Here is a 117,258-nt window from a genome sequence, read left to right as displayed (position 1 = left end):
ACATGGATACAATGGGTGAAGCCCATTTCTGGTGACCCCCGCCGTGATATTGCTGAAATATTGCTAAAAGCGGCGTACAACCATACTCACTCGCTCACATTGTGAACTTGCATAATATCTTACTTCCTCTCCTATTCACTGCCACAGCACGAGAAGTACAGGGCTAAAATTATAGATTAGGGGATTTCAGGGTATGCAGTCAGAAGCTATATATCAATGATACTTCGAGGAGAGACTTGAGATTACAGTGGGGGAGGTGAGAGTGGATGCACGATGGACTGTACACACCTCTATACATCCGACGTTTCTAACATGTACAACATGACACAGTTCATGTCCTTTATTTTGTTCTTTAGGAAGGCAACTTTAATTCCACACACAAACGGAAAACAAATTAGAATTTTGGTTCTTTAAGATTTTTTTCAGTTACTGTGTGCGGATATCATGTTGACAAATCTGCAATATTACATTGGTTTCGTTTCTACTCTGGACAGAATGATCATCCTAAACGATATTGCTTGTTTAACAATTGCAGAGCTGATGAAATACATGCATCCTGTTGTATTTCCCAAGTACCTGAAAAGTGTTAGGAGAGGTGTCCTGTTGCTGTGATCTGCTCTGGGATGTGTTGTCTCATATTACTGCAGTAGGTTGTGAATATAACTATCCATGTGTAACTCTATACATGTGTTACATCACAAGTGTTACATCACAGTGGGAATACAGGTACTCGATAGCCTACATCCGTGTCACACTTCCAAATTAATGGCACACCACCAGACTATTAAATACCCATGTCTTTTGTCCCTCAGTTCATCTGGCTTCAGGAGCACGTCACGCAAGGTAAGTTCCACCAGTGTCCAGGTCGCAAACATACTGAGGTACAATATAGTTTTGTTTGTCTGTTGTCTAACGCCGCTATATTCCAGCTAAATGACGGCGGTCTGTACAGAATCTAGTCAGGACCAGTCAATCCAGTGATTCACGTTATGAACATTGATTGAACATTGAACACGCAATTGGGATACGATGACATGCATCAGCCAAGTCAGCCAGCCTGACCACCTGATCCCGTTAGTCTCTTCTTACGACAAGAAAGCCTTTTACGGCAAGCATGGGTTCCTGAAGACCTATTCTACCCCGGACCTTCCCGGGTCCGTGCGATATAGAGGCCGATCAATACCTATGTTTGTCCATTTTGCCGGGAGCGCGAGCAGACAAGCATAGCAATGATCCGTGTGAAATTTATGTCGCACGTCAATCCGCTGCATGAGGGGTAAAGGGTGGCCCAGTCGTCTGAGGTCAAACATTTCGCTGTGCAGAGTCACACCCGTGGCATTAAACCAAACTCACTCTCTCACGGGTTCCTGAGGGTCCCTGCAGGACGTGACCGCCTCTGTGGTCTAGTGGTATAGCGTCCGCCCGGAAAGCGGAAGGTCCGAGGTTCGATCCCCGGCCTCGTCATACCAAAAGACGTTAACAGATGGTACTTGTTGTTACCCTGTCTGGCGCTCGGCATTAAGGGGCTAAAACAAGGACTGGTCGGCTCGGAGTCAGTATACTGTGTGGTAAGTGTGCTAGCACTATAAATCGGCATCAGTCCGGACTAATACAAGCACACACACACACACACACACGTGTGCATGCACGTCGCAATATAAGTGCAATAATCTTGGACGCTACGTTAAACCCAATTTAAGAACAAAACAACGAGTGAAGGTTGTTTATCGTATACTGAAACACTGCAAGCAGAATAAACCACGAGGGGAGCCTGTGGTTTTTTCTCCCTGCAGTGTGTTATCGTACGATAAACGACGACCACGAGTCGTTCATTCCTTAGATGATATATCAACATTATTTACAGCCTCTGATGATAAAACTATTTACCCGTATTTTCCAAATGATGACTCCCTCAATAGAATCCGACCTCGGAAATGTTGGACACGTCCATTGTATGCGCACGTTGATCATTCCTGCATACTCTCATATCTCTACCTTTAATCTCAATACAGATTGTTACATCTCTCCTGCGTTTATTTGCGTTGCCCAGCTACATATATGGGTACCAACTCACTAGACACGTCCCTCTCAAAATGGATGTCGTTCAATGTACAACGTCAGCATATTGCCAGCGCATGTTCGAATTTCCAGAAATATCATAATGATAGAACAATGTTTTATCGTGAAAAAAAAACACACTTCGTTCCTCATTGTTCTTTTGGACTAATCGCGTTGTTGTCTTATGTTGTTGTAGATAGTATATGTTATGACAATGCGTCTGTAATCAAGGATGTGCCTTAATGCCCACAAGTCGTATTGATATGAAGTCGACCTAAAATCGATGTGAATGTGATGTGCTTTGATATGCCAGTTGCCAGTTCTGTGGATGTTACTGGATGTTCACAATATCAACCACAGACTCGATTATGTACAGACCGACGTCATACAGCTGCACTATTGTCGAATGCAGCATAAAACAACAAACGCGCTTAAAATGGCTGATTTTGCATCCCCAGCAAGTACAATTGATCAGCCATTTTCGACGCATATTGTAGGGTCCGGGGGCCAAATGCTCGGTAACGGGGGGCTTTACGCGCTCAGGTGGTCATTGTTTTAACTTTTGTAGGTATATGCACGTGTCTACGTGCCCCTTAAGGCTAGTTAGTGGGCGTAGTCATCTCTCGTACCTGTCTGTAGCTATCTGCCAGGCGACCACATGGATCTGTACTCTGTAGAATCTCATGTGATATAATTTACCTCTAAACCTAATGCCACAATAGTTCCTCAACACCCAGGCTAAGTATGTATATATTCCACCTGCAGAAGCGGTCCAGTGAACCAACAGTCAAGAAGAATGCTGATGTATCTACTTTGGGCGCTGTTCCTGCCCGACGCATTGGGGACTGGAGGGGGCGTGGACTTGACCATGTCCTCAGGTGCTTCCGGCACCGCTGTCGTCAAGGCTGTCGTTGACAGGATCAGGTCCAACTGCATACTCGGGGACGACCGTCTGTTCCTGCGACGTCTGGCCTACGTGGAGACAAAAGACGGAACAGATGCCAAGACATACAGACCTGGGTATGACGGGGGCATCTGGCAGGTAGGATCGTCGACAAGGCTTGATTCTAGTAAGAGTAAGGTTGAAAAAATCAACGATGTTTGTATACCGTCCTGTATATTGATGTATATTTCCATGATTTCTGAGGCTATTAACATTGGCTAGAACTGTCGTAATTATTTATATTCAGCCACATTATGCCTTTGTATTAAGTTCCTCGAATGACAGTACGTAAATGAATTAACCCTCATGAAATGACTGCTGACAATACCTGCATGTCCGATGGCTTCTCAGTGGTAGCCGTGTCCGATAGGGACGGTATTTTTTTCTCATGGCTACTCATTGGAAGTCGTGTCCGCTAGGGACGGAAGGGTTTTTCATGGCTACTCAGTAGTTAGCGTGAACGCTAGGGACGGTTTGGGTTTCCGATGGCTTCTCAGTAGTAGGCGTGTCCGATAGGGACGGTAGGGGTATCCGATGGCTTCTCAGTGGTAGGCGTGTCCGGTATGGACGGTAGGGGATTCCCATGGCTTCTCAGTGGTAGGCGTGTTCGCTTGGAAGTGTAAGTATTTCCGATGGCTTTTCAGTGGTATGCATGTCCGCTAAGGACGGTACAGGTTTCTCATTGCTACTCAGTGGTGGGCGTGTCCGTTACGGACGGTAGGGGTTTCTGATGGCTTCTCAGTGATAGGCAGGTCCGCTAAGGTCGGTAGGTGTTTCCGGTGGCTTCTCAGTGGTAGGATGTGTTTGCTACGGCGGTAAGATTTTCTCATGGCTACTCAGTGGTGGGCGTGTCCGTTAGGGACGGTTTAGGTTTACGATGGCTTCTCAGTGGTAGGCGTGTCCGCTACGGCAGTAAGGGTTTCTCATGGCTTCTCAGTAGTAGGCGTGTCCGCTAGGGACGGTTGGGGTATCCGATGGCGTTTCAGTAGTGGGCGTGTCCGGTACGGAGAGCAGGGGATTCCCATGGATTCTCAGTGGTAGGCGTGTCCGCTAGGGATGCTAGGGGTTTCCGATGGCTACTTAGTGGTAGGCGTGTCCGATAGGGACGGTAGGTTCTTTCGATGGCTTCTCAGTGGTAGGTGTGTCCGCAAGGGACGGTAGGGGTTTCCGGTGGCTTCTCAGTGGTAGGATGTGTCCGCTACGGCGGTATGGGTTTCTCATGGCTACTCAGTGGTGGGCGTGTCCGCTAGGGACGGTGGGGTTTCTCATGGCTTCTCAGTCTATGTGTGTCCGGTATGGCGGTAGGGGTTTCTCATGTCTTATCAGTGGAGGGCGTGTCCACTGGTGAGGGTGGGGTTTTCCGATGGCTTTTCAGTGGAAGGCGTGTCCGATAGGGACGGTAGGGGTTTCCGATGTCTTCTCAGAGGTAGGCGTGTGCACTACGGACGGTAGGGGTTTCCGATGGCTTCTCAGTGATAGAATGTGTCCGCTAAGGACGGTAGGGGTTTCCGATGGCTTCTCAGTGGTATGTGTTTCCGCTACGGTGCAAAGGGTTTCTCAGTAGTTAGCGTGAACGCTAGGGATGGTTTGGTTTACCGATGGCTTCTCAATAGTAGGCGTGTCCACTAGAGAAGCTAGGGGTTTCTCATGGCTACTCAGTGGTAGGGGTTTCCGATGTCTTCTCAGAGGTAGGCGTGTCCTTTACGGCGGTAAGGGTTTCCGGTGGCTTCTCAGTTGTAGGATGTGTCAGCTACGGCGGTAAGTGTTTCTTATGGCTACTTAGTGATGGGCGTGTCCGTTAGGGACAGTAGGGTTTTCCAATGGCTTCTCAATGATGGGAGTGTCTGGTAGGGACGGTAGGGGTTTCCGACGGCTTCTCAGTGGTATGCGTTTCCGCTACGGCGGTAAGGGTTTCTCATGGTTGCTCAGTGGTGGGCGTGTCCGCTAAGGACGGTAGAGGTTTCAAACGCTTCTCAGTGGTAGGCGTGTTCACTACGGCGGTAAGGGTTTCAGGGTTTCTTATGGCTACTCAGTAGTGGGCGCGAATGCTAAGGACGGTTTGGGTTCCCGATGGCTTCTCAGTAATAGGCGTGTCCGCTAGGGACGCTGGGGGTTTCCGATGGCTACTTTGTGGTAGGGGTGTCCGATAGGGACGGTAGGGGCTTCCGTTGGCTTCTCAGTGGTAGGTGTGTCCGCAAGGGACGGTAGGGGTTTCCAGTGGTTTCTCAGTGGTAGGATGTGTCCGCTACGGCGGTATGGGTTTCTCATGGGTACTCAGTGGTAGGCATGTCCGCTAGGCACGGTAAGGGTTTCTCATGGCTACTCAGTAGTGGGCATGTCCGCTAGGGACAGTAGATGTTCCCTAAGGCTTTTCAGTCCATGTGTGTCCGGTATGGCGGTAGGGGTTTCTCATGTCTTTTCAGTGGAAGGCGTGTCCGCTAGTGAGGGTGGGGTTTTCAAATGGCTTTTCAGTAGAAGGCGTGTCCGATAGGGACAGTAGGGGTTTCCGATGTCTTCTCAGTGGTAGGCGTGTGCACTATGGTCGGTAGGGGATTCCCATGGCTTCTCAGTGGTAGGCGTGTTCGCTTGGAAGGGTAAGTATTTCCGATGGCTTTTCAGTGGTATGCATGTCCGCTAAGGACGGTACAGGTTTCTCATTGCTACTCAGTGGTGGGCGTGTCCGTTACGGACGGTAGGGGTTTCTGATGGCTTCTCAGTGATAGGCAGGTCCGCTAAGGTCGGTAGGTGTTTCCAGTGGCTTCTTAGTAATAGGATGTGTTTGCTACGGCGGTAAGATTTTCTCATGGCTACTCAGTGGTGGGCGTGTCCGTTAGGGACGGTTTAGGTTTACGATGGCTTCTCAGTGGTAGGCGTGTCCGCTACGGCAGTAAGGGTTTCTCATGGCTTCTCAGTAGTAGGCGTGTCCGCTAGGGACGGTTGGGGTATCCGATGGCGTTTCAGTAGTAGGCGTGTCCGGTTCGGACAGCAGGGGAGTCCCATGGATTCTCAGTGGTAGGCGTGTCCGCTAGGGATGCTAGGGGTTTCCGATGGCTACTTAGTGGTAGGCGTGTCCAATAGGGACGGTAGGGGCTTTCGATGGCTTCTCAGTGGTAGGTGTGTCCGCAAGGGACGGTAGGGGTTTCCGGTGGCTTCTCAGTGGTAGGATGTGTCTGCTACGGCGGTATGGGTTTCTCATGGCTACTCAGTGGTGGGCGTGTCCGCTAGGGACGGTGGGGTTTCTCATGGCTTCTCAGTCTATGTGTGTCCGGTATGGCGGTAGGGGTTTCTCATGTCTTATCAGTGGAGGGCGTGTCCACTAGTGAGGGTGGGGTTTTCCGATGGCTTTTCAGTGGAAGGCGTGTCCGATAGGGACAGTAGGAGTTTCCGATGTCTTCTCAGAGGTAGGCGTGTGCACTACGGACAGTAGGGGTTTCCGATGGCTTCTCAGTGATAGAATGTGTCCGTTAAGGACGGTAGGGGTTTCCGATGGCTTCTCAGTGGTATGTGTTTCCGCTACGGCGCAAAGGGTTTCTCAGTAGTTAGCGTGAACGCTAGGGATGGTTTGGTTTACCGATGGCTTCTCAATAGTAGGCGTGTCCACTAGAGAAGCTAGGGGTTTCTCATGGCTACTCAGTGGTAGGCGTGTCCGCTAGCCACGGTAAAGGTTTCTCATGGCTACTCAGTGGTGGGCGTGTCCGCTAGGGACGGTAAGGGTTTCCCATGGCTTCTCAGTCTATGTGTGTCCGCTATGACGGTAAGGGTTTATCATGTCTTATCAGTGGAGGGCGTGTCCGCTAGTGACAGTAGAGTTTTCCGATTGCTTTTTAGTGGTAGGCGTGTCCGCTAGGGACGGTAGTGGTTTATCATGGCCACTCAGTGATGGGCGTGGCCGATAGAGACGGTAGGGGTTTCCGATGTCTTCTCTGAGGTAGACGTGTCCTTTATGGCAGTAAGGGTTTCCGGTGGCTTCTCAGTTGTAGGATGTGTCAGCTACGGCGGTAAGAGTTTCTAATGGCTACTCAGTGATGGGCGTGTCCGTTAGGGACGGTATGGTTTTCCAATGGCTTTCAATGATGGGAGTGTCCGGCAGGGACGGTAGGGGTTTCCGACGGCTTCTCAGTGGTATGCGTTTCCGCTACGGCGGTAAGGGTTTCTCATGGTTGCTCAGTGGTGGGCGTGTCCGCTAAGGACGGTAGAGGTTTCAAACGCTTCTCAGTGGTAGGCGTGTTCACTACGGCGGTAAGGGTTTCAGGGTTTCTTATGGCTACTCAGTAGTGGGCGTGAATGCTAAGGACAGTTTGGGCTCCCGATGGCTTCTCAGTATTAGGCGTGTCCGGTAGGGACGCTGGGGGTTTCCGATGGCTACTTTGTGGTAGGCGTGTCCGCTAGGGACGGTAGTGGTTTATCATGACTACTCAGTGATGGGCGTGGCCGATAGGGACGGTAGGGGTTTCCGATGTCTTCTCAGAGGTAGGCCTGTCCTTTACGGCGGTAAGGGTTTCCGGTGGCTTCTCAGTTGTAGGATGTGTCAGCTACGGCGGTAAGTGTTTCTTATGGCTACTTAGTGATGGGCGTGTCCGTTAGGGACAGTAGGGTTTTCCAATGGCTTCTCAATGATGGGAGTGTCTGGTAGGGACGGTAGGGGTTTCCGACGGCTTCTCAGTGGTATACGTTTCCGCTACGGCGGTAAGGGTTTCTCATGGTTGCTCAGTGGTGGGCGTGTTGGCTAGGGACGGTAGAGGTTTCAAACGCTTCTCAGTGGTAGGCGTGTTCACTACGGCGGTAAGGGTTTCAGGGTTTCTTATGGCTACTCAGTAGTGGGCGCGAATGCTAAGGACGGTTTGGGTTCCCGATGGCTTCTCAGTAATAGGCGTGTCCGGTAGGGACGCTGGGGGTTTCTGATGGCTTCTCAGTGATAGGCAGGTCCGCTAAGGTCGGTAGGTGTTTTCGGTGGCTTCTCAGTAATAGGATGTGTTTGCTACGGCGGTAAGATTTTCTCATGGCTACTCAGTGGTGGGCGTGTCCGTTAGGGACGGTTTAGGTTTACGATGGCTTCTCAGTGGTAGGCGTGTCCGCTACGGCAGTAAGGGTTTCTCATGGCTTCTCAGTAGTAGGCGTGCCCGCTGGGGACGGTTGGGGTATCCGATGGCGTTTCAGTGGTAGGCGTGTCCGGTTCGGACAGCAGGGGATTCCCATGGATTCTCAGTGGTAGGCGTGTCTGCTAGGGATGCTAGGGGTTTCCGATGGCTACTTAGTGGTAGGCGTGTCCGATAGGGACGGTAGGGGCTTTCGATGGCTTCTCAGTGGTAGGTGTGTCCGCAAGGGACGGTAGGGGTTTCCGGTGGCTTCTCAGTGGTAGGATGTGTCCGCTACGGCGGTATGGGTTTCTCATGGCTACTCAGTGGTGGGCGTGTCCGCTAGGGACGGTGGGGTTTCTCATGGCTTCTCAGTCTATGTGTGTCCGGTATGGCGGTAAGGGTTTCTCATGTCTTATCAGTGGAGGGCGTGTCCACTAGTGAGGGTGGGGTTTTCGATGGCTTTTCAGTGGAAGGCGTGTCCGATAGGGACGGTAGGGGTTTCCGGTGGCTTCTCAGTGATAGGATGTGTCCGCTACGGCGGTATGGGTTTCTCATGGCTACTCAGTGGTGGGCGTGTCCGCTAGGGACGGTGGGGTTTCTCATGGCTTCTCAGTCTATGTGTGTCCGGTATGGCGGTAGGGGTTTCTCATGTCTTATCAGTGGAGGGCGTGTCCACTGGTGAGGGTGGGGTTTTCCGATGGCTTTTCAGTGGAAGGCGTGTCCGATAGGGACGGTAGGGGTTTCCGATGTCTTCTCAGAGGTAGGCGTGTGCACTACGGACGGTAGGGGTTTCCGATGGCTTCTCAGTGGTATGTGTTTCCGCTACGGCGCAAAGGGTTTCTCAGTAGTTAGCGTGAACGCTAGGGATGGTTTGGTTTACCGATGGCTTCTCAATAGTAGGCGTGTCCACTAGAGAAGCTAGGGGTTTCTCATGGCTACTCAGTGGTAGGCGTGTCCGCTAGGCACGGTAAAGGTTTCTCATGGCTACTCAGTGGTGGGCGTGTCCGCTAGGGACGGTAAGGGTTTCCCATGGCTTCTCAGTCTATGTGTGTCCGCTATGACGGTAAGGGTTTATCATGTCTTATCAGTGGTGGGCGTGTCCGCTAGGGACGGTAAGGGTTTCCCATGGCTTCTCAGTCTATGTGTGTCCGCTATGACGGTAAGGGTTTATCATGTCTTATCAGTGGAGGGCGTGTCCGCTAGTGACAGTAGGGTTTTTTCGATTGCTTTTTAGTGGTAGGCGTGTCCGCTAGGGACGGTAGTGGTTTATCATGACTACTCAGTGATGGGCGTGGCCAATAGGGACGGTAGGGGTTTCCGATGTCTTCTCAGAGGTAGGCGTGTCCTTTACGGCGGTAAGGGTTTCCGGTGGCTTCTCAGTTGTAGGATGTGTCAGCTACGGCGGTAAGTGTTTCTTATGGCTACTTAGTGATGGGCGTGTCCGTTAGGGACGGTATGGTTTTCCAATGGCTTCTCAATGATGGGAGTGTCCGGTAGGGACGGTAGGGGTTTCCGACGGCTTCTCAGTGGTATGCGTTTCCGCTACGGCGGTAAGGGTTTCTCATGGTTGCTCAGTGGTGGGCGTGTCCGCTAAGGACGGTAGAGGTTTCAAACGCTTCTCAGTGGTAGGCGTGTTCACTACGGCGGTAAGGGTTTCAGGGTTTCTTATGGCTACTCAGTAGTGGGCGTGAATGCTAAGGACGGTTTGGGTTCCCGATGGCTTCTCAGTATTAGGCGTGTCCGGTAGGGACGCTGGGGGTTCCCGATGGCTACTTTGTGGTAGGCGTGTACGATAGGGACGGTAGGGGCTTCCGTTGGCTTCTCAGTGGTAGGTGTGTCCGCAAGGGACGGTAGGGGTTTCCAGTGGCTTCTCAGTGGTAGGATGTGTACGCTACGGCGGTATGGGTTTCTCATGGCTACTCAGTGGTAGGCGTATCCGCTAGGGACGTTAGGGGCTTCAGATGGCGTCTCAATGGAAGGCGTATCTGCTACGGCGGTACGGGTTTCCGATGGCTTCTCAGTGGTACGTGTTTCCTCTACGGTGGTAAGGGTTTCTCATGGCTACTCAGTTGTGGGCGTGAACGATAGGGACAGTTTGAGTTTTCTGATGCCTTCTCAGTGGTAGGCGTGTCCGCTACAAAGGTATGGGTTTTTCATGGCTACTCAGTGGTGGGCATGTCTGCGACGGCGGTAAGGGTTTGTCATTGCTACTCAGTGGTAGGCGTGTCCGCTAGGGACGGTAGGGGTTCCCTATGGCTTCTCAGTCCATGTGTGTCCGGTATGGCGGTAGGGGTTTCTCATGTCTTATCAGTGGAGGGCGTGTCCACTAGTGAGGGTAGGGGTTTCCGATGGCTTCTCAGTGATAGGATGTGTGCGCTACGAACGGTAGGGGTTTCCGATGTCTTCTCAGTGGTATGTGTTTCCGCTACGGTGCAAAGAGTTTCTCAGTAGTTAGCGTGAACGCTAGGAATGGTTTGGTTTACCGATGGCTTCTCAATAGTAAGCGTGTCCGTTAGTGACGCTAGGGGTTTCTCATGGCTACTCAGTGGTGGGCGTGTCCGCTAGGCACGGTAAAGGTTTCTCATGGGAACTCAGTGGAGGGCGTGTCCGATAGTGACAGTAGGGTTTTCCGATTGCTTTTTAGTGGTAGGCGTGTCCGCTAGGGACGGTAGTGGTTTATCATGGCTACTCAGTGATGGGCGTGGACGATAGGGACGGTAGGGATTTCCGATGTCTTCTCAGAGGTAGACGTGTCCTTTACGGCGGTAAGGGTTTCCGGTGGCTTCTCAGTTGTAGGATGTGTCAGCTACGGCGGTAAGAGTTTCTCATGGCTACTCAGTGATGGGCGTGTCCGTTAGGGACGGTATGGTTTTCCAATGACTTCTCAATGATGGGAGTGTCCGGTAGGGACGGTAGGGGTTTCCGACGGCTTTTCAGTGGTATGCGTTTCCGCTACGGCGGTAAGGGTTTCTCATGGTTGCTCAGTGGTGGGCGTGTTGGCTAGGGACGGTAGAGGTTTCAAACGCTTCTCAGTGGTAGGCGTGTTCACTACGGCGGTAAGCGTTTCAGGGTTTCTTATGGCTACTCAGTAGTGGGCGTGAATGCTAAGGACGGTTTGGGTTTCCGATGGCTTCTCAGTATTAGGCGTGTCCACTAGGGACGCTGGGGGTTTCCGATGGCTACTTTGTGGTAGGGGCGTCCGCTAGTGACGGCAGGGGCTTCCGTTGGCTTTTCAGTGGTAGTATGTGTCCGCTACGGCGGTATGGGTTTCTCATGGCTACTCAGTAGTGAGCGCGTCCGCTAGGGACGGTAGAGGTTCCCTAAGGCTTCTCAGTCCATGTGTGTCCGGTATGGCGGTAGGGGTTTCTCATGTCTTTTCAGTGGAGGGCGTGTCCGCTAGTGAGGGTGGGGTTTTCCAATGGCTTTTGAGTAGAAGGCGTGTCCGATAGGGACGGTAAGGGTTTCTGATGTCTTCTCAGAGGTAGGCGTGTGCACTACGGACGGTAGTATTAGGCGTGTCCGCTAGGGATGCTGGGGGTTTCCGATGGCTACTTTGTGGTAGGGGTGTCCGATAGGGACGGTAGGGGCTTCCGTTGGCTTCTCAGTAGTAGTATGTGTCCGCAAGGGACGGTAGGGGTTTCCAGTGGCTTCTCAGTGGTAGGATGTGTCCGCTACGGCGGTATGGGTTTCCGCTGTGTTTCTGTGTGTCCTCTAGGGACGGTTGGGGTTTCCAATGGCTTCTCAGTGGTAGGCGTGTCCGCTACAGCGATAAGGGTTTCCGATTGCTTCTCATTGGTACGTCTTTCCGCAAAGGCTGTAAGGGATTCTCATGGCTCCTCAGAGGTGGGCGTGAACGCTAGGGACGGTTGGGGTTTTTCATCGGCTTCTCAGTGGTAGGCGTGTCCACTACGGCGGTAAGGGTTTCTCATGGCTAACCAGTTATTTGCATGTCCGCTAGGGACATGTGGGGTTTCCGATGGCTTCTCAGTGGTAGGCGAGTCCGCTTCGGCGGTATAGGTTTCTCATGGGTTCTTAGTGGTGGGCGTGTCCGCTACGGACGGTAGGGGTTTCAGATGGCGTCTCAGTGGTACGTGTTTCCGCTACGGCAGTAAGGGTTTCTCATGGCTACTCAGTGGTGAGCATGTCCACTACGGCGGTAAGAGTTTGCCAAGGCTACTCAGTGGTAGGCGTGTCTGCTAGGCACGGTAAGGGTTTCTCATAACTACTCAGCGGGTCCGCTAGGGACGGTAGGTTTTTCCGATGGCTTCTCAGTGGTAGGTGTGTCCGCTAGGGACGGTAGATGTTTCCGATGGCTTCTCAGTCTACGTGTGTCTGCTATGGCGGTTAGGGGTTTCTGGCATTGCCTAAAAGTCGGGCCGGGCTGGGCCGAGACGGGCCAAAGTGTTACTGGCTAATTACTTCATTATCGGCGATCATACCTACATATAATTGATGCAACATACACACATGACATTAATGAACAATCACCAAACAAAAAAGTGCACCATAAATAAGTAATTCGGAATATCGCTTGAAAACCAGAAAGTGGAGCAGTGTGTAAGCGTCGCTGATCTTGGTAACATGTAAAAGAGCAATCGTTAAACGAAGTAAGATTTGAAACGTATCAAATACTTCTAGCTATCGTGATACAAATTTCCATCTGTGAGCATAGTGTTTATATTTATAGGAACGTTCTATATATGAGTAAATACCACTTTATAATGTCACTGAGACACGTTGGTTAAAGTAGACCTCTTCTCCCTATACTCTCAACAGTTACACAGGTGTTCGGTCCGACTTGGCCTGGACTGTTAAAATCAACTTAAACCTCACAGATGTATCATCAAATGGATTCACATCTATAGACTAGTGTTATATCTACCTAAATACCACTTTATAGTGTCTCAGAACGCTGTACTTAAAGAAAACAAGGGGCTCAAAAGTGAAACCCTTTCCCCCCTACATTCTCAACATAGTTTTTATCAGAAGTCTTTTGCTTGTGTTGGGTCCGACTTGGCCCGGACTGTCAAAATCAACTTAAACCTTACAGATGTATAATCAAATGGATTCATATGTTTAGATTAGTATTATATCTACCTAAATACCACTTTATAAATCTCACGGTTCATCGTATTTAAAGAACACAAGGTGCTCAAAGTAAAGCATTTTTACTGTATTTTCTTAAGACATTCTATGTCAGAAGTGTTCGCGTATTTTTGTGCTTAAGTCACTTGGACATTGTTTAGCTTCCTAAACGGTTCATAAGAAACATGTCAGACAGCTTTGACATCATTGATGACTTAGTCTTATGAGATGTGTAAACCTTAGGGGAAATGAGTTCAAGTAAATACAGAAACAGAGGGTCTAAAATTGCCACAGTGTTAGGCCCGAAAGTCTATTTAGGATTTAAATTGTGATTAAGGAAGTAGAGGGTAGAGAGAGAACAAGATAACAAATCTTAGCAAAGCCTACCTGCCAAACAAGTGCTAGTTCGATCGTATCCGTAATCCGTCACAAACTGTGATGAACGCATAGTGTGTTCGATGAAGGAAATACAGCCCTTCAGATGTTTGTTTACTGAATACACCTATGACCTATGTTCATCGATATAATTTATAAGATATTGAAGCTACATGTCCGCCCATAGTTTCTTGGAAATGTCCTGGCTACACTTCAAGGTTTCGTGCTCAACAAATATATATGAATGTATATGATGTCTCATCTGATGTACTTTAATAATGCAATTCGACAAAGAAGATGTACAGATGCCTCGACAGCATTTTTGGCAGTCAACTACAAGTACAGGTAAACATGGCTTTTAATGCTCATGTGTGTCAGGTTGCCCTTACCTCCCCGTCACATCTGTACACAAAGCAAGTGTATAGTCTAAGCTAGGCTACATTTGCATCTCTTTAGCCGTTTACAGATGCCTCGACAACATTTTTCACACATGAATGACTTCAACCTTGTCTCTCAACTAGTACAGGTTGGCTATTAATGCTCATGTGTGTCAGGTTGTCCCAACCTCGACGTCGTATCGGTATACAAAACAAGTGCATTGTCTAAACTAGGCTACATATGCATTTCTTAAGCCGTTTAAATAATGCAGTGTGCTGTCACAGCATGCTGCGTATGTCTGTACAGCACAATGTATTTTATTAGTAATTGGTCGATCCTTCATAAATCATATTTTTGCCATTCATTTCACATATGCCTCGGTAGAATTGAGATAGGGGAAGGACTTCTGATCAGATAAGAAGGTATTCAGATATCCAGAAACTCGTTTATCCGGACACAATTTAAGAAAAAGCAATTGTCCGGATAAGCGAGGTTCGATTGTATAGCGCGTGATACATGACAAAACAAAAAATGTGTTAGGACCTGATTCGCACTTGCTGAAGGGATACCAATGGACCCTGATCATAATACATTGGTTGATTATTATTATCATTATTATTATTATTATTATTAAACATAATTTATTATCGTATTGTCCAAAAAGACAAAGGGATTGGGCACAATTGCAGCGCTTATTACCACCTTCTCCCTATATACAGTTATACATAATATTGCATAATGAAAATTAACAATTTACAGTTGAAGCATCACATTGTGGAAACATACATGTAGTGCGCAATATAAATTTATATACAGTGCTCATATGAAGGATATGTACAATGTGCAGGAAAGTGAAGACAGTGTGCATCTCATACATATGCTAATATTATACATGTTAGTGTTGTTTATAGATTTAACAATATTAATGATTAACAGTTTGGAAACAATAATATGCTAGCTACAGAATCTGTTAGTCGTTTCTATAAATTTGTGTACAGACAAGAATATTTTTGGATTCAGGAAAACATCTAAGTTTGGATCACAAAAAAGAATACTATTTAGAGTTTTTTGTCCTCCAAGATTATCGATAGCTGTCAGTAATGTCTCCCTAATATCATCATATAAGGTACATTCGAAGAAAAAATGGAATGAATTTTCACAAGGAGCTCCGCGTTTACAGGAAATAGTATCAGATAATTAACACGAAACAGGTTGGAATTTAGTGTGCTACAATTGTGTCTCAATCTAGTGTGCAATATATTTGTAGATCTCTCACCGCAATTATAGTGCATAGGTGGTGATGTAGGCTGCTCAGATGCGACAGCTTTAAAATACAATATTGACGGACTATCCCTGATTCCTGTTGATAGATTATTCCATTGGCCTAATGTATCTATAATATAAGACCTTTTAAACGTAGATGTCAATGCAAATGGAACTACAAAATCATAGCGGTTTCTGAGATTATAACTGACCTTCTGTGACACAGCTGGTGGTATAAAATCAGTTATATATGAAGGACATGGCTTATTTATTATTTTATACAGAGTTACAAGTTTGTTGACGTTTCTTCTATACGCTTAGATATATGTATCCACGTCACACACACCTAGAACAAGTACACTTATTTGAATATTACTAATATTACATGAATGTTACTGAGCAGTAAGTTAGAGTTAATATCTTTGCGCTTAATCAGCAACATTAAGCCTTTCACGTATATTACAACTTTGTAAATTAACTTTCCTTTCCAGAAATACCATAGCATGGTGACAGAGATGAACTTCTACCCCAAGAGATGTGTCATTGACTAAAATCTGCTTTGTTAATTTGATTTCAAGTGATAGCCTTCACCTGGAAGGAATATATATTTGTATTATTTCAATATATATCCCTCTGAATTTTGGGTTTTGAAATAGCATGTCGCAGAAATAACTCCTGTTGGACCCTTAGACTTGCAAGAATACTCTAATCATTGGCCGAAACATGCCCCATTTGTGCTTCTTGCTTTGTCAGACCAAACCCATACTGTTGAATTTCTCAAAAGCTTTGAAAGGGTTAAAGCTATTTTTGGAAGTATAAATGGGTTGATTGGTGACTACCACAGAAGTAGCACATGGAGTTATGTCCGATGGAATTCTCGGTTTTGACTTGTTTGTTCCACCGGTGGTGCAGGTTACGCTCACCTCTATGCAAACACCTGGTATCCTCACTGTTTGATAGTAGTTTATATACGTAAGCATGTATAAGTTGTATGTCATCTTAATATATCACTTGTGTTATCCCTCTTTTTGGGGTGTACTACAAACATAAATCAAAGTTTCTTTTGAACTATCATGAATATCATAAAATACTTAGCAAGTCTATGCTTATCATTCCCTCTACTTCTACCAAAGACTCTAATTGTGTCTAATTGTTACATATTCTTCACGAATACTGTAAATCGTGAAACGTGTAACCAAATTAATGCGAGTTTAGACCGCTGGCTAGACTAACATCTCGTTTCTGAAATGAACATATTTTACAAAAATAAAAACAATCGTTTGATTATATTGATAAAATATATAACTGCAGTAATCTAGTCTTGCCAAATATGATTGACTTGCATCGGCTGTACTGGATATATTTGTTTCGGGAACTGTATGACAGGCCTAAAATGCGTCACGAAAGTAATGCGATTAACTTTGCTTTTGACCTGTAAAAGCTAACCAGCAAATGAAAACACGGCGTTGTTTACAATGAACGCATGTCTAAACAAATCCTTTTTTATATACTTAAGTAGGAGTATAACGATGGACAGCGCATACAACTGTTTGGCAAACAATATCAAGCAATATTTTAGATTCAGATTCAACATACCATGAGATATATCAAATTGTATATATTCATATTTGCTGCTATTCACGATAAATTTATTTTACCGTCACTGTTTAAAACTACTCTGAACTACTTGTATGTATAGATCATCTTATTTGTAAACAGTAGGCGGACGTATTATATATCTAACAGTTACAAAAGTCTGCTGAAATCTTTTATTTCTTTATTATTATAGTTTTAAAGTATATTTGCCACATGCAATAATACTGTCCGGTATTATTTGTAATATTTTCAATATCAGCAACATATTGTGAGAATCCAGTAAAAAGGAACTGAGTAAAGCATTGGTAAAATCTATCCATATATACAAATTTGTATATTTTTGGATATACCATATATACAAAATTGTATATTTTTGGATATACCATATATACAAATTGTATATTTTGTATATATTGGAATTTTCCCTTGTGATACTTTCACTGGCCACTGACAAAGATTAGCAGTATTAGAATAAGAAACTAAATTAAATCCAGTATGACGTGATGATGTGTAAGCATACAGAAAACTGAGACAGCCCAACTTACTTCAGTTTCTGTACCGTACTTGCGCTTACCTCCTTTTGCATCCTGCGTATCATTCAACCTGTCAGATCGATTTGTCACGTGTGGTTAATAATCTTAAACATCACGACTGTAAAACAAAGTTGCTTACTTACTTACTTTGGAGATTTAACGTGCGCTTTCCGACTGATGCGTATTTCGCACACGGGCCCGGCCAGGCCATTTAATGTGTTTCCTAAAGGTGCGAAAGTGGTGTGTGCAACCCAAGAGGGGGCTTTAGGGGTTGCTTATATAGAATTTGGGAATTTTGAGATTTGGAATAGATGCCGATGGGATAGGGGAGGAGAACTAAGGGAGCTGGGTATGGTGGATGTTTGTGTGTTTATGTAATTTTGATTTGGTAGATTATAGTGTTTTTAGATGCGTTTTATTAGTTCCGTTTTGATTAAGAATACGCCTAAGGCCATGACGTTTTCTAGTTTATTTTGTAGGTTTAGTATTGCTTCTAGAGTGAGAGCCTTGTTTAGTTTGAGGGTGGTTTGTAATGCGGTTCGATGTGTTAGGTAGTGTGTGCAGTGGATGAGTTCGTGTTCTGGGGTTTCTAGGTGTTTGCACTGTGGGCAATTACCTGTGGTATGTTTTTTTAATTGTTTTTAGGTGGTTATTTAGGTTGGTGTGTCCTGTTTGGAGTTAGTGATTACTCTAGCGATTTTTTTGGATGGATGGAGAATTTTTGGTTTGGTTAGTGGTTTGCTGAGTACTTTTTTTATTTGCCTATTTGAGTTTAGATATAGGTTATGCCATTTTTTGGTGATTTTTTGCTTATTTACGCTTTTAATTTCTGATTTTGAGATTGGTAAGTTTAAGCTTATTTCTTGGATTTTGAGGGATAGTTTAGCTGCCTTATCGGCGTTTTCATTACCGTATATTCCTACGTGGGCGGGTATCCACAAGAAGGTTATTTGTTTGCCTGCGTTAGTTAGGTCGTTGGAGCTTTTAAGTATTAGATTTATTAATTTAGGTCGGTTTTTGGTATTTTTATTTTGGAGGGCTTGCAGTCCACTTAGGGAGTCGGTAAGTATTAGGATTTTATTGTGGTTTTTGGATTCTTGACTATCGAGGGCTGAGGCCATGCCAATTAGTTCTGCCGTGAATATTGATTGGTTGTTTGGGAGTCGGAAGGATTGTGTGGTTTTAGTTGGTTGTGTGGTATGGACTCCGAAACCTGTGTGTTTGGAGGTCGGATCTGAAGATCCGTCCGTGTAAATGTGACACCAATTTGGCCAATTTTCGTGTATGTATGCTAGTGTGGTGGTTTTAGCTATGTTTGGGTCGGATTGTTTATTTATTTGGCTAGCTAGTGTTGTGTCTATTTTGGGTATTTTAAGTTTAGGGGTGAAGATATTTGATTGTTTGCAGTTTTGTTTAAGATTTTTCATTTGGTGTTCATTTAGGTAGTTTGTTATTCTTTGGGATATTGGGGTGTTTACGAGCTAGAGCTTGGTTATTGGGGCTGATATTTTGGTTTATTAAGTTTTGGATGAGAGGGTTTGATTGGGATGCCAGTGTAGGAAGTGTAGGAAGTGTAGGAAGTGCCATGTTGGGTGCGTGTAATTAGTTTGAGGGCCTGATATTGTATTGAGTCAAGTTTTTTAGATAGAGAGTTGTTTAGGGTGTTGTATATGGCGCAGTCGTAGTCTAGTTTTGATCTAATTAGTGATATGTAGAGAGAGAGGAGGGTAGCTTTGGAGGCTCCCCAGTTAGAGCCAGTTAGGCATCTGAGCGTGTTTAGGTCTTTACTGCATTTAGTTGTTAGGTTTTGGATGTGAGCATCCCAGGTGAGATGTTCATCGAAAAAAAGTCCTAAGAATTTGGTTTGTTTTTGAAATTTGATTGTTTGGTTGTTTAGCTGGAGGATTGGGGAGGCGGGTTTCATGGTTTTTTTATGTTTGAATACTATTCTTGTTGTTTTTTTCTGAGTTAAGGGAGAAGCCCCATTTGTCAGCCCATTGTTGTATTTTATTAAGAGATTTTTGGAGTAAATTTTGGACCATTTTAATGCTTTTAGTGCGGATCCAGAGGGCTCCATCATCTGCGAATTTGGATGTGTTTATTTCAGGGGATAGTCCCTTGAAGAGATCGTTTATCATTATATTAAAGAGTGTGGGGCTGAGGATACTGCCCTGGGGAGTGCCATTTTCTAGGGGACACTGGTCCGACAGAGTATGGTCTATCCCCACTGTTATTTTACGATTGTTTAGAAAGTCCTGAATGTAGTTTATTATTTGTCCTTTTAGTCCTTTTTTTTTAAGTTTTCGTATTAGCCTGTTGTGTCAAACCATGTCGAATGCTTTGGAGAAATCCAGAAAGATGCCTGTTGTGTATTGTTTGTTGAGTTGTCCTGTCTTGATGTCCTGTTCTAGTCGGGCAAGATTATCTAAGGTTGATTATTTGGTAGGATGTTAGGTCTAGTCCTGGGGCAGTTCCCTTTTTCCTATTTTGGAGTACGTACTGGTGTTCTTCCATTGAGTAAGGTTGGTTTATTTCGAGGTTATCATTATTTGGTTCTTTAGTAGGTTTGGCTTCTGCTTTAAGTTTTTGTTCGAATTTTTCGCTGAAGTTATTGTTGCTGCTTATGGCCGAGAAGTGGTTTGCTAGATTATTTGCCTTTTCGGTAGGGTTGGTTGAATTGTTTATGTTGGGTGTTTTTTTGTGACGGCATGCATTTTTCGCCAGACTGTTCTGGCATCTGTGCATTTATTTACTCCTTCACAAAACAATTTCCAATCTCTGGTTTTAGCTATTTTGACTAGTTTTTGGACCTTGTGGTTTAGTTCGTGAGCTACCGTTATATGGTTATGGTCGCGTTTGGCTCTATTGAAGGCTGTTTTACGTTTTTTCGTCTAGTTTGTTCTATTTCCTCGTTCCACCATGATACTGAGGGTTTACCTACTTTATTTGTTTGGCTGCTTTGGCTGCGTTAATTATGTAGTCTGTTAGGTTTTTGCAGTAGATTTCTGGGTCCTTATTTTCTAGTTTGGTTAGGTTGGCTTGGTTGCAGATATCCTGAAATTTGTCCCAGTTAGCTTGGTTATAGTGTTTGGGTAGGAACCTTTGTTTCGCCTATGGTAATGTTTGTAGGGAAGTGGTCACTACCTAGTGGGGCGTCGTGAACTTCCCATTGAGTACTTTGGGTCAGATCTGGGGTGCATATGGTTAGGTTGAACATTTTATGTTTTTTTCTTATCGTATCTAGTTGGTTGGTTATTGTTTAGAAGGTACAAGGTTATTTGTTTCTATCCATTCAGAGATCAGTTTGCCATGATTATCTATTTTTTCATCTATGCTCCAGGTGGGGTGATGAGCGTTAAAGACTCCTAGGAATATAGTTGATTTATTGCTTATTTGGAGTCATTTGTTTAGGCCCTCTGCTTGAATATTTTGTTCTGCCCAGTGGTATATGTTTATGCTGTTTATTTTTTGGTTTTTGAGAGTTATTTGGATGCCGTTTGCTTCTAGGTTTGGTGTGTTTATTTTGATTACTTCATAGTTAATGTCTTCTCTGATTAGTATTATTAATCCTCCTGCGGCTCTAGCGGTTTTAGGTTTGGCTCGGTCTGTTCTAACTGAGTTGTAGTTTGGTAGAGTAAATTTAGATTTTTTTGAGAATTTGTTTCTTGGATGCAAGCAATGTGCGGACCCTTATCTTGTTTAAATTTTGCTTTTAGTTCGTGGCCGTGGGAATTAAGTCCGTTGGCATTCCACTGAAATATGTTTAGGCCTCCCATTATTTGGGCTTTTAGTGTTTGGAGGTTAGGTTTGATTTAGGCTAGGGGTTTTTACTTGGTTGAGGTAGGACTAACTAATTTTAGGCCTATGCTGAAGAATTCGAAGGTAAGGGTTGTCAGTTTAAGCTTATTTGCTACGGTATAGAAAGCTTTAGTGCTAGCATTTGGTTTTTTTCCCTTAGCATGTATGCGAGAAGGATGGTTAAGTTGTTTAGTTTGTTGTTTGACATTTGCTGAGGCCTGCGTTTAAAGGTTTTGTTTTTTGGGGGGGCTGAGAGAGTTATTTCGTTTATGTCTTCCTCGGTTGTGCATTCGTATTCTTCTTTGTTGTTAAGTTTAGTTTATCCACATTCCATGGGGGTGGTTTGCGTGCGTGCTTGTGTTTGTGGTAGTGGTCTGGATGTGGTTTCCTTACTGTCTTGGTTTTCGGGTTGTGATTGCTTGGGATCGGTTGTTGTTGCCATAGCGGCTGTGGTTTGTATGGTGCCGGGTTGGGTTGTGGCGGGCGTGGATGTTGTGAATGTGCTAGTGGAGGTGGAGGGTTGTGGGATGGACGTGTGGTGGATGTGTGTTTTGGGTGCTGGGTTTACTCTTTGCAGGATGCCATCCCATGCCGAGTTCAAGTGTGGGGTGTTGTTTGGTTGTGGTGTGGGTAGCAGAGGTTGTTTTGTATGCTGTGGTTGTCTTTTTGTTTGGAGTTTGGCTGTGTCGATATTGATGTGTTTGTTGGCCTGTTTTTGGAGGGTGTGTCTATGAGGGCAGTGGTTGGATAGTGAGGAATGTTGTATGCTTTTACAGTGTATGCACCAGGGTGTGCATGTCCCTAGGCAGTCAGTTTGGGCGCATTTCCTGCATTTAGTTTTTTTGAATTTACATTGATTGGCTGTGTGGCTGTATTGGAGACAGTTAGAGCATTGTTTAACTTGTTTTATGTATGGTTTGACTTCTAATTTAGTGGTTGCTCCGAAGGAGATAAATTTAGATGCTTCTGGATATTTAGCTGATTTTTGAAAATTGATTATGACTATTGGTGTGTTTGAGATTTTACCGTTTCTGTTTGAAGTTATTCTTCGGGTGCTAGTTATTTTAGGTTGGGGGTACATATCTTGGTTATCGTTAGCGTCTTGTGCGTACATGTCTAAGTCTTCGTTGTTTTCTTTAGGATTTACTCTGATTACGCCCATAGTGAATAACTGCCAGTTTGGGGTTTGTTGAGTTACTGTGTATTGGAAGATTTGGGTGATGTTTTGGGCTGCTTTTAGGGAGTCCTGGTCTGGGAAAATTATTTGGAAACCTTTGTTAGCCTCTTTAATTTTGTCGAAGTAAATTTTGTGCTGTTTGAACCAGATACCTACTTTATTGGCTGTGAGACATTTAGAAAGGACGTTTATGGGGCCTGTAGCGCAAAAGTAAAGGGCGAATGTGGTGATGATGGATGCGGGCGAACGGGTGTGTGTTGGAACTGTCCAGCTTCCTTTTGTTTGGTGTTTGTTGTGGGGATCAGCGATACGGCCGTTTTGGTGGGTGAAGCTACTGGTGATTTGGAGCCGAAACCGTCAGGTATGAGTGGGATGGATGTCCTCCCGGAAGTGTTGTGGGCTTCCGAAGGTGTGGGTGATTCTGTTTGGTGGATGTCTGCCTGGGTAGTGTTGCGGGAGTCGGACATGTTTTGCGGCTAGTGGGGTGAGGTGAGTGGATGTGGTGAGTGGGTTTGTGTGGAGTGAGTTGGTAGTGAGAGGTGTGTTTTTAGGTAGTAGGTAGTGAGTACTGGTTGAGCAGGTTTGTTGAGATGTGTTTAGGTTTTTGAGATTGTTATTTAGGGGTTGTGGATTATCCAATTGTTTACCTAAGAGGATTTACAGTGTTTTTGTGGATTTGCGGGCTTGGGTGTGAGTAGATCTAAGAAAGACTGTGGGTGTGTGTTTTGATAATTACCTGGCTTTGCTGGCTATCAGTGAAACTGTGCTGGCTTGGGAGGCTTTGCTGGGTGAGGTTGGCTTGGTGGCTGGTTGGCTTGGGTTGCTTGGTAGGCTGGAGAGGTGTTGCTAGCTTGGAGTACAAACTGCGACTGCTTATATTAAAAAAGTTGCTAGATATATAGAGAACTTTAATTTATGGCGTCTTTTAACCATCACGACAATAATACTGAGTGGTCCAAGTCAGGTGCAGGAGAAGTGTGTTTTCACAGAACGAGCAGCTCGGAGATGCAGCACGTATTCTCGCGGGCTGTCTCAGATAATCCTGTTTTCCTAAACACACTCATAGATAATAGAAGCATTAAGCAGGGTTGAGGGAGAGGTTTATCCTGAAATGCAAAGTGTCTCACCTTACCTTCTCCAAGTGTTACCCTGTGAGTATGATCCTTGAAAAAAAAACACGACGGATTAGGTAAAAGCACTGGATTTTCCGACCAGACACATACCATGAAAAATGGGATTCACTTTAAAGAGTATTTAAACTTAAACTGCACGGTCATCAATCACCCAGGCCCCCGGGACTGACTAATATGAATTATGAAATGGAGATGGCGGACAATTGTTGAGAGTTCGCCCAACTCTCTCGAGAGAACCAGCCCAGTTCTTGAAAGGGTCAGCCCAACCCAAATGAATGGAATCCCTTCACTCTGGTCACCAGAAAAACTGCCCCAAAAAACAGTCAACTTGACTTATAGTCAAGCCGCGCTAAATTGTCCCTTACCGTTTTCAGGAGAGATTCACGTTCTCAGGAACTAAAAACAAAGAAAATATCGATTATAGTGCCCTGTGGACTCAAGGCATGCTGAAACGCAAACAGCCTCAATCTAGCTCACCTAAGGCTAAAATGGTACAGAAAAGACAAAACATGGTCTCATCAGAATCAAAGACACAACAAAATAGAAGACCACAAACCAAATGGGAAAAAGTAGTCTTTAGCGCAGACTTCTCCCAAGATCTTAATAAGATCCTAACAGCTCAAGATATTGCCAAAGAGCTGAAGCACAAAAATATTATTCGAATAAATAAGTGTGGAAGAGGGTATGTTGTTGTCGGGGACAACCTCACAGAGTCAATTGATATGCCCAAAAGCATAAACGGGATCAAACTAAAATGGGATACCCCGAAGTGGCTTAGCAATGTCAGATGTGCGGTACATCTAGACAAAAAAATTAATGACGACGAGCTTTATCAAATTGTCTGTCACTCAGCCTACAATCCTGTCGGCATTCAGGATTAAATCAATGGGCACAAACAACACACGAGTAGTAATACTCACATTACTTGGACAGTCAGTCCCCGGCCACCTTAATCTAGGTGGTAAGGACATAGAAACCATGCCATACAGGAAAAGGCCAACCCAATGCACAAACTGTATGCTCTATGGACATACAAAAACATCATGTAACCAGCCACCCAAGTGCAAAAACTGTTCCCGAGTTTCTTGCAAAGAAAACTGCAACACATGGTGTACAAACTGCAGGAAAGAGGGTCATTCATCCTTGGCGCCGAAATGTCCTAAACGCTTGATCATCAGCAAACGTATAAATAAAATATCTACTCAGCAATCTGAATCCAAATCTATTCAACCCACTGAGGTCGAAAAAACCCAAGCGACTACTGATCACTCTACTGAGCAAACAATGGAATCTGTGAGCACTGATCCGCCTGCTCACAGGCACAAAGCCACTGCAAAACGCAAGAAAAAGACCCAAGCTCCCCAATCAAACCCCTATCCTTCTAATCCTCAAACTGAGGAACACAGCAAACGTATCAGTCAGGCTCAGAAAACACCAGCTCATGGTAAACAAAAGGCTCAGAACACAAACAAAGTTGTAGAGTTCATTGCAACGGCATTGATCCAAATTACAAGCAGAAAAATGAGTGTCAAAGCCAAAGCCACCTGTATCCTCAAACTGGCTTCCAAAATAATGAAATACAAAGGAACAAAGAAACAGTTCCTAAATAGGGTATGCCCTAAAACTCAATAAGCGCTCATCTATAAATTATCATGGACGAAAATTGGCCAAATTGGTGGTTAAAATACCCAAAATAGACACAACACTAGCTAGCCAAATAAATAAACAATCCGACCCAAACATAGCTAAAACCACCACACTAGCATACATACACGAAAATTGGCCAAATTGGTGTCACATTTACACGGACGGATCTTCAGATCCGACCTCCAAACACACAGGTTTCGGAGTCCATACCACACAACCAACTAAAACCACACAATCCTTCCGACTCCCAAACAACCAATCAATATTCACGGCAGAACTAATTGGCATGGCCGCAACCCTCGATAGTCAAGAATCCAAAAACCACAATAAAATCCTAATACTTACCGACTAAGTGGACTACAAGCCCTCCAAAATAAAAATACCAAAAACCGACCTAAATTAATAAATCTAATACTTAAAAGCTCCAACGACCTAACTAACGCAGGCAGACAAATAACCTTCTTGTGGATACCCGCCCACGTAGGAATATACGGTAATGAAAACGCCGATAAGGCAGCTAAACTATCCCTCAAAATCCAAGAAATAAGCTTAAACTTACCAATCTCAAAATCAGAAATTAAAAGCGTAAATAAGCAAAAAATCACCAAAAAATGGCATAACCTATATCTAAACTCAAATAGGCAAATAAAAAAAGTACTCAGCAAACCACTAACCAAACCAAAAATTCTCCATCCATCCAAAAAAATCGCTAGAGTAATCACTAACTCCAAACAGGACACACCAACCTAAAAACAATTAAAAAAACATACCACAGGTAATTGCCCACAGTGCAAACACCTAGAAACCCCAGAACACGCACTCATCCACTGCACACACTACCTAACACATCGAACCGCATTACAAACCACCCTCAATCTAAACAAGGCTCTCACTCTAAGAATCAATACTAAACCTACAAAATAAACTAGAAAACTTCAAGGCTTTAGGCGTATTCTTAATCAAAACGGAACTAATAAAACGCATCTAAAAACACTATAATCTACCAAATCAAAATTACATAAACACACAAACATCCACCATACCCAGCTCCCTTAGTTCTCCTCCCCTACCCCATCGGTATCTATTCCAAATCTCAAAATTCCCAAATTCTATATAAGCAACCCCTAAAGCCCCCTCTTGGGTTGCACAGACCACTTTCGCCCCTTTCGGAAACACATTAAATGGCCTGGCCGGGCCTGTGTGCGAAATACGCATCAGTCGGAAAGTGCACGTTAAATCTCCAAAGTAAGTAAGTAAGTAAGTAAACGAATCGGTCAGGCAAATAAAAAACACCTGCTCATGGTAAACAAAAGGCTCAGAACACAAACAAAGTTGAACTGACTGCACTCGTCAAAAAAAGGTGATCAAGCCTCATGTCATTCTAATACAGGAGACTAAACTCAGTGAAAAAGCCAAATTCACACTACCTGGGTACACCCAATATAGAAAAGACAGAAAAAGACTTATGCCTGGCAACAAGGGAGGAGGACTAATCACCCTTGTCCGCGACAGCTGTACCTCCAAAAAATATTGAAGCAAACGTAGGAAACCTTGAAACCCAAATAATCTCCCTAAAACTGGCAAATGGCAACAAACTACGCATAGCTAACATATATCACAGGATTAACCATGAAAGAGCTAACAAGACTAGCTCAAATAGTAGGCAAAAATGGGATAATCTTTGGTGACTTTAATGCCCACAGCCCTCTTTGGGAAGACAGGAATGATTCATGCAAATACGGCAAAATGGTAGAGAAATGGGTTGAGGACGACAATCTCATAACTCTGAACAACGGCAGTCACACACGTTATGACCAAGTCCACAACACGTGGAGTTCAATTGATCTCACAATTGCCACCAAAAACCTCGCCTCACATTGCCAATGGCAAGTCCATGACGACACTTGGGAAAGCGATCACCTTCCTATACTCACCTACATAGGTAGCCAACCACAATTAGAGGAACAGCCCAATCCTCAGCCCACATGGGACTATGCAAAGGCTGACTGGCCTAAATTCAGGAAGGAATGTAAATCATTCAAGTCCTCAGAAATTGCCTCGGATGATCCAGATCTTTTTTGCCAAAATCTCACCTCAGCAATTATTGCCGCAGCTGAAAAATCAATTAAAAAAAACCCCCACAGAACTGGCAAAACGCCGGTACCATGGTGGAAAAGGGAAATAGCAAAAGCTAGGAGAGTGAGAAAGAAAGCCCTAAATAGGTCAAAAAGGGATAAATCAGCCTTTGCCCAAGTCCGAGCAGCCAGGACGAAAGTAAGACAACTCATAGACGATTCTAAAAAAGAGTCATGGCAGACCTTCTGCAAATCCCTTAATGAGAAAACAAATGCTAAAACAGTCTGGAGCAAAATACACGCAATCAGGGGTAAGCGTAAACCCACAAAAATTCCCAAGTTAGCCAACGCCCATACAGTCAAAGAAAAGGCCAACATTCTAGCTGAGCACTTCTCATCTGACAGCAGCAACACAAATTGCAGGAAAGAATTCAAACAGGAAAAAATGCTGATGCCTATGATCTCAAAACGTCCGCATAGCAAGTATCTGGTATACAATATACCATTTACTGTGACAGAGTTTGATGATGCGATACAACATAGAAAAGGCACAGCACCTGGTCTTGACACAACCAGCTATGAGATATTGAAAAACCTACCTGATCAAACCAAAGGCTTACTCACTGAGTTGTATAAGATGATATGGTCCAAAGGAGAAGTCCCAAAAGCATGGAAACATGCTGCGGTTAACCCGCTGCTAAAGCAAGGTAAAGACGAAGCTATACAAAATTCAACCCAAGGTCCAACAAAAGCCAAACTCATACTCAAATGAAAGGAAAATTGAAACTGCTATCTCACGCCTCAGACTTGGTCACAAAAAGCATTATGACAAGGTTTGTTCATCTTTCAATCAGGCTGAAACCATTGACCACCTCTTACTAGAATGTCAAGACCATGCCCCTGCCCGGGCTAGGTTACAACAAGAATTGCAGTTAGATCCGCTATCTGTCATAGATCTCCTAAAGCCCAGAGATGCAATAGCGAAGGCCAAACTAAATCTATTTCTGAGAGATGGACAGCTGCTCGAACGTATATAAACAGACCAGCCAAGGATAAAAATGAAATCATATCAATATAAGAAAATAGAAATCATATCAATGCAAAAACAGAAATTATGTGAACACCGAACTCACAATAGATATGTGAACCCTTCTCACACATAGGAGTCCCAAAGAGGGACAGGTCAGCCGAAATTGCCTAGGCAGAAGGCGACCTCTTAAACACCTAATGCAACAACAACACAACAACACATTTGGTGAAATGTTCTTGAGAAGATACAGTGAAAGTGCTCGACTTTAAGAGACCAGTTTTCTTTGAGTTATCGTGCAACATTATTAAGTGTTATACAGGTAGATATAATACTAGTCATGTTGAGAATGTAGAGGAAAAAGGGCTTCACTTTGAACTCATGGTTTTCTTTAAATGCGATAAACTGTGACATTATAAAGTGGTACATAGGTAGATATAACTTTTATCTATGGATGTAAACACATTTGAAGATAGATCTGTGTGTTTAAAGTTGATTTTGACAGCCCGGGCCAAGTCGGACCGAACACTTCTGACATAGATTTTCTTAAGAAAATACAGTAAAAATGCTTCACTTTGAGCACCTTGTTTTCTTTAAATACGATGTACCTGACATTATAAAGTGGTATATAGGTAGATATAACACTAATCCAAAGATGTAAACACATTTGAAGATACATCTGGTGTGTTTAAAGTTGATTTTGTCCGCCCAGGCCAAGTCGGACCCAACACAAGCCAAACACTTCTGATAGAGACTTTGTTGAGAATGTAGAGGGAAAAGGGCTTCTCTTTGAGCACCTTGTTTTCTTTAATTACAGCGATCTTTGACACTATAAAGTGGTATAATACTTATCTATAGATGTGAATCCATTTGATGATACATCTGTGAGGTTTAAGTTGATTTGAGAGCCCAGCCCAAGTCGGACCGAACACTTCTGACATAGATTTTCTTAAGAAAATACAGTAAAAATACTTCACTTTGAGCCCCTTGTTTTCTTTAAATACGATGTACCGTGACATTATAAAGTCGTATATAGGTAGATATAATACTAATCTAGAGAGGTAAAGACATTTGAAGATGCATATGTGTGTTTAAAGTTGATTTTGACAGCCCGGGCCAAGTCGGACCCAACACAAGCAAAACACTTCTGATAGAGAGAATGTAGAGGGAAAAGGGCTTCACTTTAGCGCACCGTGTTTGCTACTGCAATATGAGACACTTAAATACTATCTGACTGATATAGAAGATTTAACGTCCGCTTTCCGACTGCGGCGTATTTCGCACACGGGCCTGGCTTGACCATTTAGTGTATTCCGAGAAGGGTGAAAGTGGTGTGTGCAACCTAAGAGAGGGTTTTTAGGGGCTGCTTATATTGATTTTTTTGATTTTTTAAAGTTTGGAATAAATGCCGAGATGGGTGGAGGAGGGAACTAAGGGAGGCGGGTGAGGTGGGTGTTTGTATGTTTATTGGATTTTGGATTGGTAGATTACTTAGTTTTTATATGCGCTTAATTAGGTCTGTTTTGATTAGGAATACGGCTAGGGCCTTGAAGTTTTCTAGTTTAATTTGAGGGTTTAGTATTTCATCTAGAGTAGGTTGTTTGCATTGGGGGCAGTTGCCTGTGGTGTGTGTTTTAAGTTGTTTTAGGTGGTTATTTAGGTTCGTGTGTCCTGTTTGGAGTTTTGTAATTAATCTGTCAATTGTTTTAGAGGGGTGTAGGATTTTAGGTTTGGCTAGTGGTTTTCTGAGCACTTTTTTGATTTGGCTATTTGAGTTTTGATATTGATTATGCCATTTTTGGGTTATTTTTTGTTTGTTTACACTTTTAATTTCTGATTTTGAGATGGGCAGGTTTAGGCTTATTTCTGGTGTATTGAGAGATAATTTAGCTGCTTTATCGGCGCTTTCGTTGCCGTAAATTCCTACGTGGGCGGGGATCCACAAGAAGGTTATTTGTTTGCCTGCTTTTGTTAGGTCGTTGGAGCTTTTAAGTATTTGGTTTATTAATTTAGGTCGTTTTTTTGTATTTTTGTTTTGGAGGGCTTGTAGTCCACTAAGGGAGTCGGTGAGAATTAGGATTTTTTTTGTTGTTTTTAGATTGTTGGTTATGCAGGGCTGAGGCCATGCCCATAAGTTCGGCCGTGAATATAGATTGGTTGTTTGGGAGTCGGTAAGATTGTGTGGATATAACTGGTTGTGTGGTATGGACTCCGAAGCCGGTGTGGTTGGCGATCGGATCTGAAGATCCGTCCGTGTATATGTGACACCAATTTGGCCAGTTTTCGTGTATGTATGCAAGTGTGGTGGTTTTAGCTATGTTTGGGTCGGTTTGTTTATTTATTTGGTTAGCTAGCGTTGTGTCTATTTTGGGTATTTTGAGTTTAGGGGTGAAGATATTTGATTGTTTGCAGTTTTGTTTAAGATTTTTCATTTGGTGTTCATTTAGGTAGTTTGTTATTCTTTGGGATATTGGGGTGAGTAAGGGGTGTTTGCGAGCTAGAGCTTGGTTTATTGGGCTAATGTTTTGGTTAAATAGGTTTTGGATGAGAGGGTTTGTTTGGGACGCGGCCCAGAAATTAAGGCTTAGATGTTCCCTGCGTAGATTTAGTGGCATTTCCCCTGTAAGTGCCTGAAGTGAAGTGTAGGAGGTGCCATGTTGGGTGCGTGTAATTTGTTAAAGGGCCTGATATTGTATTGAGTCAAGTTTTTTAGATAGAGAGTTGTTTAGGGTATTGTATATAGCGCAGCCGTAGTCTAGTTTTGATCTAATTAGTGCTGTATAGAGTGAGAGGAGGGTATCTTAATGTGTTAAGGTCTTTGCTGAATTTAGTTTTTAGGTTTTGGACGTGAGCCTCCCAGGTGAGGTGTTGATCGAAAATAAGTCCTAAGAATTTGGTTTGTTTTTGAAATTTGATTGTTTGGTTGCTTAGCTGGAGGATTGGGTAGGCAGGTTTCATGTTTTTATGTTTGAATACTACTCCTGTTGTTTTATCTGAGTTAAGGGAAAAGCCCCATTTGTCAGCCCATTGTTGTATTTTATTTAGAAATCCATGGATCCATAGGGCACCGTCATCCCCGAATTTTGAAGTGTTTATGTTAGGGGATAAGCCCTCGAATAGATCATTTATCATTATATTGAAGAGTGTTGGGCTGAGGATGCTGCCCTGGGGAGTGCCATTTTCTAGGGGACACTGGTCCGATAGCGTATGGTCTATACCCACGGTAATTTTGCGATTATTTGGGAAATCTTGGATGAAGTTTATTATTTGTCCTTTTAGTCCTATTTCTTTTAGTTTTTGTATTAGCCTGTCGTGCCATACCATATCGAAAGCTTTAGAGAAGTCGAGGAATATGCCTATTTTTGTATGCTTGTTTAGCTGTCCTGTTTTTATATCCTGTTCTAGTCGGGCAAGGTTATCGAGAGTTGATCGGCCAGGAGTGAAGCCGCTTTGGTCGGGGTTTATGATGTTGTTTTGGTCTAGGTATTGCTGTAGCCTATTTTTAGTCATAAGTTCTATTATTTTGCAGAGATTTGAGGTTAAGGAGATGGCCTATAGGAGTTTGCCTGATCTGCTGGTTTATTTGGTTTAGGTATTGGGATTACTAGAGCTTCCTTCCATGAGGATGGGACCTGTCCGTTTAGGTAGACTAGGTTGTATAGTTTAAGTAAAGTTTGGAGTAGTTTGGTAGGTAAGTGTTTGATTATTTGGTAAGAGGTGAGGTCTAGGCCAGGGGCTGTTCCATTTTTTCTATTGTTTAGTACGTGATTTAGTTCTTCTATGGTGTCAGGTTGATTTATTTCTAGGTTGTCGTGTCTGTTTTCTTTGGATAATTTGGTTTCTTTATTTAGTTTATCTTGGAATTACTGTTGCTACTAACTTTAGAGAAGTGTTTGGCTAGGTTGTTGGCCTTTTGGGTGGGGTTAGTTGAGTTGTTTATATTGGGGCTTTTTTTGTGCCGTTTGATGCCTCGGATGGCGTGAATTTTGCGCCACACCTTCCTAGCGCCACACCTTCCTTCCTAAATGTTATATAGGTAGATATGATAATATAATTAGTCTATAGATGTAAAGTATGTGTTGTAATTTTAGAAGCGCTTTGCCAGTTATTAACACGTGTCGTGTCAGTCCTATGACATTCGCGAATATCCACTTGCAGAAAACATCCTGTGTTGGTTTAACATGAATTAGTAAAGGTTAATTAGGTATACCAAACACGTTAATTAATGAAAGAAACACTGTCATTTCGAATTCCTGCCCAGGACATCACACCCCTGCACGCTAAGGTTGGTGAGAAACCTTCTCATCAAAGTAGAGACACAGTCAAGACACTGACTTTTCGGTATAAACTCTCGGTATGTAGCTATAATTATCAGTTTATTACATTGCTGAAGATATATTTTGATTCAAACTCAATTAAATGAGCAAAACTATCCGTTTCTGGACATTTGAGATCTGCCTTGATATGCACGTTTCGTTTTATTATTCTGCAATCCATTTTTAGTATTACCCGCTGGCCCGGCCTGTCCCGACTTTTCTTGGGCCGACTTTTAGGCAATCCCGGGGTTTCTCATGTCTTATCAGTGGTAGGCGTGTCCGGTAGGGGCGGTAGGGGTTTCCGATGGCTTCTCAGTCTACGTGTGTCTGCTATGGCGGTAGGGGTTTCTCATGTCTTGTCAGTGGTAGGCGTGTCCGCTAGGGGCGGTAGGGGTTTTTGATGGCTTCTCAGTGGTATGCATTTTAGGATTTCCGATGGCTCTTCAGTTGTAGGCGTGTCCGATAGGGACGGTAGGGGTTTCCGATGGCTTCTCAGTAGCATGCATTTCAGGATTTCCGATGGCTCTTCAGTTGTAGGCGTGTCCGATAGGGAAGGTAGGGGTTTCCGATGTCTTCTCAATGGTGGGCATGTCCGATATAGCCTGTAGGGGTTTCCCAATGCTTCTCATTGGAAGGCTTGTCTGCTTGGGACGGTAGATGTTTTCGATAGCTTCTCAGTCTACGTGTGTCTGCTATGTCGGTAGGGGTTTCTCATGTCTTGTCAGTGGTAGGCGTGTCCGCTAGGGGCGATAGGGGTTTCCGATGGCTTCTCAGTGGTATGCATTTTAGGATTTCCGATAGCTCTTAAGTTTTAGGCGTGTCCGATAGGGACGGTAGGGGTTTCCAATGGCTTCTAAGTGGTAGGCCTGTCTGCTACAGCGGTATGGGTGTCTCATGGGTTCTTAGTGGTGGGCGTGTCCGCTAGGGACGATAGGAGTTTAAGATGGCGTCTCAATGGAAGGCGTATGCGCTACGGACGGTACGGGTTTACGATGGCTTCTCAGTGTTACGTGTTTCCGCTACGGCAGTAAGGGTTTCTCATGGCTACTCAGTGTTGGGCATGAACGCTAGGGACGGTAGGGGTTTCCGATGCCTTCTAAGTGGTAGGCGTGTCCGCTAGGGGCGGTAGGGGTTTCCGATGGTTTCTTAGTGGTAGGCGTGTCCACTGGGGACGGTAGGGGTTTCCGATGGCTTCTTAGTTTTAGGCGTGTCCATTAGGGATGATAGGGGTTTCTGATGGCTTCTCAGACTTCGTGTGTCCGTTATGGCAGTAAGGGTTTGTCATGACTACTCAGTGGTGGGTGGGTCCGCTAAGGACGGTAGGGTTTTCCGATGGCTTCTCAGTCTACGTGTCCCTGCTATGGCGGTTGGGGTTTCTCATATCTTATCCGTTGTAAGCGTGTCCGCTGGGGACGGTAGGGGTTTCTGATGGCTTCTCAGTGGTGGGCATGTCCGCTAGGGACGGTAGGGGTTTCTGATGGCTTCTCAGTGATGGGCATGTCCACTACGGCGGTATGGGTTTCTCATTGGTTCTTAGTGGTAGGCGTGTCCGCTGGGGACGGTAGGGGTTTCCGATAGCTTCTCAGTGGTAGGCGTGTCCGCTACGGCGGTAAGGGTTTCTCATGGGTTCTTAGTGGTGGGCGTGTCCGCTAGGGACGGTAGGGGTTTCAGATGGCGTCTCAATGGTAGGCGTATGCGCTACGGACGGTTCGGGTTTACGATGGCTTCTCAGTGGTACGTGTTTCCGCTACGGCAGTAAGGGTTTCTCATTGCTACTCAGTAGTGGGCGTGAACGCTAGGGACGGTAAGGGTTTCCGATGCCTTCTCAGTGGTGGGCGTGTCCGCTACAACGGTAAGGGTTTCTCATGGCTACTCAGTTGTGGGCATGTCCACTACGGCGGTAAGGGTTAAACTTTGTCTCTCATGGCTACTCAGTGGTAGGCGTGTCCGCTAGGGACGGTATATTTTCGATGCCTTCTCAGTCTATGTGTGTCTGCTATGGTGTTAGGGGTTTCTCATGTCTTATCAGTGGTAGGCGTGTCCGCTACGGGCGGTAGGGGCTTCCGATGGCTTCTCAGAGGTAGGCATGTCCATTAGGGACGGTAGGGGTTTCCGATGGCTTCTCAGTGGTATGCATTTCAGGATTTCCGATGGCTCTTCAGTTGTAGGCGTGTCCGATAGAGACGGTAGGGGTTTCCGATTGCTTCTCAGTGGTGGGCGTGTCTGATAGATCCTGTAGGGGTTTTCCAATGCTTCTCATTGGAAGGCTTGTATGCTTGTGACGGTAGATGTTTCCGATGGCTTCTCAGTCTGCGTGTGTCTGCTATGTCGGTAGGGGTTTCTCATGTCTTGTCAGTGGTAGGCGTGTCCGCTAGTGGCGGTAGGGGTTTGCGATGGCTTTGCAGTGGTAGGCGTGTCCATTAAGGACGGAAGGGGTTTCCGATGGCTTCTCGGTGGTATGCATTTCAGGATTTCCGATAGCTCTTCAGTTGTAGGCGTGTCCGCTAGGGACGGTAGGGGTTTCAGATGGCGTCTCAATGGAAGGCGTATGCGCTACGGACGGTTCGGGTTTACGATGGCTTCTCAGTGGTACGTGTTTCTGCTACGGCTGTAAGGGTTTCTCATGGCTACTCAGTAGTGGGTGTGTTCGCTAGGGGCGGTAAGGGTTTCCGATGGTTTCTTAGTGGTAGGCATGTCCGCTAGGGACGGTAGGGGTTTCCGGTGGCTTCTCAGTTGTAGGCGTGTCCATTAGGTACGGTAGGGGTTTCCGATGGCTTCTCAGTGGTATGCATGTCCGCTAGGGGTGGTAGGGATTTCCGATGGCTTCTCAGTGGTAGGCGTGTCCACTGGGGACGGTAGTGGTTTCCGATGGCTTCTCAGTTGTAGGCGTGTCCATTATGTAACGTGGGGTTTTCCCATGGCTTCTCAGTGGTAGCACTGCAAACACGAAAACGTCGTGTTTTTCCGTATATGGTCACTGGACGGAAAAACGACGTTATTTGGACACTGAAGCGTTTAGCGGAAGTACTGAAATCAATCATTCTTCGCAAGCGGATTGCTTAATGCCTTGTCTAAATTTTCCGTTCTGTGCCTGCGCGATTTCGCGTATTGTTTCCACTATATGTCACCACTATTTGACAGTGAATCATAAACAGTCTCGTGAAGAGTTTGGAATCGTACAATGTCGCTTTAATTGATGGCACGTACTTGATCGGCACGTATTTCCCATTAACAAATACAATGATAACGGTAATAATTTTAGTCAAAATAATTAGGAAAGCGCAAGGCTCAGGAACGTCTGAGTATAGGAAAAGGATTTATACTTTCGAAAGTTATATAATCGTCAAATACACAAAAGAATATCAACCGGCTTTTAAAGCTTATTTTTGTAGAAGGTGATCTTGTTGTTTATTGCCAGATAGTATGTGCATATACATTTTCCCGATATTGCTTATTTTAATGTTTATTAATAGTTTTAAGGTTTGTCCGCCTAATTGACGGGATTCCACTTTCTCATTTGTACATGACACTTAAACAGTGTTCTGTTACTGTAAACAGATTACTTTCAAATTCCAAACTGGTGATATCTATTCAGACTAATGCTTAGTCTCTAAAACTGTATAGTTTTGAAAGAAACAAGTAACTCCATTTAAATTGAAGACCAGTCCCAGTTATATGGCAGATTCTGAGATGAACCTACTCTATGGATATCTAAGCTGCCACCCAAACCGACCCAAACGGGACCCGAAAACTTATTGTATGCTATACAGTCACTTGGAAGTGCACCAGAATTATACATTGTATTCCGGACGATTGTGTTCTTTTTATCTACTTTTAAATGTTGCCTATACACTAATCTGGACGTACTACTCATTGTTCTATTTATGTCATCCTATTATATCAGATATACATTAACGCATGTTACCATTCCAAAGTCATACTCTCATATAACCTTATATTGTTCATAGTATCAAAGTTTATTCAACAACATCAAGAACAGCAATTTAAACTACTGAAACACCCAAACACAAGGCTGTTATCAAGCTCACTCACTCACTCACTCACTCACTCACTCTCAATCTATCAATCTATCAAGAAACTAGAAATAACTGCCTTTGTTCTGTAAATCTCACCAAGTTTCAGCTTTTGCCTCTTCCTTTGTGGAATGAGGTTTCACATTTGTAAAATGATCTCTGTTATCTGTCTGTACCATCAATTTAACTGCCCTCACCCCCTGCAATTTCCCGTCCCATATTGCCAAGCAGATGACCCACAAGAAGGAATACGGCCCTCCCTCAGTCCAGACTCATGAGTTATACTGTGCCTACCACAATATTTAGTTGTGAATACGTAGCCTTGCTGTGGGCAAACATTTTGTAACAATTTGGCAAACTTTGACATGTAAACAGCACATATTTTTTATTTCACAGTTTTATTTCATCTTAACATATCAGAAGGTCCGGTTAAGAATAGATTTACAGAAACCCGTGCTTGCCGTTATAAGCGACTATGCTTGTCGTAAGCGGCGACTAAAGGGATCGGGTGGTCAGGCTCGCTGACTTGGTTGATGCATGTCATTGTATCTCAATTGCGTGGATCAGTGGTCGTGATATCAATCACTGGATTGTCTGGTCCAGACTCGATTATTTACAGACAACCGTCATATAACTGGAATATTGTTATGTGCGGCGTTACACAAAGAACAACAAAAACGAAAAAAAGGGATCCTACTTATTTTGTGGATACCATAACAATAAACCAAACCAATAGATCGTTTGAGCTAGCTAAATATAAAAAAATAGTCGATAATCATATTTCCCTCTGTTGGTCCCACGTGAAATGTTCTTCATGAATACTGTAAATCATGAAATTAACGCAATAATAAGTCAGCACATTAATGCGAGTATAGAAGAACCCTGGCCTCAAATGCGTCATGACATTTATGGGAGTAATCGGGTAAATACCAAGTTTAGCAACATTCATCCATGTTGCGATATTGGTTTCCAAAATACAAGACGGACCATGAAATTATGACTTAAATTGGGCCTGGCTTTCTGATGTGATGTAACACCCCATAATATAATGTGGAAAAAGAGCTAAAAGCACGAATAAAGATAACGAGATGAAACTTATGTATACATCTTGGCATGTATTTGCGTAGTATTACTACGTTAATTCATCAGTATATATGTATTTTGGGCAAAGTATATTGTAGATCGACGCTTACATGCGCATATAACCTATTCACCAGTGCTGTAATATTTAATTCATTTGTCTTTTGATACATATAGATAGGAACATGGAGAGGCTGTCTGAAGAAATATAGACATGCATGGGATCTTTTGGATAGTTGTACTTCACGGTTAGACAAACGCTTAGTCCCTGAAAATACATTATTTTGGTTAAAACGAGAAACTATATTTAAATTTAAAAGGAGCCCAAGTGAGATGGAAATTTCAGCCTGAACCCGTTGAACATCTAGCCTTGTTTCATTTGGAGCTATAAGCATTGCAGTAAGGCCTGGGCGGAAGGGAAAATAATATGGTTCAGGGACTTTGAGACAAACTGCATCATGGTCTGTATCGCCGTCATGATCTTTAGAGCTACGAAATTAAAGCCATCTGAGACAGCCACTCGACACCTGTTTGCACCCATCAGATACCAATCACTACTGTCACTACTCCTCTCTCCAAACGAAAAAAAATGTCGGAAGTGTATATTTTTAATCCTTCTAATTTACTATTTAGATACATGATTTAACTTAAAAGTAATTACAGTCGTGCCTCGTTTATACGGACACTTGCGTCATTTCACAATTCGTCCGTATAAACGAATTTCCGTATAACTGAAACCAGCTTCTTACTGGAAGGGTTACTTCCCTTCAATTATGCAACTCATGACAAAATTCCTTATACATATTGTTTTTATTAATTTCGGCGAAATCGTGTGTGAAGCGATCGGAAGATCGCACAACTCACCGTTATTAACAGCAACCACGGTAAGAATACCGCTATTGACGCCTTGAAACGAACTTTAGTTGACAGAGAATGGATACATATATCATAGATGACATACTTTGATTCGTTAAAAGTCATATTTGTTTTTGTTTGACGATTCTATGTCAACATGAAATTCTCGCCATCACAATTTCACGTGCGCGTGAGCCTTGACGGTGACTGGTCAGACTGGTTCCATGTAAAAAATAATACCCGAGAATAGCGATCAGCTGCTTCGCTTATGGTTATTATTATTATTATTGGTATCTGTGATTCTGGTACCGTTTTGTCGCCATTGTGTAGCTATTGTGGAGTTATTATGAATATCAAATACATGTCTTGAAATATGGACTTGTAAAAGAGTTAATCAAAGAACCATATGCAGCCATTTAATTGGCGTGTATGGATATATTATCCATTTACTTATACACACTTATTATGGACATATACAGAATTTCATTGTACCTTATTATTGAAAAAATACCCGTGAAGATCCGGGTTAGAATAGGCCTTCAACAACCCATGCTTGTACTAAGGCGACTAACGTAATCGGGTGGTCAGGCTCGCTGACTTGGTTGATGCATGTCATCGTATCCCAATTGCGTAGATCGGTGCTCTTGTCAATAAGTGGATTGTCTGGCCCAGACTGGATTATTTACAAACCGCCGTCATATAACTGGTATATTGTTGAGTGCGGCGTTTAACAACAAACAATCAAACAAAAACTACTATTAAGGAAGAGTGCCGGACGACTTGCTTTATACATATATATGCATACATATATGTATGGACATTTGGATGATATAGATATACCTCCTTAAAGATAGTGTTCGTAGATGACTGTAGAAAATGGAATAATTATGTGAGTAATCGGGTTAATACCACGTTTAGCAATATTCAGCCATATTGTGTGTTGGTTCCCAAAATACAAGACGGACCATGAAATCATGACTTGAATTTGGACCTGGCTTTCTGGTGTGATGTAACAGCCCATAATCTCCGGTAGAAAAAGAGCTTAAAGCACGAATGAAGATCACGAGATGTTACTGATGTATACAATGTACATCTTGACATATATTTGCGTAGTATTACTACGTTAATTCATCAGCATATATGCATTTTGCATAAAAGGATATTGTAGGATTGACGCTGACATGCACATACCACCTATTCACCAGTGCTATAATATTTAATTCATTTCTTTTGACACATATCGACACGAGAAACTATATCTAAATTTAGCCTGAACCTGTTGAACATCTAGGCTTGTTTTATTTTGAGCTATAGCATTGCCGTAAGGCCTGGGCGGAAGGGAACACCTGTTTGCACCCATCAGATACCAATCACAACTTCTCTCTCAAAATGAAAACAAAATACAAAAAAATGTTGGAAGTGTATCCTTCAATGTTCTATTGAGATACATGTTTTAACTTTAAAGTAATTATATGGATCTCATGTATTATTGGTATCTGTGATGCTGGTACCGTTTTGTCGCCATTGTGTAGATTTTGTGGATTTATTTTGAATATCAAATACATGTCTTGAAATATGGACTTGTAAAAGAGTTCATCAAAGAACCATATACAGCCGTTTAATTAATTGGCTTGTATGTGTATATTATCATTTTACTTATAGACACTTATTATGGACATATACAGAATTTCATTATACCTTATTATTAAAAACATTACCCGTGAAGATCCGGGTTAGAATAGGCCTTCAACAACCCATGCTTGTTTGAAGGCGACTAACATGATCGGGTAACATGATCAGGCTTGCTGACTTGGTTGATGCATATCATCGTTTCCCAATTGCGTAGATCGGTGCTCTTGGTGATGATAACTGGATTGTCTGGTCCAGACTGGATTATTTACGAACCACTGCCATATAGCTGGTATATTGCTGAGTTCGGCGTTAAACAACAAACAAACAATATTGTTAAACACCTTCCAACAATGAGAAATTAAACTTATATTTCTATATATTCTGTTATGTATTTATAACATTGTTTGATTCATAATTTAATTATTGCGTTGCTTTCTTCCCTGTCATTCAATGTACATGTTCAACCCCCTAAACTTTTAATATTTCATTTTTCACAAATGGCTACGTTAATGAGTTGCCCAGATCTCTCGTTACCTACTCACACGAACAGAAATATAATTTGTTTTACTATCATATTTCTGTTTATCTAATTGATAATACAAAATTGATAATTCATTTATCACAGTATAGATCATATTCGTTTATATCACTATCTCATGCTAAGGTTTTATTGCAGAAATTATAATGAATTCAAAATGTAGAAAGATACACAATTTGCCATTATTTGACTTTTAAACTGTACAAAGTATAATATAATGATCAGAATGCCTGTAACGGGTAGTATTTAAGAAAGAAACATATGTCGATAAGTCCCATTTTTCAGATATGCCCTTCAGTAGTATTATTGTATATCTCCAAAGAGAGGTTTACATTGTAGATATCATTATGTGTGGATAATTCAAAAAGCAATATAGAAAATATATATGCTACCATGACGAAAGAATACAGAGTATACATAACTCGCAATTATCCAAAAGAGATTTCAAATCACAATAACATATCTGATATAAAGAGAGGTGGTAATGATTTAATCTCTACATTGTGCCCTTGTTCGTGAGCCCTTGTTCTATTCAGCAAACAGCCACAAACCGAAACTCCACAACATATCCGATTACACTGATTCAGGCTGTCCCAGTTCTCCATGCGATACTGACGCCCGTTCGTCTAAATTTAAAAGGAATCCAGCTCAAGTCTAGAATGATTTGGCAAGCCTAGATTGCCTCAATTCTATCCATGAAAGTAAGCATTAATACAAAAATATTGTTCTTGTCTGCTTCAGATTTTATTTTGTAGAGACATATTTTTAACTAGGAAAATTGTTCTGACACCGGCGCTGTCCCTATTGAAGCTATTTATAAGAATTTCGAATTGTCGTCCATTGTTCGATGTCAATACATCGATGACAAGTGAGGATATCATAAAGTAATCGTTGATGCCGCGCTACACTATAATAACAATTATAATCAAGTTGACTGGTGTGTACATTACTACAGTGAACATGTACATCAAGTACAATACGTCAAAATGGCCGACACGATAAACGTGACGGGAGATATTTCCGAAGTTGTTAATTAACCTGTGGTTATTTCAAGCCTTTGTCATCACTGATCAATTGGCCGATCGTTGAAAGGTGATTGTGAAGATGTGTCAAATAGATACTAAGGTAAATTCATAGATTGCTGTAGATTGTCACTACGATAGTTTGGATGTTTGTTTCGTTTGTTTTTTCTCTGGGGTGGGTTGTAGCGAGGGTATCCTTAAACGGGCATGCAACCACGCTTCTGTATGAATCCGTACCAGGGAATTCCAAGGGTTTTCCCCAGGAAGTAGTCTGTGTTTACGCCATTTCAAGAATAGTCACGTGAAGAACGTCATGTGACCGACCTCTCGTCCTAGCCGTATATCTTCTAAACTTCACATTCAAAAAATTAGTTATTATTATAACCAAATGAATCACAACCCATTATTCGATAGGGGTAACTGTTCATAGCCGAGGGATATGTTACCACAATAAACTTGGTAACATTGTTTGGTTTGACTTCTTGGCGCGTGCCTGAATTCCATTAACATGTTACATATCCTAAAACTGGCTTATCAGCAAATCTCACTGAATTGCGCGCGACAGATACTAGAGCAAGGCATGCCAGAAATACGAAACCTAAAGCTTTCGAAAGGAAGCCTAAGGAATCACGTGCGTCGGGGGACCAGCGCCATCCCATTGGCCATTAACAGGTGTACAAGGCAGAGCAAAAAGCCTCGTTTTTCCGTCGACGTTACGCTTGAAAAACTCGACCCTTTTCAGCACACTTTCAAGACGCTCACCACTTAATCAATTTTAATGAATTTTTAGTCGTTTTTCCGTGCAATGACCATATACAGAAAAAAGGACGTTTTCGTGTTTGCAGTGTAGGATGTGTCCGCTACGGCAGTAAAGGTTTCTCATGGCTGCTCAGTGGTGGGCGTATCCGCTAGGGATGGTAGAGGGTTCCCGATTGCTTCTCCGTGGTAGGCATGTCCACTATGGACGTTAGTGGTTTATCATGGCTTTTCCCGTGGTAGGCATGTCGTTACGGCGGTTGGGGTTTCCGATGGCTTCTGAGTGGTAGGCGTGTCCACTATGGACGTTAGTAGTTTATCATGTCTTCTCAGTGGTAGGCGTGTCCGCTAGGGACGGAATGGGGTTCCCATGGCTTCTCAGTGGTAGGCCTGTCCGCTAGGGACGGTAGGAGTTTCAGATGGCTTCTCAGTGGTAGGCGTGTCCGCTAGGGGCGGTAGGGGTTTCAGATGGCGTCTCAATGGTACGTGTTTCCGCTACGGCAGTAAATGTTTCTCATGGCTACTCAGTAGTGGGTGTTTCCGCTACGGACGGTAGGTGTTTCCGATGGCTTCTCAGTGGTAGGCGTGTCCGCTAGGGACGGTAGGTGTTTCCGATGGCTTCTCAGTCTTCTTGTGTCCGCTATGGCAGTAAGGGTTGGCCATGGCTACTCAGTGGTAAGCATATCCGCTAGGCACGGTAAGGATTTCTCATGGCTACTCAGTGGTAGACGAGTCTGCTAGGGACGGTTTGGCTTTCCGATGGCTTCTCAGTGGTAGGCGTGTCCGCTAGGGACGGTAGATGTTTCCGATGGCTTCTCAGTCTACATGTGTCTGCTATGGTGGTAGAGGTTTCTCATGTCTTATCAGTGGTAGGCGTGTCCACTAGGGGCGGTAGGGGTTAGCGATGGCTTTTTAGTGGTAGGCATGTTCATTGGGAAGGTAGGGGTTTCCGATGGCTTCTCAGTGGTATGCATTTCAGGATTTCCGATGGTTTGTCAGTTGTAGGCGTGTCCGCTAGGGACGGTAGGAGTTCCCAATGGCTTCTCAGTGGTGGGCGTGTCCGATATAACCTGTAGGGGTTTCCCAATCCTTCTCAGTGGAAGGCTTGTCTGCTTGGGATGGTAGGTGTTTCCGATGGCTGTTCAGTCTACGTGTGTCCACTATGGCTGTACGGGTTTCTCATTTCTTATCAGTGGTGACGCTGGTAACGGTAGGTGTTTCCGATGTCTTCTCAGCGATAGGCGTGTCCGTTACGGGGGTAAGGGTTTCCGGTGGCTTTTCAGTGGTAGGATGTGTCCGCTACGGCGGTAAGGGTTTCTCATGGCTGCTCAGTTGTGGGCGTATCCGCTAGGGATGGTAGAGGGTTCCCGATGGCTTTTCCGTGGTAGGCGTGTCCGCTAGGGGCGGTAGGGGTTTCCGATGGCTTCTCAGTGGTATGCATTTCAGGATTTCCGATGGTTTGTCAGTTGTAGGCGTGTCCGCTAGGGACGGTAGGAGTTTCCAATGGCTTCTCAGTGGTGGGCGTGTCCGATATAACCTGTAGGGGTTTCCCAATCCTTCTCAGTGGAAGGCTTGTCTGCTTGGGATTGTAGGTGTTTCCGATGGTTTTTCAGTCTACGTGTGTCCACTATGGCTGTACGGGTTTCTCATTTCTTATCAGTGGTGACGCTGGTAACGGTAGGTGTTTCCGATGTCTTCTCAGCGATAGGCGTGTCCGTTACGGGGGTAAGGGTTTCCGGTGGCTTTTCAGTGGTAGGATGTGTCTGCTACGGCGGTAAGGGTTTCTCATGGCTGCTCAATTGTGGGCGTATCCGCTAGGGATGGTAGAGGGTTCCCGATGGCTTTTCCGTGGTAGGCATGTCTGATAGGGACGGTAGGGGTTTCCGATGGCTTCTCAGTGGTAGGCATGTCCATTAGGGATGGCTTCTCAGTGGTAGGCGTGTCCGATAGGCACTGTAGGGGTTTCTGATGGCTTCTGAGTGGTAGGCGTGTCCGCTGCGGCAGTAAAGGTTTCTGATGGCTAGTCAGTGGTGGGCGTGTCCGCTAGGAACGTTTGGGGTTTTTGAAGGTAGTCAGTCGTAGGCATGTACGCTAGGGACGATAGGTTTTTCCGATGGCTTCTCAGTGGTAGGCGTGTCCGCTACGGCGGTAAGGGATTCTCACGGTGACTATTCAGTGGTGGGTGTGTCCGCTTGGGAATGTAGGGGTTTCTGATGGCTAATAAGTGGCGGGCTTTTCCGCAAGGCACTTTAGGGATTATTGATGGCCACTCATTGGTTGGCGTTTCACCTGGGGTGTATGAGATTTCTCATGGCTGCTCAGTGGTGGGTGTGTCCTCTATGGACGATAGGAGTTCTCATGTCTACCCACGGGTGGGTGTGTCTACTAGGGACGGTAGGGGTTTCTCACTGTAATGATTAAAACTGTATCCTTGATTCAGAACCTGTATGAAGTCCAGCCTGTGCTTCTCAGTGGCGGGCATTTCAGCTACTCTTCATTTCATACCTACTCAGTGGTCGGTGTGTTCGCATGGGATGGTTGGGGTTTCTCATGGCTGCTCAGTTGTGAGCGTGTCTACAGGGGACGGTAGGGGTTTTCCGTGGTTACTCTGTAATGGGCGTGTCCACTAGGGACAATGTGGATTTTTCATGGCTACTCAGTTGAGGGCATGTCCGCTAGGGACGTTATTTGATTAGGACATTCTCATGGCCAATCAGTTGTGGGCGTGTCGTCTGGGGGGCGGAAGGGGTTTCTCAATGCTACTAAGTTTTAAAAGTTTGAAGAATGATGTTGGATGATAAGTAAAATCTCACCCCCGTATCTTTTAATATCAAATATATCAACACTCGTTGATAAAAGAGGAAACCTGTGGTGACATATTGTATATAAAAAAACACCCGGGTGAGATTCTCTATTTCTCACAATGTGTCCTTGTGGGCTATTGACACTTCAGGGATGTACCCTCTATTCATATGACCATTCTGAATTTTTTCCTGCTGGGATTTGTATGCCATCTAAACGTAATTGTTACGATATCTGGTGGACGGCCTTCTTTGGGGATTTTATTGCCACAAATTGTCACAGTTTTCTTTGTTCAATTAGAGTCCTACAACACCACAGTTTTCAAGAACATTGATCAGGTTACCAACGATTATCATGTCATTGATACTTGTGTCCATGCCTAGTTGTGTTTCATCTAATGAAATATCCTGTGGTAACCTCTGGATCGATGCTGAACGATGGGCCTGCTGAAGGTTGACAGCGAATGGGTTTGAGAGTTTGGTTAACTCAGGATGTTGGTGGTCCAGCTTCAGTCGCCAATATCTTTGATGGATCATCCACTTTACTGCAGACTTGTGCTCTTGCAAACGTTGATGTTTCTTCACCTGTTGGTAGATTGAAGAGAATAGTCTTATTTAGATTCTTGGGGTGCAGGTGAATGTTTTTTCCCTCTCATGTGAACGACCACCAGTTGCATGACCGACTTCGTTAGATCTTTGACTTCATCGCCTTCATGTGATTGAATTATTTCTCAAGTGGATATCTTACTGAGTAGGGGATTTGCTTCATGGTTCTACAACTGGCGTAACGCTTTCCTTCAGTGTGATGTGGAGGCATCCCAGCCCACAAAACACTTCCGAATGTAGGTCGAAAATCTCGTCACTTCATATAGCCCCATGACAAGAGCTAGTCTCTCGGAGTCTTGTAACCAACAAACTGCTTGTTATTCTTCACAGTTATGACGAAAGTGTAGAAGAGTATGTCCGGCCCTAGTTCTACTTCAGCATGACCTTGTTCCTGGACCGTGTTGCTTCTGTAAGATGTCACTTTGATGCCGGAATACTGCAGCTCTTTGCCATTGTACTCATGATGTTTATGTTTGCACCGGGATCCATTTTGGTTGAAATGTCCTGAATTTTTAATTCGCATTTATAGAAGTTGGTTAGCGAAAGCAAGATACTTTATGGATGAAAAGTTCTTTGCTCTTTTAAGATGTGACGATTTGGTACGCTTGGCAATCGTATAAGGATCTGTACCGAATCATCATATCATATGAGAATATAGAAGTCATCGATACAATATCTTGTTTAAACCAATACTATAAATATATGTATCATTTTACGTTGTAACTTTGTTACTGTTCTAGATGTATTACACATGCTTTCCCTGATACAGATTGATGAAAGCAAGTTCCTGGAGACGAAGACCTGTCCCTCGTCCATAGTGGCTGAGTGTAACAAAACAGAATCAGCCTTCAACATCGACTGGCGCACCACATCCTGGTCAGACCTGAGGAAGCCTCTGTACTCCGGGCTGGCAGCGGCTCTCTACATAAAGAAGTATCAAAGTGGCAGCCCTCCCGGTGACGTCACCAGTCAAGCCTCGTTCTGGGCCTCTAACCTCAGACCAGGAGCATCAAAGACTGACTTCATCACTAAAGCTGGAGCAATGAAAGGAATTGGTATGTTGTTAACTTTTTATATGGTTTTATTAAATTCGATATGGAGGACTCCGTTCCGCAAAGCTTCCGTAGCACTAAGGTGATCACAACTCTCATACTTTAACATAGACTTTCAACATTCTTAGCTAAGATTACTTTTTGGAACAGGCCCCAGATGTTTACAAACTAAACATGTAGAAACTTTCATTAAAACATTTGTGTTTCACCAGATTGCAAGACTCAGCTTGACCTTGCATTCATCCTGGACGGTTCTGGGAGCGTATCAAGAAGTGACTTTAATCGCATGATCAAGTTCGTGGAAAATGTGACGAATGAACTAGAAATATCGAAAGATGAGGTAAAAGTGTCTACTGTGGAATATGCTTCCTCAGTTGGAGATGATATTAAATTCCAAGACTTTGCAGTCAAAAGCAGCTTGGTGTCTGCCATAGCTAATATCAGAAAGAGTGGCGGTGGCACCAACACAGCTGCATCCATCCTCCACACTGTCAACGTCCTGTTCAGACCAGCAGCAGGTGCGCGGCCAAATGCCAAGCGTGTAGCAATCCTTATGACTGACGGCCATTCAAACAGTAAAACAAATACAATCAACGCTGCTAAGAAGGCTAAAGGCGCAGGTATTACCATGATATCTGTCGGTATTGGAAACGCTGATGTGGCTGAGTTGAGGGGCGTGGCCACAGATCCTTACTGTACCCACGTGATCATGCTCAACAGCTTCAGGGAGATTGACAGTCTCCTGTACCAACTGAAGGAAAGTTCCTGTGGAGGTCGGTAGTTGTTAAAAACCAAAATGGGAGGATTAGGAACAGTGTATTAACAAAATCTAACAAAAGCTATATATATATAACTATGCTAGCAATAAGCCAATATTCCAAAAATGATGAGGGGAAAGTGGTGTCTGACAGCATGATTCCGTTTAGTTCATATTGTGAAACGACAGACCTAAGACATTGCAAACACTCAATGTGTAATTGTCATTGGTTTCCTCAGCCCTGACTGCAGTGGAGAAGAACACGACCATCAACACAACACTTCCGGTGAACACGACTGTGGAGGACGCATTTGAATTTAAGGACGATAACACCACAACACCCGTCCCAGGCAAAGAAAAAGCAGTTGTAAGTAGCAGCGACTGTAGACTGTTCCCGTACAGTTTGTACAGTTAGAAATCAGCCGGAAGTCGGTTCTTCAATGCCTAATCTGATGCCATCGTCAGAGCATACATCTTATCATCCTTCACTACTCTGCTGTGTAATTCCGAAGAATGTAAATTTTCAGACCGATAAACAAATGTGGTCGTTTATCAGGAGATTCAAAACTCTTTCTAAACCCAAGGCTGTGGTCAATGTTGTGAACGATGTGAAGTTGCAGCAATGACGTCAGCGGTGATAAGCACCCTCATCGCTTGAGTCGTTGGTTAAGGGACTACACCAAAGTGGCCCAATGTATTGACGGGTGATGGAAATTATTGTCTACAAACACATCAAGTGTTGACGATGATTTCGTAGTTAAGTTTGATAGTCCTGTTCTTCAGTATCTGTCTTGTTCATGGTCTAGTTTCACCCAGGTCATATTCTGCAAACTGTCAGTACTGTTTCGTTCTCCTGGGTTAACATAATCTATGTTTCCTCGTGCCCCTAGTAACTCGCCCTTATTGTTACTGCACAGGTGGGCGAGGTGGTGTGTGGCACTCTCAAAATGTACGCTTCCTACACCATTCGTCGTCCAGGCCCCGCCTACTATGACGTCAAAGAGACTGCAAGTGATGGCAAACCTGGCGTCATCTTCTTCAACACGACGATGAAGGGGAGACAACTGTACATTACTGTCTTTGGAACTCGGTTGTCTGTATCAGTTGCCCAGTTGGCTTCGTGTGTCAACGCCAGTTTCAGCGTGCGGATTTCCCAGCAACCAACAAGTGGGTCATCTTCAGCGTTAGACAAAGACACTAGTCCGTTAGTCTCGGACCAAAGGGACAAGCTCTTCTCCACCAAATCTAGATATTTTATATAAACCATCAGTCCGAAATGAACGACGGGATATTTGGATTTTACAAAATGTTATCAGCTCCTGAGTTGGGGGAGTAACCTGATTTGACACATCGAATAAGATATTTTTTTAAAGATATAATCACTTCTACCAACGTTGTAGGCATTCTTTATTGTTTGACAGAGGGATAAGTGTCTATATGTCATCAATTTAGCTGTAATAAGTGTAACGCTATTTTTCAGGGCATTATCAGGTGCAGAAGCCCTCGGTCTTTTCAACTACCCTATTTCGTCGGACCGTTAATGGAAGACCTCGGGCTTCTGCAAATGATAATGCCCTTAGAAATAGCGTTACCCTTATAGTAATATTTCGCCACATGTCTTGTCCCTGCAGAGACCGAGATAATCTGTAAGGAAGGCGGGCAGGAAAGGCCGTGCTCCAAGAAGGACTTGGAGGACAACGGATACAACTGTGATGGTGTGTTTTTATTACATTTTGGACGTTTACACAAATCATCTAACCTGTAGCGGGTGGTACATATGACTCACATTTCTCTTAAGCAATCAGCTCATGTAGTATTTGCTCATAATTATTATGTTGATTCTTATGACTTTGTTTCGGCTCTCATTTGAGTGATATATCTTCACATAACTCAGTATATAACTCAATATAAAAACAATATATAACTCAGTATATAACTAAAAACATAACTCAATATATAACTCAGTATATAAATCAGTACATGACTCAGTACATAACTCAATATATAACATAGTATATAAATCAATACATAACTCAATACATAACTCAATATATAACTCAGTGTATAACTCAAAATATAACTCAATATATAACTCAGTATAATAATCAGTACATAACTCAGTACACAACTCAGACTATAACTCAGTATATAACTCAATATATAACTCAGTAAATAACTCAGTATATAACTCAATATATCACTCAGTATATAACAGTATATAACTCAGTGTATAACTCAAAATATAACTATGTATAAAACTCAGTATACAACTCAGTGTATAACTCAAAATATAACTCAGTATACAACTCAGTATATAAATCAGTACATGTATCAGTAAATAACTCAGTATATAACTCAGTGTATAATTCAGTATATAACTTAGTATATAACTCAGTATGTAACTCAGTATATAACTCAGTATATAACTCAGTATATAACTCAGTGTATAACTCAGTATGTAACTCAGTATATAACTCAGTATGTAACTCAGTATATAACTCAGTATATAACTCAGTATATAACTCAGTATGTAACTCAGTATATAACTCAGTATACAACTCATTATATAACTCAGTATGTAACTCAGTATATAACTCAGTATGTAACTCAGTTATATAACTCAGTATATAATTCAGTATATAACTCAGTATATAACTCAGTATATAACTCAGTATATAAAGCAGTGTGTAACTCAATCACATGATATCGTTAACAATTCTTCTTGTCTGTGTAGAAAGGATATTTACAAGAGTTTATGTGTTTCAGATACATTCTACAATGTTACCAACCCTTGTTCCCCTGGCAACGCCTGTGACCACGCCCACACCTCTGACTCCACCAAGTTCATCCGGTGCGACCTGAAGGGCAACATGTACGTCACACAATGTCCCGGCAAAGCCCAATACAACCCTGACACAATCAGCTGTGGGTCGGAACCAGTCGAGGGAGGGATCTCCTGCAATGTCACCAATCCATGCACTCCTGCAAATATTGCCAAGCATCGATTCGACTTCCCCTACCCGCCAAACCCGTCCAGGTACATCCAGTGTGATGCATTTGGGAAACTGTGGATGAGGGATTGTCCCAGTGGCACAGTATGGAATGACGCCAGGAGATCGTGTACTGGCCAATCTGGCTTGACTGGTCAAACCACCCAGAAACCACCCGCCCTTGGAACCTCCACCCCCTCCATCTCCCAAGTCACCCCTGTCTCCACTGGCTGCAGCGGCAACAACAACGGCGCACTACTCCCCCACGCTGACGAAACTAAGTACATCCTCTGCAACCACGGTACGGAGGTGGTGATGTCGTGTCCTCCGTCACTCAAGTTTGACGTCAGCATCAAGCGTTGCAACTATGGCTAGCGGTCGCACTGTACCGGCACGTGTCACTTACTGAATGGAATAAAATGGCAGTGTCGACCAGTGCGTTGTTGTGTATGTCCCATAGAGTTATTTCCCCTTGACTGCCCTTGCTTCTACAGTTTCACAAGTTAAATAAACGGAATGGACAAATGGTGAGTGAGTGAGTGAGTGAGTGAGTGAGTGAGTGAGTGAGTGAGTGAGTGAGTGAGTGAGTGAGGTTTTACGCCGCTTTTAGCAATGATGCAGCAGTACCTTGGCGGGGGACACCAGAAGTGGGCTTCACACGTTGTACCCCAGTGAGGAATCGAACCCGGGTCTCGGCTTGACAAGCGAACGCATTAACCACTGGGCCGCCCGACCGCCTCTTGCTACTTCACAACCTATATGTGAATCTGTTTCAACCAACGGAAACTTGAAACTAGAAACTAATTTAGAACAATAAATGGGCCCCACTTCCTGGATCACATCTATTTTTCAACATATCTCACTTGCAGCAAATAGGCAGGTATACATAAACATATGAACGTGCCTGGGTTTTGATATAGTACCCGTATCGGCCAGGACTACAAAAAGACTGAGATGCACACTCTCGCGGAAAAGAAACTACACGAAGTAAAATATGGCGAACATCGATAGAAGAGGCAAGACAGTATTGCTAAATGCATAATTTTGCGTCAACATTATTCATTGGTTAGTTGATGACATAAAGCTGTAGAGGCATGAGCATAAGGAGGTGCAGGTTGTCCGTTATTCGATCATACCACCACACCGCAATACAACATTATTATAATTCCAACATAAGCATAAGGATGGTGCAGGTTGTCCGGTATTCGATCATGCCACCACACCACAATACAACATTATTATCATTCCAACATTAGCACCAGGATGGTGTAGGTTGTCTGCTATCTGATCATACCACCACACCACCACAACACAATACAACATTATTATCATACCACCATACCACCATACCACCACACCACCACACCACAATACAGCATTATTATCATTCCAACATAAGCATAGGCATGGTAAAGGTTATCCGTTATTCGATCAAGCAATTAGCTGACGGCCCTCCTCAATCTGTGACGTCACTGGTGAGGTGTCAAGGCCATTCTGGAGTAGGTCTGGAGGCACAAATACCATGTTGCCACAGTCTCCTCGATACAGGTCCTCTACTGACGGTATGTCCAACGGCAGTGACGTCAGGTGTGTGACGTGCATACTCCGGTCTTCGTTGGGGGTCATATGTTTACACAGTTCGAAACAGGCCTTTTCATAACCTTTCATTACGATATATTTGTTCCTGCGTTGCCCTGACCTACCTTCTCCTGTTATGCTTGACCCGTTTCATCAACAGGTGAATGTGTGATAGCATCCAGACCGATGTGGTCTAACTCCATGCAGGCTCTCCTATTAAAGTCGCCACATATAACATTTCATTATCTGTATTCCTCTTTCCAAATGTTTAGGTGATTCTCACGTTATCGTGTACCATAGTTTACTGGTAGCTTACTCACCATAACACTACAACACAACAACACATCATCACAACACCATAATACCAATACCACCACACCAAAATACAATGTTACTATCATAACACCACACCACCACACCACAATAGCAATACAACCACACCACAGTACAATATTACTACCCCATATCCACACCACAACACCACACCACAGTACAACATTACTACCCCATATCCACACCACAACACCACACCACAATACCAATAACACTACACCACAATACCAATACCACAACACCACAATACAATATTACTATCATAACACCACACCACAATACCAATAACACAACACCACCAACACAATACCAATAACACCACACCACCACAGCACAACACCACAATACCAATACCACCACACCACAATACAATATTACTATCATAACACCACACCTCAATACCAATACCAATACCACCGCACCACAATACAACATTACTATCATACCAACACACCACCAATACCAATAACACAACACCACCAACACAATACCAATAACACCACACCACCACAGCACAACACCACAATACCAATACCACCACACCACAATACAATATTACTATTATAACACCACACCTCAATACCAATACCAATACCACCACACCAGAATACAACATTACTACCATACCAACACACCACTACGCCACAATACCACTTTACTATCATACCACCACACCACAATACAATATTACTAACATAACACCACACCACGACACCACAATACCAATACCACCACACCACAGTTCAATATTACTAGCATACCACCACACCACCACACCAGAATACCCAAACCACCACAACACAATACAACATTACTACCATACCACCACACCACAACACCAATAACACCAACCACAACACCACAACAAAGTACAACATTACTATCATACAACCACACCACCACACCACAACACCACAACCTCACACAACAATACAACATTACTATCATGACACCACACCACACCACAATACCAATACCACCACACCACAACAACACCTCAATACCACATGACTATCATAAAACCACACCACACCACCACCACAACAAAAAACAACATTACTGTCATACCACCACACCGCAATACCACCACACCACAATACCAATAAGACCACACCACCACAACAATACCAATAACACCAAACCACCACACCATCACACAAAAATACCACCACACCACCCCAAAATACAACATTAGTATCATACCATCATACCACCACAACACCACCACAACAAAATACCACATTACTATCATACCACCACACCACCACACCACAACATCACATTACAATTATACCACTACACAACAACACCACACCACAATACAACATTACTATCATACCACCACACCACCACACCACAACACCACTACAACACCACACCACCACTACACAATACAACATTATTATCATTCCAACACACCACAACACCAACACACACAATACAATATTATTTTCATACCTTCTCACCACAACACCACAACACCACAACACCTCCACAAGAAAACGCCTTCGTCACTATGTTCTGAAAGCCTACAAGGGCATGACGTTAACGCGTGAACAGCGACGTCAGAGAATACGGTGGGCGAGAAATGTCGAGCGATGGCAGCAGAAAGATTGGAGCAAAGTATTGTTTAGCGAGTGCAGGTTCCAACTCTTCAAAGCAGTTGGCAGGGTGCGTATTTATTGACGGCCAGGGTTGGTTGGTTGGTTGAGTTGTTATTTAACGCTGCGCTCAAATAATCGAGTCTGGACCAGACAACCCAGTGATTGAAATCATGAGCATCGATCCAAGGGAACGGACGACATGTTGTTGCATGCATGAAACTGAACCATACCGTGGTGGCAGTGTGATGGTCTGGGTGGGATTTGTGGAGACATAAAGACGGATCTGGTTGTAATTGGTGACAATCTTACCGCTGCACGCTACATCAATGAAGTGTTAACGCCAGCTGTACTGCCATTTCTTTAACGTCACCCGCAACGTTATTCCAGTTAGATAACGCCAACAACGTGAACCTTCTTCCTTGGTCGTCAAAATCTCCCGACATGCCTCCAATAGAACATCTGTGGGACCACCTGGGACCACAGATTAGCTAACGTCAGCCACGTCCAGAACGAGACAAGGGTGGTGTCAGCACAGGCATTTCAGGCAGAATGGAGTCTGATCCATGTGTACGCCATTAGACGACTGACTTTCTCTGCTCGGCGCCGTGTCGGAGCCTCCACCAAAGATGGGGGAGCACACACCCGCTATTGACTGGATAGGTGCTTTTTCTATCACTTTAAAAGTTGCGGCACATTTTGATTGGTGATCGAATAATGGACGGTTAACCTTCTTCGCAAAACGTGTAGATAAAAAATGAATATCTTCAGCTGGATGTGTCAGTGTTTATGGGATCATGTTGTAAAATTCCACGGTTTTAAAACGCAACGATCAGTGTTAAGATATAGCTTTGTTATGTTGTGGCTTTGAAAATATGTGAGGTGACAATCCTGATGTCCTTCAGTTTATCATCGTTGCTGAATATCAGGACAAGCCTCTACAGGAATAGATACAGTAGCACTGCCAGCTTGTGATGTGACTGAACTATGACTTGATATATCATCGTGGTTGTATATTTGGACGCGCCTCTGCCGAAGTAGACAGAGTAGCACTTATAGCTTGTGACGTGACTGAACTCTGACTTGATATATCATCGTGGTTGTATATCAGGACAGGCCTCTGCAGGAGTAGATACAGTAGCACTTATAGCTTGTACACACTTGTACATGTCATACATACTTTTATGACTAGAGGGGAAAAACATTTAACAAAACATTTGCAGAGAGAAACTAGCACAAAGATCATATCTCTCACGGTACTATAATCTTCATACATGCTTACAAGTGTCCTATATTATATAATCTCCGCCAAAAGAAACGCGAACCATAGAAACATATAGAGAAGTGTGTTCGTTAAGAAGAGTTCCATTCTGTACACTCAGTCAAGTGTTACTAAGAGTGACTAAATTCTTAACACGATTTGTTGAACGCGATTTCCTAACTCTAACACGTATTTACACGGAATAGTTTCGTTTCATGACTTTTGATAAGTTTGACGCTGATGTTTATGAGAAAATAGATGTGCTTTCACACATTTCGTCTTACGCATGTTCATCCCTTTGGTACCAGTTTTCATGTGAGGATCGCTCACCATCCCCGACTTAGCCCATGTGGGAGCTGGACCACTGTCCCCGCAGGGTGAATCTACCTTATGATCACCGAGTTCTGCTCTCGCCTCTGTATGTCTGTATTTGTTTGTAGTGGTTTGTGTGTGTTCGTTTGTGTGTAGTGGTTTGTGTGTGGAGGTTTGTGCGTAGTGGTTTGTGTGTAGTGGTTTGTGTGTAGTGGTATGTGTGAAGTGGTTTGTGTGTAGTGGTTTGTGTGTAGTGGTTTCTGTGTCATGGTTTGTGTGTAGTGGTTTGTGTGTAGTGGTTTGTGTGTAGTGGTTTGTGTGTAGTGGTTTCTGTGTCATGGTTTGTGTGTAGGGGTTTGTGTGTAGTGGTATGTGTGAAGTGGTTTGTGTGTGGTGGTTTGTGTGTGGTGGTTTGTGTGAAGTGGTTTGTGTGAAGTGGTTTGTGTGTAGTGGTTTGTGTGTGGTGGTTTGTGTGAAGTGGTTTGTGTGAAGTGGTTTGTGTGTGGTGGTTTGTGTGTAGTGGTTTGTGTGAAGTGGTTTGTGTGAAGTGGTTTGTGTGAAGTGGTTTGTGTGTGGTGGTTTGTGTGAAGTGGTTTGTGTGAAGTGGTTTGTGTGTAGGGGTTTGTGTGTGGTGGTTTGTGTGAAGTGGTTTGTGTGTAGGGGTTTGTGTGAAGTGGTTTGTGTGTGGTGGTTTGTGTGAAGTGGTTTGTGTGAAGTGGTTTGTGTGTGGTGGTTTGTGTGAAGTGGTTTGTGTGTAGTGGTTTGTGTGAAGTGGTTTGTGTGTAGTGGTTTGTGTGTGGTGGTTTGTGTGAAGTGGTTTGTGTGTGGTGGTTTGTGTGAAGTGGTTTGTGTGTAGTGGTTTGTGTGTGGTGGTTTGTGTGAAGTGGTTTGTGTGTAGTGGTTTGTGTGTGGTGGTTTGTGTGAAGTGGTTTGTGTGTGGTGGTTTGTGTGTAGTGGTTTGTGTGTGGTGGTTTGTGTGAAGTGGTTTGTGTGAAGTGGTTTGTGTGTGGTGGTTTGTGTGAAGTGGTTTGTGTGTAGTGGTTTGTGTGTAGTGGTTTGTGTGAAGTGGTTTGTGTGTGGTGGTTTGTGTGTAGTGGTTTGTGTGAAGTGGTTTGTGTGTGGTGGTTTGTGTGAAGTGGTTTGTGTGTAGTGGTTTGTGTGAAGTGGTATGTGTGAAGTGGTTTGTGTGTGGTGGTTTGTGTGGTGGTTTGTGTGAAGTGGTTTGTGTGTGGTGGTTTGTGTGAAGTGGTTTGTGTGTAGTGGTTTGTGTGTAGTGGTTTGTGTGAAGTGGTTTGTGTGTGGTGGTTTGTGTGAAGTGGTTTGTGTGTAGTGGTTTGTGTGTAGTGGTTTGTGTGAAGTGGTTTGTGTGAAGTGGTTTGTGTGTAGTGGTTTGTGTGTGGTGGTTTGTGTGAAGTGGTTTGTGTGTGGTGGTTTGTGTGTAGTGGTATGTGTGAAGTGGTTTGTGTGTGGTGGTTTGTGTGTGGTGGTTTGTGTGTAGTGGTTTGTGTGAAGTGGTTTGTGTGAAGTGGTTTGTGTGTGGTGGTTTGTGTGAAGTGGTTTGTGTGTGGTGGTTTGTGTGAAGTGGTTTGTGTGAAGTGGTTTGTGTGTGGTGGTTTGTGTGAAGTGGTTTGTGTGTAGTGGTTTGTGTGTAGTGGTTTGTGTGTGGTGGTTTGTGTGTAGTGGTTTGTGTGAAGTGGTTTGTGTGAAGTGGTTTGTGTGAAGTGGTTTGTGTGTGGTGGTTTGTGTGTAGTGGTTTGTGTGAAGTGGTTTGTGTGAAGTGGTTTGTGTGTAGTGGTTTGTGTGTAGTGGTTTGTGTGTAGTGGTTTGTGTGTAGTGGTTTGTGTGAAGTGGTTTGTGTGAAGTGGTTTGTGTGAAGTGGTTTGTGTGGTGGTTTGTGTGAAGTGGTTTGTGTGTGGTGGTTTGTGTGTAGTGGTTTGTGTGTGGTGGTTTGTGTGTGGTGGTTTGTGTGTAGTGGATTTTGTGTGGTGGTGTGTATGTAGTGGTTTGTGTGTAGTGGTTTGTGTGTAGTGGTTTGTTTGTGGATGTTGGATATACTGTAGTACGGTCTTAGTTACATAAAACCGACTACATATTCCTGGCTACACCAGCCACAGCAGTGTTTCTTCAATATATTGCTGGTGTTAAGTCCTACGCGTACATTATGTGGTGGCACTGTCCTATGTTCACCACTGCTGCTCCACCAAGCAGACAAAGACAGGAGGAGAATGCATGTACATTTATTCATGATACAGTTTTTATCATACACAGCTGGTGCATATTCTCATGATTAGATGGACACGTCAAAGGACGTGAAGAACAAAGATACATTATTTTGATGGTGATATCCATAGTAACAAATGACTATTCAAACATGTATCAATGTTTGGCACACTAAGCCCAGTTGCATGTCTTGACGATGACGTCAAACACAAGGGGCGGAGCACACGACTGAACCACGGCTACGCCATTGTGTGCACACGTGATGTACTTGGTAGGGTCCGCGTGGGGGAAGACTTGACCGTTGTTGTTGCTGTTGCAAGGGTTGGCGTCGGTTGTAGCAGCTACTGGGGGGTCAATGGAGGTATAGACAGGAGGCTCCTTTACCGGCTCCCCTGCAGGCTCCTGGACTGATCCTGTGTTGTAGTAGCACGTGTAGAGTGCAGCGTTCCACACCAGACCACTGGGGCAGTCTCTGATCCACGACTTCCCGAAGGCATCACACTGGATGTACTTGGATGGGTTGGAGGGGTATGGGAAGTAGAACTTACCATTGGCAATATTTTCCTGTGTGCAAGGGTTATATACGTCACATGATACTCCACCCTCTACTGGCTCCGATCCACAGCTGATTGTGTCAGGATTGTATTGGGCTTTGCCGGGACATTGGGTGACGTACATGTTGCCTTTGACGTCACAGTGGATGAACTTCGTGGTATCCGATGGATGGGCGTGGTCACATACGTTGCCAGAGGAACAGGGATTGCTGACGTTAGATGATTCTGTAAAATTGGTCATATATGTTACTTTAAGTAGGGAATTGCAAAAGTATTCTATATGATTCTAGGTTCGAATTCTTCTCCCAGTCAGATTAACTCCTATAATATATATCATTAGTGCCTTGAATTGAAAATTGTCTGACACTTTTCAAAAGTCATGACCGTACTCAAACATTCACGAATATACTTCTATCATCAACAGTTTTAAACTCTTAAATGTATAAAGACATAACTTACTTAAAGTACTTCAGCCTCGAATTAGGTGCAGAAATATATAATAAATGTTCAAACTGGTCAGTATGACAGGTTGAATCAACGCCTGCCAATTTACCACAGAGGTAACGGCTGACACTGTTTTAATAGTCTGAACGTCATCATTCAAACGTTAGCGAAAAGTATGTCTCTAAGTTTCCGTAAAGATCCATAGACTTTTCACACGTTGCTTTATCTGTTACCGAACAATGAGTGAGTGAGTGAGTATGGTTTTACGACGCTTTTAGCAATATTCCAGCAATATCACGGCGGGGGACACCAGAAATGGGCTATACACATTGTACCCATGTCAGGAATCGAACCCAGGTCTTCGACGTGACGAGCGAACGCTTTAACCACTAGACTACCCGACTGCCCATACCGAACAATAAAAGGAATCATATATGTAATACTACCTTAATGTCAACTGTATGTCTGTCTGCTAATATGATAGATGCATAAAGTTCCTGAATACAATTCCCAAATACATTCTGAAAATTCAATTGTGAAACAAAATATTGATAGTTTAGCTTACGAAGTCGAACATCTAGTTAGATATACACACGTCAACCAGTCCTGTACATACCATCACAGCTGAAGCCATTGTCCTCCAAGTCGTCCTCTGTACACTCTCGCTCTACCAGGCCCTCTCTACAGATGATCTCCACCTCTAAACACACAAACAAAGGTGTTACTCCCTCTCTACCAGGCCCTCTCTACAGATGATCTCCACCTCTCAACACACAAACAGACTCTCTACAGATGATCTCCACCTCTCAACACACAAACAGACTCTCTACAGTTGATCTCCACCTCTCAACACACAAACAGACTCTCTACAGATGATCTCCACCTCTAAACACACAAACATACTCTCTACAGTTGATCTCCACCTCTTAACACACAAACAGACTCTCTACAGTTGATCTCAACCTCTAAACACACAAACAGACTCTCTACAGTTGATCTCCACCTCTAAACACACAAACATACTCTCTACAGTTGATCTCCACCTCTAAACACGCAAACAGACTCTCTACAGATCATCTCCACCTCTAAACACACAAACAGACTCTCTACAGATGATCTCCACCTCTAAACACACAAAGATGCTACTCCCTCTCTACCAGGCCATCTCTACAGATGATCTCCACCTCTAAACACACAAACAGACTCTCTACAGATCATCTCCACCTCTTAACACACAAACAGACTCTCTACAGTTGATCTCCACCTCTTAACACACAAACAGACTCTCTACAGTTGATCTCCACCTCTCAACACACAAACAGACTCTCTACAGTTGATCTCCACCTCTCAACACACAAACAGACTCTCTACAGATGATCTCCACCTCTCAACACACAAACAGACTCTCTACAGATGATCTCCACCTCTCAACACACAAAGATGTTACTCCCTCTCTACCAGGCCCTCCCTACAGATGATCTCCACCTCTAATCACACAAAGATGTTACTCCCTCTCTCCCAGGCCATCTCTACAGATGATCTCCACCTCTAAACACACAAACAGACTCTCTACAGATGTTCTCCACCCCTAAACACACAAAGGTGTTACTCCCTCCTCTAAATAGACACACTGAGGCGTCACTCTCACTCTATTATACTATAAACAGATGACACCCTCCTCTAAATAGACACACTGAGGCGTCACTCTCACTCTATTAGACTCTCGACAGATGACACCCTCCTCTAAATAGACACACTGAGGCGTCACTCTCACTCTATTAGACTCTCGACAGATGGCACCCTCCTCTAAATAGACACACTGAGGCGTCACTCTCACTCTATTAGACTCTCGACAGATGACACCCTCCTCTAAATAGACACACTGAGGCGTCACTCTTCTTTTATTAGACTCTCGACAGATGACACCCTCCTCTAAATAGACACACTAAGGCGTCACTCTCACTCTATTAGACTCTCGACAGATGGCACCCTCCTCTAAATAGACACACTGAGGCGTCACTCTCACTCTATTAGACTCTCGACAAATGACACCCTCCTCTAAATAGACACACTGAGGCGTCACTCTCACTCTATTAGACTCTCGACAGATGACACCCTCCTCTAAATAGACACACTGAGGCGTCACTCTCACTCTATTAGACTCTCGACAAATGACACCCTCCTCTAAATACCAATAGACACAATGGGGCGTTACGATCTTAATCCCACAGTGACCAAGGGGATATGAATAGTAACACAATATGAAGGATAACGTCTAGATCTGTTTTCACCGCTTTGCGTCAAGTTATCACTCGGTTTACGTTGATATGTTTAGCTGCTGCGCATTGATAAAGTGACGTACTTGATGGCAGCTGGGAGATCCCCACACTGAAACTGGCGTTGATGCATGAGGGCATTTGATCAATGGTCAGTGGTAGCCGAGACGCTATGACAGTGATGTAGAGTGATCTCCCCTTCATGTCCTTGTTGAAGTATATAACACCTGGCTTTCCATCACTAGCGCTATCCTTGGAGTCGTAGAAAGCGGGGCTGGGGCGAGGTGTGTGGTAGGAGGCGTACATGTCCAGAGTGCCACAAATAACCTCGCCAACCTTAATAATTAAAGAAGGTATCTGACATTCAGAAGCAGGTGAATCACACAGAACTTCTTCCAGGATCTGTCTTTCCAAACTTGATTATTATAAGTTACATTTTTATTTTCACGAAAATGACACGTGATTTAAATAGTAAAATGATAAACTTAATAGTTTGTGGCCAAATATAAATAAGACCCTTGGACTTATTCATACAAAAAAAGCAAGTAACACTGCTCATGATTATATCCCAAATCAACGCTTTATGGTTTCAGGTAACAATGTATGTTATCGTAAAATAAGCAGTGAAGTGTGTAGAACGCTTTGTATAACTTACAACAACGTCATCAATACCGCCGTCTGGACTAGCTGGGTCGTCATCATCCTCAACGACGAATGAGTCGTCCACAGTGACATTTACTGGCAGGGGCGTCATTATGGGCTTGTCCTTGTCAACAACAGTTGAAGCTGGGGAAGAAAGTGATTAGATGTTTGTCCTTGTCAACAACAGTTGGAGCTGAGGAAGAAAGTGATTAGATGTTTGTCCTTGTCAACAACAGTTGGAGCTGAGGAAGAAAGTGATTAGATGTTTGTCCTTGTCAACAACATTTGGAGCTGAGGAAGAACGTCATTGCATGTCTGTCCTGAGCACAGAAGACATTATATGTTTTTGCTTTTCATTAAAGGTTTCTCCTTGTCAAGAAACGTTTTAGCTGAGTAGGAAAATCATTATATGTCTGTACTTAACAACAGTTGGAGATAGGAAAGAAAGACATTATATGTCTGTCCTTGTCAACAACAGTTGGAGCTGGGGAAGAAACTTTTTAAGTATCTGTCCTTGTCAACAACAGTTGGTGCTAGGGAAGAAAGGCATTACATGTCTGTCCTTGTCAACAACAGTTGGAGCTGAGGAAGAACGTCATTGCATGTCTGTCCTGAGCACAGAAGACATTATATGTTTTTGCTTTTCATTAAAGGTTTCTCCTTGTCAAGAAATTTTAGCTGAGTAGGAAAATCATTATATGTCTGTACTTAACAACAGTTGGAGATAGGAAAGAAAGACATTATATGTCTGTCCTTGTCAACAACAGTTGGAGCTGGGGAAGAAACTCTTTAAGTGTCTGTCCTTGTCAACAACAGTTGGTGCTAGGGAAGAAAGGCATTACATGTCTGTCCTTGTCAACAACAGTTGGAGCTGGGAAAGAAAGTCATTACATGTCTGTCCTTGTCAACAACAGTTGGAGCTGGGGAAGAAACTCTTTAAGTGTCTGTCCTTGTCAACAACAGTTGGTGCTAGGGAAGAAAGGCATTACATGTCTGTCCTTGTCAACAACAGTTGGAGCTGGGGAAGAAACTCATTAAGTGTCTGTCCTTATCAACAACAGTTGGAGCTTGGAAAGAAATTGATTAAATGTCTGTCCTTGTCAACAACAATTGGAGCTAGGAAAGAAGGGCATTACATGTCTGTTCTTGTCAACAACAGTTGGAGCTGGGTAAGAATGTCAATACATATCTGTCCTTGTCAACAACAGTTGGAGCTTGGAAAGAAATTGATTAAATGTCTGTCCTTGTCGACAACAGTTGGAGCATTGGAACAACGTTTTCAGAACAGCTGGGCAATTCTGCATATGTTACTGACACAGATAAAATAAACTGTACATTGTAGGTATGTCCAGTCTATATTGAACACCTCCTGCAGTATTCCTTCAAGGCAGCATTAAATTGAAACCGATTGGAAGTTTAGTACAAAGGATGGCCTACCCCCACAGGAGCTGTCCTTGAGTTGGTACAGGAGACTGTCAATCTCAGTGAAGTCCTGGAGGAGGATGACGTGCGTACAATCAGGTTGAGTGGCTACAGCCTTCAGCTCAGACTCATCAATGCTTCCAATCCCAACTGATATCATCGTGATACCCTCTTCTTTAGCTTTAGTAGCAGCACTGATAGTAGCTGTTTTACTCTGTGACCAGCCGTCAGTGAGAAGGATCGCCACACGCTTGGCATTTGGCCGCGCACCTGATGCTGGGCTGAACAGGACGTTTGCAGTGTGGAGGATGGCTGCAGCTGTGTTGGTGCCACCGTTACTCTTTATGATGTTACTGATAGAGTTTAGCAAATTGTTCTTCGTGGTAAAGTCTCCAAAGAGAATACTGCCTTCAACACTTGAAGCATATTGAACAGTGGAAACTTTTACTTCATCTTCTGCGATGTCTAAATCTGAGACAATATCAGAGATGAAGTCAAGCATGCGCCTGAATTCACTTGAGGAGACGCTCCCAGAACCGTCCAGAATGAAAGCGAGGTCAAGTTGGGTGCTGCAGTCTGGATTGAAATGAATTATGTGTGTCTTATTTATGGCTAACAATGTTACAATCGAATGATTTAAAAACGCCAAGCAAAAAACTGAAATTGAAAGACATTTTAAAATATAGTGACTAATGAAGGATTCACAAACTGACTCGTCACTTTCTCGTCACGATATGGCTGAAATATTGCCGATATGACGTTAAATACCAGCTCATTCACTCATTTAACCCTCACACCCACAGACAATCAGTGTATCCCTATCACGTACCGGGGGGCATGGGTGGCCCAGTCGTCTAAGACGCCGCGATTCGCTGTGCAGAGTTGCGTCCCTTGGGCAAACCAGAAGTCCCGGTTCGCCCCAATTATGTTTCAAGGTTTGTCAGCTACATACCCGTGCTCGTGGGTTTCACCGAAGTCTGATACCTGCATCACTTCGGGTTTTCATCCCATATTAAGCTGACACGCCGTGATATAACTGGAATACTGATAAAAGCGGCGTTAAAACCAGCCCACTCACTCACTCACTTACTCACTATCACGTACCGATGCCTTTCAATGCTCCAGCTTTAGTGATGAAGTCAGTCTTTGATGCTCCTGGTCTGAGGTTAGAGGCCCAGAACGAGGCTTGACTGGTGACGTCACCGGGAGGGCTGCCACTGTGATACTTCTTTATGTAGAGAGCCGCTGCCAGCCCGGAGTACAGAGGCTTCCTCAGGTCTGACCAGGATGTGGTGCGCCAGTCGATGGTGAAGTTGGAGCTGATTAAGTCACATTCTGTAGATATTGAGGACGGGCAAGATGTCGTCTCCAAGAACTTATCCTCGTCTATCTGTTATAATGTAAGATACGGGCGAAGCAATGAAGTCAAATATGAGTGAGTGAGTGAGTTGGGTTTATTGCCGCTTTGAACAGTATTCTAGGCTGCTGTTTGTACTTTATTTCTATATTGCAGCAGTTGATGGTGGTGGCAGCTGTGTTCATTGTACATTGCTCGTCACATCCAAAACTCATGCCCCCTCACCCCTAACACACATCCTGAACACCCCCACACCCACCACACCCAAATCCACCACACACACACACACACACACAGACACACACACACACACACACACGCGCGCGCGCGCGCACACACACACACCAACACACACACCAACACACACACCAACACACACACACACTCCAATCAGTGAACATGTTCATGCGAGAAGTAGTTACTATTATGTTTTTTATCTCCTCTGCGTTGTAACACATACACGTCGTTAAGCCCATTACCATCACCACACTGTGTGCAGTTATATGGGTAGATTGAGCACAGAACTAAATAACTCTAGACAAGGGTAGCACGTCATCATGGACGTTTGTTCAACCAGTATCCGAGATTCTAGATTCTAGCTATTCCAACTCCCAAAACCTCAGCATGTCACTACACCTACATGTCAGTATCCATCTGAATAAATTATTACCTCCATACATATACAACAACATTTCGAATCAACCCTTGGTATCTGAGCAGTGTCTGAGCAGTGTCTGTGTAGTGTCTGAGCAGTGTCTGAGCTGTGTCTGTGCAGTGTCTGAGCAGTGTCTGAGCAGTGTCTGTGCAGTGTCTGTGCAGTGTCTGAGCAGTGTCTGCACAGTGTCTGTGCGGTGTCTGTGCAGTGTCTGCGCAGTGTCTGCGCAGTGTCTGAGCAGTGTCTGCGCAGTGTCTGTGCCGTGTCTGTGCAGTGTCTGCGCAGTGTCTGATGATACAGTCGGACTTGTACAAGGACGGCTTTCAGCGGATACCTCTGCTGATTCTGAAAATGTTCTTGTCGCTATTATTTACGGACTGACACAACAAGCCTTAACATACTGTAGTGTTATAGGACTACCTTACCTGCCAAAGCCCGCCGTCATACCCAGGTCTGTACGTATTGGAATCTTCACCGTCTGTTGTCTCCACGTAGGCCAGACGTCGCAGGAACAGACGGTCGTCCCCGAGGATGCAGTTGGACCTGATCCTGTCCACTGCAGCGTTGACGACGACGCTCCCGCCAGCCCCCGCAGTCAGGGTGAGATCAGCGCCACCTGAAGACGCCAGGGTCCCGGGCAGGAGGAGAGTCAGCAGTAGATACAACATGGTCTTCATCCTTACTGTGGGCAGCTGGGTACACGCCTCTATTTATAATAACCCAGCCAGGAAGTTACGAAAACATAAATAAAACATGTGTAGCCAAAGGTGAAGTGAAGTGACACATTGATCTCACCAAACGAGGATTTACTTAATGATTTATAATTCTACACTTGTTTTCGATAGGCTAAGGACGGAAATTTCTCAAGTAGGGTTGTCTAGATGACTCCGATTTTTTCCTGAACAAACAAGTTCCCGGAGAAAACGTTTCTGCTAGCATGTAAATGTTTCGGTCAAAAATAAAAGTTTTGAAATCGAGAACCGCCTGCAGGTTGTTTTACGCCGCAATCATCTGTCGTCCAGCTATATGAGGTTGGCTTTTAAATAACTGACTGATATCATCAGCAACACCGACTCTCCACAGTGGGGATGAATAAACTAGCCACGGGACATGTTCTGGAGCGGACTCTCCACACAAAGGATGAATAATCTAGCCACGGGACATGTTCTGGGGCGGACTACACAGTGGGGATGAATACACTAGCCACGGGACATGTTCTGGGGCGGACTCTCCACACAAAGGATGAATAATCTAGCCACGGGACATGTTCTGGGGCGGACTACACAGTGGGGATGAATAAACTAGCCACAGGACATGTTCTGGATCGGACACTTCAAAGTGGGGATGAATAAACTAGCCACAGGACATGTTCTGGATCGGACACTTCACAGTGGGGATGAATAAACTAGCCACAGGACATGTTCTGGAGCGGACTCTACACAGTGGGGATGAATACACTAGCCACGGGACATGTTCTGGAGCGGACTCTACACAGTGGGGATGAATGAACAAGCCACGGGACATGTTCTGGAGCGGACTCTACAAAGTAGGGATGAATAAACTAGCCACGGGACATGTTCTGGATCGGACTCTACACAGTGGGGATGAATAAACTAGCCACGGGACATGTTCTCGAGCGGACTCTACACAGTAGGGATGAACGAACTAGTCCTGATATATAGTCCTTCGACGTTATTCTGTGTTAGCATTGGTTATCAGCAACGCATGCTTGTCGCAATAGGCGTCTTGAGGGATCGGGTGGTCAGGCACGCCGACTTGGTTGATACGTCATCGTATCCCAATTGCGAAGATGCTCGAATGTCAATCACTGGATCGTCTCGTCCTGACTTGATCATCAACAGACCGCCGTCTTATAGCTGAGTGCGGCGTTAAACAACAAACAAAACAAAACCTTCTCATGTTGACTGAGAATATTATAGTGTCCATGAGACATGACGAACTCATCAGCTTCAATGGGTAATTTGTTGTTTTATGTTTAGTTTAATAAACTAATGTCCAAAAGAAACGATACCACACATTTCTCTAAATATTTTATCATGAAGAGTTAATTTTCTTCTGAGAAGATACTTTTGCGTATCCTACGTTCCAAACCAAGCGTATTCGGTCGATAAAACCGGGAACATTTGATTAATTGTGAAAAAAAGCGTGCAATTTGCCCAAATGACGTTCCGTCCTGTAACACAAAATGCACGTGCATATCTTCTGTATAAAACTGCTGACCCGACACGTTCTGAATCACAGTAACAAAAAGCACACAAAAGAAATGCCACGTTTGACAGCGATTGAGAGAGAGAGAGACGTGGGAATGCTCCCACAGGGAGCTACGCACCGCGACGTCGGCAGAAGGTTAGGATGCGCGCGCATAACCGTCACCAGGTTAATGCAGCGGTTGCGTCAAACAGGTCGGACAGCAGACAGGCCAAGAACAGGGAGACCACGGGTGACCACGCCTATTGAAGACCGCCACATCCGGGAACACCTTCGGAACCGCTTCGTAACGGCGACGTTAACAGCACGGACGGCACTGGGACACGTGATAAGTCGACAAACCGTGTACAGGAGACTGCGGGCACATGGTATCCGAGCACGTCGCCCCTACCGCGGAGCGTTCCTGACACCTCAACACCGACTCAACAGACGGACATGGGCCAGGCGACTTCGACGGTGGCAACGGTGGAACTGGGCACGTGTCATGTTTTCTGACGAAAGCAGATTTTGCATCTTCAGGAACGACGGCCGGCAGCGTGTGTACCGAAGAGTAGGTGAACGTTTGGCACCGAACTGCATCCATCAAGTCAGGCCATATGGAGGCGGAGGTTTAATGGTTTGGGGTGGAATCTGCGGTGACGTCAAAACGAGACTCGTCATTTTTCGAGGAAACCTGAATGCGCAGCGTTATCGTGATGACATCTTACAACCAGTTGTGGTGTCATTCATCCAACAACAGCCTAATGGTATCATTTTCCAGCACGATAATGCGAGGCCTCACACGGCAAGGCTGACCCAGAACTTCCTAGCAAACGCCAACATTCTCGTTTTACCATGGCCGGCATGTTCACCGGACATGAACCCAATCGAACACATGTTGGACATTCTCGGACCCAAAGTCAGGAATCGTCCTGTGCCTCCAGTTAACCTCCAGGAATTGGAACAATGCCTCCTCCATGAATGGCAACGCATCCCCAAAACGTCATCAGACGTGTGACGTCATCAGCCCGTAGACGTGTACTAGCGTGTATTGACGCTTACGGTGGACATACCCGGTACTCACGTGACTTTGAGACGTGTGTTATGACATTTTCCACACTTAACTCATCAACTGTGTTCAAATGAAATTTTCATTTTGGACCCCCCGCGTCTTTACATGTCTGTTCTCATGATTGTAAAGGATTGATTACAATGAATTTTTGTACACATACTGTGAAAACATTACTCACAAGTCATATACCAATTTGAAATGTCTGTATCGTTTAGTTTTTCTGTAATGTCCTTTCAAACACGTGGTATCGTTTCTTTTGGACATTAGTTTATGTTGTTATTACACGATCAGGGTTTACTTGGTTTAACTATACAAACAAGTTACTTAATTCTGAACCCTCTGATGAGTCCTGAATTATCTCCCTTCATTCAAGGCCCCGGACATCCCCACGGACAGGAGGAAATAGCTATTCCACATACAGGAAGACCCAGGTATTCCCTACATACAGGAGGACCTAGGTATTCTCCACAGACAGGAGTACCTAGGTATTCCCCGCATACAGGAGGACCTACGTATTCTCAACAGACAGTAGGACATAGGTATTCTCCACAGACAGTAGGACATAGGTATTCTCCACAGACAGTAGGATCTAGGTATTCCCTACAGACAGGCTGACCTACGTATTCTCCAAAGACAGGGGGATCTAGGTATTCCCTACATACAGGAGGACCTAGGTATTCTCCGCAGACAGGAGGATCTAGGTATTCCCTACATACCTGTAGGAGGACCTACGTATTCTCCACAGACAGGAGGATCTAGATATTCCCTTCATACAGGAAGATCTACGTATTCTCCAAAGACAGGAGGATCTAGGTATTCCCTACATACAGGAGGACCTACGTATTTTCCAAAGACAGGAGGATCTAGGTATTCCCTACATACAGGAGGACCTAGGTATTCTCCACAGACAGGAGGATCTAGGTATTCCCCACAAATAGTAGGACCTAGGTATTCTCCACAGACAGGAGGATCTAGGTATTCCCCACAGACAGGAGGATCTAGGTATTCCCCACAGACAGGAGGATCTAGGTATTCCCTTCATACAGGCTGACCTACGTATTCTCCACAGACAGGGGGACTTTAATATTCTCCACAGACAGGAGGACCTACGTATTCTCCACAGACAGGAGGATCTAGGTATTCCCCACAAATAGTAGGACCTAGGTATTCTCCACAGACAGGAGGATCTAGGTATTACCCACAAATAGTAGGACCTAGGTATTCTCCACAGAGAGGAGGATCTAGGTATTACCCACAAATAGTAGGACCTAGGTATTCTCCACAGACAGGAGGATCTAGGTATTACCCACAAATAGTAGGACCTAGGTATTCTCCACAGACAGTAGGACCTACATTGCCTACAGAGAAGCGTACCTAGGTATTCCTTACACACAGAAATATATTCTTCCTGCCAAGGTTTCAAAGAGCGTCATACGATTCTCTCAAGAGTTGTTTGATCAATGATACAACATTCAAGACCTCGATAAAGCTATCAAAGTACTGTTTGTGGTTGACATTTGGCCTACATTTCCAAATCTGACGTATCTGTGGCAAAACTGACGTCCAATGAAATTCCCTTTTTTGATTTCTACAATTTTGTTTCCGTGTTATAAGATGTTTCAAGTGTTTGTTCAGGTGACCAATTGACCTGCCTTTGCATGCGTTTTTGACAGGTGCCTCACGTGGGGCAGGATACGTCACACTTTTACCGAACGCTTGTCATTATAGATATGTGATGGTGATTAATAATAACTTGCTCAGGATACAGTCGGAATCGTACAATCGACAAGAAAAGGGGTTTTGTCGGTTTTATTTACGCACCACCCTTATTCAATCGTTTTTGGAAGTTGAACACATCGGATTTGGTGTATATAGTTAGTCGTGGTGTAAATACTTTGTCCTGAGTGAAATATGGGGTGAAATAAGAAACACTTCTGTCGTGTAGAACACATGGAGTACGACACACAACACAAGACTGAGCGTGCATCTGACGCTAGGGGAAGTGACATTTTGCCAGGTTTATGGTGATAGATACTAATTATCACATTTCGCAAACCCCGCTCTGTGGTATCGATCACGTTGTCTGTTCTCAAACCAGGCCCACACAGGGGTGCAGTGAGATGTTAGTCTTGTTCTCCTACACCTGTACACACTTGCGAAACGCTTGGCGATCTGGCCCCCTCGGGGCTTTGCGCTGTGACCTCAGATTCCATTCGTACCCCTCACCTGGCCATTTTTGCGACTGGGTTCCGTCTGAGCGCAAACGGGCATAGCTAAAAGAATTGTCAACTCATTGCGTAATGATCCATGTAAATTTCCCCCATGTATCATATATAAATATATATATACATATAGTCCAGATGCTATTGAAAACACATGGGGACTTACAATTGTATACTGTGATATTGAACACAGATAACCCTGTTATAGGTATAATTTTTAATGCGAGACATATGTTAAATAAATATAAAATATTACTGAGGGATTCTTTGAACGAAGTCCTGAAGTCATACGCGCTTTCTGATTGGTTCGTCTTATTCTCCCACTTAATATTCGTCAATAAGGGGACGAGACAACATGCAGCATAATGACGGGCTCGAAAACATCTTCAGCCGATCCGATAACCTCTCAATCTTTATGAGTATATATAGCCTTACAATGAGAGCTAATAACACTTAAAGACTGTCTGAAAACAGATTGAGTAGTAAATCTGAGCAGTGAAAAGTGCTATATCCAGCCCCTCCCCCTCTCCCTCCCTCTCTCTCTCTCTCTCTCTCTCTCTCTCTCTCTCTCTCTCTCTCTCTCTCTCTCTCTCTCTCTCGCTCTGCCCCCTCTCTCTTGCTCTCTTGCTCTCTCTATCTCTTCTTTGTTAAGGCAACGGAAAAAAAATTGTGTCGACTTCACTTTCCACAGTTAGCTGAAGGAAGATATGTATCACGTGACACAATGTCAAAACTACCTAACGTCTGTTCTGAAATGTCAGTTTCCGAGAACTATGACTTTCGATGAGCACTCAACAAACGGGTTAAGTTTGACGTAGGACTCGGAGATAAGCAGCTGTCACATGGTTAACCCGGATGAGTTTTGTCCGATGTGTCACTAAATCATGGATCGCGCAGTCGAGGTCAAAGGTGACATAGTAAACCCTGATAGAGACTGGAGACTGCATGACAACCCAGACAGTGACGGATCTACAACTCATAGTGTAAACAAAATCATGAATTTATTCAATCAAAGGTTTCAAATCACATTAACCAACTGTGATTGAAGCTGCTGATTTGACGACTTTATCACTGCTGAAGCTGATATTCATAGAGAAAAAAAACAACTTTTATTCTCAATCATTATCGGGAAGCATTTGAAATAACGAAATCTACAAGCATTATCTTGGAAAGTATCAATTTGCAATTTCTACAATTATCAAGTTATGTGTGGCGATCCATTGTGGCAGGATATTATGGAGATGGACCATGAGTGTATTAAACTATAAATTTGCCCCTTTTATATATGTATTACAAATAGGTGGTTTATATATATTGCGCCTATTTCCACACCACACAGGGGCATGCTCAAAGCGCTATTACTATCACGGTCACTGGAGCGGTACATAATCCTGGTGGCCCATGTTGTACTTAATCCAGATGGCGTATGTTGTACATAATCCTGCACAACACACGTCATCAAGAGATTATGTACAACACATGTCATCAATATATTTACAACAAACGTCATCAAGATTATGTACAACAAACGTCATCAAGATTATGTACAACAAACGTCATCAGGATTATATACAACACACGTCATCTGGATTATGTACAACATACGTCATCAGGATTATATACAGCACACGTCATCTGGATTATGGACAACATACGTCATCAGGATTATATACAACACACGTCATCTGGATTATGGACAACATACGTCATCAAGATTATGTACAACACACGTCACCAGGATTATGTACAACACACGTCATCAGGATTATGTACAACACACGTCATTCAAGATTATGTACAACACACGTCTTCAGGATTATATACAACACACGTCATCAGGATTATGTACAACATACGCCATCAGGATTTTGTACAACACACGTCATCAGGATTATGTACAACACACGTCATCAGGATTATGTACAACACACGTCATCAGGATTATGTACAACACACGTCATCAGGATTATGTACAACACACGTCATCAGGATTATGTACAACACACGTCATCAGGATTATGTACTACACACGTCATCAGGATGATGTACAACACACGTCATCAGGATTATGTACAACATGTCATCGGGATTATGTACAACATGTCATCAGGATTATGTACAACACACGTCATCAGGATTATGTACAACACACGTCATCAGGTTTATGTACAACACACGTCATCAGGATTATGTACAACATGTCATCGGGATTATGTACAACATGTCATCGGGATTATGTACAACATACGTCATCCAGCTTCTGTACAATAAACGCCATCAGGTTTATGTACAACACACGCCATCAGGATTATGTATAACATGTCATCAGGATTATGTACAACACACGTCATCAGGATTATGTACAACATACCTCATGAGGATTATGTACAACATACGTCATCAGGATTATGTACAACATGTCATCGGGATTATGTACAACATACCTCATCAGGATTATGTACAACATACCTCATCAGGATTATGTACAACACACGCCATCGGGATTATGTACAACATACGTCATCAGGATTATGTACAACATACGTCATCAGGATTATGTACAACATGTCATCGGGATTATGTACAACATGTCATCGGGATTATGTACAACACACGTCATCAGGATTATTTACAACACACGTCATCAGGATTATGTACAACATACCTCATCAGGATTATGTACAACATACGTCATCAGGATTATGTACAACATGTCATCGGGATTATGTACAACATACCTCATCAGGATTATGTACAACATACCTCATCAGGATTATGTACAACACACGCCATCGGGATTATGTACAACACACGTCATCAGGATTATGTACAACATACGTCATCAGGATTATGTACAACACACGTCATCAGGATTATGTACAACATACCTCATCAGGATTATGTACAACATGTCATCGGGATTATGTACAACATACGTCATCAGGATTATGTACAACATACGTCATCAGGATTATGTACAACATGTCATCGGGATTATGTACAACACACGTCATCAGGATTATGTACAACACACGTCATCAGGATTATGTACAACACACGCCATCAGGTTTATGTACAACACACGTCATCAGGATTATGTACAACATACGTCATCAGGATTATGTACAACACACGTCATCAGGATTATGTACAACACACGTCATCAGGATTATGTACAACACACGTCATCAGGATTATGTACAACACACGTCATCAGGATTATGTACAACATACCTCATCAGGATTATGTACAACACACGTCATCAGGATTATGTACAACACACGTCATCAGGATTATGTACAACACACGTCATCAGGATTATGTACAACACACGTCATCAGGATTATGTACAACACACGTCATCAGGATTATGTACAACACACGTCATCAGGATTATGTACAACACACGTCATCAGGATTATGTACAACACACGTCATCAGGATTATGTACAACACACGTCATCAGGATTATGTACAACATACGTCATCAGGATTATGTACAACACACGTCATCAGGATTATGTACAACACACGCCATCAGGATTATGTACAACACACGCCATCGGGATTATGTACAACACACGTCATCAGGATTATGTACAACACACGCCATCAGGTTTATGTACAACACACGCCCTTAAGATTATGTACTCTATAAGGATACCAAGATTATGTACAATGTTCATTATGTGTAAACGTCTGAGACCTGCATCGCTTTCCTCCCACATCAAGCTGACACGCCGTGATGTAACTGGATTAATGTTCGAAGTGGTGTGAAACCCAACTCACTCACTCACTCACCAACTCACTCACTCATTGTTTGAAAGACACATATGCAAAACAAATTATTTGTAACGCTTAAATGTCGTGTAGTACAACGCGCTGTAAAAGTATCAGAGGTGACTGTTATGCACACGATGTATATTCCAATGAACGAGCTGAACTAGTTTTGCTTGTACAAAAAGAATACCGCTCTACCAGTCTCCTGACATAGATAACAAGATATTGTTAGGAACAAATATGGTGAAATATACTCAAGTAGTTATGATATATTTCTAGCTTAACGACAGTTTGTTATTTCAACTCTACTCAGCTTTAGATCCGGATGTATCGATGGTACACAAACTTGACACGAAGGAGTAGCAATATGTGTTTGTCACGAGTGAGTGAGTGAGTGAGTGAGTGAGTGAGTGAGTGAGTGAGTGAGTTGGTGAGTGAGTGAGTGAGTGAGTGAGTGAGTGAGTGAGTGAGTTATATTACTACACGTTCTTCACACGCTATTAAGCCCGTACTGGATACTGCAGCTTTAAGTCAGCTCCACAAGCACTTATAGCGCCATATTTCGTTGCCCAGATTAGGTAGTCATAAACCGATCAGACCGTGTAACATGTGCCCGCATGTGTGAAGTGCCTGGAAACCTCATGCTAGACGCTCCCTCCTCTTGTACTGATCACACTCTAGCAGATCATGAAACCGGTTAATGTGTAACAGTAAGTTGTTTCATGTGTAACAGTCAGTTGGACTTCGTGTTAACAGATAAATCTTATCTTGAGGTAGCTAAAGCAGGCTTACATGTAAGTTACGTAGTTGGACTTCGTGTTAAAAGGTAAATCTTATCTTGAGGCAGCTAAAGCTGGTTTATATGTAAGTTACGTAGTTGGATTTCGTGTCAACAGGTAAATCTTATTTTGAGGCAGCTAAAGCAGGATTACATGTAAGTTACGTAGTTGGACCTTGTTTGTACATGTAGCAAGGCTGAACTTATGGTCAATCGCCTGGTATTTTCGATCCTTATGGTTTATATTCACTTCAATAAAAGGTCATCCTCACAGTTTCAGATTCATGTTGTTTAACGCCGCACTCAGCAATATTCCAGCCATAAGAGGGCGGTCTGTTAATATTCGAGTCTTAGCCAGACAATCCAGTGATTGACATGATGAACATCGCTCCACGCGATTGGGATACGATAACATGCATCAAACAAGTCAGCAAGCCTGTCCCCCCGATCCCGTTAGTCGCCTCATACGACAAGCATAGTCGTTTTCTACGGCAAGCATGGGTTGCTGACGACCTATTCTACCCCGGATCTTCACGGGTCTCATACTTACTCATACCATTGGTCGTGGGATTGTTCTGACATCTTCACGTAGAGCCCCACCCGTCTCTTCGGACATCATAACGTGGTCATGAGTGATATCACTAACTTCACACCTCACTAGTAACCTGTTCACATAATGTGTTAGGTCACTGAGAGTCGGGTGTTGGCTGGTTGGTTTGTTGTTTTACGCCGCACTCAGCAATATTGCAGCTATATGGCGGCGGTCTGTAAATAATCGAGTCTGGACCGGATAATCCAGAGATTGATATCATATCATGAGCATCGATCTAAGCAATTGGGATCAATTGCTTCAACCAAGTCAGCGAGTCAGGTGAGTGAGTGAGTTGGGTTTAACACCGCATTGAACAGTATATCATGGCGTGCCAGCTTAATGTGGGAGGAGAGATCTCAGACGTTTACCACTTCAGTAAAACCCACGAGCACGGGTATGATGCCTACAGACTTCGAAACTTAATCGGTGCGAACCAGGGTTCGAACCCACAATCATAGATTTCTGGCGTGCCCAAGGGACGCAATTCTGCACAGCGAATCGCGGCGCCTTAGACGACTGGGCAAACATTGCCTCCGCGAGTCAGGTGAAGAATACAAGAACACAATGATTACACCATACATCAGTTTGTAGGGAGGAATAGCCCTGTTTTCGTATCGTTTATAATCTCTTAGGAATATAAATTGCATTATGCGGCCCCTCCGTGGGCGTAGTACTTCTGTTTTAGTCCTGATATATTTACATTACGGAAGTCCGAGAGGGCAATAATCTACTGAACATATGATGTCAAATATTCGAACTTCAGGACCCATTGCTTTTCACAAGAGTAACTTTAGAAACATCATAGGAATACATAGGAATACGTAGGAACATAAATACTGAATGAACCGCACCTTGCCTTAGATAATGTCACACGACAAGCATCCATGTTTGTTTACAGGTGAGGTGAAATGGGGTTTAACGTGTGTGGCTGCTTGTACTAGTCTAGACCCATGCCGATTTATAGTGCTAGCTCACTGAGATACCATGCCGCAGTTTAACATGACTACCCCACTCAGACACAGTATACTGACTCCGAGCCGACTAGTCCTTGTTTTAGCCCCTTAATGCCGAGCGCCAGACAGGGTAACAACAAGTGCCTTCTTTTAACGTCTTTTGGTATGACGCGGTTGGGGATCGAACCCCGGACCTTCCGCTCTCCGGGCGGACGCTCTACCATTAGACCACGGAGGCGGTCTGTTTGTATACAGACATTCGGCAACCAGTATGTAGTCATTTAGGATACGTTGTGCAACACGTTTGAGGTTGTACATCGTACATCAATGAACATAACTTACTGACCTCATTTGGATATCTATCGGATCGGATACCAAGATTGTCGGATTGGTTTATCGATCACACTACCCATTTCAAGACAAAGCTTGTTAAATCGAGATGATTGGTTGGTTGGTGTGTTGTTTTACGCCGAACTCAGCAATATTCCAGCTATATAACGGCAGTCTGTAAATGATCGAGTCTGGACATGGTACATAATCATGTCATCGACAAGTGAGTGAGTGAGTGAGTATGGTTTTACGCCGCTTTTAGCAATATTCCAGCAATATCACGGCGGGGGACACCAGAAATGGGCTTCACACATTGTACCCATGTCGGGAATCGAACCCAGGTCTTAGGCGTGACGAGCGAACGCTTTAACCACTAGGCTACCCGACCGCCCCTCATCGACAAGCATAGTCGCCTTTTACGGCAAGAATGGGTTCACAGGATGATCTATTCTACCCCGAATCTTCACGGGATGATAAATTATTCGCTCTTGGATGCTTGTTTGTTGTTTAACGCTTCACTCGGCAATATTGTAACTATCTGACGGCGGTCCGTAATTAATCCAGTGTGGACCACACAATCCAGTGATTGACATCATGAGCATCTATCTACGTCGTTTGGATACGATGACATGTCGGCGAGCCTAACCACCGGATTCCCGTTGGGCTCGCTGACTTGGTTGATGCATGTCATCGTTTCTCAATTGCGTGGATCGATGGTCACGGTGTTAGTCGCTGGATTGTCTGGTTTACAGACGACGTGGATGGTCACCTTTGGGGCATATGTATGGTTGGGTGGCGGTTCGAGCCTGGACATGTGTCTGTGGTACCATATCATCAAGCAGCAGAGACAGACGTTTTATTGTTAAATAGGTAAATTTGAGACTACAAAACAAACAGAATCTGTGTGTACATGACTTGTAACAATGACATTATCGTTTATTAAAATTCGTTTCCATTCTGAATGACGGGAGAAGATATAAAGTTAACAGGGCAAAACAAGTATTTACATGTTGTCACGCTGCAGTATGTCGTCGCGACAATGTCGCTGCAGTATGTCGTGATGCCGTCGGATGTCGTCGCGACAATGTCGCTGCAGTATGAACATTGGTCTTCATTTGTTCTGCCGTCTGTGTAGGTCATTCTGTGGTCTTTTGGTTATTACCAGCCACACGCTTTGATGACGTCATCCCACTGGGTACCCACCCCACACGACATGATGGCGTACGAAGAGGACGTACACTGAATGAACTTCTTCGGGTCGGAGTGGGCATGCAAGGAGCCTACGCGTGCGGTTTTACAAGGATTATCAACAACCTTGACCTTCACGGCGTTGGAGCCAACCTTGGCGCAGTTTTGAATGTCGTCGTTGTAGACGGTGCCTTGTCCGCATGACCTGACGTGGGAGATGCTGTGCAAGTCGCACTGTATGTACTTTGTCTGGTCCGTGGGGTGGGGGAAGTGCATCTTGCTGGGCACAAGCATGTCGTTACAGATGTAGTCGAAAATTGAGTCGTTGAAGCTAATGGGCTCGGCGAGGGAGAAGATGGCAGCGTTGTTACACGTCAGAGATGAGGGGTTAAAACTACCTTGGTTTGGGCAGTCTGTGATGTACATGTTTCCTCTGACGTCACAGACGATGAACTTGCTGACGTCAAAGGGATGAGGCTTGATCCTGAACCTGGCGGCAATGACGTCACTGTTGCAGGGGTTAGATATGCGAGCAGCCTTGGGGGGCAGGGTGCTGGTTGTCGCTGAAACACAAACACTTAATTACTTTAGACCGTGGTACTGTATTACTTGCATTGCGGATCCGGCGAGTGTTTGTTTGTTTGTTTGTTTGTTTGTTTGTTTGTTGTTTAACGCCGCACTCAGCAATCTTCCAGCTACATGACGGCGGTCTGTAAATAATCGAGTCTGGACCCCAGACAATCCAGTGATTGACATTATGAGCATCGATCCAGGCAATTGGAATACGATGACATGCATCAACCAAGACAGCCTCACCACCCGATCCTGTTAGTCGCCTTTTATAGCAAGCATGAGTTGCTGAAGACCTATTCTACCCTGGATCTTCACGGGTGAAGAGCACTCTTAACGCTATGATTACTTTAAATCTATTCTGAAGAGCAATCTTCGTGCTATGACGACGGTAAATTTATACTGAATAGCAATCTTAGCTCTATGACGACGGTAAATCTATTCTGAAGAGCACTCTTAACGCTATGATTACTTTAAATCTATTCTGAAGAGCAATCTTCGTGCTATGACGACGGTAAATTTATACTGAATAGCAATCTTAGCTCTATGACGACGGTAAATCTATTCTGAAGAGAAATCTTAGCTCTATGACGACGGTAAATCTATTCTGAAGAGAAATCTTAGCGCTATGACTACTTTAAATCTATTCTGAAGAGCAATCTTTGCGCTCTGGCTTTGGTAGATCTATGCTATAGCCAGTCTTAGACTTATTCTCGGGAATAATGCCTACAGTATATCATGAATAATGTCTGAGGTATATCTTTAATAATGTCTTACATTTGTCATGAATAAGGTACACAGTCTCTCATGAACAAGTAAGTCGTGAATAATGTCTTTAATCTCCCGTAAATTATCTTTAAAGTAAAACGCGAATAAAGTCTAAAGTATATCGTTAATAATTTTTAAATCTCTATAGAATAATGACTAAAGTCTCTCGTGAATAATGTCGAAATTCTCCCGTGAAAATGATGTCTTAAGTCTCTCGTAAGTAAGGTCGAAAATATCTAATGAATAATGTCTAAATCCTCTCGTGATTTGTTTACAGTCACTCGTAAATCATGTTTCAAGTAGATCGTGAATAATATCGTAAGTATCTCGTGAATAATGTGGAAAGTACATCGTCAATGATGTCTTTAATTCGCTCGCGTATCGTGTCTAAAGCATATCGTGAATAATGTCTAAATTATCCTGTGAATAATATCTAAAGTAAATCGGGAATAATGTCAAAAGTGTGTCACGAAAAAGTCAAAAGTATATCGCAAATAATGTCTATAATCTGTCATAAATATTTTTTAAAGAATATCGGGGATAATGTCTAAAGTATATCCCGAATAATGTTTTAATCTCTCCAGAATAATGTCTAAAGTTTTTTTGCAAAAAGTACGTGAAGTATATCATGAATAATGTGTAAAGTTTAATAAGATCAACCGAAAACCAATTAGTCACAGGTTAAAATTGCTCTGCAGGAATGTTTTTTTGCAGGTTTACACGTCCGAAGCCACTGTTTTTGTGTATTTTGTGTGAGATCTAAGAAGGCCACGGTGTGGTGGAACGGGTAATGAGTGAGGCGGTATTCTAGGGTCTCACTTGGACACGAGGGCGTCTGGAATCCGTTGTTGACCAGGTCTGCCTCTGTGCACGGCCGCTCTCCCTCCCATGTACGACACACCACCTTGACCACTGAAACACGCGCGACTATTGTACACAACGATGTTCACGTGACACACCACCTTGACCACTGAAACACGCGCGACTATTGTACACAACGATGTTCAGGTGACACACCACCTTGACCACTGAAACACGTGCGACTATGCTACACAACGATGTTCACGTGACGATGTGTATACAACGATGTTTACGTCACTATGTGTATACAACGATGTTCACGTGAATAAATGTATACAACGATGTTCACGTGAATAAATGTATAGAACGATGTTCACGTCACTATGTGTATACAACGATGTTCACGTGACTACATGTATACAACGATGTTCACGTGACTACATGTATATAACGATGTTCACCTGACTACATGTATATAACGATGTTCACGTGACTATGTGTATATAACGCTTCCATTGTACGATACCTCCTCATCTTGGTAAAACATGCTGCTATGCTATACATTTTGTGTATTTGTTTGCTTCTTAAAGCCGCACTCAACAATATTCCAGCTACATGACGGCGGTCTGTAAAAAATCGAGTCTGGACCAGGCAGTCCAGTGATTGACATCATGAGCATCGATCCACGCAATTGGGATTGATGACATGCATCAACGAAGTCAGCGAGCCTGACCACCCGATCCCGTGGTATGCAACGATGACTATTTGTATTGCATTTCATTGCTCAGAAGCTTCAATTTGATATTTTTGCTATAAGCGTTATACGTGGTTACGTCAATGTTAAGGGACACACACACATCAGCCTTAAGTAATCACCACCTCATTCAAAATATATTTCCGAAAATAATGTCAAAACCTGATGTAAACCCAACTGAACGCCTTCGCAATTCGCTGTGCAGAGTTGCGGCCCTTGGACACGCCAGAAACCTATGATTTTTGGGTTCGAATCCCGGTTCGCCCCGATTATGTTTCTAGGTTTGTCAGCACCATACCCGTGCTCGTTGGTTTCACCGAAGTGGTAAACGTCTGAGACCTGCATCACTTCGGGCTTTCCTCCCACATTAAGCTGACACGCCGCGATATAACTGAATACTGTTCAAAGCGGCGTTAAACCCAACTCACTCACTCACTCACTCACTTATTTCTCTGGATCACAGTGAATAAGATTTAACACGGCTAAATTGACTACAGTAAACTACGGTTATAACGAACACAAAGGGACCACTAATTTCATTTCGTAATAACCGTAGTTCGTTATAAGCATCCATACAGCATATATACAACAAATGGCCGGGACTAAAATTAAGTTCGCTTTATCCGTCTGTTCGTAATAAGCGTGTTCGTTATAAACGTAGTTTACTGTATATGATGTCTGACGTGAACATCTGGCAGTACCTGAAGTGACAGGGGCATCCACCACACTGAGCGAGAACTTGGCATCTCGGCACTTCAACACATCGGAGCAAGACTCCTGGAGCTTGGTGCCAATAACAGTCACGTAGAGTGGTCTCCCTTCCCTGGTGGTGTTGACCTTCATGATGGAAGGTCGCCCGTCCACTACCTGCGCTTTGACGTTGTAGAAGGCTGGGCCGGGGTTGGGCGTGTCGTAGGAGGCGTATATCTTCAGGATGCCGCATTCCACATCCGTTTTCTGTCAGTATAAATCACAAGGTGAAGCCGGCGAAGGATTACGCCTGTGTGGGTATTAGTTTAGAATTATCAAGCTGGTCTATATCATGTAGGACGATCAGATCTGGGTCTACCAGACAATCACGTCGGTAATCTACCAGACAATATACAATACACACAATCTAGTCAATACTCTCGCAAACATACTGGCAAACAAGCCTCCAGACGACCTACCAGACAGTCTAACAGACACTCTAGCAGACAATCTAGCATACAGTCTACAAGACCATCTAACTGGCAATCTAGCCGACACTCTAACAGACAGGCTAACCGACAATCGAGCAGACAATCGAGCAGACGATCTAGCCGACAATCTAACAGACAGGCTAACCGACAATCGAGCAGACAATCGAGCAGACAATCGAGCAGACAATCTAACAGACAGGCTAACAGACAATCGAGCAGACGATCTAGCAGACAATCTAATTAACAATCTTGGAACAGTCAAGCCAACAATCCTCGGGCTACGGAACCAATCACCGTCACGCCTCATAAACATTCATCCCCTAGCCGATTCTTATAACAGACATGTAATAGGAGGAACTTTTTCCGCCCCGGCATCTCCGCGAAGGGCTACATCAATAACGTATTAAAAGCGGGGTACATATTCCGGCATCTCCGCGAAGGGCTACATCAATAACATATTAAAAGCGGGGTACATATTCCGGCATCTCCGCTAAGGGCTACAACAAACATCATATTAAAAGCAGAGTACAAGTATTCCGGCATCTCCGCGAAGGGCTACAAGAAACACCATAAGAAAAACGGAGTATACATATTTCAAAGATAGACTCACAATGACTTTGTCTGTGCCCGACGCTGAGGTGGAATTGTTTGGGTGTAGAACGAATGTGTTTGTCACGGTGTCCGTGCCGAGAGGCGTGGTCACTGAGGAGGGCGTGTCATCGTCGGACGTGGCTGATATTACTTTTGGGGCTGGAAAGAGATCGGATACTGTAGATGCTTCTTCAAAACATTAAATAAGTGCATCTTGATACATTGCTATATTATGCGTCTGACTGAATGTGTAGCTCAAACAACAATAATCAAACTTAAATAAGTGCATCTTCATACACGGCTGCATAATGCTTATGACTGAACTGGTATGTCAAACTACAGCTACAGCTGTTGCCAATAGCGATTAAAAGGTTCATTCGAACCGATAGAATATATGTGGGCACAAATGGCAATCTGACTGACAGACATCTCCAATAATCAAGTGAGTAATCAAACACGGGTTTTCATTATTTTTGCTAAACGCACTTGTGTTGTTTGATGACTGTGCAGGCGGACGATGTATTGTTAAACAAGGCACAATTGTCAACATCAGCCGTATCCTACTGTCTCAGCAAGCACATCAGTCACTTATGTATAACGGGGCGGTGGGGTAGCCTAGTGGTTAAAGCGTTTGCTCGTCGCACAGAGGGCCCGGGTTCAATTACCGACATGGGTACAATGTGTGAAGCCAATTTCTGGTGTCACCGCCGTGGTATATTGCTAGGATGTTGCTTAAAAAAAAGGCGTAAAGCCATACTCACTCACTCACTCACTCACTCACTCGCTCGCTCGCTCTCTCACTCACTCACTCACTCCCTTTCAATCACTCACTCACTCACTCACTCACTCACCCACTTTAGTACAACCACTCTGTACTCTGACTGACGGACAACACGTACCTCTACAAGAGCGCTTCTTGATCTCATACACCAAGTGGTCGATCTCGCCGAAGTTGTTGAGTTTGTAGTAATGTGTGCAGCTGGGTTGACTGGCCACGTTGTTTAGTTCCTCGTCGTTGACGCTGCCTACCCCGACGGTGAACATGATGACCCCCTTGTCCTTGGCCTTCTGGGCTGCGGCGACGGTCGCTGGGCGGTTGCCCGAGGCGCCATCAGTCAGTAGGATAGTCACTCTCTTGGCGTTGATACGAGCCCCTTCATTGGCTGTGAAGATTGATGACGTGACAACGTCGATGGCGGCCGCTGTGTTGGTGGTGTGGCCGCTCTTCTGGACTCTACCGATGGCGTAGTTCAGGGACGTCTTCTCTGAGTAGCTGTGTTTAGATACATATATGACATCAAAGTGCATCTTCTCAGTTGGCTCTAAGAGGGTACGTAAGTCCCACATCATTCGAAGTGTTTATATGCATGCCAGAATTTTAATACGTAGAATTTTTGTCATTTTAATATTTGGCTTAACTATCGCCAGTGACTGAAGGGTTGATATAAATCCTGCCAGGGTCCATGCAGGAAGCAAAGGTACTGTAAGCCCCCATGGTCCCTGGTATGGTGATCTCCCTTTAGTTACTGGCGATCTCTAGCCCATTTTTATATTGTGTTGTTCACTGATACTTAGGACTTTTATATATTCTCAACTAGTTTTAAATAGACTCTGTGATATTCTAGTTATTGTACTGTCCATCGTTGACAGCTTTTTATATTGCCTAAATATGTGTATTATTAATGTACTTCTCGTCACGATATGGCTGAAATACTGCCGATGTGACGTTAAATCTTAATTCACTCACTCACTTCTCAGTTGGGGGGCTGTTCGTCAGTTGGGGGGCTGTTCGTCAGTTGGGGGGCTGTTCGTCAGTTGGGGGGCTGTTCGTCAGTTGGGGGGCTGTTCGTCAGTTGGGGGGCTGTTCGTCAGTTGGGGTCTGTTCGTCAGTTGGGGGGCTGTTCCCACCAGCTTCCAATTGAGGCTGGGCGCTGATTGTGTATAGTTTGTAAGGAAATTATTTTTGAAGATGAACATCGTGCTGTGTTTGTTTGTAATGTTTACCAACATCAACGATGTCAATATATCATCTTTTCCGACAAAAGGTTTGATACTGTAAATAATGTATGTACATAAAACATAATTTAGTTCTTCACGCTGATAATGCAATTTGGTTACGCCTTTTGAGTGTGAACTGATGTATTGTTAATGTTCTCTCTCTTCATGTGAATCTGTAATGTTAAATGGGCATGTGGCCTTCACCACGACATAGTGAGTGAGTGAGTGAGTGAGTGAGAGAGAGAGAGAGAGAGTGAGTGAGTGAGTAAGTGAGTGAGAGAGTGAGTGAGTGAATGACGCGAAAGCAGCATGAAAACGTACACGTGCCTTTTGGTATCAGGACATCAAAATGTAACATTTGTCGACAAAATGAATGGAAAACGATTGGTAAAAGATGCCAAAAGTATCGCCAGGGTGTGTATGTACATCCTTCACCAATACCTCTGTACAACCAATACCTCTGTACAACCAATACCTGCATACAAGCAATTCCTCTGTTCAACCAAAACCCGTATACAACCAATTCCTCTGTGCAACCAATACCTGCATACAAGCAATCGCTCTGTACAACCAATACCTGCATACAAGCAATCCCTCTGTACAACCAATACCTGCATACAAGCAATCCCTCTGTACAACCAAATCCTCTGTACAACCAATACCTGCATACAACCAATACCTCTGTACAACCAATACCTGCATACAAGCAATTCCTCTGTTCAACCAAAACCCGTATACAACCAATTCCTCTGTGCAACCAATACCTGCATACAAGCAATCGCTCTGTACAACCAATACCTGCATACAAGCAATCCCTCTGTACAACCAATACCTGCATACAAGCAATCCCTCTGTACAACCAAATCCTCTGTACAACCAATACCTGCATACAAGCAATCCCGCTGTACAACCAATACCTGCATACAAGCAATTCCTCTGTACAACCAATACCTGCATACAAGCAATCCCGCTGTAGAACCAATTCCTCTGTACAACCAATACCTGCATACAAGCAATTCCTCTGTACAACCAATACCTGCATACAAGCAATTCCTCTGTACAACCAACACCTGCATACAAGCAATCCCGCTGTAGAACCAATTCCTCTGTACAACCAATACCTGCATACAAGCAATTCCTCTGTACAACCAATACCTGCATACAAGCAATTCCTCTGTACAACCAATACCTGCATACAAGCAATCCCTCTGTACAACCAATACCTGCATACAAGCAATCCCTCTGTACAACCAATTCCTCTGTACAACCAACACCTGCATACAAGCAATCCCGCTGTAGAACCAATTCCTCTGTACAACCAATACCTGCATACAAGCAATTCCTCTGTACAACCAATACCTGCATACAAGCAATTCCTCTGTACAACCAATACCTGCATACAAGCAATCCCTCTGTACAACCAATACCTGCATACAAGCAATCCCTCTGTACAACCAATTCCTCTGTACAACCAATACCTGCATACAAGCAATCCCGCTGTACAACCAATACCTGCATACAAGCAATCCCTCTGTACAACCAATCCCTCTGTACAACCAATACCTGCATACAAGCAATCCCTCTGTACAACCAATCCCGCTGTACAACCAATACCTGCATACAAGCAATCCCTCTGTACAACCAATCCCTCTGTACAACCAATACCTGCATACAAGCAATCCCTCTGTACAACCAATTCCTCTGTACAACCAATACCTGCATACAAGCAATTCCGCTGTACAACCAATTCCTGCATACAAGCAATCCCTCTGTACAACCAATTCCTCTGTACAACCAATACCTGCATACAAGCAATTCCTCTGTACAACCAATACCTGCATACAAGCAATTCCTCTGTTCTACCAATACCCGTATACAACCAATTCCTCTGTACAACCAATACCTGCATACAAGCAATTCCTCTGTACAACCAATACCTGCATACAAGCAATTCCTCTGTTCAACCAATACCCGTATACAACCAATTCCTCTGGACAACCAATACATCCATACAACAAATACCTGTGTACAACGAATACTCGTATACAACCAATATCTGTATACAACAATACCTATGTAAAACCAATACTTGCATACAACCAATACGTGTGTTACACTAATACCCGTCTGCAACCACTACCTCTGTACAAACAATACCTCTGTACAAACAATACATCCATACAGCCAATTCCCCTGTACAACCAATACATCCATAGAACCAATACTCGTGTACAACCAATACCTGTATACAACCAATACGTGCGTACAACCAATACCTGTGTACATCCAATAGCTGCATACAACCAATACCTGTGTACAACCAATACCTGCATACAACCAATACCTCTGTACAACCAATACCTCTGTACAACCAATACCTGCATACAACCAATACCGGTATACAACGAATACCGGTATACAACCAATACCGGTATACAACCAATACCGGTATACAACCAATACCTGTGTACAACCAATACCTCTGTACAACCAATACCTATGTACAACCAATACCTGTGTACAACCAATACATGTGTACAACCAATACCTGTGTACTACCAATACCTGTATACAACCAATACCTGTGTACAACCAATACCTGTGTACAACCAATACCTGTATACAACCAATACCTATGTACAACCAATACCTGTGTACAACCAATACTGGTATACAACCAAAACCGGTATACAACCAATACCTATGTACAACCAATACCTCTGTACAACCAATACCTGTATACAACCAATACCTCTGTACAACCAATACCTGTGTACAACCAATACCTGTATACAACCAATACCTGTGTACAACCAATACCTGTGTACAACCAATACCTGTGTACAACCAATACCTGTATACAACCAATACCTGTATACAACCAATACCTCTGTACAACCAATACCTGTGTACAACCAATACCTGTATACAACCAATACCTATGTACAACCAATACTCGTGTACAACCAATACCTATGTACAACCAATACCTGTGTACAACCAATACCTCTGTACAACCAATACCTGTTTACAACCAATACCTATGTACAACCAATACCTGTGTACAACCAATACTGGTATACAACCAATACCGGTATACAACCAATACCTGTATACAACCAATACCTATGTACAACCAATACTCGTGTACAACCAATACCTGTGTACAACCAATACATGTGTACAACCAATACCTCTGTACAACCAATATCTCTGTACAACCAATTCCTGCATACAACCAATACCTGTATACAACCAATACCTGCATACAACCAATACCGGTATACAACCAATACCGGTATACAACCAATACCTGTGTACAACCAATACATGTGTAAAACCAATACCTATGTACAACCAATACCTCTGTACAACCAATACCTCTGTACAACCAATACCTCTGTACAACCAATACCTCTATACAACCAATACCTATGTACAACCAATACCTGTGTACAACCAATACCTGTGTACAACAAATACCTGTGTAGAACCAATACCTGTATACAACCAATACCTCTGTACAACCAATACCTGTTTTCAACCAATACCTGTGTACAACCAATACCTGCATACAACCAATACCTGTGTACAACCAATACCGGTATACAACCAATACCTGTATACAACCAATGCTCGTTAAAGTGAAGGAACTGCCCCATTCACGCATTCCGCTAACTGTCGGGTTTGTACATTTAAGCTAACGGTATAAGACTAATAGTAATAACGGGGTAATTATAGTACCTGTTAAGGTGGATGACATTCCCAACGTGGCTGCTGAACTCCACGACGGCAACCTGAACGCCTTGTTTAGAGATGTTGAAGTCGCGGACAACGTTGATGACGAAGCCTTTGACCCGCTCAAACTCATCAGGGTGAATGCTACCAGATCCGTCCAAGACGAAGGCTAGGTCCAGCTCAGAGGAACAGCCTGGGATAAAATAGTCTATATTATAGAACTATTGATATATCAGCTCTTGGGATCAGACAAGGACATAAATAAAGTTTATTATCAGAGCATGTGTGTCATACTGATTTTACAAAACGAGTGGGGGGTACGGGTGGCCCAGTCGTCTAAGGCGCCGCGATTCGCTGTGCAGAGTTGCATCCCTTGGGCACGCCAGAAACCTATGATTGTGGGTTCGAATCCCGGTTCGCCCCGATTATGTTTCTAGGTTTGTCAGCACCATACCCGTGCTCATGGGTTTGCTCAAACGTCTGAGACCTGCATCACTTCGGGCTTTCCTCCCACATTAAGCTGACACTCCGTGATATAACTGGAATAGTGTGAAAAGCGGGGTTAAACCCAACTTACTCACTCACTCACTCAAAACGAGTGTCAGAATTCTTGCCGCCCCCAACCCCGCCCCCGCCCCCGCCCCCGCCCTCGCTTCACCTGTATCTCTGATCTGTTGTGCCGCCAGGATGTAGCTGTTCATGTAGGCCCCCCTTCTATAGTCCGTGGACCAGAACTGGGCTTGTGACACCGTGTCAGCTGGTAGAGACGGGCGGTTTAGTGAGAGTATGAAGAGAACGGCGCCCAGTCCTGAGTACAGCGGCTTCCTTAGATCGCTCCAAGAGACGCGCGTCCAGTCAATGCCGAAAGCGGACTTGATGTGCGCACAGGGGTTCCGCAGAGGGTGTGCGCAGGCGGAAGTCTTGGCAAACATGGCGTAGTCCACCTAGTAGAAGGAGCAGCAGTCAGGTAACACAGGACATCGGTTAATAGTGGCAAAACATGCACTTTCAATAGTTGGTGAGGTGAAATGGAGTTTAACGTCGCGTCCGAGATTATTGCACTTATATAGCGACGTGCATACACGTCAAGGCGTGTGGCTTCTTGTACTAGTCTAGACCCATGCCGATTTGATAGTGCTAGCTCACTGAGATACCATGCCGCAGTTTAACATGAATATCCCACTCAGACACAGTTTACTCACTCCGAACCTACCAGTCCTTGTTTTAGCCCCTTAATGCCGAGCGCCAGACAGGGTAACAACAAGTGCCATCTTTTAACGTCTATTGGTATGAGGCGGCCGGGGATCGAACCCCGGACCTTTCGCTCTCTATTTTCAATTTTAGTCGGATCTGCACCTGTGGAGGGGGGAGGGGGGGGGTTGTTTGGTTCTTGTCGGTTGGGACAGTACTCTGGTGCTGTAGCATCAGTTTCATGCGACTGCCAGCCCCGCGTCCATGTTCGCGGCGTTAACCAAGAGGTGAACATCAACGATGTAACCATGGGCATCCCTATCAACGCCGTGATTTTGTTGGAATATTGCTAAAAGCGGCGTAAAATCCGTAAAAACTGTTGTACTGAAATGCTTGCCCTCGATTATCTAGTCATTTTCTGTACATTTATGTGATCAGGCCACACCCCCTTCCACCCTAGGGAGAATCTTGGTAGAATTGGTATCAGTCACTGGATTGTCTGGTCTAGACTCGAGTATTTACATGCCGCTGTCGGATAGCTGAAATAATGCTGAGTGCGGCGTTAAACAACAAACACATACTTCCCCACTTAACGGACCAGTTTTCATTCAGTTTACACTCTCATGTCCGTGCGGATCATACTAACATACCTTCCATATTCCGCCGTCGTAGCCGACTCTGTAGGTGTCGGCAGCCTCACCATCTTGACTCTCCACAAACGCCAGACGCCGTAGTAAGAATCGATCATCCGTGAATAAGCACTGAGCTCTTATCCGGTCAACCACAGCCTCCACCACCTCCTGTCCGGCAGCGTTCTCGGTCAGAGTCAGATCCATCCCCTGACCACTGGCCAACACCACGAACATCAACAGTAACGTCAGCAGCGCCATGACAACAGCAGTCACGTCTGTAGTAGTAGCCCAAGCAGCTCTGATGTTCGTACTTTATATAATGAGCTGAATGTGTTTCCGTGGCGAACCAAGAATAAGTGAAGATATCACAACAATATATATGCAGATTTTCTCTGCACAAACAACCTCTTACACTGTCCTATAATGCAGTGTTTCAAATCAAGGTGAGCGAATGTGGTTAAATTCTGAGCGAGGACCACAAAAACCGTCCCTGGAAAACTGACCTACGGTTTCCAAACTGTGGTTACCTGATCTCTCCTTCCGCAACCCACACCCACATATAAAGAACGACATGACAGATGACGATTCTTATATACTTTATAAACAGGATGCCAGAACAGGTGAGCGCGATCTGTTGAAGGCGGTCCAATTGTTTGAATGGTGACAATGAGGATGAAGGTGTATATTGTCTCCATCGCTGTGTCACGTGACCATCAGGGTGAGGCCGACGTCGGAATGGTGGCAGGGTGTGGCAAGACGTGACTTGGGGGGTTGGCTTCAGTCTGGCAAATTGTTGTCTGATGTAGACAGGTAGGCGCGCCGCCCACCACACTCGCTGCATCAACAACATGGCCGCCAATACACAATGGCCGTCAGAAGTTCTCGCTCTCGTGTGAACAAGCGAGAAGCACGCACCCGGTTGCTGTGATTTTGATATGAGTTTGTGTAAACATACAATCACTTTTATAGAAATAGTTGGCATGAATTACCATAAGATAGTCGAGTTTGTTCAGTAGCTGATATGTTGACTTATAATGATTGATTATGCAATATTCGTCTGCATACGCATATCTCTTTATAGACTATATAGTCACAGAAAGCATGCACCATCTTACATCAAATAAAGGAAACTGTGATGATATATAATCCAGGACTGAAAACAGATAATGCTACGCATGATCTTGTGTTTGTTTTACATAATCACGAATGATTAATTGTGTTCACAAAAGGCAACCTGGCAATACAACCCGGGGTATGATCGTCATTTTCTTCTTCTTCTTCTTCTTCTTCTTCTTCTATTATGATGATGATGATGATGATGATGATGATGATGTTGCTGCTGTTGTTGTTGTTGAAAAGTCAGTGCTTTCAATGGTTTCTTTGGACTTATCAAAAAGGACAAGTTCCGGTTTGTTGGCCTGGATACGTCTGAGGATGTATACGGGCTTACTCCAAAGAACTTTGTATTCATCATTTTCCATGTCCCCCTGTACATATTTTGGGTTGTACCATTTCATAAAACAAAATAAATTGTTTAAATCCAAAGAAAAAAATACAGGCAACTAAATGCATCAAATGGCAGTGATGAAATGAGAATACGAGGAGAGAGAGGTGAGTACAGATAGAAGACAGAGGTTAGTAGTTGGAGGAGAGAGAGACGGGTACGGGGAGAGGAGAGAGACGGGTACGGGGAGAGGAGAGAGACGAGTACGGGGAGAGGAGAGAGACGGGTACGGGGAGAGGAGAGAGACGGGTACGGGGAGAGGAGAGAGACGGGTACAGGGAGAGGAGAGAGACGGGTACGGGGAGAGGAGAGAGACGGGTACGGGGAGAGAAGAGAGACGGGTACGGGGAGAGGAGAGAGAGGCGAGTACGGAGAGGAGAGAGAGAGACGGGTACGGGGAGGGGAGAGAGGCGGGTACGGAGAGGAGAGAGAGAGACGGGTACGGGGAGGAGAGAGAGGCGAGTACGGAGAGGAGAGAGAGAGACGGGTACGGGGAGGGGAGAGAGGCGGGTACGGAGAGGAGAGAGAGAGACGGGTACGGGGAGGAGAGAGAGGCGAGTACGGAGAGGAGGGAGAGACGGGTACGGAGAGGAGAGAGAGACGGGTACAGGGAGGAGAGAGAGGCGAGTACGGGGAGGAGAGAGAGGCGGGTACGGGGAGAGGAGAGAGACGGGTACGGGGAGAGGAGAGAGACGGATACGGGGAGGGGAGAGAGACGGATACGGGGAGGGGAGAGAGACGGGGAGGGGAGAGGAGAGAGACGGATACGGGGAGGGGAGAGAGACGGATACGGGGAGGAGAGAGAGGCGAGTACAGATAGAAGACAGAGGTTAGTAGTTGGAGGAGAGAGAGACGGGTACGGGGAGAGGAGAGAGACGGATACAGGGAGGGGAGAGAGACGGATACAGGGAGGAGAGAGAGGCGGGTACGGGGAGAGGAGTGATACGGGTACAGAGAGGAGAGAGAGGTGAGTACAGATAGAAGACAGAGGTTAGTAGTTGGTGGAGAGAGAGGCGGGTACGGGGAGAGGAGAGAGACGTGTACGGGGAGGGGAGAGAGACGGATACGGGGAGGAGAGAGAGGTGAGTCCGGATAGAAGACAGAGGTTAGTAGTTGGTGGAGAGAGAGGCGAGTACGAGGAGGAGAGAGAGGCGAGTCCGGATAGAAGACAGAGGATAGTAGTTGGTGGAGAGAGAGACGGGTACGGGGAGGAGAGAGAGACGGGTACGGAGAGGAGAGAGAGACGGATACGGGGAGGAGAGAGAGGCGAGTACGGAGAGGAGAGAGAGAGAGACGGGTACGGGGAGGAGAGAGAGGCGAGTACGGCAAGGAGGGAGAGACGGGTACGGAGAGGAGAGAGAGACGGGTACAGGGAGGAGAGAGAGGCGAGTACGGAGAGGAGAGAGACGGGTACGGGAGGAGAGAGAGGCGAGTACGGCAGCGAGAGAGAGACGGATACGGGGAGGACAGAGAGGAGAGTGCAGTTAGAAGACAGAGGTTAGTAGTTGGAGGAGAGAGAGACGGGTACGGGGAGGGGCGAGAGACGGGTACGGGGAGGAGAGAGAGGCAAGTACGGAGAGGAGAGAGAGACGGGTACAAGGAGGAGAGAGAGGCGAGTACGGGAAGGAGAGAGAGGCGAGTACAGATAGAAGACAGAGGTTAGTAGTTGGATGAGAGAGAGACGGGTACGGGGGGGAGAGAGAAACGAGTACAGGGAGGAAAGAGAGACGGGTACGGGGAGGAGAGAGAGGCGAGTACAGTTAGAAGACACAGGTTAGTAGTTTGAGGAGAGAGAGACGGGTACGGGGGAGAGAGAGACGGGTACAGAGAGAAGAGAGAGAGACGGGTACGGGGAGGAGAGAAAAACAGGTACGGGGAGGTGTGAGTGGCGAGAACAAGGAGGAGAGAGAGGCGAGTACGGGGAGGAGAGAGGGACGGGTACGGGGAGGGCAGAGAGAGGCGACTACGGAAAGGATTGAGAGACGGGTACGGGGAGAGGAGAGAGGCGGGTACGGTGAGGAGAGAGAGACGGGTACGTGGAGGAGAGGGAGGCGAGTACGGTGAGGAAAGAGAGGCGAGTACGGGGAGGAGAGAGACAGGTACGGGGAGGAGAGAGAGGCGGGTACAGATAGAAGACAGAGGCTAGTACTTGGAGGAGAGTGAGACGGGTACGGGGAGGAGAGTTGGACGGGTACGGGGAGGAGAGTTGGACGGGTACGGGGTGGAAAAAGAGACTGGTACAGGGAGGAGAGAGAGGTGAGTACGGGAAGGAGAGAGAGGTGATAATGTGGAGGAGAGAGAGGCGAGTACGGGGAGGAGAGAGAGACTGGTCGCTTCTTACGACAGGCATAGTCGCCTTTTACGGCAAGCATGTGTTGCTGAAGTCCTATTCTACCCCGGATCTTCACAGGTCGGGAAAGAGTTAGAGGCGGGTGCGGGGAAGAGAGAGACGTGAATACGTGCAGGAGAGAGAAGCGAGTACAGGAAGAAGAGAGAGGTCGGTACGGGGAGGAAAGAGAGGCGAGTGTAACCGTACATGTGTTGGCCGATAGTTGTAGCCGATATAATAAATAATCACAAACAGCTGTGGGGGTGACGGTGATGACGTTTATTATGAATTGTATGTACGCATATACGTACGTCAGCCTGAAACAATTAAATAGCAACATAGGGAATTATAACACAAAATCTAATAAATATACACAATCTGTAACAGTTATGCTTTGAATGTCTTAAAGATAGATATCACTTTTATTAAATATATGGCACTTACTTTACATCATCTAGTACTGCACGTATTTGTACAATACATCACGCGTATCCATACAATGTATCAATACATCAATACATCAATACACAGATACAAAATATATTACTATGACAATAAAGCGATAATGAACATACTGCATGTAACTACAGTAAGTATTACAAATCATGGAAGATAGAATATTTACACACTATCTGAGAAGATATTACATACCAGATAGGTAACAATGTGCACACGGAGAGCGTTGCCGAGATACATCAATCGCTCATATCAAACATACAGACATACATTTACTGTCCATTACTGTACCGAGGGGTTTAACATTTAATACTTTGTTTATATTTATTTAGGTTTTGATTGTGATACTATTTTATACAGATAAACATAGCTCACTGAGAATACGGGGAGGAGAGAGATTCGAGGACTGGGAGAAGGGATAGGCGAGTACTGGGAGAAGGGGTAGGCGAGTACGGGGAGAAGGGGTAGGCGAGTACTGGGAGAAGGGGTAGGCGAGTACGGGGAGAAGGGGTAGGAGAGTACTGGGAGAAGGGGTAGGCGAGTACTGGTAGAAGGGGTAGGCGAGTACTGGGAGAAGGGGTAGGCGAGTACTGGGAGAAGAGAAAGGAGAGTACTGGGAGAAGGGGTAGGCGAGAACGGGGAGAAGGGGTGGGCGAGTACTGGGAGAAGGGGTAGGCGAGTACTGGGAGAAGGGGTAGGCGAGTACTGGGAGAAGGGGTAGGGGAGTACTGGGAGAAGGGGTAGGCGAGTACTGGAAGAAGGGGTAGGCGAGTACTGGGAGAAGAGAAAGGAGAGTACTGGGAGAAGGGGTAGGCGAGTACTGGGAGAAGAGAAATGGGAGTACTAGGAGAAGGGGTAGGAGAGTACTGGAAGAAGGGGTAGAGAGTACTGGGAGAAGGGGTAGGCGAGAACGGGGAGAAGAGAAAGGCGAGTACAGTGAGGAGAGAAAGGCGAGTCCGGGGAGGAGAGAAAGGCGAGTACGGGGAGAAGATAAAGGCGAGTCCGGGGAGGAGAGAAGGGCGAGTACGGAGAGGAGAGCGTTTCGAGAACGGGGAGAAGATAAAGGCGAGTACAGGGAGGAGAGAAGGGCGAGTACGGGGAGGAGAGAAGGGCGAGTACGGGGAGAAGATAAAGGCGAGTACAGGAAGGAGAGAAAGGCGAGTACGGGGAGGAGAGAATGGCGAGTACGGGGAGGAGAGAAAGGCGAGTCCGCGGAGGAGAGAAAGGCGAGTACTGGGAGAAGGGGTAGGCGAGTATGTGGAGGAGAGAAGGGCGAGTACGGGAAGGAGAGAAAGGCGAGTACTGGGAGAAGGGGTAGGCGAGTACGGGGAGGAGAGAAGAGCGAGTGCGAGGAGGAGAGAAGGGCGAGTATTGGGAGAAGGGGTAGGTGAGTATTGGGAGAAGGGGTAGGCGAGTGCGGGGCGGAGAGAAGGGCGAGTACGGGGAGGAGAGAAGAGCGAGTGCGGGGAGGAGAGAAGAGCGAGTGCGGGGAGGAGAGAAGAGCGAGTGCGGGGAGGAGAGAAGGGCGAGTACGGGGAGCAGAGAGATTCGAGTACGGGGAGAAGGGGTAGGCGAGTATGTGGAAGAGAGAAGAGCGAGTGCGGGGAGGTGCGTCAGGCGAGTACGACGAAGAGAGAGAGGCGCGTATGGGGAGGAGCGAAGTCTAATACGGTGAGGAGAGAGTGGCGAGTATGTAAGGGGGGAGAAGGGCGTTTACCTGGAGGAGAGCGAGGCGAGTACTGGGACAGACAGAAAGAGAACACGATTTTGAAACCATATTTTTATTTGAGTTATTTGAGACCCCAGTATCTGCCATCAACATATGTTTGACCACAACCATCGTATTCTATTCCGTTGGAGGCAAAAAACATAAATAAATGTAAATTTGTTTTCTTCTGCTATGGGGAGGGGTATGACGGCAGATGAGAGTCGAGCCACTACTCTATGAATTGTAAAATCAGGAAACAGTAGTCCGTTAGCGGGCGTGGTCTTATGTTTTCAGCATGGGAGTTTGGATGGCTAATTTTTCAAAGTTAGGGGAAAGAAAATTTTACAGAAAAATGTCTTTCCTTCAGGTACAGCTATTGATCGTGATATTTTTACAGTGTGCACAAAGAGGTGACTCTCATTAAAATACTTCCGTATTTCCGTGATCGGTTCATAAAGGAAGTAGGTTCCCTTCATCATGTAAAGATTCTCCGACTTTTCTATTCCACGGGGAACTGTTGGAAATATCAGCTCAATATATAAGTCAAACCTGGAGAAGTGTTCCATATAGTAGAGGTAGTCATCTTTGTATTTTTCAGGAACATAGCAAATGTCCGAGGAACCAATAAAAAATCCATCTCTCTTCCATGAATTGTTGAACAGCATGTCCGTGAAATTGTTATATCTGTGAATATCTACAAGTTTCAAAGCTTTAAGAGCAGCCTGGTACGCTGGCGACCCTACTTTGGGATGGTCAACACGATGGCCACGTTCCTTCCTGGACTGTCGTACAACTCTTGCGTTATAAACCCAGAGTTTGTTCAGTGGTAACATGTGGATGTTCCACACATTAAGCAAGACGTCATCGCCCATGTACAAATAACCATCAACCCGGAACTGCATTTTCATGGCTTTTATCAAACAGTGCTGACCAAGCCAACCATTGGCGTGGTCGACCTCTATGAAGGTCACGGGCTTGAGAAGGAGCTTAGCGTGAGTGTCAAATTGGTCTTTGTTGGCTCCACAATAGATGATGTGAGGGAAGTGCATGCTGTACATTGTCTCCAGAAACTGGAGGTTCTCATAGTGGGGAAAGTTGAACACTATAATTAACAAAATATTTGGATATGTAATGATATCTGTCAGTTTAGATGTAATAAATGATTCATTGCTACAATAGGAAGCTATTTGAGCAGCATGCGACACCGCCGCAGGTGACTGCGTAGCTTGGGAATAAATCTGGGGTGGGGGTTGTTCAGCTGCCCAGAATGACACATTGACCCGTTGATCCGCCATGCGAGTTTGTGTTAGCAATTTCTCCTCTGTTACATATTGAGCAGCGTCCTTCAGAGAACCAAATGGAATTCTTTGTGGTTCCTGGTAGCCAAGTGCCACTAGGTCCTTGATCCATAGGGAGGTCAGACTTGCATCCCTTTCCTTCCAGAAGCTCTCATGTACCATATCAGTCGATAATTTAGTCATACAACCAAACAATGTTCTACCTTCTTCACATCTCCATTTGGTGAGGAAATCAACAAGGCGGTCTGTCTGGAAATAGAGATCCTTCTCTTCCTTGGCATCATTGAGGTAGGAATGGGAGTTTCTCTTCTGGACAGCATTTGGCGGGAAGAACCCTACATTTCCTCCCATCTCCCACAAGAGTCTCTGAGCCCAGTAGCCCCTCCAGATATCACACACTCGGAATGTCGAGGTTGTTGGAATTAGGAGTGCCCACAATGCATCATACAGGAACAGGGTATTCTGGGAATTAAAGGGAGCGAACACGCCAGCTGGAACAATTGCTGGTGGAGCTCTTCCATCAAAGGTCACATTCAGTTGAGAACGGGTTTGTTTCCGGGTCAGCCTGAAAATGGCATCCATATCTGGATCTCCGTTGACCAAACCCTGCTGAATGGATGGCGTTTTCCAGTGATTTAGTTGATAATCTGTTGTTGGTCTTTCTCCTACAGAACCAAGCGGATAGCCTCTTGGCCACAATGTCGGCTGTCCAAAATGGCGGTAAGGATTAAAGAGTTTTTCCCCTCTGAACATGATGCCCCACAGCGTTGGATCTAGTTTGAAAGTTTTCAGCAGATCAAGAGGACGATTGTCATCATCAGTTTCATAAATTACCTTTGCTCCATGGGCTATTGCAAACAGATATCCAATCGTCTTTCTTGCATAGCTCTCCTCGGGCAGAAGTGACTCCGTGGCAAAACCAAGACCACGCTGGTCTTCCAAACTTAAAAATACACAGTTTTGGTTCCTGAAACAGTAAAATGTGTTATCTTACCATTTTAGTTTTAGACTCCGAAAAAAACATAAAAATACATTCATTGTTTCACTGTTATCTCCAGCCGTCTTAGGCGCCGCAATTCGCTGTGCAGAGTTGCATCCCTCTGGCACGCCAGAAACCTAGGACTGTGGATTCGAATCCCGGTTCGCCCCGATTATGTTTTTAGGTTTGTCAGCACCATACTCGTGCTCGTGGGTTTCACCAAAGCGGTAAACGTCTAAGACCTGCATCACTTCGGACTTTCCTCCAACAATAATCTGCTACGCCATGCTATAACTGGAATATTGTTCAAAGCGGCGCTGAACCCAACTCACTCACTCACTCACTCCAAAGAAATCGTTTATCGTTTATTGATTACGAGTGTTGCAATTAATATATAGTGTACTTGTGATGCTATACACCTGGAAAAAGTCGGGCACCCCCTCCAAATATATCAGTGACTAATGAAACAAGTGTAGTGATGACAAATGAGCTCGGATGAACGAAGATGAGGTGAGGTGAGGTGAGGTGAGGTGAGGTGAGGTGAGGTGAGGTGAGGTGAGGTGAGGTGAGGTGAGGTGAGGTGAGGTGAGGTGAGGTGAGGTGAGGTGAAGTGAAATGAGGTTAAGGGTCATCATTCATGTGTGTTTGTTTGTTATTGTTTAACGCCGCAATCAATATTCTAGCGTCACGACGGAAGTCTGTAAATAATCGAGTCTGGACTAAACAATCCAGTGATTGGCATTATGAGCATCGATCCAAGCAATGAGGATACGATGACATGCATCAACCAAGTCAGCGAGCCTGACCACCCGATCCCGTTAGTCATCATTTACGTCAAGCATAATCGCTTTTTAAGGCAAGCATGGGTTGCTGAAGACCTATTCTACCCCGGATCTTCACGGGTCTTATCATTCATGTACTGATATTTTGTGGCAAGTAGTTGGTTGTCGAAACGGGGACTTCATTAGTTTCAACTCGTTGATAGGGAATACATGCGTGTCATGTTGTTCAAACGTCAACGGTTACGTCCTCCCAGTAGATGTCATAATCAGCTCTGCTATTACATGTAAGTCAGTGGCGACATTTTCCCAGGTGTACATCACTGAAATACAGACAGACTCTGTTACCTCCAGTCTGCTGGCGTCTTGGTGTCTCCGACGACAACAACCTTCCACCCGGGGATGCTCGCCAGGAACTCGATGTCCGGGGTAGGGTAGGAGATGGTTGTCACCACTATCCATCGATCTGTCTGAACTGTGCGGAACTTGTCCATGAGCCTTAACATAGATTACCGGTACATATGATATATATATAAAACATAATATGATGGTAAATTATTCAGAAACATATACGAACACACTTCTGGTTATGCTCCCAAATACTTAACCACAAAAGAAAAATGTTCAGGACTGTGTACGTTGTTTGTGTCAGTAGCGGAATGTGACAACAGCATCTATCTTCAGACCACCATCGGACGGTAGTGAGGGAGCCAGCCATCTCACATCGATACAAAATAGTAACAGTAGCATCAATTATACATATCGCCAGCCATCTCACCTATACAAAATGGTACAGTAGCATCAATTACATGTATTGACAGATACATTTGTATCAAATGCTTGTGAGTAATTTTGCGAGGACACCGATAGCATGCATCGCCAGCCCTATCGGGGCCATCAGTATTGATACAGTTGCCTCCTGTGCTGTTTTTGTCAATTTTCACAGTCCATCAGGTTCAGCCACATCTGTTGCAGTTGTCATCCAAATACACTGGATACTGCAGCATAGCAGATGGCGCTAGAGGAGGTCTAAACCCATCCTAGTTTCAGAAGGGATCATTTCCACTGCAGAATACAGTGTACAGGCTGCAGTCCTCACACGTCGCCAACACTCAGATTTGGCAACAGAACCACATCCGCATATCCGTAAAACATAATTCATCATGACAGTGTCAACACTTGTCCTCTGTAAACGTCTTCTCAGATTGAAACATTTAGTTATTCTTTCGCATGTCAGCATTAGGAGTGAGTGAGTGAGTTGTGTTTAACTCCGCTTTCAACATTATTTTAGTTATATTTCGGCGTGTCAGCTGAATGTGGGAGGAAAGCCTGAAGTGATGCAGGTCTAAGACGTTTACCACTTCGGTGAAACCCACGAGCACGGGTATGGTGCTGACAAACCTAGAAACCTAGTAAATGTCCTCAGGAGGGACACACAGCCTGTCACACCATTAACTCGCTCCGTAATAATCCAACGTAGGGCAAATACGGTATTAACATGCACACATCACAACAACACCGTGGTAACTCTCTCAAATAATTCTGACTTTAAAGGAACATATTCTAAATTACACTTTCATAGATACATATCTCATGTATACAAATGCAAAGTATTACTTTGAAGAATCACAGCGTCGATAACAGCCGTACAGCAGTTTACCTCTCACAGCGCTATAAACTTTCATGCCAGACCGCATGCTTTTTCCCTCATACAATCCACCCCTCAGTTACCACCCCATTAGTTCTGCCGTTAATATTGATTGGTTGTTTGGGAGTCGGAAGGATTGTGTGGTTTTAGTTAGTTGTGTGGTATGGACTCCGAAACCTGTGTGTTTGGAGGTCGGATATAATTATGATTGTGGGTTCGAATACCAGAACTACATACTACCTGTGCGTTTCATTGTTTGAAGAGTGTAGATCAGTTTACAGTTGTCAAGCAAGGCTGAATAATGAACATCGTACAGAATGTATGCAGTAGGTGGAGGATTAACAGTAACAACAATTGTGTACATGGGGGGATTAACGTGAGTAGGTTAAACAATGACAACAGAAGGATAAAACTGTAACATGATGATGGACAGAGAACACATCAGGAGGAGCCAATTAAACCGGTATGGATCATTTTATGGTTGCCAAGCAAGGCTGAATAGCGAGCATGGTGCAGAATTGTGTACATGGGAGAGATTAACGTGAGTAGGCTAAACAATAACAACAGAACTTATTTCAGTGGCATTTAGAAGTTGGTGTGATGAAGAAAGACAAGTTCTATGGATGAACAACTTCAAGACGCCAAGTGATCACTTGCTTGAAAAAGGTGTTAGGATTTACACCGAAACGTCGCTCTAATTGTAATAAAGAAGTTGTTCATCCATAGAACTTGTCTTTCTTAATGACAACAGAAGAATAAAGCTGTAACAACATGATGGACCAATATGACAGGAAGTCAATTAAACAGGATTAAGAATACATACGTGCTGTGAGTATTGCCTAATGGGTTCTTAGTAGACGGTTGGGTGTACCATGTTCATTATTCAGCCTTGCTTAGAAACAGTATAAGGATCTATACCGAAACGCCGCCTTTACAGTTAACAATGAGGCTGTTATCCATAAAGTGTCTCTACTTTACCAAACGTTAGTAAATTTATTCATCACACGAACCACACAATAATGTGAGGTCTCCCCATGCATTTTAATTGTTCTAATTGTTGTAATACTGTTAAAAGCGGAGTTAAACCCAACTCACTCACTATCAAGAAGACACCTTGACCCATCTCTGATGAGGACTATCCTCAGCCTCATACCTTGTGGTCGGATGTTATCCTTTAAGCCAGATATGCTGCAGGTTGTCAAAATGACAGTTTGAAACCGATTGTGCAGTAAACAACAATATCACATGCTCTTGGACTTATAACCCCATAGCGTATCATCAGCAGCTGAAGGGATGGCGTAGATCCTGCTGGGGAGCCGTGCAGGTAGCAGAAGTATTGTAAGTCCCCTCGGTCCCTAGTGAGGTGGCCTAACTTTGGTTGCTGGTGATCTATAGCCCATTCTTATATTGAAAATGTATTTTTGTGTGTGTTCTTAACTAGTTTTATAATCGATACTGTGATACTCTAGTTATTCTGCTGTCCTTCGCTGGCGGGTTTCTATTCCAATATCAATATATTTATTAAGTCCAAGTCCTCGATCTGGGATCAACAATCTACCAATCAAATGCCTACGGACTCAGGAGTGACATTTCCACGTGTGTAAATGTCGGAGATATGTGCAGCTTTATATTTCAACTCTGAGGTAATAGTAAGTATTGACGGACTAACCTTGGGTTTCGGCTCCCGTTAACGATGCTTAACTTGTTCCCTTGCGATCCTGCAGACCAGGCAATGTAAACAAATAACAGACACGCACCAGCGACGCACAGCATCCTGAATCCTGGACCATGCTGAGGCACATCTCGCATGTTGCTTGTTGATCCTCTTATCCACCAAGGACCGTTTTCAAACTAAACAGATCAGACGGTTATCACTTGCGGTTAAAAGGACATTTGCGGAAGGAACGTCTGCCCTCGGAGTAGGCGGAGCTAATACAAGTGATCTGACACGCGACTGTTTAATGTTGATTTCCAATTCATTCCAACATAGCTACAGTTCAACATAGGGGGCACGGGTGGCCCAGGCATCTAAGGCGTCGCGATTCGCTGTGCAGAGTTGCGTCCCGTGGGCACGCCAGAAACCTATGATTGTGGGGTCGAATCCCGATTCGCCCCGATTATGGTTCTAGGTTTGTCAGCACCATACCCGTGCTCGTGGGTTTCACCGAAGTGGTAAACGTCTGAGACCTGCATCACTTCGGGCTTTCCTCCCACATTAAGCTGACACGCCATGATATAACAGGAATACTTTTAAAAGCGGCGTTAAACCCAACTCACTCACTCACTCACTCACAGTTCAACATAAATGTGTGAGTTTTACGCCACAGCCAGCCTTAGACCAACGCTGTCAAGTGTAGTGTGAATTTTCTTGGTGATTCGTCATTTTTAAGATGAATCTTCTCACTACCGAAAGTAGTCATACAGGTTCCTTCTTTTGCTCCCGTATAGTGTCTCAAGAAGAAGTCATTGTCATGTACCTGATGTACTCACTGTGTCCTGAATTGGTTACACAATATTGAATAATGATATGTTTGTATGCTGATATGTTAATATATATAAAAGTGAAAAAGTGTAGCCTATGGGCGAGAATATTTTCCTTTGCTCACAACTCAAGTTGTTTGTTTTGGACATATATAAAGGTGTTTCTACAAGTATCATGACACATAAGTCAACTAATTCTAAACTTAATTCAACTAATCGAACACATTATTAAAATATTTCGCCCATGAGCAAACCTGGTTATGCTAAAACACAGATGTGAAACAAATAATTTTAACATTGTTTAACTATTTCTGTTTGTGGCCTTATTAAAACATTTGGCAAAACATTTCAAATCAACTATATGCAGAATGGGGCATATTGCAAACGGTCGAAATGCAAGATTAACTGTATGCACATGAGTAGGATATATTTACTAGCCTCAAATTCCGGTCACCAGATTTAATCCGGTCGGACGATATTTACAAGACGCATTTATGAGTTTTTAATAGAATTCTATGATTTTAATACGCGTCCGTAGGTCGCGAATATTTACAAGACGCATTTATGTCAATTTGATGAAATAAATTATGCCAAGTTTACGAGTTACAATTGTTTGTTCTAAAGTACTGCAATATGACAGATGTAACTGACATAACGGTATAACAGAAAAAAAAGCTCCTATGCAAACCTCAGACATTTTCTACTTTAACCAACTTGCGTTCATATATTTGATACCAAAGGACGCTCTGTGATATTCTCTATTCTTACAAACTTGTGGATGATAAACCATTAAAGAAAAATAGTATCAACGATATGTGTGATATTGAAATCCAGGTCCATGATTGGTTACTCCATAGTGATGACCTGATTGTAATTCATTGATAAGTTACTCATGCTACAGTCGAAATCGCCTAATTCTGTGGCGAAACTTTATGAGTGGGTGCACTAAATGTTCTTTGATCGTATGTAGTTTGAACGCTCACCAGGGCTTTGGTAGTGAAGACAAATGGCGGAAACTTTTGTTCTTTTTTTTTGTGGAGGGTGACACCAAGTACACTACAGCGCAAAAGTCTTTTACTATAAAAACTTTTTTTTTTGTAAAACATTTGCGTGGCTAAGCGGCGTCTTTGCAGAATGTTTTTCAAATTTCTGCGTAGCTACACAAACACTCCGCGGAGCTATTGCGTGGTATCGTTGTCTCTTTCATTGGACCAGTTACTTTTATGACTGCCGGGGCTCTGCACAAGAGTGGTGTCAGAAGACAAATTATACATGTACATCCCATATGGTGATTGTTTTTCACTATTCATATTCTAATTTCATTCATAATACCACACCATTTCAGTACTCTTTCTAACTTTAAAATGGCTTCAAGTATTAAGTACAGTAGATTAAACGAGAACAAATAATATATTACATATAGATTATTCAATCATTGTCTCTTTTATCAGCCGCTACGTTTATATGGTTTGCATTGTTCAACGAAGGATTTTGTCTGTCATCTTGCAGATTTGGATGCAGAATGTGCCAGTTCAAAAGGGCATTGCCTAAAAGTCGGGCCGGGCCGTGTCAAGACGGGCCAAAGTGTTATTGGCTAATTACTTCATTATCGGCGATCATACCTACATATCATGCAATATACACACATGACATTAATGAAAAATCACCAACCAAAAACGTGAAACATAATTAGGTATTTCGGAGTAAATCGTTTGAAATTCAGAAAGTGGAGCTGTGTGTAAGCGTCGCTGATCTAGGTAACACGTAAAAGAGCAATAGTTAAACGAATCAAATACATCTAGCTATCGCGATACAAATTTCCATCTGTCAGCATAGCGTTTATATTTATAGGATAGTACTATATCTATGTAAATACCACTCTATAATGTCACTGATAGTCTTATTTAAAGCAGACACGTTGGTTAAAGTAGACCTATTCTCCCCATACACTCAACAGTCTCACAAGTGTTCAGTCCGACTTGGCCCGGGCTGTCAAAATCAACTTAAACCTCACAGATGTAACATGAAATGGATTCAAACCTATAGATTAGTATTATATCTACCTAAATATCTCTTTATAGTGTCTCAGATCGCGGTAAGATATGCTTTCTGAAAGTCAATCCAGCACATCGTTGTTGTCGTTGTCGTTTTTGTCGTCTACGTCATCATTATCCTTCAAGGATAGTGGAGGATCTTCAGATAAATTGATATGTGCAATAGTGCACGATTAAATTCAATCATGAAAGGCCTCCTTGTTAATCACACCATAGACGTTAAAATATGGTTATGATCCTCATCATAAACAACTATCATCATCATTATCATTATAATGTTTATGTTCCCGTCACAGTATTTGGCACTTTAAAGAGTCTCCGTTCGCTGTATTTAAAGAAAACAAGGTATAGATATAGACACATTTGATGATACATCCGTGAGTTTAAGCCAAACACTTCTGATAGAGACTATGTTGAGAATGTAGAGGGAAAAGGGCTTCACTTTGAACACCTTGTTTTCTTTAAATACAGCGAACAGAGACTCTTTAAAGTGGTATATAGGTAGATATTAAACTCGTTATAGATATGAATACATTTGACTATACATCTGTGAGGTTTAAGTTGATTTTGACAGCCTGGGCAAAGTCGGACCCAACACTTCTGACAGAGATTTTCTTAAGAATATTCAGGAAAAGTGTTTGACTTTAACAAACCAGTTTTCTTTAAATACGATATACTTAAACATTGTAAAGTGGTATTTAGGAAGATAAAATACTAATCTATAGATATAAAACACATTTGATGATACAGCCCGGACCAAGTCGGACCCACCACAAGCCAAACACTTTTGATAGAGACTACGTTGAGAATGTAGAGGGAAAAGGGCTTCGCTTTGAGCCCCTTGTTTTCTTTAAATACGATGTACTGTGACATTATAAAGTGGTATATAGGTGGATTCAATATTAATCTATAGATGTAAACACATTTGAAGATAGATTTTTGTGTTTATAGAAGATTTTGACCGCCCGGACCAAGTCGGACCCAACACAAGCCAAACACTTCTGATAGAGACTATGTCTAGCATGTAGAGGAAAAGGGCTTCACTTTGAGCACCTTGTTTTCTTTAAAGACGGTGTACTGAGACATTATAAATTAAACTGCGGCATGGTATCTCAGTGAGCTAGCACTATAAATCGGCATCAGTCCGGACTAGTACAAGCAGCCACACACACACACACGCTATGTAAGTGCAATAATTTGGACGCGACGTTAAGCCCAATTTCACCTCAGCGATATTGGGATCTAGCCTTGAACCAAGGGAGGAGAGAGCTGTAAGATCCAGAGGCTTTATTCAAGCAAGTGTGTACATATCATGCAAACTATACTGATTAATATTATAATTATGACATACAATGATGAGTGTGATTATATTATCCTAATACAGTTTCAATCTAAATCTGGGAATAAAAGCAATGTATGTAATGTTGGAGTATGTCCGGAAACATTATAGAACAGATGCAATATTTACTAGAGTAATAACGGTAATGCCAAATAACATTTCTTTACAGCTAAATTGAGTGATCGAAGCATGTTAATAGACGCATGAACGATAAAACCTACATGACTATTCTATGTGTGGTATGTCGCGCCAATTTGGGTAAATACAGTAAACCATTCATGACTAATAGCATTAAATTAAAATAAATACGTAGAGAATATACGGTAGATTGCGCAAGCTGTTCAGATGAGGAAAATGACATGTAATTCTGAAAAAACCGGTAAACATTAATATTTGTAGTGTCAATACTAATTATCATAACACAAAGCTACTCATATAAACTTTGATCGTCGGACTGTCGGAAAATATGGAACAACCGACCTATGTATAAAATAAATCTTGCTTGAAACAGTTGTGTTAACTCTATGGACTCTTTTGTGACTGCGCTACATGTACGCTGCACTACTGCACGGAAATATAAACTATATATGGATCTGGCATGTGATATAAACATATTTATTTCCATAAAGTGAAGAGACTGGCAAACAAGCAAAAAGGCACAGATAATGCTAGACATAGAAGGTAACGTGAAATTGGGTTTAACGTCGCGTCCAAGATTATTGCACTTATATAGCGACGTGCATGCACGTGTGTGGAGGGCTGCTTGTACTAGTCCGGACTGATGCCGATTTATAGTGCTAGCCCACTGAGATACCATGCCGCAGTTTAACATGAATACCCCCCTCAGACAGAGTATACTGACTCCGAGCCGACCAGTCCTTGCTTTAATCCCTTAATGCCGAGCACCAGACAGGGTAACAACAAGTACCTTCTTTTAACGTCTTTTGGTATGACGCGGGCGGGGATCGAACCCCGGACCTTCCGCTCTCCGGGCGGACGCTAGACCACGGAGGCGGTCCTAGACATAGAAGGGGAATATAATCATGAATGTCGAAATATAGGAGAGAACTATTGGTTTGCATATTAATGACACATAAACTGGAGGAGCCCACGACGCATTACACTTAAAACACCATCATTGGATAGTGCCTGAGTATTAAACGGTTAATAATATATAATTATCAGCCATTTAGAACTTGTACATAGAAGATGGAATGTTACAATACGGCAGTACTGATTCAACTTAACTCTTACATTTTCTAGATACTAATAACAATGAAATAAGAAGCTTAGTCATAAAATAGGAATATTTAAATGTTTCTCACCTTGAAACAAGAGAGAGAGAGAGCTGTGACGTCCTTAGGGTTTATTCAAGCAAGTGTGTTGAGGACCAACACCCAAGGAGTTATATACCCCCACAGCTCTACTCGTATCACATTAACAGTTACTTTTTGATGTTATAAATTCTGGATAAGTTATCTGCCATGGGCTCTCAAAGTTGGCTACACAAAAGCAGGTGGTAATAGAATGGTATCAGTGATGGTCAAACCAAAACATTGTCAGGAGAACAAAGGCCGGAGTGGACGTACCTGCCGACTTTATCCATAATTACGTAATTTACTGTTCACGTGAATGAGCTCGCCAAAGGGCAGCCGTCTTGGCCGACCAGAGGCGAAAAAACTGGTCAAAAGACTTTCAAATTTTAGAACTTCGAACTTGTGAAAAATATAATAAAGGCGTAATGAAATTTGTGTATGCTTCATACCGGTGGAATATCTGAATTTGTAATGTGTATATAGAAGCTTCCGTACAGCATGAACATCACTTGCTATTTGTCAGGCTACACCAACACAAAACTCTCAAACAAGTTTGGGGACCGCTTGTTCACAGGCATTTTTTAGTCTACGTAAATTTGCTTCCAATCCTTTTCTCTATAGTGGGACAAAGTCAAAGCCCTCGCCACCAACCTTAAAGACTTCAAAATCGGAAAACTACAAGAAGCCATCAACATCAAAAGACTCCAACCAACAATCAACCGTGACCAACTCTACTACATACCACAGGCATACCATCAACTCATCAAACAACCCAATTAGTCCTAATCATTTTGTTGTTTATATTACTGGCTACATCCTCTTGTTTATATAACAGACTTCACCGGCCTACATGTTCTACCTTTCTGTGTACATAACAGACTCCTCCACTCCAGTGAAACTACATCTCAACCTACTCAACTGTATAAACACTGCCTCCTTTCCTGTATATATACTTGTCAGCATACTCTGTACATCACTTGCTTGATAACGGTGCTCCTAATTGTCATAAAGAAGTTGTTCATTCATATATCTAATCCTTACTTTGCTTCCCATGGTTTCCCGAATGTTTACACAGAAATTCACACTCTGTGATTGTGGGGCATGCAATATACTGAACTCTTAATAACTATATACGCAAGCCTACCATTTTATTATCAAATAGTTATGAAAGTATTTCGTGCATATACAGTGATATAAAATTCTAAAGCACGTGTTACGTGTGGATTTCAAAATTGAAAAATATAAGTTAACCACAAAATCGGTATGCAAAAGAATTCAAATGCTATATAATTAACACATGAACTAGGTTTACAAATCAATACAAATTACTGTAAACAGTTACAATGGCAGTTCACAATATAATAGCAGTGGTAATAACATTCACAGCACAGCAATCGTGGTAAAGATTCCCCAAATAGGGCTACGCTGGATGTCCAGGGTCTTGATGTAATGTGAGATGAGAGAGTCTAAGTATATTCTAGAAACTTCCATACCTTTCTGAATTAGTCTATGACTATTCCAGATGATGCCAGACCATGCCTGATTGATCTATAGCTGTTCTGGAAGATTCGAGACCATGCTGGATTGATCTATAGCTGTTCTGGAATATTCCAGACCGCGCTGTATTATTAGTCTATACTGTTCCAGATGATGCCAGATCATGCCGGATTGATCTATAGCTGTTCTGGAATATTCCAGACCGCGCTGTATTATTAGTCTATACTATTCAAGGACATCCCACATTACACTTGACTCAGAAGATTCTAATAAATATTCCACGCCACTGCTTGCATCAAATAGTATTACTTTTCTGAAAACTATTCGAGTGGCAGGTTTAACTGTATTTATTAGAAATTATGCTAAAAATGTGTAGCACTTTGGAATATTCCCGAATATATTGAACGTACGGAACAGTTTGACGAGTCATCGTTGTCCTTCCCGCAGGCGTGATATTTCTATCGCAAAATGATGATATATGATAGTCAAACTACAACACATGTTGCTTTTAACGAGTCACAATATGGCATTTATGACATGGTATCCATTCCCTGACAACTTTCCTTTCAAGACGTCAATAGAGTTTATCACGCGAGTATGTTTGGGGATGGTAAATATCCTGTATAAGAAATAAACATTGTATTTAGCGAGCCTTGGCGAGCTAAATAAATAGTGTTTATTCCTAATACAGGATATTTACCATCCCCAAACACACAAACGTGATAACCTCTTTATCATGTAATGTCATTTTTAATTCTGTACTTGAAAATCGCTTTCCCTCTCTCACAAACATTACCTAAACACTGTGAGTTTTTCCTGGAATGCGCGCATTAATATATATTACGACACAGGGTAAGTGATGTGTCAGTCGGAAAGTGACAGTAGACAATATAGTTCCAACTGAAATCTCTTTCTTATACAGTGGCGAAGCAACATATATGCACAACAATAATTGTTTTTACTTGCTTTTCGCGGCAATCCATCGGTCTGTCCGCTAGAGTAACTCTGTCAAGGGGAAGCTACTCTAACCCTAGTCTTTGAGACGTCACGGACACGTTCAGACGTTGTTGACAGTCGGCCTGTCCTGTTCATAACGTTAAGAAGTACAATCAGATGTACATACAGCGACAAAACGAAACAAGGTAACAATTCAAACATGTTTCGGCCAAATCCAACTATTTTAATTTGTGGAAAAGGTTTCAAGCCGCAGAGGTCTACAAGCACAGATATGGCTACTGATCCCGCTTGGCTAGGCCCAGTGCCCTCGCAAAATTGTTTCGAAATCTATATCTCCAAAGTTGCCCAAACTTATAAAATGCCTTAGCAACTTCACAGTTAGACACTGATTTTATGTGTTTTAGACTGTCCTTTTGATAATGTTAGCAATTATCTCTGTAGTTTATCCAAATTCCTGATAATTAATTCTGACTTGATTGCCGAATGACAAGGGCGACGCCATGTTTGTTTAGACACTGAAAGTAGTCCTTACTTGACCTTTGATATTTGCATCTCTATCCGCATATGGCCCCAACGGATATCGTTTTCTATCCGTTGGCTTTATCCTGCCGAGAAACCTACCCATTATATGATAAAAGCGGTTATCTGATCGATTGTGCTTGCTGAACAACGAGGAGCAGGATCTGCCGAAAAGTTCAAACACACAATTTAGCCGAAAGCAAGTTATTGAACAACAATATTGAGAGAAACTTGGAAAAAAATGATAAACAGATTACAAAGTCCAGATATATCATGAACACTTTTTAGGATTAGATTTTCGATGACTACATCGTGTCATACTATGATTAACAACGCACAGTAGTTTCGTAATAAAGTATTATTGAAGTATCAAACGGTGGCAACATAGTGTGTCGTAAGATGATTAAATCAGGAAACTGACCACATGTTTGTATTAAATGGGAAACTACAATTAGTATAGAATTGCCATAGAAAAATATCTTCACTGGTATCAAGAAGGAGAGAAAAGATACTTATGTTCCTCAAAGACATAATTGATGTAAATCGGTCGTCTTATATCAAAGGTTCACGTGTTTTTATCACGTGCATTTGTGAAACGATTCTGGAAATGACTGTCCACTTAAATATACTTTTCGACGTAAATATGTTTTTTCTCTCGAAATTTCAACTTTAAAGCTTTAAGATACATCATCAATGTCTTATCTATGCACATGTGATTGCACGATTGTCCCTGAAGGTATAGGCCCAGAACATAGTTCCATGGTCTTGGGGGTGGTCGGGTAGCCTAGTGGTTAAAGCATTTGCTCGTCACGCCGAAGACCCGGTTAGATTCCCGACAAGGGAGCCTATTTTTTGCGTTCCCCTCACTCACTCACTCACTCACTCACTCCACGGTCTCGCGGTACATGAAATGCATCTTTATAGTTCACATCTACAGCTCCTAACGAAGAGAATGTATTGAGGCCACTTTTTGTATTATTAGAAACAAAACATGTGTATCACTTCTAATTGCCTTTCAGTGTGTTCCTCATAATAAAGACGTTGACATCCATAAATACTTTTCCTTATGTGTATCACTTCTAATTGCCCTTCAAAAGTGTTCCTCATTATAAAGAAGTTGACATCTCTAAATTCTCTTCCTTATGTGTATCACTTCTAAATGCCCTTCAAAAGTGTTCCTCATAATAAAGACGTTGACATCCGTAAATTCTCTTTTTTGTGTGTATCACTTCTAAATGCCCTTCAAAAGTGTTTCTCATAATAAAGACGTTGACATCCATACATTCTCTTCCTTATGTGTATCGACCGCCTCCGTGGTCTAGTGGTAGAGCGTCCGCCCGGAGAGCGGAAGGTCCGGTGTTCGATCCCCGGCCACGTCATACCAAAAGACGTGAAAAGATGGTATTTGTTGTTACCCTGTCTGGCGCTCGGCATAAGGGGCTAAAACTAGGACTGGTCGGCTCGGAGTCAGTATACTGTGTCTGAGTGCGGCATGGTATCTTAGTGAGCTGGCACTATAAATCAGTCCGGACAAGTACAAGCAGCCACACACACACACACACACAAACACGTACATGCACGTCGCTATATAAGTGCAATAATCATAGACGCGACGTTAAACCCCATTTCACCTCATATCTGCTGGTTCGTCCTGATGAAGTGATTGTAACAAATTGCGGATCCATATGGTATATCATGTTTGCATATCTATATTGTTGTTACGGATCCATATGGTATATCATGTTTGTGTATCTATATTGTTCTTATTGAATAGAGGATATTTAATGTGTTTTCTCAAATGCCACTTTTATCTCATCTCGTGAAGTGGGGAGAGTCTAATATTTTCTAATATTTTCTACTTTTTCACGAGTGCCCGAAAATATTAGACTCTCCCCACTTCACGAGATGAGATAAAAGTGGTATTTGAGAAAACACATTGAATTTTCTATTTATTATATACATGTTTTATTCTTACTACTTGCAATTTATATATTTTTTCGAAAACAGTGTCTGATACATAACTAAGTTTTCCCTGTTTGCGAAAAGAATATAGTTCGTGAATAAAACTAGCCCTGTTAAATTGTGATATTCGATTTTTGTAGTTTTACAAAACAATGCAAGGATAATATACGCTCCGGAAGGTTATCCCAGAGCAGGAAAGACGTCATTATCGTTAGCGCCTTAAGGGACTCCCGTGTAATCGAATGGGAAATAAAAGTGTCCATTTAAACCAAGTGTGTAAACAGCTTTTGGTTTAAAGTGAAATGTCTAATGTTTCATGTTTAATATGATATGTATTGAGATGTGTGACACGCTGGTACGAACTGACTCTCAAGTACAGAACTAATTCGTAAAATCAGTAAATGTGACGTGACGTGATATGGGGTTTAACGTCGCGTCCAAGATTATTGCACGTACATTGCGACGTGCATGTACGTGTGTGTGTGTGGCTGCTTGTACTAGACCGGACTGATGCCGATTTATAGTGCCAGCTCACTGAAATGCCATGCCGCAGTTTAACATGAATACCCCACTCAGACACAGTATACTGACTCAGAGCCGACAAGTCCTTGTTTTATACCCTTAATACCGAGCGCCAGACAGGGTAACAACAAGTGCCATCTTTTAACGTCTTTTGGTATGACGTGGCCGGGGATCGAACACCGGACCTTCCGCTCTCCGGGCGGACGCTCTACCACAAGACCACGGAGGCGGTCAAATCAGTAAATGACCAAACATGATCAATGAACAAGTTATATCGAAACACACAGGATTAGGTCTATCATGAAAGGCAAAACGATAAGTCAAATATGTTGCAACAGTAAGAAATAGCAACAAGGTATTTTGCATAAGGCGGTAGTGCACCTACGAATGTGCTGAATGTGTCACAGCCAGGTGTCTGGGAGGAGACACCCGCTCTGTTTTATATTCGATGATGCAAAGTATTAGACACATTCCAATGAGTTGTGTGCAGGGTCCTTGTACAGGTGGAGAAGGTTGTCATATTAGGTGATGTACATGCAGTTGTTTACATGCTCAGGGATGGTAGGTTTACACAGTAAGTTGTTTACACGCTCAGAAATGGTAGGTTTACAGTCAGTTGTTTACACGTTCAGGGATGGTGGGTTTATACAGTAAGTTGTTTACACGCTAAGGGATGGTAGGTTTACACAGTCAGTTGTTTACATGCTCAGGGATGGTATGTTTACACAGTAAGTTGTTTACACACTCAGGGATGGTATGTTTACACAGTAAGTTGTTTACACGCTAAGGGATGGTATGTTTACACAGTAAGTTGTTTACACACTCAGGGATGGTATGTTTACACAGTAAGTTGTTTACACACTCAGGGATGGTAGGTTTATACAGTAAGTTGTTTACACACTCAGGGATGGTTGGTTTATACAGTAAGTTGTTTACACACTCAGGGATGGTTGGTTTATACAGTAAGTTGTTTACACCCTCAGGGATGGTAGGTTTACACAGACAGTTGTTTACACCCTCAGGGATGGTAGGTTTACACAGTCTTTGTTTACACACTCAGGGATGGTTGGTTTATACAGTAAGTTGTTTACACGCTCAGGGATGGTAGGTTTACACAGACAGTTGTTCACACATTTTAAATGCGAGATGGATTCCATCAGCAGAAAGAAAGGGCGTGCTAACTGATCTGACAGTAGCGTTGAAGTATCACTGTCAATGTGCTACGTGCGATAGGTCAACAGACACTGGAAACCAAACTTTGAAACATTAATTTTCATGAAATGTTTACGTGACAGGTTTATGTGTTTAAGGATTGACTGTGTATGTTTTTCGGTTCATTGAGGTGTGAATCGAAAAACCGATGTGCAAATTATAAGAATCCGCGTACCTCAATGAACAGAACAAAATGCACAGTCAATGCTTATAATTAAATTCGACAACGTAAAACATGTTTAAGCTACAATAGTTTAACCAAAAGCAGTTGTATATATCAAAACAGACAAAAATGACGAGATTGATAAACAGTCCAGGTGTAGGAATACATATAGTCGCGTGACATGAATCAGGTGATCGTTTAATTTATGCACATAACTTGACACGACTACACAGTCAGACTGACTGAGTTTGATTTTACGCCGCTTTTAGCAATATACCAGCAATATCACAGCGGGGGACACCAGAAATGGGCTTCACACATTGTACCCATGTCGGGAATGGAACCCGGGTCTTCGGCGTGACAAGCGAACTCTTTAACCGCTAGGCTACCGGACCGCCCCTACACAGTCAGAAGCTAATGAACGGAGAGTGGGGTCAAAACAATGTTCATTGGACCTGTCAGTTAAGGCAAGAGGCGAAAAGAACTGCAACAACAACGAAAGACTGTACATAACGAACCGGAAGATCTATGTCCGAGAGTAGGCGCCTGTTTCAAATAACAAGCTCAGTTACCGCGAGATTCAAATATTACTTCCCTGATTACGGTAAAACACAGTTGGAGAAATGCTAGTTAGAAATGAAAACCGAAGACATGAAAGTTTAACCGAGGCGAGCGGGAATAAAAACAGGCGAGCGAGCCTGGACGGTTGCTCTTTCATTCATCCTCGGCCTTCGGTTTCAAAGGGTAGTTTGGACAATGAATATGCATGGAAGTCGCTTAATGTCCTGTGCATGACGATACACGTGAGCAGAAAAGGAATTCCCTCGACTGTAATATTGGGAATCCCCGACATTCCGCAGTAATAAGAGTAGTGCGCCTCAGTGGACGTGGCTTATTTTTTACATTCATTGGGAAATGAATGCAATAACGTGTGACCAATTCAGCTAATCAGAATGCAGGAATTTCAATGAACACAACGAAATTTTTATTATAATGCGGGAAAAGGTCAAAGAATTGTAAGTCTCTAGTGAACAACATAAAAAGATCCTGTTGTATGCCGTAAGCTCAAGAATGTCTATCGATTGTTCTGTGAGGTGAAGTCAATAGGATGTATCGGTTGTTCTATGTGGTGAAGTCAATAGGTCGTGTCGGTTGTTCTATGTGGTGAACTCAAGAGACCGTGTCAATTCTTCTATGTGGTGGAGTCAGTGGAGTGTGTCGATTGTTCTACGTGGTCAATTCAATAGGGTGTATGCACTGTTTTATGTGGTGAAGTCAGTGGAGTGTGTAGATTGTTCTACGTGGTCAATTCAATAGGGTGTATGCACTGTTTTATGTGGTGAAGTCATGAGGCTGTGTCGGTTCTATGTTATGAAGTCAATGAGGTGTGTCGATTGTTCTGTGTGGTGAAGTCAAGAGGGTGTGTCGGTTGTTCTATGTTATGAAATCAATGAGGTGTGTCGATTGTTGTGTGTAGTGTAGTCAAGAGGGTGTGTCAGTTGTTGTATGTTGTGTAGTCAAGAGGATGTTTCGGTTGCTGTGTATGGTGAAGTCAAGAGGATGTGTCGGTTGTTTTGTGTGGTGAAGTCAAGAGGGTGTGTCGGTTGTTCTATGTTATGAAATCAATGAGGTGTGTCGATTGTTGTGTGTAGTGTAGTCAAGAGGGTGTGTCAGTTGTTGTATGTTGTGTAGTCAAGAGGATGTTTCGGTTGCTGTGTATGGTGAAGTCAAGAGTATGTGTCGGTTGTTTTGTGTGGTGAAGTCAAGAGGATGTGTCGGTTGTTTTGTATGGTGAAGTCAAGAGGATGTGTCGGTTGTTTTGTATGGTGAAGTCAAGAGGATGTGTCGATTGTTTTGTGTGGTGAAGTCAAGAGGATGTGTCGATTGTTTTGTATGCTGAAGTCAAGAGGATGTGTCGGTTGTTTTG

General features: G+C 43.7%; 6 protein-coding genes across 6 annotated transcripts; 2 read left to right on the top strand and 4 right to left on the bottom strand.

The window, feature by feature from the left end:
• The first annotated feature begins 759 nt into the window (after positions 1–759).
• On the top strand, positions 760–51,030 carry LOC139458116 (uncharacterized). Its single transcript, XM_071239424.1, has 8 exons — positions 760–843; positions 2,824–3,100; positions 46,576–46,861; positions 47,071–47,631; positions 47,855–47,982; positions 48,533–48,782; positions 49,247–49,330; positions 50,382–51,030. Exons 2-8 carry the CDS (start codon positions 2,855–2,857, stop codon positions 50,978–50,980), a joined length of 2,154 nt encoding a protein of 717 aa, XP_071095525.1. The 5' UTR covers positions 760–843; positions 2,824–2,854; the 3' UTR covers positions 50,981–51,030.
• A 7,051-nt stretch (positions 51,031–58,081) lies between these two features.
• Positions 58,082–65,937, bottom strand: LOC139458071 (uncharacterized). The gene is made up of 8 exons (XM_071239379.1): positions 65,686–65,937; positions 64,353–64,638; positions 63,264–63,824; positions 61,840–61,970; positions 61,271–61,520; positions 59,525–59,608; positions 58,319–58,689; positions 58,082–58,288 (listed from the first exon to the last, which is right to left on the bottom strand). The coding sequence occupies exons 1-8, from the start codon at positions 65,935–65,937 to the stop codon at positions 58,082–58,084; spliced, it is 2,142 nt and encodes a 713-aa protein (XP_071095480.1).
• A 12,169-nt stretch (positions 65,938–78,106) lies between these two features.
• On the bottom strand, positions 78,107–91,102 carry LOC139458115 (uncharacterized). Its single transcript, XM_071239423.1, has 8 exons — positions 90,627–91,102; positions 89,444–89,729; positions 88,792–88,978; positions 83,949–84,322; positions 83,069–83,208; positions 81,979–82,234; positions 80,542–80,634; positions 78,107–78,947 (listed from the first exon to the last, which is right to left on the bottom strand). The coding sequence occupies exons 1-8, from the start codon at positions 90,864–90,866 to the stop codon at positions 78,355–78,357; spliced, it is 2,169 nt and encodes a 722-aa protein (XP_071095524.1). The 5' UTR covers positions 90,867–91,102; the 3' UTR covers positions 78,107–78,354.
• LOC139457969 (uncharacterized) lies at positions 84,899–87,227 on the bottom strand. The gene is made up of 5 exons (XM_071239304.1): positions 87,205–87,227; positions 86,810–86,848; positions 86,713–86,763; positions 86,271–86,372; positions 84,899–84,980 (listed from the first exon to the last, which is right to left on the bottom strand). The coding sequence occupies exons 1-5, from the start codon at positions 87,225–87,227 to the stop codon at positions 84,899–84,901; spliced, it is 297 nt and encodes a 98-aa protein (XP_071095405.1).
• A 760-nt stretch (positions 91,103–91,862) lies between the features above and the next one.
• On the top strand, positions 91,863–96,288 carry LOC139458069 (uncharacterized). The gene is made up of 3 exons (XM_071239378.1): positions 91,863–92,016; positions 92,203–93,079; positions 95,682–96,288. The coding sequence occupies exons 1-3, from the start codon at positions 91,863–91,865 to the stop codon at positions 96,286–96,288; spliced, it is 1,638 nt and encodes a 545-aa protein (XP_071095479.1).
• Positions 96,289–96,916: 628 nt separating this feature from the next.
• Positions 96,917–103,118, bottom strand: LOC139458114 (uncharacterized). Its single transcript, XM_071239422.1, has 3 exons — positions 102,979–103,118; positions 100,010–100,159; positions 96,917–98,870 (listed from the first exon to the last, which is right to left on the bottom strand). The coding sequence occupies exons 1-3, from the start codon at positions 103,116–103,118 to the stop codon at positions 96,917–96,919; spliced, it is 2,244 nt and encodes a 747-aa protein (XP_071095523.1).
• Between the last annotated feature and the right edge of the window lie 14,140 nt (positions 103,119–117,258).

Source organism: Haliotis cracherodii, unplaced genomic scaffold (assembly GCF_022045235.1).
Source record: "Haliotis cracherodii isolate W230 unplaced genomic scaffold, xgHalCrac1.p SCAF_12, whole genome shotgun sequence".
NCBI classification, from domain to species: Eukaryota; Metazoa; Mollusca; class Gastropoda; order Lepetellida; family Haliotidae; genus Haliotis; species Haliotis cracherodii.
Note: the sequence above shows the minus strand (reverse complement) of the source record. Positions and strands in the feature narration are given on the sequence as shown.

Coding starts and splice junctions, on each gene's coding strand:
- LOC139458115 (XM_071239423.1), bottom strand. CDS start 90,866: ATGGCGCTGCTGACGTTACTGTTGATGTTCGTGGTGTTGGCCAGTGGT. Junction 89,730..90,626: donor ACGACGGCGGAATATGGAAG/GTATGTTAGTAT, acceptor TCCTTCTACTAG/GTGGACTACGCCATGTTTGC. Junction 80,635..81,978: donor GGATGCCCCTGTCACTTCAG/GTACTGCCAGAT, acceptor CGCGTGTTTCAG/TGGTCAAGGTGGTGTGTCGT.
- LOC139458114 (XM_071239422.1), bottom strand. CDS start 103,118: ATGCGAGATGTGCCTCAGCATGGTCCAGGATTCAGGATGCTGTGCGTC. Junction 100,160..102,978: donor AACGGGAGCCGAAACCCAAG/GTTAGTCCGTCA, acceptor ATCTATGTTAAG/GCTCATGGACAAGTTCCGCA. Junction 98,871..100,009: donor AAGACGCCAGCAGACTGGAG/GTAACAGAGTCT, acceptor TTACTGTTTCAG/GAACCAAAACTGTGTATTTT.
- LOC139457969 (XM_071239304.1), bottom strand. CDS start 87,227: ATGGATGTATTGTTTGTACAGAG. Junction 86,849..87,204: donor GATGTATTGTTTGTACAGAG/GTATTGTTTGTA, acceptor GCTTGTATGCAG/GTATTGGTTGTACAGAGGAA. Junction 86,764..86,809: donor ATTGGTTGTACAGAGGGATT/GCTTGTATGCAG, acceptor GCTTGTATGCAG/GTATTGGTTGTACAGAGGAA.
- LOC139458116 (XM_071239424.1), top strand. CDS start 2,855: ATGCTGATGTATCTACTTTGGGCGCTGTTCCTGCCCGACGCATTGGGG. Junction 48,783..49,246: donor GATTTCCCAGCAACCAACAA/GTGGGTCATCTT, acceptor TTGTCCCTGCAG/AGACCGAGATAATCTGTAAG. Junction 49,331..50,381: donor CAACGGATACAACTGTGATG/GTGTGTTTTTAT, acceptor TATGTGTTTCAG/ATACATTCTACAATGTTACC.
- LOC139458071 (XM_071239379.1), bottom strand. CDS start 65,937: ATGAAGACCATGTTGTATCTACTGCTGACTCTCCTCCTGCCCGGGACC. Junction 61,971..63,263: donor CAAGGACAGCTCCTGTGGGG/GTAGGCCATCCT, acceptor TTTCTTCCCCAG/CTTCAACTGTTGTTGACAAG. Junction 61,521..61,839: donor GCGGTATTGATGACGTTGTT/GTAAGTTATACA, acceptor TTAATTATTAAG/GTTGGCGAGGTTATTTGTGG.
- LOC139458069 (XM_071239378.1), top strand. CDS start 91,863: ATGATCGTCATTTTCTTCTTCTTCTTCTTCTTCTTCTTCTTCTATTAT. Junction 92,017..92,202: donor ATCAAAAAGGACAAGTTCCG/GTTTGTTGGCCT, acceptor TGATGAAATGAG/AATACGAGGAGAGAGAGGTG. Junction 93,080..95,681: donor GGTACAGAGAGGAGAGAGAG/GTGAGTACAGAT, acceptor TACTGGGAGAAG/AGAAAGGAGAGTACTGGGAG.